General features: G+C 38.8%; 5 protein-coding genes, 1 long non-coding RNA gene and 1 other non-coding gene across 13 annotated transcripts in view; 6 read left to right on the forward strand and 1 right to left on the reverse strand.

Moving 5' to 3' along the window:
* The window catches only part of LHX8 (LIM homeobox 8), a 12,758-nt gene extending 9,615 nt beyond the window's left edge, over positions 1–3,143 (forward strand). For both annotated transcript variants that reach the window (XM_068199052.1, XM_068199053.1), the window contains exons 7-9: positions 486–581; positions 1,650–1,833; positions 2,543–3,143. In XM_068199052.1, coding sequence (XP_068055153.1) covers positions 486–581; positions 1,650–1,833; positions 2,543–2,619 — 357 coding nt within the window. In that variant the 3' untranslated portion in view covers positions 2,620–3,143. The remainder of the gene's footprint in view (positions 1–485; positions 582–1,649; positions 1,834–2,542) is intronic.
* A 3,151-nt stretch (positions 3,144–6,294) lies between these two features.
* Positions 6,295–12,244, forward strand: LOC137478902 (uncharacterized). Its single transcript, XR_011001866.1, has 2 exons — positions 6,295–6,603; positions 11,612–12,244. It is a non-coding gene; the product is annotated as an uncharacterized lncRNA (long non-coding RNA).
* Positions 12,245–13,395: 1,151 nt separating this feature from the next.
* Positions 13,396–77,037, reverse strand: SLC44A5 (solute carrier family 44 member 5). 6 transcript variants are annotated; one of them, XM_068199059.1, is made up of 22 exons: positions 76,865–77,037; positions 46,674–46,722; positions 45,163–45,236; positions 43,258–43,342; positions 39,214–39,298; positions 36,832–36,960; positions 35,985–36,045; positions 34,253–34,376; positions 33,301–33,384; positions 30,653–30,765; positions 30,097–30,228; positions 27,243–27,342; positions 24,334–24,426; positions 23,323–23,410; positions 21,412–21,674; positions 20,237–20,331; positions 19,757–19,860; positions 18,445–18,518; positions 17,023–17,093; positions 15,855–15,943; positions 15,165–15,249; positions 13,396–13,592 (listed from the first exon to the last, which is right to left on the reverse strand). In XM_068199059.1, exons 1-22 carry the CDS (start codon positions 76,881–76,883, stop codon positions 13,480–13,482), a joined length of 2,130 nt encoding a protein of 709 aa, XP_068055160.1. In that variant the 5' UTR covers positions 76,884–77,037; the 3' UTR covers positions 13,396–13,479. The 6 variants fall into 6 exon arrangements, 5 of the variants coding, with proteins under 5 accessions (XP_068055160.1, XP_068055159.1, XP_068055157.1 ...); XM_068199058.1 differs by lacking the exon at positions 76,865–77,037 and adding an exon at positions 76,439–76,774; XM_068199056.1 differs by lacking the exon at positions 76,865–77,037 and adding an exon at positions 76,118–76,429.
* An 8,023-nt stretch (positions 77,038–85,060) lies between these two features.
* ACADM (acyl-CoA dehydrogenase medium chain) lies at positions 85,061–100,257 on the forward strand. The gene is made up of 12 exons (XM_068199060.1): positions 85,061–85,116; positions 88,365–88,464; positions 89,587–89,684; positions 89,806–89,875; positions 91,799–91,899; positions 91,985–92,065; positions 92,894–93,024; positions 94,105–94,213; positions 95,060–95,200; positions 95,278–95,373; positions 96,088–96,336; positions 99,958–100,257. Exons 1-12 carry the CDS (start codon positions 85,093–85,095, stop codon positions 100,027–100,029), a joined length of 1,272 nt encoding a protein of 423 aa, XP_068055161.1. The 5' UTR covers positions 85,061–85,092; the 3' UTR covers positions 100,030–100,257.
* Positions 100,258–102,355: 2,098 nt separating this feature from the next.
* RABGGTB (Rab geranylgeranyltransferase subunit beta) lies at positions 102,356–114,287 on the forward strand. Its single transcript, XM_068199061.1, has 9 exons — positions 102,356–102,508; positions 102,995–103,102; positions 104,101–104,298; positions 105,386–105,491; positions 106,912–106,964; positions 107,092–107,202; positions 110,264–110,389; positions 111,179–111,328; positions 113,227–114,287. Exons 1-9 carry the CDS (start codon positions 102,371–102,373, stop codon positions 113,365–113,367), a joined length of 1,131 nt encoding a protein of 376 aa, XP_068055162.1. The 5' UTR covers positions 102,356–102,370; the 3' UTR covers positions 113,368–114,287.
* Positions 103,261–103,343, forward strand: LOC137479524 (small nucleolar RNA SNORD45). Its single transcript, XR_011002311.1, has one exon. It is a non-coding gene; the product is annotated as a small nucleolar RNA SNORD45 (small nucleolar RNA).
* A 1,948-nt stretch (positions 114,288–116,235) lies between the features above and the next one.
* NAA20 (N-alpha-acetyltransferase 20, NatB catalytic subunit) lies at positions 116,236–120,781 on the forward strand. Its single transcript, XM_068199062.1, has 6 exons — positions 116,236–116,400; positions 116,539–116,563; positions 116,658–116,748; positions 117,911–118,046; positions 119,002–119,147; positions 120,455–120,781. The coding sequence occupies exons 1-6, from the start codon at positions 116,348–116,350 to the stop codon at positions 120,538–120,540; spliced, it is 537 nt and encodes a 178-aa protein (XP_068055163.1). The 5' UTR covers positions 116,236–116,347; the 3' UTR covers positions 120,541–120,781.
* Positions 120,782–121,929: the final 1,148 nt, after the last annotated feature.

A 121,929-nucleotide genomic window follows, 5' to 3' on the forward strand; every position in this document is an offset into this window, starting at 1 on the left:
AACTGCTCCATATAACATAGGATGCAGATAGTGATTGACAAGTTCAGAGTGGTGGATCATGGCTCATGCCTTTTTTTATGCTGTGGTCTGCTGCTATAGGTGTTTGTTGAGCATATTTGAGTTGCTTTGCAGTGAATTTTCTCCTACAGTTCTTGTAATGCAATCTTACAGAGGACTTCTTCCAGTTTTTACTACTGCCAAGCAGAATGGATTTCTCTAATTTTTGGTAAATGTTGCAGCTCACTCAAGCATAGCAAGGACTTGTACTTTGGCTTTGTTTTTTTTTTTTTTTTTTTTTGTTTTGTTTTTGGTGGCTTTTTTTTTTCTTTTTTTTTTTAATGTATTGGGTACTCTCTAGAGGCGAGTGATCACAAAAAAAAAAAGTTTCCTGAAGACAGGCAAGGAGTAGTACCTTAGTCTGAGAAGACTGTCTAATGTGGCTTTCGACACAAATGCTCCCGCAATCTCATATCTTGCCTTTTCAGGTTATGCAAGCACAGTTTGCTCAGGACAACAATCCAGATGCACAAACACTTCAGAAACTGGCAGAAAGAACAGGCTTGAGCAGGCGTGTTATACAGGTAACAGTGTGAAGTTCCTTGACTCATAGTCTGGTACTCATCCATTGGAAATGCTCAACTACAATTTTCTTTGAGGTTATTCTAACATGGAAAAAGATCCTAATCTCTTTTAACATCGGACAACATCCTTAAGTCAGGAATAGATCTAGAACAAGCATTATAATGTGGAAAACTTGCTGTATTCCTCTTGCACTTTGTGTGGAGGGATTAAGTCTTCTAAGAAGAAACTTCTCAGCTTAAACAGTATAGAAATTGGCATTAAGTTATTCCAAATACATATTTGACTGCAATAGTCTGTTCTTAAGACCCATACTCTTTTTGAAAGCATCTGTGGTATGACATTAAGAGCAAGTGAATATCTAGTCATTTGTTCTAGAGAGCAGAGTTAAAAATATATACCCATGCCAACCAAAACTGAAATGCAAACTTGGAATCCTTGCTTGAAATGTCTCTCAGCAAACATATGGATGCATTTTTATATGTAAATGTGACTTTAAAAATATAATAAAAATTATATATTTATATGTTAATATAAGTAAAAATAAATTTTGAGCTGCCTTGGCTCATTCTGGCCTGGAAGATTGACAGTGTTTCTATAGAAATGAGGAATCTGGCTGCTGCAATCAATCCTTAAAAAAAAAAAAAAAAAAAGGAATCGTGTTCTTTTCCATGTGAAAAGGCCAAGTGGGTATCATATGTGAAAGATGCTTTGCTGTCAGTAGTTCCAGGCAGGGAGAAGACTCTGGCTGGGACATGTTGGGTGGTGTGGTCCAAATAGAGCAGGGCTGCAGGTGATGTTGCTTGGCGTGGGGGGACACTGGCCCTGGGAGATCCCAGCCCCTCACTGTGCCAGTCCCTTTCCTTGCTGGGCTGCTGGGTACTGGAGACACATTCCTGACTTGACCACACTTGTACATTTAGAATGGGTATTTCTCCATTTGCACTGTCAGCATTGTAGCAAAGGCCAAATTAACTATGCAAACTCAGCTTAAGATAAGCTCCAAGGTTGTTGCTGTGCTAGTATTGAATGCAATCTATCAATGTGATGTATGTTTCCCTCTTTTTCAGGTGTGGTTTCAGAATTGCAGAGCACGCCATAAGAAACATGTTAGTCCTAATCATTCATCTACTGCTCCTGTCACAGCAGTTCAGCCCTCCAGGTTGTCTCCACCCATGTTAGAAGAAATGGCATACTCTGCATATGTACCCCAGGATGGGACTATGCTCACTGCTCTGCACAGCTACATGGATGGTAGGTGTAACAGCTTTGCTGTTTTTCTCCTCATAAAAACATTATCAACTGTAGCAAGAACAGTTTACCAAGTTCTAATTAAAGAAAGCTAATGGATATAACAGTACTGTACTTGCTATCTGCACCTCATTAAGAAAGCAGTAGCCCTTCACTGCAGTAGCATGGCTGAAGATCTGAGTATGAAGACCACTATTTGTGCTGCTTCTAGACTATTAAAACAAGAATAAGAAATTAAATACTTATTTAAACATCTATTTCACATATTTTAATAATACTTAATTTTAATGAAAACTGTTTGCCACCTGCTCCCTGGCTTTTGTCCCATGGATTGTGAGTATGCTCAATCCAGCAAATTCCCTGTGAGCTTCAGCTTTCCTCTCAGTAAACACACAATCGGAGGGAGGGGGAGAGCCTGGTGGTCAAAAGTACTTCAGTCTTTGTTTGTCTTATGACCCAGCAAGTCAACAACTTTGGCTCCTATTTGTGATTAGGAGGGACTGTGAAGGTTTTGGGAGAATCAGGCTGAGCCATACTTGTGGCCTGAGCTTGTTTTCCTCCAGAGCAGTGGTGTTAAGGGTGGCCTGTGGGTGGAGGAATGCAGATGCTGCAGGGTTGGGACAGTGAACTGTTGTTACCCAGTGGATTTACTGACTTTTAATCTTTTGCTACTTTCAATGAAGTTGACTGGTAAATGTTTCTGTTTTTGTAGCTCATTCACCTACAGCTCTTGGACTTCAGCCTTTGCTACCCCATTCAATGACACAACTGCCACTAAGTCATACCTAATTCCTTTTCATCAGGGATCTAAACTATTAAAGATGTAACCTTAAGTCATTGTGTATTGAAAATATCATTGGAAAGATATTAATGTTAACTTTTTATTTAACACCCAGAGCATTTTCAAGAAAATCTTTGCCCAGGTATGTATGTCTATTTAGCCTGCAAGACACTTTTATGGATTCTGCATAAGTAACTATTACATTGTTTACAAGCCTTATTAAACACCTTTTTGTATTGTCTGGAAGTAGTCTGCTCTAGTTATGTGTGTGTTAATTTATTTGTCATCAAAAGAGCACTTTGCCTAAAAGAAAGGACTGACAATTGTGCAAAATGTTTACAATTCTTTGTGAAATTGTAGTTTATCATTAGTTTGTATTTGTAAGTTATTGCTAAAGGTATTACCTGTATTTGAGTTGTATACAGCCTATATGTTAAAGCTTATTTCTGTGAGTTTACAAAAATAAATTTTGGTTGCGAATATTTTCAAAAAGAACTGAATAAAGGTTCTGCTGTAGCATGCCAAGCAAAAATGTTGCTGTGTCTATGGCTGAACTGTGATCATTTGTCAAGTGCTTAAATTGAATCTTCAATTTTAAGAGAAGGTCCCTGGTACACTGAGGAACATTACACTGAAGTCCTTCAGGAGAGCTCATGTCTATTTCCATTGATAGTAAAAATCATTTAATGGACTTATATGGGTCTTGAAACACTCCAAATATGTACTATACAAGTAGCAATGCTTTTCTGAGGGTGCATACCTGGCGGAGAGGGAAACTGGGGATGTGTAGGACAGATTTTAAGCTGTGACCTGGTAAGTGGAGGACCTGAAGTCACATCTGCTTTAACATTTTGAATCTTTCTTCAGCTTTTGTTTTCTTCCATGTTTTTATCTTGTGATTTTGTTAAGCAGGGCAATAAATAAGAGGCAATACTTGAACAGTCTGCTTTTTAAAAGTAAAATCTAGTTTGGCATTTTAACTGACTAATATCAAACTGCATATGAACAATGCTGGAATTCAGTCAAATGCACTACAGTCTACTGTATTTAGAGCTGTTAATGTGCTAAGACTTACTAGCAGAGCATGTTTTGATACACTAATTTGATGCACAAAGGTTACTACAAATTCAACAGGTTTTTATCTTCAAAGACCAGTTTCCTTCAATGACTTAAGACAGATTCCCCTTGCTCACTTAAACTTTATTTGCATCAGAAGGAAACCATACTTTGGAAGGGTCTATGTGTCCATATCCCTTTTTTTCCTCTCCTAACTATGCATTAGTGTCTACTCTGTGAAATTCCTTAATAGTGCTGGTCAAACCATTTCAATTTGGAAAAGGTAGCATTCTCTGTTGATGACTTTTGTGAGTAGAACTTTGTTGGCAAGCTCTGAATTAATAAAGTTCTGTAAGTTACATGCTGGCACTGTTTTAAGTGCTGCTCATAGATGTCTGAGTTAATCTGAGTAGCCAAAGCAATCTCCAGCAGTTTAAGGCTTTTATTATCCTGCCTTTTTAAAATCTTTTTTTTCCCACAAAACACTCAAGATGGGGGCTGTAGTGGGACTTGACTGACCTTACATTTTATTTGAGCATACATAACTTCTAAGTTGAATGCCCTGGGTAGAATACTGAATTCCAGATGCCATTTTCAGTACCTAAGCTAGCTCCATCTATCTGCATGCTACCAAAGTATATGTGTTGCAGTAGAAAAACTATTTTTTGTTCATCTGTCTGATATGTTGAAGTTGAAGTTGAACTTGCACTGAGCCCCTTTAAGGAAAAGTAACCATTCAGTCTTATTTGAATACCTGAGTAGCTTCAGGTTGCCTGAAACAAAAGCAAACTTAAGCTTATTTATGAAACACCTCTTTCTGTTCAGTTCCAAAATCAGAACATGATTAAAATACATGGGGAAGCAATTTTCCTGTTTCCCTATGAAAACGGGAAGCAGGAGCATTGATCTTTTGCTACTGTTGAGTGCATGAGCAGATATTTGTTTATTAAAAACCATGTGAGATATTTGTGGGTGGGGCTGGGAAAATGCAGACTGCATTGAAAATAGGAGACTGCAACAGAGAATCTGGGCTTTGAGTCTTCCTTTGCCAGTGCCAGACCTGTCAGCAGCTGGTGTTGGGCTGACAGAGTTTTTTTAAAACTCTGCCATGCTGCAACAGAAACCAAGCCCCTTTCTGAATGATGTAACAGCTGCTATCACAAACTGCACCAATGTTATTTCCCAAGTTAATCTTATGGGAGAAAGATGCCTCCAGCTCCAAGTCTCCCAAAACCAAAGGTTATTACCAAAATAGGGAAAACTTAGGACAAGTAACAGTATACTAGTATATTAAAAAATTGCACATTTTCTTATTTTAATATTAGACCATTGCATGTTTAAGATAGCTACTCCATTAAAAAAGAATCACATGGGGAAGAGTTTGAGTTTTGTTTAATATAAGTTAGCAGGTCATTCAAGTAAATTAATAATAAAAATATAATTTAAATACTATGTAAGCTGCAATACACTGAACACAGGAATCAGTAACAGCCACTTTTTTTTACTATTTTCAGGAACAATCAGCAGAAATACTAGCATTCCTGTAATATGGATACAGGCATTTAGCCAAAATATGATATTAAGATCAAAGAAGTGTATATCTATGTTATGCACAGTTAATGCATAAAAATGTTACCTTTCAACATACACTTTGATCTTCAGTGTCTCTGCAGGAATTTGTACAGGTGACTGGGTGGGCTGGGATGCTCAGACAGGTGCTCTGCTGATACATTCAAATATGCCAGTGCAGGTTTATCACAACATCAGTTCAGAAAGAGTTGCCCCTGCAATACAAGAGCCACTAAAATAAAACTCACAAAGAGTTTAACAACAATTTTTTAAGCTCTGGTGACCCAGAACCACTAAAGCTGTCATACTTTGATTTGTTAATCTGTTTTGGGCCATTGTTAGTGTTCTCAAAAAAGCAGCCCACTTGTGAGTTTAAACATACCAATGTCATGGTTTTTCATATTGCCAGTATTTCTGTAAGAAAGTGGAACTTTGTAAACTAAAACAAACAAAAAGTAAAATAAAAACTATAAAACCCTTATGACATTATCATTTGGAGCAAAATAAGTATAGACCCTTCTCCTGGGAGGACTGAGTCTTTTCCAAACTTAGCCTCTTTCATTAACGGGCTAAAATTTAACTCTAAAATTAAAACAGATTGCCCAGAGAGCCCAGCCAAGCCAACAGAAATGAGGACCTGGGACTTAATGAAATGAAAGTTGATTCAAGACAGGAAATTGAGTTGGTCAGATGTGTTGAAAATGATGGCAAACAGAAACTACATTACAAAGCTCCATATAAAACAATCCTTCCCTTCTTTAAGCCATCTGCAGATGTGTGGATTTGCAAAGGAACATGCCAGGTTATTGCAGAAAATGCACCAAAAGCAACATTCATCTGCAAAGTCAAACCACAAAGATGGTACACATCAGACACTGGCTGAGACAAAAACAGAAATATTTTCATCCTGTATTTATGACCAGGGTCTGTTTGACTGTAACAGGCCAGTTATGTTTCCATTTCCTTCTTTAGCAGAAATTTCAGTCAGACTATACCACTGCTGCACTGTTACTGTGGCCCAGAGTAACTGCAGCACAATGACAACTCGTGGTGCCAGAGCAGAGTGAGGCAGCCTCTTTTCCCCTCTTCCTTACCAGCTGGCACCAGTGCCAGAGAGGGCACCTCCATGAGCAAGGTGCTCAGAACATAGGTGCTTCCCAAAAGAAGCCTACTGACTAAAAATGAGTAGCCATGCTGCATTCCATCAAGTGGTGACATGGGTCACTGGTCCACATTCCAGGGCTGCTGGGGAGACTTGCACCGTATGACATTCCTCTTGGCTAACCAAAAAAAAACAAATTGTGCAAAAGTAGCATCCCTAGAAAAGACTGGACAGCAGACTGCTGGTGCATGAGAAAAAGCTTCAGGTAGGCTTTGAATTAATCTGGACGTGGATTAAAGTTTCTATGGCATGCAGCCAACATTAGATTTAAATGTAATGTGAATAGCAAGAAAACCATGTGAGATAAAAAAACCCATCAGCCTGAAAACAAATTTTAAAAGCGGCAAGAAAGCAATTTTGTTAGTAAAACTGACATTTTCTGAAGGAAGACAACAAATAGCTGCAGTCAGTTCCAACTGGCTGTATGTGTTAACAGGAGATACTGATGTTAGTTCAAAAAATAAAAATGTCCAGATTTTAATCAAAATAACAACATACATATGAGACACATAGTAAAGGTCCTTTATGCTCCAGAATCCCCTTAAAATAACTTTAATATTACAATTGTACCTTCCAGTGTCTGGGTACACTATGTTAGATTCTGCAAGGCTATACATGATCACTTGAACTCAATATTCTTTAACCTACACAATGCTTTACTGCTATTGTTACTTTCTGGCATGAAAAAAATTGAGATTTACATCAATGCTTTACAGAACAAAATGTATGTAGGTTTTGTTTGCCAAATTTGCATCGGATTAAATGTTAAAAAGAAAAAAAAAAAACAAAACAAATAAAAGGGAAACAAAAGTAAATACACCTTCATGGAGATTTACCATAGAACAATAGCGTATTTCATCTCTTCCTAGCACCTGTAATGTACCTCTTCCCATGTTGCATGGCCTCGGTCAGTCTAGCTGCTAACCTGGGCTCAGGGAACACCAATATTCCTCTGAAGATCACTTTCGTTTGTTCACCTTTCACTGTCTAGTTTGGGCTGAACTGGCCCACATCTAAACCTCCTAGGCTGTGTCATTCTCCTCTCCATCACAGAATATTCTGAGTTGGAAGGGATCTTCAAAGATCATCAAATCCAACTCTTAGGTGAAGAGCTCATTCAGGGATCAAATCCACAACTTTGTTACAAGTTCCCTTTTCCAGCAGCTGCCTACCACCCCTTGTGGTACAGATCTGGGCTGAACAAGTACTGCTTCTCATGGCCAGTGACTGGACAGCACAAACCAATCAGTCTCCCCACCAATGCTGATAGCATTTAACTCATGCTAAAAAATAGCATCATAAATTATAAGCCTCATACACACTCATTTATCCTTAAATTATATATGCTGCAACTATGCCTGCCACAGTCTATATCTGCATCTATTTGCTATTCAGCCACTGAATCCCAAACATACAGCCATACCAGCTTTCTTTGCTAACTCAAAAACTTGCTTTGCTAATTCAAGGTCTCATTGCAGGGAATGCTGAATGCCAGAAGCAACTTCAGACAAGGCTCCCCACATATGGAATGACTTACAAGGCATACCTTAACCTTGAATCCAAATTCTTCCTTTTTCCCCTACTCCAAATAATTGCTTCACTGCTACATCTGCTGAAATCCATCCCCATCCCTGAAAAGCTTTTGCATGGGGTTTGGTGGCTTTTTTCCTTTCCTGTCCTCCAGCAAAACATATGCAACAGGCCGCTGGCCAGATTTGGAGTCATCTGCCGCAGGTCATCTGCCTGTGATGCTCACCCAACTCATGGTGTACAATAAAGGTTTCTTCACTTCTCACAAAGACAGGGGAAAATACGACTGTGAGCCTCCTAAACTCTAAAAAAGATTTCTGCTGAGTTCTATGGTATAATTTCATCCATTCACCTTGCTTCATATAAGATCTCAATTCAGATAAAATACAGTATGGTTTATTATTACATTGTTTTTAAAAAAATTAAAAAATGTAACAATCAATACTCCCTCCTTTATAAATAAACCCCAGAATTCCCCTCCAACGAGGAGCAGCGGCAGCGGCCCCTCCCGGGGCCTCCTCTGCTCCCGCATGCCTTCAGCACCAAACGCGCCCCGCGTCCCGCTCCGCCCCAGCGCAGCCGGAGCCGCCCCCGGCCCGCCCCGCACAGCCCCGCGTACAGCCCGGCGCGGTGCAGAAGCACTCCGGCTTGTATCGAAATCTTTATTAGAACAATCCCCAAGAACTGTAAAACGGTGAAGTAACAATAGAATTAAGCACTTCCGTTATCAAAGATGTTTAAACAACAGGATTCTATTTCTGCATAGCAGAAGCAACAGGATTTAGAGCTCAAATCATTGTGCTCGTGTTAATTCCATTTTGACAAAACAATACAATCTTAAGAATCATATTAATGAAACCTACCTTTGATTTCTCAAACTTCAAGGAGCCATTTGTGTGGCTTTAAAACTCATTATTTAGGACAAATGCATGTGGACATTTTGTAGCATAGAGTAACAGACAATTTTAATACTAATAGCACTAGTGTTACTTGAACATGAAGAAACACTCATTTTCTAATTGTTTACAGTGCAGTACAAATTACAAATTACCCCCAAAATCATTGCCTGTATCAAAAGTTTAAAAATTTAGAACAATTTATAAAACACTTCCAGAATAGGAAATTATCAGTCTTGAAATGGAGAAGGAACTTTATGCTTATAAACACACAAATAGATGTATTACAGTAATATATATGTAATTTTTAGGTTTATTCCTTCTGTTGTAAGTAGCAAGAGCCCAGTTCTACCCACAGTTACACAGGTACAATACACATGATCATTGTAAACAGAAAGCAGAATAGGCCCTACTCAGAAGTCCACTATACCACAAATTAAAGCTATTTTAAAAATCTACTGTATAAAAATGGAACAGTCTTGCATTGTTTTCATTTATTTGCAACACCATTGTCACGTTTTCTCCCAGACCACACCATCAACTTTCATAATCTGTCAACAGCAGCAGGGTGCTGCATCACACAGTGCAAACACATCTGACATCCTTACTACAGTTAATTTTTTGTTAGTCAATTTGAAATAAAGTGTTGGTTTTCCTCCCTAGCCTTTTCTGTTTTGTAGTCTACATGGTATAAATGAATTTCAAAATGTAAGTCAGGTAAAGTAACAGCCAGTAAGGCACTTTGTCTGCAAGGATACAGCTGTCCAGGCTGAGCAACTGGTCAAAGGGAGACATTCTGGGTTACTCAAAACCAGTCAGTTTATTCTTCATAACCACTTCTCTGACAGCCCATTTGTGGAAGAATGCTTACTGACAATTGAAGAATCAGCCTGACATTGCATCCACCAAAATAATTTTCCTGTTCTACAGTGGAACATGCAATAGTAAAATATTTCATTAAATAGTAACATTTAAAATAATATACAGCATCCTTGGATCACCCAAGAATCATCTGCTGAATACTGTTGGGGGAAAAAAACCCTCATCAGAAGAAATGATCCTATCTTCTTGTTTGTGTGTTTTGTTTCCATGTTTTTTTTTTTTTTTTTTTTTTTTTTTTGTTTGTTTGTTTGTTTGGACGGTTTTGTGTGTATTTTTGTGTGGTGGTTTTTTGTGGTTTGGTTTTTTTTCTTACAAAATTTGAAGGCTTGACATTAAAACTTTGGTATAAAACATGTAAATGAAAGCCATTCAGTAATATGCTTTACGGAGATACAATGAATCCAAACCAAACTAAAAAAATGTGATCATATGGATGTGATAGCAGGTGTTTTCTACTGTCTTGGTTTCTACATTCTGCTAGTTTGTGATCTTGAGAATGTTTTTTTTTTTTTCTACTCATGTAAAAGGGTCTTTCTTCAGAAAGAAGAAAGCTTCACCCAGGGAGAAAGTGCCTGGCATGACCCTGACTCACACCCCTGACCCTGGCAGGCCCTGGGCAGCTCAGGAGCCTGCTGGTTCTGGGCTCTCCCATGCCCTGCCTCTGTCAGCAGCTCCAGCACAGCCCCAGTGCCACTAGTGGCACCACGGGCACTGCATCACCAGCCCCAGCAGGCTCAGCAGCAAAGCACGTGGCAAATTTTACTGTGTTTCACTCTCTAAAGTAAAAAAAGGAATTTTTAATTTTATACTAAAGCAAGCAACAAAGTTAAAGCCCAAATCCAGAAATGGCAATATTAGTACCTCCTCTGTGGTGCACATCTCCAGATTCTGGCCCACAGGATTAATTAGGAACCATTATAATAAGATAGTCTTGAAACATCTTAGGTGAAGTTTTCCCAAGTAAATATTTGCATTAATTTTGACTAATTATTAGCAATTTATTTCTAAAAAGCCAATTTAAATATTTAATAACTACCACTTACTGAATTTATTGATTACAAAATCTACGTGGTATTGCTTTGTATTTTCACAGTTCTCATAATTACATCGTAAGAAAATGGCTTTTAAATTTTCTTCTCAGAAATGATGATCAGTTACATTCTAAATACTTTCACAAAATAGTGAGAGGAGTAAATTTATACATATATATAATTTTTACTGTATATAAATAATAATACAATTTAAAACTTTCACTTTTAGAAATTCCTTTAGTAAATGCATAGGTTTGTTACAAAAGTTTTCTAATCAAATAACTGTATATTATTTCTATTATGCTTTATTCCTAGTAAACTCTGTAGTTACATTCATATGATAAAAAAGCAAGCTATATTCAGAAATACGCTTTTTCAATTGAGATCCCAGTAAGACACTCAAGTCCAGTAGAAATATAGATTATGTAATACAGTTTCTTTAGCTGAAAATTAATCAGTAGTATTAGAAGAAAAAAAAAAAGCTTTAGAACATGGATTGTAATAAGACCAACAGCTTCTTTAATCACAGAATGGTTACACATACCCCCAAAAGTTACTCACTTAATTCTCAAAAAAAATTAGAATCATGTGGCGGGGGGTGGGGGGGGTGTAATCCATACCATGCACATAATGAGAAAAGAATGATAATGCTGATGATGATGATGATAATGAAAAACTTCATCTCTCGGGAGTCCTTTCACTCCCCAAAGGTGGGATTCTCAGTCCTTTCTAAAGGTCAAGTTTCCTCTAGAGTAGCTCATGGGGGGGGTTACCAAAATCTAAAGGTGCCTATAATCAGTAGCTACATTTGAAACCATATGCCTTCATTTTACATTATTTGAGTCCTAAACTGAACCCCTCATTTTTGCTTCAGGGAAAAGGGCTCCAGCATAAATTGGACCAAAGAGAAAACTTATAAGGATACTCCCACCTGCACCTCAGTTTACTGAATTTCAAGATCTTACCATGCCCACGACTGCAAGGGTGTGGATGGTGGTCGCTTGTGCATCAACATGAGCCAAGACCCATGACATGAAGGACAGAATTACTGCCTTTGCAGTGATCACAGACATCACAAACCAGAGCTGTAAGTTAGAGAGCAAAATCCCATTGGGATGTAGATGGTCAGTAAACTTTCCCCAGAAACTTGCCTTCAAATCATCTGGAAAAGAATTTGCATTTCTTTTTGTGACACCAATGGACATCTAGGGTTAGAAAAGTATTTCCGGGTGCTAAACTCCTGTCATAGAACTGGCAAATGTATGGCACGTGCCACTCCTGGAAAGTGCTGGAATAACTTCTTCAATGTATTGGAATCATGAAAACTAGGGGCAAACCTCAGTATGGCTGGGTCCTTGGCTCACCCAGGAGACTAATAAATTAAAGTCTTTTTAGCTCCATCTTGGCAGTAAGAGACTTAAACTCTCCAGTGTTAAAACTTATTCCATCAGCAGAGCTGTTATTTAATGGCAGTGACAGTTCACTACTGGGAGGGTCATAAACCACACCAAATGTTAATGTACTTTCTACAACAGGTGTATTCATGACTTTGTACTAATGACTGGGCAAATTTAATAATCAAAAAGCAAACTAAATCTTTCAGAGCATCTCTCAGTAGTTGAATAATTAATCCTGTACCATGAGAAGATTTGAGTTCAATGCCCTAGTACCTTATTTTGTGAGCCACTGGGAGCACGGAGACATGGCAAAGTGCAGCCCTGGCCCTCTGCACCTGCACAGTCATTCCAATGGCTTGGCAGGAGCCCTTCTAAGCTGGGCAGAGGCAATGGAACGCCTTGTACACACACACAGAGCAAAGACTTTCATTCAATGAAAAAAAGGACTGCATTTTGTTTCCCTTTCAGTGGACCTCAACTTCCTCATAACACAGAACACAATCAGAGACTTGTCAGGGATAGGGGGATATTAACATGTGCATCTCTCTTAGACATCAGCTAAAAATTATACATTCACCATCTTGTACCAGATGAAACCTTATTTGTGTGAACCACAAATCACTTCAGCTGCAGTGGGACCTTCTCTCAGTTATGTAATCTTTTAAGCACAACTCCCAGAAAACTTCACTTTAAGCAGTATCAACTTAAGTATTTTCTGTCTACCTTCTTTGGGATCTGCAGGGTACCATCATGTCTTAAAAGATGCAGTTGTGGATGTGATTAAAATATCACTACATTTTTCAGTGTAGGTAATCATTAATGCTTGTATAATCACAGTTTAAATAGCTGTGAACCAGCTTGTACAAAAAAATACAATCATAGCACCATATTTACAAATTTAGTACCATCTCCTCATTTAACTAGAGTCTCAAACTATCTTTTTTATGGCTAATTAGGTTATACATTAGTGCTTTCAAAAAATTGCCTGAATTTCTTTTACAAATATACACTTATAAGAAACATTATCAAAACTGCTGTCATCTAAGGCAGCAACATGTATTACAAAAGTTATTAAAACATCATTATACACTTATAAAAGTTTCAAATTTACATTTTCTGTTTCATAGGCACTCTATAAACTAAAATGTGGCCTTGTTTTCACAGCAGTTAGTTTAACCATTTAAACTAGTTAAATGTTACCAATGTTGCTCTTTTTTTTTATATAAGCAAAAGGAAAAAATAATCACCCATTAACCAGAAGCATAATTTACAGTTTTTACTTTTGCCTGCTTTATACACGTTTTGCTTAAAAGTGACACTTTTTGATGTTGAAGTTTAGTGTTCATTATCCTGCTGCCTTCTTAGGGCTTAGTTTCTTCTTCCCTAGAATTCGGTGGAGGCTAGCTGACATGAAGTAGGGTTTTGCTGTAGATCCATCATTTCTTTCCAGGTCTTCACCTGAATTTATACAGCAAAACCAGTCAAAAAAGGAAACAGCAGTACAACCACACACACAGAGACACAAACAATTGAAAAAAAGGAGAGAGCAATAGACCCAACATTAAAAGAAACTCAATCAAGATAATTTTGCTTTATTATTAAGTTGATGAAGGACATTATAAATTTTCTATTTTCTTAGACCACAAGACGCTTTACATTATGCAGAGACACAAACATCTTGCCATTTTTTAATGATAGCAATATATCCCTTTTATTCTCCAGATCTTTGGTTTGGCAGTATAGGTAGAAATTTTTAGAAACTCTCATTCCTTTACTAACCATGGAATTTTGGAAATCTCTTGCTAGAAAATGTGTCACAAAGACAGCCATGGAGTTCGGCACTTTCTAAAACTGGACCATTTTTCACTGCCTAAGATAAAGTTCATTTGAAAACCTGCTGCCATGAATTAATAATATTCTATCTGATCTATTGTCCATTACTTAATGGGAGCATGGGAAAAAGAACAGAATATGAATTTAAAACACCAAGGCAGACATTACTTTTTTCCCTACAGAAAAGTAGGAGTTGAGTGTTATTAGTGCTGTCTGCCTGTGATCATGTTTGCTTAGAACCAAAGTCCACAAAATGAGATAAACAGGATGTAGCTCTCAACTAAATACCAATTTTGAGGTTTCTAACTGATCTTGTTCCTGTGATTCTTTGGCAACTTCAGTTTTTCAGAATCCCTGTTAACCTCAGTTTCTATGGAAGCAAGGTTAAAGTGAGTGTTTAAAGAATCAGTATTATAATATTTATCTCACTTCAGTAATCCATAGTGCATATTTATGAAAGATCAAGCCTATGACTATTTCCCTTAGTATTATCAAATAATTTTCAAATTGCAAGAACAATCACTACCATGTAACTAACTTCTACTTGTGTCCTGCCACGTGGCAACCTACCAGAATGGCTTTCATTATAGAAAAATACAGCACATGGAAAGTACTACATGCTAAGGACATCTGCTTCTTATAATCATATCCTAATCCAAGAACAACAGATTTCTTTTGTGATTTTAGTATTCTCTGACTGGACAGCCTGAACAGTAGTCCCTTTGACAGGGCCTATGATTGTGTGCCATTGGAAGTCCAAGGGACAGTTAGCTTCAAGTGGTATTTCACAGAATCTTTGAGGTAATTCAGCATAATACTTCATTCAGGGTTATTAAACTGAAAACAAAGTACCACCTATATACCAAAGAATATATTTGTTACTGTCAAGACGCTTAAGCAAATCAATACTGTACAGGGCTCTTCACAAAGCACCCAAAAGCAAACTTAATAAAATCTACGGAACATCTGAAAAACAAAAGCCAGATATTTCCATAAACCATAAAGCTACCTTACACTTCTTAAAGTAATTAAATTGGAATACTAAAGCATGGAAGACCATGTCACAGAGACAATATGAAATGAAGAAGCTGCGAATTTTTCATACAGTTTGCTAGTATGTCACCAGAGTTCTGTGAGGAATAGATAAGGTGATTTTCTACTCCTCTTTCCATGACTTGCAGGTATTACTGTACTTACAAAAGCAGAGGAAAAGCGTGTCGACGCACATTGCATAGACGCTGAAGAACCCGTGTGCAACTAGGTAGGAGCCAATGATGACTGTCTACAAAAAACAAACCACAATAAACACCCAAATTTCTTTCAGCATCACTGTGGTAGTATTAACACAGGTCAGAAGCCTAGTCTGCTACACAAATTTAGAAGAATTTAACATCAGCTCAGTATTTCTACTGAAGGTTGCTGCTGCTGTGGACAGGGATCAAAAGTTCAAAACATTGCATCCTAACACATAGTAGTTTCTAGTTTTCCAGCTGGAAATAACTCCAAACTGGAGCTATTATTTCAACCTCTGAGGAGAATATAGGCCAAGAATATTCTGAACTCCTTCAAGAACCACTCAGCCTAGAGATGTTCTAAGTTTAAGGGGGGGCCTACAAAAGGAGAGAGAGATGCATTGCAAGTCCCTTCCATTAGAAGCCATATTGTCATCAGTGTCTTGCTGTCTGGGAAGTCTGAGGAGATGTGAAACCTAATTTTTCTGAAGATTCAGAGTCACTGCAGTGCCACTTCTGCCTAAAGGATCCCAAGGACTGGAGTGCAGTATGCCACTGAGATGCTGGCCAAAGAAGCTGTCACCAGACCATGCCCTGAGTAGTCTGAGCACCTCAAACTGCCCCAAGCATTCAGGAAATTAAATGGTTGCCTTACCAACAATGGTACCCAGTAGTAATTTAGCATTGGCACTTCCTGTGCAAAGACTGGTATTCTCTGTGTGAAGAAAAAGAATGCAAGAACACCTGCAAGAAGCACAGGCAATTAGTGATTCCCATGCTAGCTCTGATTTCCCAGGATCTAAAGAATGGATAAGACAGACAACAGATCCAAGGCGGTTTCAATAAAAGTTTGTAAACAATACATTCTTCAATACTAATTATCTAACAGAAGAGATATATAAATTAACCAATTACCATAAAGATATTAATGGACCCAGAAAGACTTTAATGAGTTGTTTTGTTTCACCATTCTACTGAATTTAACAGCAAAATTAATAAATAATGTAATTCTACAGTGATGACAAAATACTTTATATCAGCTCCTGGTACTAGCTTTACTTTTGATTAAAATAGAATTAATTAGTTAACTTTGAAAGTATACAGAATGCAAAATAGGGTTATTTGTTAAATAGTATTTTGAAACTGCTGCAACAATTTGGAAAAACCAGAACACTACCAACCTGAATTTCTGAAAGTGCTTCATTTAAAAAATAGAAAAACACTTTTCTGTCACAGAAAACCATGAATAGTCTACTTGATAACTACTTTACTGAATAATCTACTTGATATCTACTGATAACAAAGAAAACCCTATAAGGATGCTAGAAATACCCTATTTCTTTTACTATAGCTTATAGATATTATGGGCTCAAATACAGCAGAGCTTCAGGTCCATTCCTGCAGACCTGTACTGCCACATTTGTAGGCAATTGTCTTTTACCAGATGAACCTCATTTGCAATTTAATTCAGTTCTTACAAAAGGAGAACTGACTGTGTCTGACTTATTGGACATGAATTTGGTTTGATTCAGCTATGATGCTGTGGCTGCAGAAGTCCTCGCACCAGCCACACATTCAAGAGCTGTAAAAGCAATTATGGAAAATATATTGTCAAGGCAAACCAGGTGCTGGGCAGGGGGGAGAAAGGGAAAAAAAAGGTTTTACATCAATCTAGCAAATCCTAGAAATACAGAACCAGATTTCTAAATAGTCAGACCAAGGAGAACCTCCAGCTGCTAACTAAGCACAAATTAATATGGCAGGTATGCTTGTGGGTACCAGAAAATAGAGTATAGAATTTAGAAAACAAACAGCCATCTTACCTACACCACCAGCGACAAGGATTTTCCCCAAAAATAGAAGGAAGTCTGTAACTTTGTCCAGAACTGCAACCCTGTTTAGCAAAGGGCAAATAAGACATAATCATCACAAACCAGACATTTGTATTCTTTCTCCTTAAATCTATGGATAATTGCAAAACATGACCAGAAGCTGTCTTCTGCTGTTTTTACAGGCTGACAACACAGCACCACAGACAGGCAGCGCTGAGATGAGTGTTGCTACAGCATAATCTCAGGAGGCAAAAAAGCACTGAGCCTTTGTTGGGCAAGGCCTTAATGTAGCAGTGCTGCTACAGGACTGACATGAAGACTGTTTATTCATCAAATTGGTTTAAAAAAAATCAACCAACCCAAAACTTCAAAATATGTTTATTTCAGCCTTTCTAGGGGCACAGATAAGCCAGGCCAGAATAGGAGAAGTACACATCAAAACAGAAAGCCATATTTATGTAGATTGCTGGTAGGCCTCCTTTTCACTTGGTCCTATCTGGCTATCTTTCATGACTCTTTTCTACTGCACAGGCATTACTCAGTATGGACATCACTGTCCTCATATTAGTGCAGGGTAACACAGTGAAGATATTCCATCTCCCAACTCCAGTCCTTTCCTCTTCTTTCTTAAGCGTCATTTCCATTTTCCTCTTTCAGCCTTCACACCTCCATTTCCCTCCTCCTCCAGTCCTTCACTTAATGCTTTAAACCACCTAACCAGTTTTACTGAGTCTCTTGCTTGGTGATTAGATTGTGTCCTATTGCAACGACATGGCCTGCTCCTAAGTTATTCTCCCACTATGTTTTGATCTTACAATAGCAAAGGAGGAGCCAGGAGCAATGAAGGAAAGTACTGATGAAAACAGGGAGTTTGGCAACACGCTCGGTAGTGGAGAAAAGGGCCAGGAAGTTTCCAAGCATCAGAGGACATCTGGTTATGTTAAAGACAATCTTTTTGAAAGTATTCTGTCTTCTTTACTTCCACTCTCCGACACCTCATAAGATTTCTGAATGAATCTGAAGACTTAGGTTTTTCTGCTTTCCCTTTCTCAGACCAAGTGGACCAAAGCTCAAAAACCAAACATATGACAGATGATGAGCACCCCATTCCCATGTATCTGCAGATCTCTCAGGGGCTCCACTTGTTTCTTGGAGGCATTATTACAATGTACTGGGTACTTAGGAATTTAAAGGACCAATCACAACAAAACCATGTGATTGCATCAACCCTGCACAGGTTGCTATAGTGGCCAGCCTGCTGTTACACACTGAGTGTAAGAAATGAGGGCCACGTTTGAGGACAGAAGCAGCACTCAGTATTTGGAGAAGATATGGGAGAGGAAGGAAGTGTGCCCACAGAGTGCAATAGTAAGAACTCCTGACATTTCCAAGGACTGGGAGATAGTCCCTTACCTCACCACATTCCGCATGAGCAAAAAGAATGCTTCCTTTGCTGAGGTGCAGAAGTTTTTACCATATATGGCAATCTGTAAAAATAATAGTGGTTGTTAAGTAATTTAAATAATTAGGATACCTTCTCATATGCCAGGATCTATCTGCATGTAATGCATAGTTCTCCCTAATATGTGGCCTTGAAACTCAGATGAACATAAAACACTTTCCTCAGTCACATCCTACTTCTCAATGTTTCTCATCAGCTGGGACAGAATATTATCCATCTTTCCCATTCAAATCACCTGGTGATGAGCATGTCACCCCTTGTGATCTCACAGGTAGTAGACTAAGTACTTAGTTTGCCAAGCAGAGCAAAAAAGGTACTTGTTGAGGGGTTCTTCTCCCTTTGCTAGTTACCTAAACTAGATTTATAGTCAGTGGAAAAGAATAGGCACTTGTAGAGCTGAAGTGAGCTGACCCCTGTAGTTACCTCCTTGGACGCAATGCTGTTTTCCCTGAAGAATAAATCTGCATAAAGTAAAGCAGCTAAAGTTATTCAGCAACAAAACTACTTCTTCCTGGAATAGTGTCCACCAGGGTAAGATATACTAGAACAGCTCTCAGCTCAGACAGTTTATGAACTGTAAAGAAGATTGTCAAAACTGCTTCCTCTTCAAGATGGCAAAAATTTGAAACATAATTGCATCAACACAGGTTGTAATAGACCCACTACAGCCACCTCCTTTGAGACAAGAAGTGTGACTGTACCATTCAATCACTGAAATTGCTTCAAGCCAGAACATCCTAGGCTGAAATTTGTGTATGTTAATTTATGTGAAGATTTCAAATTTCTCTTATCTGGAAGCTAAGAAGGCTTATTTGAGAGAAATATCACTACTTCTGCTAACAGAATTTGTGCTTCTAACTTCCAGGTGGAAACACAATCATCACATGCCTTCTGACCTCCTTATTCAAATATCGCCTCCAAACAGAAATGTCATCAATATGCAATATGAAAAAAGCTAATATTCCTGTTGAAACCAGGATGTCAATTATTGAACTACAGGGGCAGTTAACCAGTTATTCCATCTCTTCCCACTTATTTTGGGGGTGAGGGTGATGGACAAAGACAGGAAAAAAAAAGAGGTTGAAATTAGAAGGAAAAAAAATCTTACTTTTTCATAGCAGAACCACATGCATGTACTGAAAACGCCCATAAATCCCATAATAATCAGCAGATTCAAGTACTGCTAGCTTCTGATGAACTAGCAGTGTATAGGATATTTTAATGTCCTAGATAGGGGAGACAACATGGAGACATGGCACATACCATGATGTAGGCATTTCTGTTTATAAATTTTAAGAATTTTTCCAAACACCAGAAACAGCACTTGAGGCAGCAGAGTAGGAATCTAGTGAAGGAGTTCTGAGTACCTGAAAAGAGCAGGAGAGAGTACATCATACATAGAACTCATGAACAGTCTTCAGAACGTAGAAAACTATTCAGAAGAAGACTTTAAATTGTGACATTATTTTTTTTATTTCTAGGTATGGATTCTTTCTCTGAACCAAATTTAACTCACTAGCTTTCAATTAGATCAGACTCATATTCCATCTGAACTTTGCATTAGGTTCCCAAGAACATAGACTCAGCTTGAGTAAATAAACATAAATTTACTGGCTTCAAAAGAAACCACAAGGGATAATGTGGAATTAGTCTCTTTTCCTTGCTAAAAAACAGCTTGGGAAAATAGGGAAGTAATTTAGCAATGAAGGTCTTAACAATTTAGGGCAAATTAATAAATCTCACCTTTCAGTTTGTGATCCAGGTATTCCAGTATTACTCTTATAAGCTGGACAATTGCAAGAATTAAGGCTCCAAATGCCAGCGAACCTGTATGGTATCTAAAAACAAAATATTTGACTGTTATGTCATATGTGTGCCTATGTACATGGATATATGTATGCATATATGAATGTATATATACAAATAAAATCAGAAGTGAAGGAAGGTCCATTAGTAGGAATTACATAAAACAAATGGACCTTCATCCCGATCCATCACAGATGAACAGGATGGAGCCATTGGTGCTGCTGGTGTTTGTGAGTGCTGTGTCTGTCTCTTAATCTGTGTATGCATGCTGTGTACATGTATTTCATGTGTGTGTCTACTGGGAGTACCTGCTCAGCATTACAATTGGTTGGACCTAGGGGCAGGGAGCTGCAGTGGCCTTGGTGCTGTAGGGCTACAGGATACAGCCTTCCCCTAATAACTACATCTTCCCAGTTGTGCTGGTTGGATGGACTAGAGTTAGTTTTTTTCTTAGTAGTTTGCGCTATGCTATGTTTTGGATTTCTGACCAGGACAATTGTGATAACACACCCATGTTTTAGCCATTGTTGAGCAGCACTTGCACAGCACCAAGAACTGCTCTGCTCCTCACGCTGCCCCACTAATAAGCAGATTGGGGGTGCATGAGGAGCTGGGAGAGAACATGGGCAGGACAACTGATGCCAAATGACCCCAGGGATACTTCACTCCATACTGTGCTGTGCTCGGCCATAACAGCCGAGGTGGAAGCAGGGGTAAGAGGGGAGCATTTGAAGTTGCAGTTTGTCTTTCCAAGACACTGCTATACATGAAGAAGCCCTGATATACTGGGGATGGCTGAACACACACCTGCCTGTGGGAAATGGGGAATGAATTCCTTGCTTTGCTTTGCTTGTGCATGCAGCTTTCTTTTACCTATTAAACTGTCTTCAACTAAACCCACATGCTTTTGTATTTTCACCCTTCAGATTCTCTCCTCCACCCCACTGTGGGGTAGCAAGCAGGTGGCTGTGGCGGGGGCTTGACTGACACCAAGATTAAACCACAATGCTGACTAATCATTTTCTTATGATATTCTAAGATTGGCTTCCCTAGATGGAAAAAAAACACTTGTCAGATACATGACAAGGCTCACTTCCAGCTCACAGTCTTACCGTATTGCTCGTCCAAATGAAGAGAAGAGCGGCCACAGTGGAATATCAGCTGGTTTTCGATAGGCCCAGTAATAAGAGGCAAAGGCACCAGCAAGGGTACACTGACCCAGTGCAATTGCAAAGTTCACCAGCCAGAGAAAGACAAAGGCATTGGCTAACTGGAAGATGAAGATGTACTTATGGTACAGGCTTTCTCCTCCATAAAAAGCAAAAGTACACTGAGCACCTGGGCACAATTTAGTCACATTGGTTGTGTTAAAAGTCTAAATAGAAAGAAAAATAACAACACAATCATAAGCAATGAATTCTATATACACAGCCTCTGAAGTTTAGCAGGTTAATACAAATAACATAACTCTGCTTGATGTTCCATTACCTCATTCAGAACTGCAACACTGAGTAACCTGTTTACATATTTAAGGATTCATACCAAGAATTTATGCAGTCTTCTGCAAAGACTTAACTTCAAACTAGGTATTGGCAAACAGGGCTATTTACCACATCCCTGAAACTTGAATAAATGAAATTTGAATTTCAGGAATCTACTTTTAAGATATATAAATGCTTCATTGAAGTAAATCTGCTCAATTAAAACAAAAAAAAAAAAATAATTACATGGAAGCTAGAGGCCAAATCGGATGTTCAGGTAAATCGCCATGGTTGAAACGAGAAACAGAGCTATACAATTTAACAGAAAATATGGATGTGGTCACAACTTAGGTTATGTATCTCAGACTATTAAAAAAAGGAGCAATCTTAACATTGAATTACTTTTCCCTATTTCTAGTGTTCACTTCATGTATTTGCTTGGTTTGGACATGAAATGAAACCAGATCAATTCTAATTCCTTTATTTTGTAGTGTTTAGACATCAGCAGAGTGTGCATCAGCACTATAATACAATGAAATTTAATGCATCAGTCTCTGTTCATTGCCTCTTGTCCCACTGCTGGGCCCCCAGAGCAGAGCCTGGCTCATGCTCTGACGCTCCCTGCACACGGGGACACCCAGGGCTGAAGACCCCTCTCACTGGGGCTCCTCTCCAGGCTGAGCAGCCCCAGCTCCCTCAGCCTTTCCGGGGCACGGAGATGCTCCAGGCCCTTGCTCAGCTCCAGGAGCTCCTGTCCCTGCTGTGCTGAGGATCCAGAGCTGGACACAGCACCTAGAGGTTCCTCCAGGGCTGGGTGCAGGGGGCAGGATCACTCCCTGACCTGCTGGGAATGCTCTTCCTGAAGCACCTCTTGCCCCCAAGGACAAACTGCTGGCTCAGGGACAGCTTGTTGCCCACCAGAATCCCCAGGTCCTTCTCTACAGAGCTGCCCTCCAGTAGGTCACCTGCAGCCTGTGCTGGTATAAAGGGTTATTCTTCCCCTGGTGCACAACATTTGATAAATATTTCTAACTTTTTAAAAATCCTTAAATTCAAACCCACAGCCAAGTAAAAAAATTGACTGAAGGCAAAATTAAAAAAAAAAACAAAAACAAGACAAATACTTTTGTCTTCATAAAGGTAATTGCTCTGCCAGAAGAAACTAAGCTTCTGCTTCAAATCATGGCTAGTCCCTGAGTAACTTTGAGGAGCAGCTTTCAAAGTTTACCACTGCCTTTGGAAGACAAAAAAACAGACTCCTCACAAATTCAAGAATATCTTTCTTATAAATTTTTATTTTTGTCTCTCCCTTTCTCACCCTGTAAATTTGAATGCTAACAATTACAGGATAGTTTAGCAGAAAAACTAGTTTATATCTGTAAAATAAAAAAGTGTTACCTGAACATTAGGTAATATTTTCAGATTTAACATGGGGACTCATTACTTAAAATATGCACATTTTTTACTAGAAGTGCATTTAATAGTGATTAAGAAATGCAGTTAGTATAGCTTTCAGTATAGGTAAATATTTGTTACACTTACCTCTGGGTCACAAGTCAGGTTTGCATACTTGCACAGTGTTTGATTAGCCATTACTTTATACACAGGTTCTCCTGATGTGGCCAGAAAACTGAATGAATTATTTTAAGGAGGAATCACAGAACTGTGGTTTTTGAGAAACTTAGGATTCTGCAGTGGGTAACCACTAGCTCTAAAGAACTTGTGTAGATAACAGAAAAACTGCTCTTGCTCTGCAGAGATATAGCGGAAGGCTTGACAGACAAGATCAAGTACTCTCACTACTTAAAGAATTACTGCAAACTCATACCTGGAGCTGTAATAACCCCTGACCAGAATGGGCAGGGGGCATAACATTGAAAAGCATCCCCATCTCTCCTCCATATCTATCTTTGACAAGGAAGATTATGCAGTAGTTCTTGTACTTTGACAGAAGTAGATACAGAGTATAAGGATGAATTAACACTGCCCTGAACAGCAACAACTGACCCTCTTTGGATATGAAATAACAGCTGTTTTTTCATCAGCAGTTTTCTCCTTTTTTAATCCTTACCAAACCTTTGCAGTTGAGGAACAAACAGTGATTGCTGTTAGGCAATTCAGAGGAGATAGGAGTGAGAGAATATACAGTGCACTTTCTCATACTTTTCTGAACAAAACACATACAGAACCCATTCCACCTCCAGTTAACTAAGAAACCCTTAACAGAGCACATTAAAGACCATATTCACTCTTCGCTGAGGGCCCTTTTCACCCCCTAGTGTCAACCTTATGCAGTACACGAGGCTTTGTATGATCCCCCTGCCCTGGCCTGAATTTTAGTCCAGTTTTTTTTTTTTTAATTCTAATAAAATCACTGTCTGGTTTATGCATCACATGTAGATGTGCAGTGTGGAAGACCACATCAGAAGAGTAATTGCTAATTGACCAAATAGCCCTCTTAATATTGGTTTAATTAACGTGAAATAGCAGAAAATTATCTAGCCTTGCAGACCAGAAGACTTGCTCCAAATAGGTACACAGACAGAAGGATACACAGCGGTCACAGCCCAGTAGGAAATACAAATTGCAATGAGTAAGAAGGTGATGATTGGGTAGAACAGTGTAGACATTATATAGCCAATTGCCCTATAAAAGAAACAAAATATATCAATAAGCTGTAACAATTCCAGAAACTAGCCTTTTATCAGTCCTCTTCTAGCAATTTTACTTTGAGACCTTTGCTGACACTCATAGCATAACCTAGTACTGGGATCTCAGAATACTGCAGGAATTTTTTTCTTATGTTTTCAAACCTTGACTATCATTTCTACTACTCCACTTTTATCAATGGTACTAGAGTGAACTTTATCCATTTGCCATGTTCCAGCCTGTCTTCTACTTTCTTCTTCTTCATGACTGCTTCAGAGATCTATCTCTTTCCAGGCCATTAACTGATTTCCATGACATCTTCTTGCAAACTGCTGCAGACATTACCATTTACGTCCTTATCCCACTCTGCTCATCCTGTGTTCTTCCTTCACTCCTACAAACCTGAAACTACCTGATTCTATTTTGTATTTTACAACTCTGTTCCCAGCAACTTTCCTGCATTAAGTGCTAACTATGTAGGGGCAGAGACAGTCAACTTGTCTTTGCAATGCCAGGACAGACTGACACCTTCCTGCGACTATGTGACTTTCCTTGCATTTGTTGTACATTAAGTGGTGCTCACCTATAACTAATGGAAGGCAAAACAAATAATCGACTTTTCCTGTTGACAGCTTAGAGAGCTTCTTTTAATATCAAGGCATATGTAGACTGATATTCTTCTGCTAATACCAGTGGCTAGAATGTGACTAGTGGCAGGATCTTGAGCATGCTAGCTCCCATCCTGCCAGGGACTCATTCTCTGGAAGTGGGAGTTGATACCAGCCCTCTTGGTAAACCTGGTGCTATCCCAGAAGTGAACATCTCCAGCTGGGTATCTCACTGGATGTGAATTCAGAAAGCATGTGCTTTGTTCTCTGAAACTTAAATCTTTATCACAAGCCTTTTTGTCTAGTACTATTTCCTACAGTATTTCTCCTATGATTTAGGGCACCTCTGATGCTATTTGTTTCATAGGATGCAGTTTCCAGACATCAAAAGGAGAAAAATTTACTCAGTTTCTAAAGGTAAAGTACTAAATGCTGGGGAGAATGCAAGGAAACTGTCATGTGCAATCCAGAGGTTTTGAGCCAAACATCAATTTCTGTCTGAGCCCAGACACAAAAAAGTCCATTATGAGTCACACAGGAGGACACAGCCTTATAGCGTCTGAGAAATAATCACAACAAATTAGCTATGTTCAGCAGTTATTGGTAGGCCTCCTAGTTACCATTAAGACCATGCCCTATTATTCCAAAACACTGATTAACAACTGTTGTTTCTAACTATGGATTTCAAGTCAATTATTGGCACTATAACTGTAATATTTTTGAAAATGTAGCTAAAAGGTATTGAAAAACATAATTTGATTTTTAATCATTAGCACCTTATTTTTTATCTTCCTAAATACATGACCTGGTCTGTTACATTTACAGAAATTACTACAGCGTTTCATCTCATCCATTATGCATGAGAGCAAAAAGTTCACCTTCAAGTGACTTTTCCAGCTGCTGGAAAACTACAGAATGTTATTACTAATCAGCAAGAAGTTAATGAACTTTCTAAAATCCTTCCACCTGTCAAGGTTGTGAACAAAGGTTTTGAAGAATGTTAAAAGTGTTCCTAGATTTTAATGAATGGGAATTAAAGAGTATAATTTAGAGCTGCCTAAATTAATTGCTATGCTCTAATTGCACAGTAGCATAAGACAGGAAACAGATACCTGGATAAATGCAGAACTCCAGTATTTCTTAATCTCATGACAAAAATCCCAAATTGTGATTCCTGGGAACCACAGTGGCAATAAAGATGGCAGAAAACCACAAGCAAGTGCATATAGATGAACTCAGAGCTAACACTATGTGCTCTGAGAACACAGGCTTGCTTTCAGGACCTACGAGACCATAGCCTATTTGCAATGAAACCCAAGGGCCTGACATTTTAAGTCAGTAAGTTTTAAGTCCATTTAGCCTTTATAATATTCCCAATTTAAAAAATCCAAACTCCAAAACACACAAAAAACCAAACCAAAAAAAAAAAAAAACCAAAAACCACACACAACAAAAAACCCAAACAAAAACAAAACAATAGCCACTAAGTGTTCAAAATGTGTAAAACAGGAAGCACTGTGAACAAAGTTTATGCAGATTTCAGGAAACACACAACGAAGAGGTCCCTTAGGCCCTAAACTCTCATATCCTGCTTTGCTTTCTTCTTTACTCAGAGCTAAAAAGATATAAAGATATCTTAGACTGCACCCTCTTACAATGTCTGGTCACAGAAATCTCTTTTTCTCTCTGCAGATTTGTGCCTGTCTACACAAAAGTTCGACTGGACCCAGTACAATTTCCTAGTCTTTCCTAAATAGAAGCCATAGCCAAAACAACACCAATCCTCTACTACTAGTATGTGACTCCAGGGACAATCCAATGACAGAGAAAAGTTGGCACCTACAGGTCCCAGGCTCCTATGAACAGTATACCACACTTAGATTTTCTGCTGAGACACCTTCTTTGCACTAAAGTTACGTGGTAACATTAACAGTGTATGTATTCTTAAGGCAAGAAGCGGAAAGATAAGAAATCCCTTACTTTAAAACAAAAAACTATATTAAGTACAATCTCATCAAAAGGTAACTGATATTCCTTGAATGCATCCTATTAATTCCTTGTTGAACCTGTTTTGTTCAACAAATGCAGTGTTGTATTTGAAACCCCAATTTTCTGCCCTTGGTAGTGCAAGATGGAGTTCAAGAAGAGTGTATTCTAGCGATCAATTAATAAAATTCAACATATATTAAAATCAGACAAACATACCTACTACCTTCCTTCAACAGTGCAATAGCAATCCGAATCCGATTTCTTAGGAAGATCAGCATCAGTATGATTATGACCTCAACACCACAAAGTATTATCACTGTAAATAAGGAAATAAAGAAATTAGATTTATCAGGAACCAAACCGATATGCTGCTTCTGTAATTTTTTCCTTGTAATTTGAACTATTGTTCATGAACTCTGTAAAATCCTCTGCTTGAGCAGTTCTTTCTCCAACTGCACCTGCCAAACTTCAATCCCATTTCATAGGTTTTTAAGTCCAATTGAAAAAATTCTATATGCAGCGAGTTAGTCAGAATGTGTATGACCTTGATATTTATATTTTTAACAGAAAAATTGAACATATAATTCTCAGAAAAAAGTAAAAATTTACTTCAGTGTGTCTGTAGTATCTGGCCTTAGATACAGTTCATCCTTTACAAATTGTACTTTCCATAAACAAGAATTTTGCTCATAATACAAGCATTTGTTCATGCTATACTGTCACTCATTTGCAGTATTTGGATAATAAAAAATAGGAGATTAAGAGTCAAGTTTTTCATGGAGAGTGCATTTTTCTGATCTACATTGTTCTAAAATGTAGATGTACTAAAATCAAAAGGTTTGTTTGAGTATTAACCCAGCATGAGCTCCTTTTACCTCATTTAAAGTTAAAAGAAAAAAAAAAAAAAAAAAAAGAGACTAAGATAGCACCATCCTGGTCAAATTACTTTCCCCTTCCAGTTGTGTTGCTGGAATCATGCTCTCGTATTAAAGAGCTGAGAGTTCTTAGTCATAAGCAGTATTTGAAACATAACTCTGATTTCAGTAGAGTCTCCTTCTGTCTGCTTTCTATTCATGTTGGTTCAAAACCTACTTCTGCAGTGGAAAGTAAGAAAATTCTGGGAACTTCACCTAGAGAAGACTGAGTCTTTAATGTCTGAAGCATACATGCTCCAACTATGAGACACAGCCATATATTATTGGTGCTTCAGATCATTAGACAACACTTAAACCAGCCCAGTAGGGGCAGGTTGTTGTACACAGCAGGACTTGTGTCCTCCAGCTGAAACCAAGAAGTTCTGTGGAGGGACAGGAAGACAGAAAGGACAGTACCCTTAAGTATCTGATAACTTATATGAAGGTTTGCAAAGGAAGATGAGATTTGCCTTTAGGTCCCACAGCTTAGACACAGTCTCAAAATATCAGACCCAATAGTCACAGATGATGTTGAATTGCAATCCCAAATATTACCCCTGGCAACATAACTGCAGGTGGCAAGTGACTGCTGTGGTGCTAAGAGCCACAGACCTTGTTCAGAACAAAGTTTTAGTTAAATACATTTCAATGCCATTTTCCCATGAAGGAATATATAAACAGGTTTCTTTAAAGTTGGTCTCATTCCAATTTGACTGTTAGATTAATGTACTTGTTCAAAACATTATGAAAAAGGCAAGCAATGTAAGTACATTATGAGTTCTAGACTAGGACTCCGACTATGATTTCTTCAAGGATATGTAACTATTTACTTTGCTGGGTGATTTTGGAAAAGCAATTTAATTCATTGAGTACCGCAATTTACTCTTGTGAAAGTGACATCAAAATCTAGGTAAACTATACACTGGCTGCTAAGAATCAGGCAAGGGAAGCGCCTGAAGAGTTACAGGAATAAAATGCATAATGAAGTCCCAATATTCTCTAGGGAGAGCACGCTAAAAAGCTCTGACTCAACAATATAGATTGAAGATGCCTCATAAGCTCAATGATCCAACACAGAAGTAAATGAAGACATAAAGAAGAGACGGGAGATTTAAGCAGTAAGCTACTATTCCATTAATTTAGCTACCAATAGGGAGAGGCAGTGTTTTTGGTTATGACCCATTCATCATCAGTTAAAAGTCTGTGTGTCTTCCAACACAGCAGTAACAGGAGTACAATTAATATTCAACAGTTATTTCTTCTCTCTTCTGCTCCTCCTTTCTTGGGGGGGAGCATGTATGCTGCAGGTGGTCTTGTTCCAGTAGGATTTTGTTTAAAATGGTTCATTCCACAGTCTTAGATCAGACTCCAAGAAAATTCACTGACATAAGTGTAAACTGACAGGAGACCTCACTGTGGTTTATAACATCCTCACAAGAGCAACTAGAAGGGCAGGTACGGATCCCTTCATTCTCATGACCAGGACTCGAGGGAACAGCTGGAGCTGGGTCAGGGGATTTAGATGGGAGATCAGGAAAAGGTTCTCCCCCAAAAGTCAGGCACTGAACACGCTCCCCAGGGAATGGTCGTGGCCCCAAAGCTGCCAGAGCTCAAGGAACATTTGGACAATACTCTCAGGCAGAAGGTGGGATTGTTGGAGTGTCCTGTGCAGGGCCAGGAGCTGGACTTGATCATCCTGATGGGCCCCTTCCAACTCAGCATATTTTATGATTCAAAGACATAAAGAAGTATAGTTATTAATGTGACTTATTAATCTCATTTCTGGGGCTCTCAAAGAGGGAAAAAAAATAATCAGAGAGAGAAAAGTATCCTTTCTCGTGCAACTTCATCATGATGAACTTAATTATTGCCTTCTGCTTTCCCCATGATGAAGACTGAACATACAGGAAGTAGATGTTCATAACGAAAGATTTTTTCATTCTTATCACTAGTATGATTGCATTATCTCCCCTTACAAATACACTAGTCTCCTTAAAAAAGCATATTTTTACACAATACAGAGAAAGGGAATTCTGCTTTCTTCTCTGAGCAACATGTGTAGAGGAGGAGATTTAACAAGGCACAAAGTGTATTAAGACACAGACTGATTTTCCGGAATATCCATTAACAGATACCAAATGTAAAAGGGCACTTACTAAATGCTAACCATGTTTGCCTCAGTTGCAGGTACACTTTGAAGTCTGTCTGGAATCCAATATCATAAACAGTGAGGTCAGATCCAGGTATTCCTTTAAGATGATCATACTCCCAGTAACAATGCCAGATGCCTTTTAAAAAACAATCAATAAAATCGGAGTGTGTCTGAAGAGTGCAAAGACAAATTTTAAAAAAATCTTACAAGCCAAATGTTTTGCTTTTGTATAAGCCTGTCAGGTAAGCAAAACCCAAAAATGCATCACTGTGAGACTAGCCAATTATGATATCATATATATGGGAAAGAAATATCAGTACAAGTGATTACAGACTAAGCATACAGTGCATAGGTAATGCAGGTTACTACATCTGCTGTTAAGTATTAGCACAGCTGGATTCTTAACTGCATTTTGCTGCCATTTATGTCCTTCTCACTTAATTGTCTCTAAAACTAGGCATTAATTCACTCAATTGTACCATTTAATTGAAGTAACTACTGATTTTCCAGAGTTAAGCAGTAAGAAAAAATAGTCTCAGAGGCTAGAAAATTACACCTACCATAACCTATAATTCCAATCACACCAAAGATGAAAATCCAGAAGAGAACACCAGCTGTGAACCTCAATAACACAAGGAACAGCAGACTCAGCAACATTGCAATGAACAGCCCACTAGAAAGTGAAGAAACAGAAATACAGGGAAAATTAGTGTAAGAATCTATTCACTTTCTTACATTCCTGTCACTCCAAATGAGGGTCACTTTATCTCATTATGAAATCTTCATTATGAAATACATTCTCACGGCTGTTATCTGCCATTACAAACAAACAGCTTATATATGATGATCTCACAGGGCAGACCCTGAAATGTTTATGTGTATTAGGTTCTCAGGCTGGTTGAATGGGATTAATATAATGCTTTTTTTGTCACTTACACCAGCTGAAAAACTCACCACCTTTTTCAGGCCACAGGCTAATCTACAGTACAGAAAGTTAAATTGGAGGAATACCTATGTGTGGGGAAGTTGCTGGTTTATGTCCTCCACAGAAAATCCCTGCTTGCAAAAAAACAATGTTAATAAACAACATTCTAGGAGCTTCCTAAGGAAAAAAAAAAAATTTAGGAGGAAAACCATCAGGAAGTTAGGAGGACATAATTCCTACTCATCGCTGCTTCTACTAATCAGAAGAGGAAATGATCAGGGCACTATGATGCATAGAAAGAAACTGTTAAGAGCCTTTCTATGGAGTCCCTAAGAAAGACATCTAGAGTGCCTTGTCTTCATCAAGACAATAATGTAATGTAATGTAATGTAATGTTTGTTTTCATTTCACTCCTAGAAAGCAAGTCAGAAAGGAAAAAAATATTGCAAAAGGCTTTTTCACTCCGCAAGGCTTTCTAAACAATTATGAAGAAAGCAATATGAATATTAATCCCATGAAACAAATATCCAGCTCGGGTACTTCAAAGAATATTTCATGTCTCATTATTTTTAGTAGGTGTTACATGCAAATTTTGTATTAGTACAGACTCAAAAAATTTAAACCCCTTTCTTGCCTGTGTTCAGTAACTTTTCTTCTGAATGTTTCCAGCTTATTTTAGCCAATAACCAAAGCTAAAAAATGGGGCAGCCTGATCATAAAAAAATCACATCAGCTTATTTGGTTAAACATTTGTAAGTTTGCCTTAAGTCCTACCTCTTTAATGGCTTTCTAGCCTGATGTACTTTCCCTTTCTGAATGATTTACTGAAATTTGGAATGTATTCCTCAAGAAAAGTTGTAGTTTTGGAACTCCATCTTGAAAGCAGTAAATTACCTTTATCTAAAGTTATCTTTAGTTATACATGAGTCCTAGTAACACCAAAACTGAGTACACAGTAGCAACTGTGTTCAACAGACTAGCTCCCTTAAACTGAGGCTTGAAGCAGTAGTTCTTCTGGGGTATGCTAAAAAGACTGCAGCAATTCCATATTTAAATTTTAATCCAGACTCCCTTCAGTGTCAAGCCTTCACTGGCAAAAACTTCACCCAAAGTCTGGCACTTAAATACATTTGTCCAGAAATCATTTGCTCTATGCTATCATTTGGTGAAAAGTGTGAAGAAAATTCTATCCAATTACTTTGAAGAGGCAACACTTCCTTACAAAAAAATACCATAGCTGAAATGTGGAGACTTGCTTTAATAGTTAGAATTTCTGTTCTAAACAATGGTCAGCTCTCTGTCCAGTGTGTTCAGCAGTATCTTCTTTGAAAGAATCTGTACCACAAGCCTGATTTCAATAAGAGATATAGACCCAAGCTTGCTGAATATCTGTGAGTTTCCTGCTACTAAATATTTTACGTATCAGACTATGAGAAAGCTGTCTTTCCACCAGTGACTGAACACCTTTAAAAGCTGACAACATGTGCTTCTGAACTGACTAAATCTCCACATTATTATCTAAAGTATGTATTAAATGCTGTGGATTTGCATTCAGGATTGACTAATGTATGCTTAACATGTGCATGTTAAAGGTTCTCACCTGACGAAGACTACTGTTCCTGTTTAAATAGATCAACACACTGGTCCATCAAAATCAATATTAATGGGCTAGAAATTCACTAATACTTACATATTTGCTTCAGCAAAGTAGCTACTTCTCTTGTTTCAGTGCTGCATTATAATTAATTGGTGATTAATTAATATCAATTGCAAGATGAAAATAATGCTGTTCAACAATTTTTGTTCTTGATGTTGCTTTGCCTGCTGCATTGGATTTAAAAATTTATATTGAACTTAGGGATTATAATGGATTTAACTGTATATTGCTTGCAGAAATTTAGAAACTATCTGTTTTATATATGTACTAGTGACACTTGGCAACTGCAACTGGCTTGAAAGCCACTTAATTAACATTTTTCAGTTTTGTAATCGCTACACACATGGGTGCTGCAACAGAACACTGCTCCTCCTGATTTTCTGACTGGCAGGACATTATAAAGCTATTCCAGATCAACTGACACTCTATGTATGTATGCTGTACTATCTTTACCACATCCACAGAACCATAACAACCTGATTATCATGTGTGATGAAAGGAAATCACAGTTCCTCCTTGAGTTTTAAAGCAGAATATGTACCAAATACATACACAATCTATTTTCTTATTTCCTGCACATTCCAAAATGAGTTTGGAAACACTAAAAGTACCAAAAAAACTCTTACATTAAAATCCAATACCAAGAAATGGCATAGTCTTCAAAAATTTTCATTCCAACTGATCTTGCATCCAGGACATTATTGATGCCACTAAGAAAAGAAAAATCAAAGAAAGGGTTGCTTCAGGTAGAAAAAGAGAATTTATTTAAACAACAAATATGATTAGTGAAAGAATTTGAAATATCTTTGGCAGTGAAGCTCCAGTTCTGTCACCAAGTCAACATCAATCACAGTTACAGCAAAGAAAAAAATCTGCATAAGAATGTCTCTGCAAGTCCTGAAAAAAATTAATTAAAAAGGCTTTATTGTCAGAATTCCTTATTATGTCACAAGACAAGTGTATACTATCAATATCTGCGATGTACCAAGGGACAAACAGTAGTGACTCTAGAACTGCTAGTAGCATAGAACCAGAAAACAGGCCAGTGAAGCAACTTCATGGAACTGTTTTTCTATCCTGCAGAATACTTGCCCATATAATTGTTTCCTGAAGAATAGCCCAATACATTAATTTTTACCAGGAGCAGGAGGACCTGCTTGGATGAGGTGAGATGCCCAAAGTACTAGGCCAGCCCATGGTAGTGGGAAGGTCATCACAGAACAGCATAGCCAAGGCCATTCCTGGCTGGCCTGAGTCCTGCAGCACGAGGATTGCAGTTTGAACTTCATGTAACTTTCCTCACAAAAATTATTTTTGCTAAAAACAATAATTATTTCAACAAATGATTGAGACCATCAGACTTAAGCTTTCTGCACTTTTTGCTCCTTTCTGCACACCACAGTGCTGGATTTCCTTAATGGAACTTTGGAAGTGCTCAGGCACAGAGAGACCATTTACTACCAAGTCTTGCTTGGGTACCCTCAGTCATTTGCTACAACAGATTCTGATTTTTCTTCCATTACTAAATTATTGTGCAATCTCAGAATCCAACAAACACTGAAAAAGGGTAAAACCTACTTTGCAGCTTCCCTGAGATCAGTTACATTTCTTGTTTTCCCTCTTCCATCTTTGAATGTAGTCTGATTTGCCACGGTCAACACACCATTCTTCGTGGAGAAGTCTGGGAAGCATCTCTTCAGAACTATTCAAAATATCAAAACAAAGCCTGCATATTACATTTCATGTCAAGCTCTGCTTTTATCATGTGTGTTTTGCAATGTATTTAAATAATTTCAGATTCACAGTCCATTGTATTTCAACTGATTATCTGGCAATATGTTGACTTTGACAAATCTTGGAAGAGCCATTGCATTTAAGATTATGATTTTTATGCTCTGAGGCTTTTTGTCTAAGCTCATGCAGGGTTTGATCATAGATTTCTACTGGAGATTCTAGGTCCTACCAAATAACAACAGTACTATATGTAGGAGTTTAAGAATTTGTAATAAACGTGGAACGTACTCTCTGTCAGTATCTGGGCAGCTTATAAAAACTGCAGCTTCTCAAATATGTCATTTTATGGTAATAATCAGACCAGCCTCCGGGGGCAGATTCAACTTTACTGGTCATGAATCATATTAGCCCCAAAACAATATATAACAGCAAGTATAATTTTCCTTATATGTCACATGATCTCCAGTACCAGCCACTATCACTAGATATTCTTGGAGATTAAGCAATGGAAAAAAGACAGAAAGAACTGGTTAGAGAGAGGGAAGAGGAGATTATAAAAAAGCAAGAAATGGAGATGTTTGCATACTCATCTACTCTGCCCAGTTCTTTGCTGCAAAACGTCCTTGGTTTCATTCCAAGGAGAAGAGCATGTGAGTCCTTCAGAGGTGTACTTCACGTAACCATTTAGTGCTTTCCTTTCCAGATTCCAACAAATGCTGATGCCAAGGGCTCAATATTCAGTCTGATGTATCTCCCCCAGCAATTACTCTGACTAAATGATTAAGCAACATATCTTAACATATCTTTTCCTCCCCCTATAATCTTTGCCCATTGATGTGGTCTAAAAGAATATAAGAGCTTCTTTGCAAATTATTTGATGTCTTTTGGGTCAGTACTTCAGTTTTCATACAAATTCAGATTATGTTTTAAAAATTTAATCCATATCTTCTCCTTTTAATGACCTGCTCCTTTTTTACATGATCCCTACTTTAAAGTATGGCAAAAATAAACAGCAATTTCTTATTCTGTAAGATTCTGGGTCAATACTACACTTGTGCAGCTGAGATGAGCTCTGAGATCAGTGGTCAGAAACACCTGCTGACCATAGTTTTTGCCCCTGAATTCCTCTGTATGTCCTGCATAGCCAGCATTGCACTGAAAAGAGAGCTGCATTGTAACTGGGCTGAAGTATCATTTGAACTTCAACACCTGGCCATATGATCCTTCCAAGATTAGCAGAATTTTCTTTATGCCAATGGCATCGCTTGCCCTTGTTTTGGAAGGCACAATTTCAGTTGAAGAGCTTTTGCTATCAGTGATGATTCAAGAGCAAGAAAGAGCTCAGCTTGACCTGATCACATCCTGAATATTCCCAGATGACTGTTAGAAAAAATATCAATAAATATTTATATTTTCAAATTTAATTGATTTATACTTTAAAACTGAATGGATGTGAATGTCAGATAACAAACAGCTCCTAGTGATGCTGCTGCAAAACACATTTCAGACTGGAGTTGTGCTTTGATATGAATGCTCACAATCTGCTAAGATGTGTATAAGAAGTAGAACCACTCACAAGGCCTGCTTGGAATGATCATTGAAGGACAATCTTCATCACGCAGGACTTGAGCAACAGACTAAAAAGGGGAAAAATAGAAATGCTGAATAATGATATAACAGTGTAACAAGTGTTGCTGTTTTTCACCCAGTCTGAGGGAATGCCCCAAACTGGGCTTTGTAGCCTCCTCCCTAGATTTCACTGGTGGAGCTGCAAGATACACATATATCTAAGTGAGAATCCAAACTGTCATTGTGATTTGGAAAAAGACTATTATTTTATTTTCTTGTGACATAAAAGAAAAGACCTTTGGATCAGCATCTAAGCCAGAACTGACTGGACAATTATTCCTTGCCTACCCTTCACCTTTTCTCTTAAAGAAAAGTAAGAATTTAACCCAATCAATATAGCTGAATTGCAAGATGCTTTAAAGATGTTTTAAAGAGAAGTAATGCAGTACATTTGAGTGGAAAATCAGTTACATGAAGGATAGATTCATTTTCTTAGCTAACTTTCCAAGTAGCTATAGATGACTTAGGAGCCTTAAGAATTGGTTTGAGAGACTCCACTCTATTGCTGTGGGGTACTTAAGTCCTAAAGGACACTGCTTGTCACAGTACTGCAACTACATGAGCAGCTGCAGGTAGTCTTTTAAGCCAACAGCAGTCATTTGAAGAGTGGTGGTTTAGTGTGCACTCAAGACCTTCAGCCTGGATTAAACAACTGTCAAATCATATAAATGGGACATCTCCTCATACGTTGAAATCAGAATAATTCAAATCTTTGATGCAGCTCAATAAAATCATGCATATGAAATACTGCTTGAAGAAAAAAGGTACTTTGTCTTCTACAGATAAATACACACCTTGCGAGGATTGTTAAAACCAGGTTTGCAGAATTGTCTGAAGTAATTCCACTGATCTGGTCTATATCTGTAGGAAGCCTGAACATCAATGTAGGTTGCAAACCTGTCTGGGCACTTTGAGACACAAAGCTGCAAGAAAAGAAAAAAGTCAGTAAAGACACACTCTGGGTAGAGAAGGGTAAGGAAAGTCGGTGTAATGAAGCAGCAAGAAAAATGCCACTGCCTTCACTAATGTTTACTGCAGGATTCAGAAAATATATGTTGTCTTTTTGATTCCCTAAATGAATATTTCTAGAATTCTTTGACAGAAAACAGTTCCAAAGTGTGTTTGTACTCCTCATATCTGGCATATCAAGCCCCTCTCTGTATCTTCTTAGGTTCTACACATTCTGATAGGCAAGAAGCTTTCAGTCTGTTGCAAAGAGTAGGTTTTTTGGGTGGCAAGAAAAAACGTCTCAGGCCCTCCTCTACATCTATCAGCAGCAGTATATATGAGCAAGGTGGTGTGACAGTTACTTCCACAGGATACATGCAATTTCTTTCTACTACCTGTATAAGGAGAACTTTGTTTAAAGAAAGTCCCACTAAAATCCAAAGTCTCAGGTACTGTTGTTCCATCCTTCTACACAACCTCTTCAGTCAATTACATCTCTACAAATATTGTCAAGTTAGGTGTAAATCACTCAAAAGTGACTATTAACTGTAGACTGAGAATAGAGTTACAAAGCCAGGGGATGCCTATGTCAAGAATGATGCTCACATGACTCAAGGTACAGCCATTATAAGCTGGATTTATATGAGAAATCAGGTGAGGACTGGGGTTTATTGAATGCATCCATTGAGAAGTTGTGATTTAGATTTAGGATATGGAGAAGTGGCTGCCCCATAAACAGACTCTGAAGGTTCTGCTGGTCCCTGGAATCACACTAAGGACAGACATTCTGACTCCTCATCATGCAAAAAAACTGTCTTTCACGTCAAGGGCATTCCATCGTAAGTAATTCAACGAAAAGAATTTTGGGAAGAGGCCTTGTACTAATCCTTAGAACACGGCAGATACTGCAAGAGGGTCTTTCTATATGAGTATTTCAGTCCTACGGACTACCCACAGGCCAAGGAAGAAAGAAGAGTTTTGTCCTTGCTGGGGCAACAGGTGACTAACAAGTACACACTTTATTATAAACTGTTTGCTATCTATGAAACAGGCAGTGAAATGTGCTGTCTATGGATCCAATGGACTGTAATAACAGTGTTCAAATCCAGTCTCAGTCAAGAACTGAAGCTCTTCTCATGTTACTTCGTGGGGGTTCTTTCTCCTGCTATTTATATGTATAGGTCAGGAATGAAGGACCCTGTTTGCAGTTCAAAAGAGGAATGATCAAAAAAAAATTTCTTCATCATTTCTTGAAAAGACCAGTAATTTAATCATCTTCAGTAACAAACGACATTCAAAAAACAGCATTCTTAGTTTTGGAGTTGTTGCATATTTGAAAATGAACAAAGTAACTACACTGCTCCCAAAAACTTTCCTTCAACAAGTATTTCACCCTATATGATTCATGGCCTTTGCCAACTTGACCACAGCACCAGTCAAATCCCACACAATGACCTCATATTTCTGAACAGACTGAACTGTTCTAGCAAAAGAGTCTAAAGACTGCAGGGTAACAGTGTCAATGTCTGCATGTGGATAGATGGGGATTCCTGAAGCAAATCTGCAGCTGATGGACCAAGTTTTCATTCTGACAGCAACTAGTCAGTGTTAAGAGGGTTCTTACTCTTTCTTGTTGGAGATTTCCATACTTTATGCTCAGGTAAATTGTCTTGTAAGAAAGATCAGGAGGTTAATCTTAACCCACACAAATGCAGTGACTGGGTTTATTTCACAACTTCATGAGGAGCCACAGCACAGCAAACAGAGTAAAAATTGTGACATAAAGCAAGAACAAGCTTTCAAAATCTTTGGTTTTCAAAGAGCTATAGGCTCTAATCACACCCAAATACTCCTGTCACTGGCAATTTGCACAGTTTCTTGAACATGTCCAGCTTTGAAAACTATAGGTATAAATCAATATTTTCTGCATGCACTAAATACTACTGGAGAGCTGCCTGTGATGAATTCATAAATAAAAAATGGTTGTATTCAAGTCAGTGGACTTTTTTTGTCTACTCTTATCCAAAATATACAATCTCGTCCATTTCCATTTCATTTTTCCGACCGTCACACACTACAGAGCGTGTGCTTGCTACAAGCCATTTATAAAACAACCATGTTGTATTTTGAAGCAAATTAACAACAATTTTTAAATCCAAACATGTCTCATTTTTAAGCATCATGACTAAGATGCAGGGAAAGTATTTTATCTCTACATTTTCACTCACCTGTGTTGTAGGGCACTGTAGGTTTATTAACACTACGGGGCTGGCACATTTCAGAATGTTGAAGTAAAACAAAATGGTCTTGTTCCTGTGGAAATGGATATAAGATAATTATCATCATAAATATAGGTGCTTATACATTCTACCATTCCAGAAGTTGTAGCACACATTGATATTTTAATTCTATTACTGTGAACATCCATATTGCAAACACAAGACAAAAAAATATCCCAAGCAGACCTTGAATGTTCCACATCAAGACATCTATGAAAACAGAAGTATTTTCTCTAAAGAATGATAATTTTGACAAGCTTTTCTCTGCAGCATGATTTTAAACTGAAACAATCCATGTAGCCGTAGTCCTGCCTCGAGAGGGTGAGGTTTGTAAAATAACCCTGCAAAAACATAATAGTCTCTGTGCCACCAACATCCTGAATATGCAGTGCATGCAAACTCGCCATCAGGAAATGCTTCACTGTAAAAGCTGCCTAGTTTTTGTTAATCAGAAGGTGGCACCAAAATCAATGTGAAGCTTTTTATGGTTGGAAACCAAAAGCAGTTGTCCAGAAAACAATATAATAGCATTTACTAATAATACTGACAAGATTCCCCTTGATATAAATAAGGGTCAGTCTGTCAGTCCCATATATTTGACATTCACTGGAATTTGGAGCCTTGTGGCAGCTGTCACTTAAGTCTGGATTTGTTGGAAACTTAGGAACCCAAGGTCTCTTGATTTTAAGACTTGGGTTTTGAAGACAGCAACATGTGCTGTTAGGCTTCGCTATGTCAGAAAACTATCCGATAGCTCTAATGAAGAGAATATGGCAGTAGACCTGCCCTTTTTAAACAAGATTTCAAAGTCAGCTAGTCAGGGTTATGCTGTGTCCCTGCATGTGCAGCCCAAGAAATGGTGCATATGCCCCCCTGTGGACTATGGGGCTACCAAGGGCTACCAAGTTGATCAGAGAGATGGAGCACCTCTCTCATAAGGAATGGCTGAAAGAATTGGGATTGTTCAGCCTGGAGAAGAGAAGGCTTCAAGGGTGTCCTAACTGTGGCTTTCCCTGAAGGGAGCCTACAAAATCTTTAACCTGAAGAGAGTCTACAAAAAATATGGAGTTGCTACTTATAAGGGTCTGGAGAGACAGGACAACAGGGAATGCTTCCCATTGACAGAGAGTACATTCATATGGAATATTGGGAAGAAATTCTTGGTTGTGAGGGTGGTGAAACCCTGACACAAGTTGCCCAGAGCAGTTGTGGCTGCCCCATCCCTGGAAGTCTTCAAGGCCAGGCTGAACAGGGCAACCTGGTCTAGTGGAAGGCGCCCTTGGCCACGGAATGAGGGTTGGAACGAGATGAGCTTTAAAGTCCCTTCCAACTCAGGCTATTCTATGCTTCTGTGATGTGCAAGAGACTCCACAAAGCAGTGTTTGAGCCCCCACTGACCTTCACCATGGCAATGCAGCACAGTGGGATCTCTGTCTTGTGAGCAGGATGGCAGTATTAACAATGAAGGGTGCTTGGGCTAACAAGGCTGCCCCTCTTCTATCTGTCTGCTTCCACACCAGTCCTGCTTGTACATCTCATTGTATCCCTCAGTGTGGGACATATCCTCTGTTCTCCCACCAGCATGTGACTCCCACCAATTGCTGAATAGGGCTATGCCATCAAGGCCATTATATAGCACCACTGCACATTCAAACTCCATTTAAGACTGAGATTAACTCAACTGCCTGATATTTTTACAAGGTTAACTTGTTTTCACTGAGGTATATTCTACTACGCACTGTTTAAGAAAAGATGCATCCTGGCAAAACTAATTCACCACCATTAGTTACTCTTTCTTTAAATTAGTAGAATACCATTTCAGACTGAAATGTCATCATTCTTCAATAGCTTCTTGACGGTATTTATGATCTATGAACTGCTCAAAACCATTAATGAATTCATTTTTTATTCTTAGCCCACGTGCTGGTATTGAAAACAAAAAAGAAAGTTTAAGTATATACATAACCATGAAAAGACCCACTGAGAATTAGGTCTGTATTCTGTATAATGAAACTGTGTTGTATTCCATTAGTACATTATGCTCTGTAGAATGCAAAACAAATTCAGAGATTACACATCAACTAATGGACAGATTAAAAGAAGACACTAAGAGGTATAACAGAGACTTTCATGATGAAAATACAAAAAGAATTTATTTGACTGCACAGCATTCACTGGAGTTCAAATGGGTTTTTGCACAAGCTATGAGTGTTGGCTTTGTTTCTAACTTGCATTTTCTACTCCTCAGTGAGATTGCTGAAAATACTTGTTACAAGGACAAGATTCAAAACATGAAGACTGTGATTACTTTCCAAGAAAAATGTCTCAGACTAAACCCTTGGGGACTTCGGAATACTACAGCTCTGGGTTAGTCTTTCACACTGCTTACTTTCAGAGAATCTGAAAAACTATGGTATTGACAACAGCCTCACAATCACATCCTCAGCCCCACTCCAGGGACTAGAGGGACTCTTTCAGAGGGGTATCCTGGCCTTCTGCCATAAACACTCTTTCTTTTCTAGTAGGTTGTATTATGTGTCTTCTGATTTATATTTTTATAAGAATCTCCTCAATGTACCAAATAAATGCCAAAATGCAGTCTCAGCAGCTGTATTATTTTTCCTCCTATATAGGGAAGGTCATTTGTAAATACAAACTGAAAACCACAGTGTAAGAAATAACTAAAGGGAAGACTCAAGTAACAACAGAAAGATGGAATGGGAGTGAATGGTAAGAATCAGAGAGAAACATCTGGCTCCACATCACACAGGATACTGAAGCTGTGTGTCTGAGACTCCCAAAGTCATTTGTCCACTATTTCCTACTGGCAACAGAGGGGACAAGGACAAATTGGCACTGAGGTGGGGAGCAGAGAAGTGGTGCAGTGAGGGGAACACACACATCACTACAAGTTTTTCCTCCTTGTTTTTCCTCTTCAGGAAGTTTGACTCTCCAACAATTGCTGTGAAGAACTGTCTGAGGGTGGAACAGGTTTTCTTTCACTAGCCTGTTTCCCCTCTAAAAAAAAAACTTGAGAGGATATATAGCCCTAGCTCTACTTCTGTTCCAGTCTCTATTTCCTGCTCCTCCCCTTCTGAACTGCCCTTTGGACAGTGGCTTCCTAATTTTTTTCCACAGAAAACTAAATGGAGAAATAAAGAAGCAGCAAAGAGTTGTTATCAAACACTAGCATAGCATCCACATTCTTGACAGTGACAAGGGCATAAAGCATGACTAAAACTTACCTTTAGAAAGGAAGACAGTGAGTGAAAAAGAAAACCTTTTTAAAATTCTGTTTAGAATCTTACCCAGGCACTTAGATGTTCAGAGAAAACATAGATGCGGGATTTTTCTTCTCTGAGCAACTATTTTCATGTGTAAGTACTCTGTTGATAGCAACTAACTAATTTAACCCTTACAATTCAAAATCTAAAATGACTGAAAAGCAGAGACAAGTAAATAGAGCCATTTGGCTCTATTTATCTCCTGTTTATCCAAGGAGGATGTGGCTACAGCTGCTTGTCTCCCAGACTACTCACTCTCCTCTCTACTGGTACAGGAAAAAAAAAACCAAGAGCCTTTCACTACAGACTTTTCTGTTATTTGGTGTATGTTGAGAAAAACTATAGACCAGGCTACAATGCCTTAAGACTTCTCTTATCCCAAGGTGGATGAAGAATTACTTAACAGGTTATGAATTACCCAAACTTTGCCAGCTAAAACCTGCACCAGCTAGTCACTCTCTATGCAACTGCTGACACAATCTTTAAGTTATATTGATACCTTGCAAAAAATATTCTCTAAATGACACAAACAAGTGCATTACAGTAATAATTTGGATCTGGATTTGCACTGGGGAACTAATACATTTCTGAGCTTTATTTGGAATTAATACAGTAAGAGTGTTACTGTCTCTTGGACAGAGATTTGAAACCTCAGGTCTTATTCACAGTGCACGAGTAAAAAAGGTACGTGAATGGATTTAGTACTCACTCATTGAGGGTATCTCTCTGACCACAGAACTGCCCATAGCTGTCAGTTGGATAAATCACTTTCCTGGGGTCCCCGTGCACCCAAGCTGCAAAATACACAATACTACTTAAGATATTAGTCAAGTGTTTACAGTTAATGATTAAAATTAGCTAGCATGAAAATGTATCACTTCTAAAGTACCATTTTATACTTTGTAGATCAACACTGAAGAGTAGATTAGTAGATTCCCTAATGAAATACTAAATTGCAAAGCACGGTAAATTGTACTAAGATATGGATTAAACTGTAAGAAAGCAATCCAATGCTGCAAGTCCCTTCCAGCTTGACCTTGAACACTTCCAGGGATGGGGCAACCACAGCTTCTCTGGGCAACCAGGCCCAAGGCCTCATCACCCTCACAGGAAAAAAAATCTTCCTAATCTCTAACCTATCTCTGGTTATGGCCCTCTGTCAGTTTAGAAGCCATTTCCCCATATCCTGTCACTCCTGTACTTGTGCAAAGTCCCTCTCCAGCTCTCTTGGAGACCATTTAAGAACTGGAAGGAGCTCTAAAGTCTCTCGGAGCCTTCCCTTCTCCACACTGAGCAACCCCAACTTGTCAGCCTGCCTCCATAGCAGAGCTGCTCCAGTCCTCAAGAGCACTTCTCTGGACTCGCTCCAAAATGTCAATGTCCTTCTGTGCTGGGGGCCACAGAACTGGATGCAGGAGTGCAAATGGGGTCTGACAAGAGCGGAGCAGAGTGGCAGAATCCCCTCCTTTGACCTGCTGACCACACTTCTTTCAGCACAGCCCAGGATACATTTGGCTTTCTGGGATGCAAGTGTACATGGCTGGCTCATGCCCAAACCCCATCAATCCGTGTTGCCAATTCCTTCTCCTCAGGGCTGCTCTCAACCCAAATTGTTTTTCTCTAGCTTCTGCTGCCTGAAATTTTCCATCACGGTTACTTTATGATCACAAATTTTTCAAACAGTGTAATTTTTTTGAACACACTTAATTTTGAGGGTTTTTTTTTTTAATCAGTAAATACATGGATTTGAACTTCTCCCTAATTACCTGCAGAAAAGCAGCTCTTCAGAGAAAGACCTTGGGGCCCTCGGGGACAACAAGCTTTCCCTGAGCCAGCAGTTTATCCACAGGGCCAAGAGGCCAATGGGATCCTGGGGTGATTCAGGAAGAGCATTTCCAGCAGGTCAGGCAGGGATCCTGCCCCTCTGCTTAGTCCTGTGAGGCACCTCTGGAGGGCTGTGTCTCACTCTGGGCTCACCAGGACAAGAGGAACATGGAGCTCTTGGAGCAGGGTCAGCAGAGGCTGTGGAGCTGAGCAAGGGCCTGGAGCATCTCTGTGTGCAAGAAAGGCTGAGGAAGCTGAGGCTGCTCAGCCTGGAGAGGAGGTCCAGCTGAGAGGGGCCCTCAGTCCTGTCTGTCAGCATCTACAGTGAGGGGGCAGAGCATGAACCAGGCTCTGCTCTGGAGCCCAGCAATGGCAAAAGAGCAATGGGCAGGAAGTTCCACCTGAACACGAGGAAGAACTTCTTCCCTGTGCAGTGATTGTGCACTTGAACAGATTGCCCAGACAGGGTGTGGAATCTCCTTCACAGGGGATATTCCAGAACCATCTGGACACAATCCTGTGCCGTATGCTCTGAGATGACTCTTCTGAGCAAGTATGTTGGACCAGATGACCCACTGCAATCCCTTCCAGCCTTACCCAGTCTGTGATTCTGTGAATTACAAGATACTGAATGTTAATTAATTATTTGCTTGTATGAAAGGCATTATTTACTGATTGGAAAGCTGTGGACTAATATGAGCAAAAGGGACATTTCAATCTAAAATTCTAACATTCACAAAGCTGCTTCCCCTCTATATGAAAAGGCATTACTATACCTCTATTTACTTACCCACAACTCCTAATGCAATGTAACCCAGAATGACAACTATGAAGATCACACAGCAAATAATGTCTGTGCAGTGCCTAGGGGCAAGAAGAAACACTTTTTGAAAATAAGGTGTTTAATATGACCCTTCAAAACCACTGATTGTAATATGGTATTTTAACATCTGAGTAAGATATCTGCACCAGCACTTTGCAAAAGTTTTAGTCACAAACTCATAGTTGAGGTGTACAGTCCTGTTTTTGCAGTAAGACCAGCAAATAAATGTGTATGCTTTTTTCACTGTAGACAATGGAACATATTGAGAAACAGATTTAAATATTGTTGAAACAAGTAATACCTTACAACACTGAATCCATGAGATCGCTTATCACACAAGTGATCATATAAGTGGCAAGACACACAACAGGACATCTGCCTCAGAATTCATTTTTAGCATCTGGCCTTCTGTTTTCCAATCTATGTTTCTTCTTACAGAGAAACATTTTTAACATAAAAGAGATAAAGGGAGCAGATTTTTTAAACAGCTGGAGAACTTGAAATGTGTTTCCAAGTGTGGACACTTTTATAGAGGGGAACAGCTTTATCATCTCACTGAAATAAACTTCTGGTGAGACCGAGGTGGTACAGGATCCAGGGTCAATATGACAATAACCTAAGATAGGACAACTACTGAAAATTGAAGCAATGCTAAAACAATGCTTCTCATTTTCTCAGCCTCCATTCAGAAGCAGTTCTGACACCGTTCAAGCTTGGCTTGATACACTGGCAATGTCATAAAGATACTTCACAAATTAGGACGAACTCCCTAAACAAGTATTTCTATTTACTTCTAAAATTATTAGCTTTCAGAGTGGAAGAACCACATCCTGCATAGACAAGGATGAGTGTGTGTTCAAATGATAGTATGACAAGTCTGCAGTGTTCTTCTCTGTCATAAATTTTCTCCTGAGAACGGTAAAACCGAAATAACTTGTGATTCTCTAATCTGTTCTTCTCAGTAAGAGCAGCAAATACTAGTTTAGAACTTAGCGCTCTACATCTGGAAAAACACTGAAAAATTGCCCATGATTAAAAGTTGGACTTGATGATCTTGGAGGTATTTTTCAACCTTAATGATTCTATTATTTCCTTAGATGCTTTCTGAACAATTTCACTCTGCTTGTAAACTAATGAACCTTCTAAGTGGTAACATGCTTTCATCTGCATTTCATAAAACTAAGTGAAGTCAAGCCAGATTGTTCTGGTAGGAGGCTCTGTCACAAAGAGGTGTATCAGAACCACTACACATGTTAGATGGCAGACACTAGCCACTGCAAGGCACACGCAATTGACATTCAAACTAAAAGGACTTAAGAGAACACAGCTTAATGCTCCCTAGTAATCATCCATCCTCAAGGGTAGTAAAGACGGTGGTCTGGATTTAGAAGACTTGCAGAATCAAATTCACAAGTTTTGCTAACAAAAATTTTTAACCCCTGTTCACCAAAAGAATTTAACAGAGTTATGATATTTACCTGTTATGAATAGGTCCTCTGAACTTCGGGTCAAACTTCCTTGGTTCACCTGCATTTAAAATAAAACAGTATAAAAGCATGTTCTTATTTTAAATAAAATCTGTCCAGAGGGGGGATGTTAACACCAGCCTTTGAAAAGCATCTTCCATATATTAATATGTTAAAATCATTTCATAAGGGCAATACCAGTAATTCACCAATAAAATTACCTAGGTTTTGTATATATGAGATCAAAGCTTTTTTCCTTCTAACTTAAAAATATTGAGGGCCTCACATTTACAATGTAATAAATTAACTTGAATGTACATCCTATGACTACGTCTATGCACAGGTTCACAATGTATTTGAGAGACAAGGATTATGCCTCCCAGTCACAGGCTAAGTGTGTCTGACAGTGAGTAAATGAACCCACCTTTCTGCAGTTACAGGCTATGCACTCCTGATTTTTCTTCCGAATCATAGAATGTTAAATGGTTACAAGGGACCTTAAATATAATCTAGTCTCAATACCTCCTGCCACGGGCAGGGACACCTCCTCCCAGACCAAGCTGCTCAGAGCCCCATCCAACCTGCCCTTGAACACCGCAAGGGTTGGGGCATCCACAGCCTCCACGGGCAATCTGTTTTTCATGTGGCTATCCTGGTTAGCATGGTTCCAACTGATTTACTCTACACATAAAAAAACTATATTAAAAACCTAACAAATACTAACCCACCAACCTGTGCTTCTAGTGGACCTGAGTAAGAGAAATTAAAGTATGATCTCACTTGGTAAAGAGTGATAAAAAAATATGGTCCAATTAAAATTTTTAAGTTTCAGCTACTGTATGAAGAGAAACAAGCAGCTTTTCATTCAGCAGACCAGAATTTGGGTATTTCCTTTTGAAGCTAGCTATTCAGCTTTAGGGGACTTCTTTACAAAGTTCAGTGATTATGAAGATTTACTGAACAAAACTCTGTGCAATGAAAAATCACTCCTTCATTCAAATGCCAAAGCTACAATACAAATTATTCCTTCAGAGTGCTTTTTCACTGCTTTCTTAAGGATCTCCTCCTATGAATATCCCTAGTATTGCATGGTACTACCAGTCAAAATTTCCTCCTCAAGGCCCCAAAGAAAAATACTTATTTTTGTAAATTAGAGAACAATTCAGCAACTTCTCAGAAGCAGATTTTGCTTATTAACTACATGCCAGACTTTGTTCTTGGTTTGTATCAGAAAAACCTTATCAAAATACACACACACACCAGTACAATAAACACAGAAGTTAAAATCCTATTTGCCCTTCATCTGAGGTATTCAGATCCACCTTAGCAAGCTCCTGCAACAAAAATATCTTAATACAGAAGAGACCAAAAAAGTAAAACTTTAGAGAAGAGACATATGACAGCAATGCTGGCGAGTGGAAGAAACTATGCTCTGATACATGATCAGGAAAGCAAATGTACCATAGACAATACCTAATGTTGGGCTAACACCTGTATATTGAATGAACCTTTTTGAACAGAAATTTCTACTACAAAAAAAAAATTTCCACCAGAACAAAACCATATGTAACATCACACTCTATAGAGAACTCTATACAGAAGTTCTTGGCCTTAAGGCACACTATAGTTGAACTTCTGTTCTTTGCTCATACAGGACCTGTTGAGCACATGAGGACAGCCACACCAGATCACACAAAAAAAATCCACCAAACCCACACCCCGAATCTTATAAGGGGCCATATGTGAAGAGGAATGCAACACCAAGGCAAACACAGTAGTATTTCCCCAACACTGATATTACAGACACTTGCAACTGCATTTTTCTTAACTAAAAGTACTGACTTTGCATTTAATAGCCGTGAGAGAACTTCTTTTTCATTCATTGAAAAACTGAGATTCAAGGAATCTCTATTTACCTTGCATATACTTTAACAATTTGCAATGCTCTACCTCACAGAGTACTACAAGTTAATCAAACATTGAAGTACTACCTCCTTTTATCTATTTTAAGCTTGCAATCAATCTGTTTATTACTATACTGTGTAACATGGCAGCATGCTATGCTAACAAAAATGTTACTAATTGTTATACTTAAATGTCCTAGTCTGCTCAAATGTTCTTGTACATAAGTCATTTCATACTTTTGGTCATGCTTATATTCCTTTTCTTACCCTTTACAGTGCTACTACAGATCACTAGAAAAGGAGGGGCTGGAATGGTACAGGATATTCACCACGTATATTGGACGTGATTTATATAATCCTATAATGACTCTTTCTATCTGACTTCAGTCCTTTCCTAACAATTCTAAAAACCTACTTGCTTTTATGGACAAACATTTTTACTGAGTTACCCATTAAGGTTCCAAGTTCTCACTCTTGAATTTTAGTAGTTAGCTCAATCCCACTACTGGAGGAGCCTATTCTCCAAAGCTATTTAATGGTCGCCTTAAAAATTAGAGCAATGAAGTAAAATGAACACTTTGAAACTGTGCAGGTGACAAGTGTTAAAATACTTCTGGAGATAGAAGTATTTATCAAAAAGGATTTTGATAAACAACACTTCAAAGTGATTTTTGTAAAGTAACAAAAGTTGTAAAGACAAAATCTATTCAGGAATCCATACAGAACAACTGATTTCAAAAGCACTGTTGAGAAGAATCCTAAAGGATTACAGCACACTACAAAGAGAGAATGAGTCAGTCAAGCAATGTCTCCAAAAAAAAGCACCACTCTTTCAAGACATACGAGCATGATTGAAAAAGTCACTGTTCCTTGTGCTTGGGAACATGTGAGGCCTCAAATGAATAACTATTTTTAGACCATGGCACTAGAATTTCAGAAGATACAAACAAATTAGAGAGGTAGAGGGACTTATTAAAAAGAAGATACTAGGAGGTTTACAGAAAGCAGTAAATTAATGCAGCTTCAATGCCTGTGATTAAGCAAAGGAGCACAAAATAACAGTTTTCAATCACCATACAAAATTTACAACAATCAGTAGTTCTGTTTCCTCTACCAGTTAGATAAGCTAACCTCATTTGCAGCAAGGATGCTTTAGATTAGGCATTAGGAAATCTTTCAGGACACAATTATATACTGTAACACACACTGGAATTTTCATCACACTTAGTTTTTAAGAAAGGATTATACAAATATCACTTGGGAAGAAAACAGGAAAATGTAACATCTCAGCACACAGACAGCCAAATGGATCTAATAAATAAGAGGATAAAAACAATGCAGTACAGAAAGGGAGCTCTAATTCAAATGGAGACTCTCATCTTCAACAAGCCAGAAGACAGATGCTGTGAAATAGAAGTAACTGCCACTAACAGCTGTAAAATTATTGCAGTATTGCAAACTCCTTCCAAGAACCGTTCCTCACACCAGCAGTCTGTATGCTTATGGTGGCATGGTGTAGGGCAACATGGCTCAAACTACCTCCTCTGTCACTGAGCTCTTGGTATAAATTCATTACAGAATATGGTAAGAAACAGTAACAACATTCTAAGTTCAAAATACACTAGAATTCACTTTCAGAAGCAGTCTGGATCCCTGGAACACTCGTTACAACTGATCACAACTGTGATCAGTTTCATGGAACAACAGAAAAAAAAAGCGCCATTTGGTTAATCAAATTTTTGTTACTTAATTCTAAACTAAATTCAAATTCCCTACTGTATTACTACTATTCTTTAAAAATTCAGAAGATTTTTTGGGGGGTGAGGTGGGAATTATTTATGTTTCTAGTATCTACATTGCTCTTGGTAAAAGCAAACCACTTCCTCAGCTATAAAAGCCCAAATATATTTAGAAAGCAAATTCCAAGCTTTAGGAGTTTGGTAGGCATAAGGAAGAAAGCAGTGGTGAGGGGGGGACTTACACCTTTCACTAAGATTAAAAACTGGTATTATATTTGTTCTTTGCAGATGAGACAGATCTATTTTACAGGCTGCCTTATAAAACAAAACTTGTGTAAGTTGGAAGTAAAATATCATTACCAGAAATAACTCACAAGGTATTTACAAATGCTGGCTACAAACAGCATATGAAGTTAATTGTTACACTTTATCACTGTAATAATTTTAAAAAGCAGCTCTAAATTACTTACTTAAAATAAAAATCAACAATATACACATATAAAACTTACCTTTGATGTGCAATTTAAATATACTAGCAAATGATATACAGGAAAAAATTAGAATATTGCTAATAATTGAAGAAGTTACAGGAAACCATCTGAGACTGCATTCAAGCCCATTTAAGTCAATTGAAATAACACAGTTGAAATACGTGAGATTTAGATCAGGTGTTTTGAATTGTTCTAAGAAAGCAAGTAAATTACCATGTTTTCCATAGTAGTTTTCTTCATCTCTATCCATGTTACTATACCTGGATCAGTTGAGTAAGCTGTTTGTGTGAGATACCAACTGTATACTTCTGTGTTGCTAGCTAGCACACTTTCCCCAGCAAACAGAGATACACAAAAATACTATTTAAATAGATTTTAAAAATAAAGCTGATTGTCAAGGACTTCTCCAACCAGAACAGAAATTCACTAAGTGGGCAGTCCTTTCTCTGAATAGAAAGTTATCACTCAGTGCCTTGTCCACCTACCCAAACCAGTCTGTACAAAGAGGAATGACTCTTATCAGCTTATATTAACCTACACTGCACATGCAGAAAGGGAAACGGCTGCACCTGAATACCATTAGTGAAATAAGCATATGGAAGTCAATATAACTGAAAAAAAATCCTGATGATTTGCTATCTGAAAATAAGGTAAAACACTCTTGGCTACATTTCTGTAGCCTGTGCTAATGTGACAGTAAATAGTCTTTACATGCAACAGATGGCCACATCTTTCCTCCTCTATACATATGATTAGCACTCCAAAGTTCAAGTTATGTAAGTCTAAAATGTAAATTGTCTGCTGTATACTGCATTTCCAAGCTTGTCACGTGGAAATCTATCTGTAGAAGTAGTCATCATTTACTAAATCATTTCTTACTAGAATGTACTTTTTGTATTTCTGCACAGCGCAAAACTGCGGAACAGAAGAGGTAACACTAGAAGGTCTCAGCATTGTTACATTGATACTGTAATGTTTTCATAGTGAAACAAATTACAAGGCATTACACTCAGTATGTGAATCTGAAAGCCTGAGGCAATCCCTCCTTTGAAGCCACAAAGGAACAGAACCTACATGTGGTGATCCTGACCATAATGAAATTTCCATTCTCTGTGAAATATGATTAAAACACCAATTGTAGAAATTTGCAATGAGAAATGTGTACACTTGTATATGCACTCCTACGATAATGTACAAGACACGGCTGAACTACAGGCTGGAACAACAAAAAAAAACACTTTTAAGTCAGCCCTGTCATTGCATAGTACGCAATGACAAAGAAGAATAATCTCATATGATGTTTAACCAATGATGCCTGTGATATGAAGTCAAAGCCCATTTTGTTATTACAGAACTTAGCAGCAATGATCTAATGTTTACCGAATTAGATATTTAGTATAACTAGCATCAGGCAACCAAAGTAAAAGTAACACGTTGAAGATGTAAACTGATCTGCAAAATATTAACTGTTGACTTGAACCCTGGTACTTAACTACCTCCCAAGATCTCCTGTCATTCTTAGGAAATAGGAATGACAGGAAATAGGAAAAAAAAAAAAAAAGAAATGCAGTGAGGCCAAATGACTGATTTTACTGTGCTCCCATTCAAGTTTGCACCTCTGTGAAAGGCTGCTTCACTAAATCTCAATATAGTAAAGGAACAGAAGGCACTGAACAGACAGTGCTAAGCAAAAATGCACAGTAACTAACATGCATTTGGTCAGCAATATATTACTCAACTCCAATAAAAGGCTATTTCTGGTTTGAGGACTATTAGTTTCTTCAGGTTTTTTCCCTGGTGTTTGGTCAACAATTACACGTGCCAGTGACTAGAATAGGTACAGCTTTTTAAGAGAATAGTGTCTTTATTAGCAAGCCGTTGGATCTGCATGTGTAGGCACTGCTCCCCTCTACTGGAGCACATCAGTCAGTTCAAGTAATTCAAAATATTGCTAGAAAAGGCCTCAGCAACAGTAAGGCCTCCATGTACTCAAGCTGCTAATTGAACGCTCAAAGATGAAAGTGCACAAGACAACAAATTAGGCTGCTAACAAATGCACGGGGTGTAGTAGAATTGAAAGAGGTTCATCCCAGTTATGTTTCTCTAAAAAAATCACATTAAGATTTTGATGCCTCTGCCCATCTGTTCTCAGTAGGATTATAAAAAAAATCCCAACACAAGTTCCTGCAAAACTGACCTATCCCTTTCAAGAAGCAGAAACTTCTTGAACATATATTAAAGCCTAAAATTTTCAAGGTTTACAGTCTCAATTTTGCAAAGAATCCAAATAAATATTTGAAATGTACTGCTGTTTAGTAGTAGTCAATTTAATAATACTTAGAAGATTTTTTAAGGCAGACTTAAGGTACATTTTAAGCCCCTTGCAATATTCCTTATACAGACAGATTAATAATCCTAGTAATGTAAAATAATACATTATTACTGTAAGACACACACGTGTTGAAGCAGTCTAATAAGTCAAAAGGTTGATATTAATACAAAAACAACTCTTTCAGTAAGTCTTGTACCTGGTTTACTGGGGCTTTTTTCCTCTTTGAAAGATTCAGGTATAACATTTCTTATAATATTATGTGGTGCATATAGGTAAAACCTTATAAAATAAGGGCTTTGTTACCCTTGTAAAATCATGGCTCGGGCCTGCTACTTCGGCTAAGAAAAAAAGGACTATGGGAAAGTGACTCAGCTGAATTGGAGAGAGAAAACCAAGTTATATAACCAAGTTATATTGTGAAATTATGTGTTCACATCATGGTTAAGAGTGATTGGTTGGATTATGTTTGTTATGTTTTAAAACTGTGTAGCTGATAATCGGCTAAGTGCTTAAAAAGGCCTGTTTTTTTGCAATAAAGCGACTCTCCTTTGCACCTGCCTGGAGACTCTGCATTGCTTTGCTTCATACAATCAGCACACATAAATTCCAACTATCATAAAAACACACATATGATTCCTCTCCTGTGTAATAAATCATACTAAATGGTAGCTGCCTTTGAAATATCTTTTATGTGCCAGTATAAGTTTCTGGACTGCCATTATACTACTGATACTGACTCATGACTTGCAAAAAATGGAAGGGTGAAGAGGGAAGAGGAGTGGTAGATGAGATAAACAAGTCACCTCATCACTTATGTGTCCTTTTCTTTACAAAGCTGCAACGACAGAGATCTCAACATGCAAGTCAGTTTCCACCCACACTTAGTCCAAATTTCAAAAGTCACTGTCCCTGACTTACAGTGAAGCTGAGGGCATTCAGAACTGCTCACAAACCAAGTGCCACTGCTGCAAGCCTTACCAAAGGACAGAATAAAGGAAGAAGGGATAAAACACACAACACAGTGAAAGGCAAGGGTTTAAGGTTTCAAGCAGACCAAACTACTATGTACTATTTAGTTTTACCCATCATTCAGACTTCTTTGTTTCCCAAGAAGTCCAGGGCATGTGCACAACATAAAGAGAATTGTCCAGGAATCCTGAGGTCAGTGACAGTTCAGTGAAGAAGGCTGACCATTTTTCTACTGTGGTTAAAAAACAAAGCACTAAATCAAACTCTAAGAATAAAATTATTATCATTGCAGTCTCCTAATTAGCCAATGTAGCTGAAAAAGTATGATGTATTCCATGTCATAGCCACAAGACAAAGTGAATGACAACATGTCATACTCCCAGATGATTAAAAGTCCAAAGATTGTGCAATACTTTTTCCTGCTGGTGACTGTACAATTAACATGCTGTCCATGTTCACTTAACATTAGAAAAAACATCACCAGCATGATATAACTTCATGCCAAAGGTCCACATCTAGCATTCCCCTAATATTAGTGACAGCACAAGCTATTAGGCTGGTATTGAAATATACCAGTCACCAAACAATTACCCTCAGAAAGGGGATTGAAAATGTATGCAGTTCATGTGTTACATGCAAATTATCAATGAACTGCAATTCTGCCATGCAATCAAAAACACCAATAGCTAGTGGAGTTTTACAGTTTTCTGAACAACAAACAAAATATTTCCAGCAGTTTGGGTCATATACAGAGCTTCATTATAGTTTCCATTTCAATGTGCTTATTAGCTGTTCCCCCAAATTCTTCTTTGGAGCTGAAATTGTTCTTTTTTTTTTTCCAGCTTCTATTTCTTATGCTTGTTCTGGAGCTAATGCAGCAACAAGTTTCATGGAATATCCAAGCCAAGACACAGCTACCAAGATACTTCTGAAATGGTATGATGTGTGGGAAGAGTACTTCTCTGCTAACTCAACTATTCTGCAAGACTTTTTTTTCAAAGTGAGGTTGGGCCCAGGAGACTGGGTGAACTCTAGAACAAAGCAAGTTCTGTCTGTTAGTTATGTTTGATGTAACTGTTTTCTTAAATATTTCCTTTTCCCCACGCTTTGATGTATTAATCCAGCTAGAAAGGGCTCTTGGTCTTGGAACACACTCTCATGCATTAGAAAAAACAGCACCTAAAATACAGTCTTAACAATGATTTACCCAGAAAAAGGAGTGTTTTGAAATTATCAGATGCTTCCTACCAAGGATCAGAAAACGCCAGTTTTCTGTTTCTAGTGTGCTTTACTCCAGCTGATCTAGAATGACAGATGGCAGCTAACAATATTTTCTCCTAGCAGAGTCTCTAACCCCAAATGCTTTATACCACAACATATCATTGCAACCTTTTCTAGTTATTCTTATGCAATAAAATGCTGCATGCAGATACCATACCAAGATCTTTTCTATAAATCATTGAAATAGCACTTTTATAATCTCAGAGGGAGGGTGTTAACTTCAGCATCTACCATTTATAATCACAACACAGCACTGTTGCGACTAGGAAAAGAAGTGCAACTATACACATTTTTTTACATATAAAAATGCCAGGTGGATGAAACAAGAGCTGGATTATTCTGGACTTTGTGTACACCATCTATCTGCCACTATTTTATTTGTACAAATGCATTCAATTGCTTTGGAAGCAAGAGGACAGTCAGACTCACAACCTTATGAATAAACTAGTGTCTAATTCACAAAAGCCACGTTGAAACTGCAGTAATCAGAGCCTTGACTGCAATGCACAATTTTGAAGATGTCTCTTTCTCTGTATACCAGGCCTTTTCTAATAGCTCTGTATTAAACCAAGAATGGTCAATGGTTGCCTGTATTTGTTTAACAAGCTTTTATTTGTTTTCTTTATTGTTTTTATTTGTTTAATAAACCCCAAATAATTGTATTTTTTTGAAAGCTAGATATCAAAATCTTAATGCAACATGTTAGTAAAATATCCAATATAAAATGAATATAGCTATCACATGTCTCAAATTGTTCCATAATTCCAAAATTTTTCAGTCAGTATTACTGACACAATTCTCAGAATGCTCTATCCCCTCCTCCCTGCACAGCTTTTTTAAACATTTAAAAATGCAGCTTGTATCTTGAAGACAATGAATTGTCAGGTGTGTAAATTTTAAAGACAATTACCTCTGTTTTATCTCCCCTTACGGTTCTTCATGTCTCGGGGACTCTCTGCCTGGTGTTCACTACCCTGTTACTGATGTAGTACAGATGTCTGACACTTCCACTTCAGCAGGAAGTGCCTGCTGAGCATTCAGAAACTGGCAAATTCACTTTTACACTTAGGACCCCACTTTTAAGAAGAACTGTATTCCTGCAGGTAACCATTCCTTCATGTCCTGTCACCGGGCACCAGAGAGAAGAGATCAGTGCCTGTCCCTCCTCTTCCCCACACCAAGAAGTTGTAGACTGCAATGAAATCTCCCCTCACTCTCCTCTTCTCCAGGCTGAACAGACCAAATGACCTCAGCAGCCCTTCATATGGCTTCCCCTCAAGGCCCTTCACCATCTCTGATGCCCTCCCTTCTTTGGAAGATCTCTAAGAGCTTAATTTCTCATATTGTGGTGACCAAAACACACAATACTCAAGGTGAAGCCGAGCGGGTGCAGAGCAGAGTGGTACACTCCCTTCCCTTGCTCAGCTGGGCCTGATGTGCCCCAGGCACAGTCGGAGCCCTGGCTCCAGGGTACTGCTGGCTCATACTCCAGCTTTCTGTCAACCACCATCCCAGGATGCTCTCCACAGCACTGCTTTCCAGCATCTCATTCCCCAGTCTGTCTCTACATCCAGGGCTGCCCATTCCAGGTGCAGAATCTGGCACTTGCCCTCGTCAAACTTCATATGGCTGGTGATTGCCCAGTCCTCTAGCTTGTCTTCTGGTTTTTCATTAAACAAAAAAAAACCCATCACTACAGTTACAAAATTAAATGAGTCTCAAGCCAAAATCAAATGGAAGGTGTAAAATAAATAAGATAACCTTTCACTCCAGAACAAGTTATGATATATTGTTAAGGGTAAAGCAGACTATTAATAGCCTTTCACAATTCATTTTTGGGACTAACAGAAATTACACCACTCAACCTTTAACACAAGGTTCAAATTCCACAAAAAGTTTACATCCTGTGGAGTCTGACCTTTGATAATTACAATTTTCTGTAAGATGGACTCTTAGTCCTACATAATTAATTACTCCAACATGCAGACAATTCATAGATTTGTCACTATTTTCCATTAAGAACTAAAAACAAATAAGAATTTTAAATTGTCTTTTATTTCCTATTGATTTTTATACTAAGAAGTATTTACTAGGAAACAATTATTACAACCTATTTAGAACCTTCCATTTAAAACTTACGTAGCAAATTTAAAATTTCTTTTAGATGCAAATAGAATACTGGAAGTGGCATTACTTTCTCCTTCTACTGATGTAGAAGTATTTGAATAAGAGCTTTGTAGCATAGGTCAGTTGAAAACCAGAAAAATTAAATGAGCGTAGTCTGCAAAAGAAGTATATACATCAAGTTCTGCTTTTAAAAATGACATTAAGAAATTACAATATTTTTTTTAATTGTAAGCCAGATATACTGATTCGCTCAAGACAAACTACTGTCACCTTTTGTTTTTCAATAGAATATAAAAATATCCACTCCCAGTCTTTTATTCTGAGGGAAAAGGGGCCACAAATTTATGAAGTATGGTCTTACAAAGTAGCACAAAGTCTCTGGGAAAACAGTCTCTACAATTAAATGCACAGCTTTAAGAAACTCTTAGCCCTAGGGTCTATGAGAATCTGGCATGGGAGCTGTACCCAGCTATGATGGCTGATTACTAGAGAAGACAGAAAACCATACAGATAATATCCCTATATAGCTTGGAGAATTAGCAGAATATTAATCAGTTTCTTTAACAAGTCCCTGGATGCCATTGTTGTATGACAAGCTGTTGCAACACGTTTTCTGTGGGTGTCGCCACCATTCTCCTCGCATTCCTTATCTGAAATAAAACCATTCTTTTGCTTAGAGAGATTGAAAAACTGGAAGCAGAGCAAGACATTTTCTGCCCTAGTTCAGGTCTACGCCTCAGGCATCCCCTTTTGGTGCACATCTGAGTGAGGAAGTGCTGATGCCAAGCCCTGTGAGCTCTCTGTTTTGCCCCAGGCCTGGGCTCACACGGCCACGGGACGTCCCCCGTTAGCCGTCCCTGGAGAGGCTCCGGAGCAGCGCCGAGCAAGCTTCAGCCAGGGACGATCCCCAGCCGCAGCTCGGCCGTGCCCTCGCCACGCACAGCCCAGGCCGCTTCGCGCTCCTGCCCGGGGCCACGGAGCCGCCCGGTCCTCCTCGGCCGACGCGGCCCCAACTGCTCTGCCCGCAGCACCGGCCCGGCCTCAGCTCAGCCTGCCGACCCGGCCTCTGCCCAGCCCGCAGCACCGGCCCGGCCTCAGCTCTGCTCCGGGCTCGCTCGAGCGTTGCTGAGCACCGTACAACTGGCTCTGCCTGCCAGCCCGATCCCGGCACTGGTGGCCCAGCTCCCAAGGCAAACCTTGATCTGGCAGCAGGATGGTTACATAGAGAGTGACTAATTAATTTTTGTTAAAGAACAATGAAGCAGAAGTTCAAGCATATTTAACATCAGTAAAACAAATTCCCGCAAAAGAATATTTGCCACAACAGCTGAAGGGCTGTTTCACCCAAACATTACTGAATACCAATAGATGATGCCTGCAGAGCAGTGTCTGGTAAATTACCCAACATAAAGCTGGACAATTTAACATATGACATGTTGATAGTTCAAGGCATTTCCAAAGCTAAAAAATGTCTTATTTTGCCTTTACAAAGGGCATTCTTTGAAACAAGCACCCACTGTTGCCCTGATTTTTAAAAGTGTTAAGTTTTCTTTTATAGTTATTTTGAAAGTTTTAAAGTTTTCATAAAACTTCTTTAACTTTCTGATAATGTTTACATATTTCTACTAGAGTTCTCACACTGTTCATGTAAATAATGATTGTTTTGCATTCTTCTTTGTAGGAGAAGAAAATTAATAGACTGTTAGTTTGACCAGTGTAGTTGGAGAGGTGGCAATTTCATCCTCCAATCCACTGTCAGTTTTAGAATTCTATATATTGTGAAATCAGAAATAAAATTGGCTCTTTTTCTCTCTTGAACTCACCAAGCTTCTGTGTACTCATTTCGTGTCCAATAGCAACACACCCACAGTTTCACTGAAAGTCCCACTGCCCAAATGTGTGACCAACTTTTGCACTTGGTTACTAGTATTCAGTAGGATACTAGAATACAGAAATAAAACCATTGAAATGGGGATTTGGTGAGTCATGACTATTGCTGTTCTAACAGAGGTTAAAATTTATGTTTATTTAACATTGTACATAAAATGCATTATTATGAATGCCTTTCTGTACAGTCTCTGTACAGCATACTGTCTGGTATAATAAACAAAGCACCAGCTCTCCCTGGCTCTTTCTGAACCATTAGATATGCAGTGACAATTAAGAGTTTGTAAGGCTATGTTAATTAGATGCAATATTTTAACAGGCAGGCACATTTTCATTTATTTTGCCTTCATTTCTGAGACTTCTGCCACTTACTGTAGGATGTGCTCTGTAGTTTTAGCAGTGTTAACAAACACTGTGTCTGGAACAGTGAATATGTTCTCTAAATTATAATACAGGCAGATGCAATTTAATAATATATTTAAGCAAATACAGTTGCTTAGAAAGGGTCAGAATTCACCCTTTATTCCAAGTTCTTTCACCTATCAATAAAAACAGACTTCTACTGTATTCTTTATTTTGTCTTCATAAAATAATATACTCTGGAATCAAAAGCTTGACTTTACACAAAGCCTACTGTGTTCTTAAATAAAAGAAGAGCACTGTGACTACTGATGTTTTCTGTTTCTATAGGCTTCTAAAGGAACAACATATTATGCTAAGTTGGTCTGCATCCTTTAAGCCAGGTTTGATTCCTAGGACTGTTAGCAAATAAATAATCCACTATTAGTTACAGGTTTTTATTCCTTAAAGGAACTTGTTGGCATTTCCAACATACACAATTAATGAGAGATTGTTACACACTAATGCAGAAAACAATGTCTCCATACATTTCATTATTAGGTGTTACAACAAGCAAATTATGATTTGAATGGTGATCTGAAAACTGTTTGAATAATTTTGGATGTAAGAGGACTAAGTCTGGAAAATTTCACACTAGCTAGATATCTGTAAAAACTGATACACAGTGACTCCTAAACCTGTACACAAAGTGACTTGCAATGCTACTGTACCAAGCACTGTGCATTATGAGAAAAATCTTTCTAGGAAACAACCCATTTCTTGCAGAAGCAGGTGTCAAGTTAGTGTCTAAAGCACAGAACTGGCTCAGATTCCCCCTCCATTTCAACAGAAAAATACATGATATGCTCATTGTATAAGACTGGGTTTATTATAACTAATCTGAAGATTTTCCATTTTGTGATGGGTAACCTAAACCTAATTTGGAACTTGTCTTCTATTGCTGTTGGTGTATCAATTTAGAACAAAACAACTGAAAAGTATAATCCCAGATGTAAATCCAGAGACACAGTGGCATAAATAACAGTCCTGAATGCTCAGTCTAGACTGAAATTATTATAGGACTAAAGCCCATACATATGAATCATTAGATGTGTATCAGCTATATGTAGAATTAATGAAGATGTAACCACAAAAGATAAAATCCTCTGGGGACACTTCTTGTTGTTCAAAAGAAAGGGTACTCAGTGATAACCCAGCCCAGTATCTGCTTCATGATAGGAATGGGCCATGAGCCTTCCTTGTATCTTAACAAGTGTTCAGGATCCAAAAGCTGGGCATTTGGTTAAAAACAGATGCTGGATCAGACCCTCACTGTTTTAAGAGGGAGGAGATATTCTTACAGACTTCACAGTAGCTCCGGAATATGACTCATTATACATAAACAACATGAAAAGTGTATTCCAGCTACTAGAGGGAGAGAGAGGAAGGAAGGAGAGAACGACAGCCCATTGTAGATACAAACATTTAATGTGAATGTTTAACACATGAATATTTAACAGACTGACAAGTAACTTGTGTAGAAGAAACATCTCAAAGACAAATCAAAACCAGACCAAAAGAGGAGGCAAAATAAGATTTGGGGGATTTGAGGAGATTCTCAGAATATGTATTAATCTTAACAACACCAAGAAAGCTTTTAAGAGAGTTGTAAAAAAATATGAGAAGATGGAAGCCATAAGAATTTGGTTTACTCCGATGAAAGATCAGAAAATTCCTTCCCATTCTCAGAAGTAGAATAAGTCTCACCTCCTTACAAAAAGTCACAAAGTCTTAAAAACCCAAGCAGTTTACAGTCCTAAACTCAGCTTTATGCACTGGAGATGTACCTTAACATCTTGAGAATAACAGTAAGCAATAAAATCATGATGTATGTAAGAACTTGCTGACTGGAAGTTCTGGTACTATCTTCTCAGGTGAAAATGGTTAATGTTAGGCCCAGATGCCTAGAAGTTAATCTCTGGTTTAATCTCCAACTCATTCCTAGAAATTGATGTCTTATATTTGGTAAATATTAATAATCACTTAAATTATAACTGGAAATGAGTTTCTGCTCTTATATGTGACAAGGTTGCAATATCCTGTGAAAATTGTGAAATCCTAGGAACTGGAAGCAAAGTAAATTTTGAAAATTGATCTTTTAGCATTACAGTTTTATTGCTGAATCAACTCCAATGCTTTTTTCTTAGGGCCATCTGGCACTGAAAAGTATAGTCAAGAAAGAGTATACTTCTAATAAACAACTAATACATTTGTATTATTGCTGTTATTGTTGTTACATGTCACCATTAAAACTGCAATTTTTGAAGTGGTACACATTAACACCCAAGTTACTTATACTTTTCTCTGCAATGTATGAAGCCAGTTGCTAGTACACAGATACCAAAGAGGTAGATTGAAACATGTAAGCTTAACATTCAGCTATGAAGGTGCTGCTAACATGCTTTGCTACATGGAATTTATAGCAGTAAGGTTTCTGTGGCTAGTAATTCTTGCTGCTGGTGCCATGAAGAATTCTACTCTATCTTTCCCAATGGTATTCTAAGCAAGTGCCCTCAGGACACATGTACCTGGAGCCAGTGCAGGTCACAGCACTCTTTTTATGGCCTTCAGATACTGTGCTTAAACTATGACTGAGACTACAGAAGGCATTACCACAGGACACCTAATCTCATCTCGACACCTTGAGGGAATTGCACATCAACAGAAATGTTATGGCCTGCAGTCTGAATTTGCCTTCTCCAATGAACCACCACACCATAGCATTAATTCTGATGAACCCCTGGTTGATGCAAACAAAAGATATTGCAAAACTGAAGTGCCAGGGTGTAGAGGGAAGATTTCACAGTATATGCTTGTACCCTACTTTTTCCTATGTTCCATTAATCCACACATCTCTTTAAAGAACAGAAAGTGAGGAGAAAGACATTACAGCTGTACTATATTATGTATAAATACAAAATATGTGAATTTATTATCAGCACTCACTAAATATTCCACATCTCTGGAGAAGTTAAACACCTCAAACTATAACTAGCAATTCTGCAACAATTTTATTTTACCTACAGTTTGTTTCCATGTGTGGCTCCAGTGGTGAGCATACACATACATAGATTTTAAATTTTAATTGGAAGATTTTTTCACTATGACTCTAAAATGTAAGATTTTAACACTCCAAGGTGACATGTGTCCACATGTTATTGCATAACAACACTTTTTGTCACCTATATTTAGCTAGAAGGCTACATACATTCTTTCCAGGTGAGCAGAAGTGACTGTTCTGCTAAGAGAGCAATCCCTTTGGAATAGGGACATCTTCATGGAATTCTTCTGGCTAAAAGATAAGTAGAACATGCTCAAGGATTCGTGAGTGCTATTTCCATTATCTGTGACCTCCAGTGTTTCAGGTCCTGTAATCTGTTTCCTTCTGTTCTGTCAAAGTCCTTCAACCCTCATTTCCTAGTTCACATTCTTAAGTAATTCTCCATCGTGAATCCCAAATTATTCTCCCTTCTCTTCCTAACTGCATTTTTATTACCATTCTGCTGCCATTCTAAAACATTTTGCCAGTCAAGAATCAATCTGCTTGGAAGCCTGACGCAGAAAATACCTGTGAAGAGTGAAATCAACATTCCAAAAGTATTGTAAATTATAAGGTAACCAGAAAGTAATTTGAAAAAATAGAAATGTTTTGTAGAAACAACCCTGTGTTGACAGAGAGATTAATAAAAGGAAATGTCCAAAAAAAGGCTGTTTATGTTACAAGAAGAAAAATACTTATTTTGATATACATTCCTTTCCTGCATATAATTCAACATTATGAATTTGAAAGTTGAGATTCGTAATCTTGCAAGTCTTTTTTCACTTGCTCAATTAAAGACAGGTATCTGTATGGGTTCCACAGGAAAGGGCCCAGATTAATTCTTTCCTGCAAGTCGAATGAGACTTGAACTAGTCTGAAATAAAAGTTCAGAAACTCCTTCTTTCTCTACTGCTTCTTAATTGTACGTTCTCATTTGTTTTTTTATAAGACAGATAGAATTCTTAAAGAGCAACCTAAATTTGTGTGGCAGTTACTACAGAATTCCAAGAAAAGCTGCAAACATATGCATTAAAAATAGCAAGGAATTTTGAATTTCTCTCATGCTTTAAGCAGCAGACCTCATGCTAGAGAAACTGATGTCAAAGGTAAGTATCAGAAGTTTTTTGACTGCCTTTTTACTATTTTCTGGAAGGTTTTCTCTACTCTGGTAACCCAGGTTGGACTCGCCTAAGGTGAAGAGAGTGACCTGTAAACTGAAATAGGGGCATTAAAAAAAGGAAAAGAAGCAGACGTATGGTATCCTATTACAAGCAAACCACATGGACAGTGATTTAAAAGTTGAGATCACTGTCAGTAAGCCAAGAGGAAAACAGGACTGGTTGACAGATACATTTGCCTGGTGGGAGAAGCTTGGTTTCCAATCTCAGAGTACTGATTTTATGTTAAAGAGCTCTCAGGAAAAAAATAAAACAAAATAAAAAACCAAACAAATAAACAAGAAACCCCACAAAAACCCAAACAAACAAAAACAAAACACCAAAAACCAAAACCACCTTATTCAGGACTTTCCTTGGCCTCTTAGCCAGAGTGTCCTCATACAGGAACCACTCTGTTGAGATTTCTACAGCAGTAGAGCTCTTCTGAATGTTTGCCTATTCAGACTCCCCAATCACCTAAACAAGACACGTTATTGCTAAGAAAATATTGCTAAGAAAATAGGTCTGTGCAATAGCAATGTATCTTTTTTTATGAGTGCTGCTTCCAGGATGGCAGGATTGTGGGGGTTTTTTGTTTGGGGCTGGTTTTTTGGTTGGTTGGGTATTAAAATAGGGCTGATCAAATGTTTTAGAATGCTAATGTTTTCAACTTCCCAGACTTCATTCCCTGTCAATGTAGCAATAGCAATATTTGTTCTTCAGCTTAAAAGACACAATACCAGATGTCCATCTAAACAGCGATTAATGGGGCTTGATTAATGATTAAGTGGAATTTAAAAATCCTCTGGAGGGGAAAAAAGGAAGGAATAAAAAAATAGAATGGAAAGCAGTGGAAATGGAAACCATCAGATAAGCAAGGGAAACAGGAACAAGATGATGCAGAAGGGTAAACTGAAGAACAATCTGTAGCATAACTGCAGGAGACTTTGTAAGATTGATCAGGTATCCAGGAACAGCAGCAAATTATCCATATGTCCTTCACTGAAGACAAGCCCACCACAAGTTGTATTTGGTAGGCAGTCTAAAAGCATGAAGTTAAAATTGGACTTTGGTTATCCAGACAGCTGCAAAATTGAATAAACTATTCAAAAAATCAAATTCTGAATCAAAATTCTGAATCTAAAGCACAGCAATTTTGTAATTAAGAAGCGTGAACTGAAAGAAGTTCAAATCCTAGCATGTTTTCAAGATACAATTCACATTATAACTTACAAAGAATTGTTTCTTGAATCTTAACCATGAGCAATAATTTCTTTTAATGCACCTAAACATTTTCTAGTTAACAGTACACTCCCATCCATTGAATCCATTAAAGTCAAACTATAACTGTAGTAAACTGTGCATAAATGAGAATTTGATAGTCACAATAAGTTATTACTTAGTGATTTTGATTTCTGGATAATACATTAAAGAAATTATCCCTGAATGCTAACAACAAAGACAGAACCCTTAAGATAATGAGCATGTACTGGTAAAATGCAGAATGAGATGACAGTACATATATATCCTGAATGCTTTAGGAAATGCAATAAGGAACTTGACCGAAAGAAAATTACCTGAAACACAACCATGTATTTTCCTATTATTAATAGACAAAATGAAGGTTAACAAATGGTTTTCTTCTTCGAGTACCTTTTGTGAGAGATCTCAATCACTAAACCTAATCAAAACTTCTATAAACACTGAAAGCATTAATATAGATTAAATGAGACAAGTTGGGAATACTAGGACACAGAAGACTGACTTTTTAGTCTCACATGCCAGAAGGTTGTTCCAAATTGCTATTCTATTCTAAGGATGGAAGCCAATGCTTTTCAATCCCAGGCTTTTTTTGACATACCAATAATTATCCTCAGTCTCTCCTCCTGCTTCACTACAGGCTAGGAAAAGAAGTAAAAAAAATGTTTGACTTGTGGATTACTGTCCTAAAAATCTGAAAATTAAATCAGTTTGCCAGTGACTCTATAGTCTTGCAAAGCACTTTTAACTATGTGTTTGCTGACTATTTTATGCCAAGACATGGTCCCTGTTTCCCTCACTGTGATTTGGATACCTACCCTGCTAAGGCCTACTTTGTAAAGTAACTTGTGCTGGAACACTGAAGCAGCTATGTGTCTTCACAGAACATATAAAAGCCATCATTCAGACTTAAAAAAAAAGATGGCAGTTGATTGCCCCGCCCCTTCAAATACTTCCCACCCACTAGAGAATTCAAACAAAAAAACTGTCCCACAGGGCACATTCCATCCCACTGGTATTCCCAGAATTAGAAGTGTTTCAATTGTTTGGCACAGTGCATCACCAGGAATAAATACATCAAGCCAACCAGAGCTTGCATTAGGTATTTAGACCTATTATTTCTGGGATACTCTGACATTTTGTCACAGTATCAATACAATTACATTTTCAATTGCTTTGAGTGCTACTGAGAAATGGTCCTAAAAGCATGAACAACTTCTCACACATTCTGCAAGTCTCCCGTCTTGAGCAACACACAAGTATTAAAACCTAACTAACAAGAGGCTTCCTTTACCAAATAAAGGTAAGACATTTCCTCATCTTTTTCTAATGTGATAGTACATGGCAATGTTCTTCTTACTCAGTACTTCCCAAGGAAGATTTTCTTACGGCCAAAATATTTCTTTTATTATAGATTCAGCACATTAACTCAGCAGAAGATTTGGAAAAGATCTGCAAACAACTTTCAGCTGTATAGAAAATCTGCTGCAAATTACTTTCTACCTAGTTCTATGAAAGCTGCAAAACAAATTAACAAAATCACCTCCAACAACTTCTTGATCAATGTTTCTCACTACTGAGGTGGTGCCAAAGAAAATGGCAGGTTTCCTTCAGGGGTCCGTCATGCGCTACAGAGGATTCACAGCTGCAAGTCCAGTACAAACTCCTCCTGAGAGAAATCTTGTGTTCTAAATAAGATTATATTTTGGCAATCTGCAATTACCTTTAAAAAAAAGTTCCAGTGGTGAAATATGCTGCAAATAGAACACAGAAAAAAGCTTCAGATTCCTTGGTTTTTGCTCGTATTTATTTTGATGTAGAATTGAAACCAACAGAGTGAGAAAAGGAAGGAAAAATCATAAAATTCCTCTAAAACAGAAAACAACAATGAAGAAGCATGTGATAAACTAAAACTGTATTTTGTAACAAGAAGACAGATTGACAGAACAGAGAGAAAGACAGACAATAATGAAAGACAAAGCAGATACTCCAGATGCCAGATGCATAGATGATGTCAAAATTGATGCCTGTAATGACAACAGCTATAGTACAACAACTTGATATCTATACTAATAATTTGCATACACTTTCTTTACCCTTGGATGGATGAAACGTCACAATTATTTAGAAGCATCTACATTAGTAACATTAGCAGCATTTGGTTGAGGGATTGTGTCAAATGGTCGGGAGGAAGCTTGGAGTAACCAGTATGTAACTTACCACAGCTTTTGTAGTGCAGCCAAAGCAGCAGAGAAAGACAACATAATATGTAGCTGTCATCAAACATCAACATAGCCCACAAAAATATAAGCACATAATTTAATCTTCTATAAAATATTTAGCTTTCCTCTATCTTTGAAAAAGAAAAGGTAAGGACATGGGTGAAAAGTAAACCAATCACAGCTTACTCCATTTACTTCCCTGTAAGTGGAAATCATGTACAAGACCACAGCAAGGGAAAGCAAACACATATGGCTTTGCCCTTTATTACACTAATCATGACTGATATCAAAGTTAAAATGCCCTAACATTATCAGGAAAACATGTTTTAAGATAGTGCCCAGCTATCCCAAGGGTTTGCAAGTGCTCATCAGGTCTGCAGGAGAGGATGAGCAGATAGGCCAAGACAGTGAAAGCTTGTTTGAAAGGTCAAAAAAAGCACAGCTACACAGACTACAGTCCTACCCTTCCACAAGTGCTCCAGAAAGGCTCTTGGAGCCACACAGTGAGAACAGAAGCAACTTCCTCTTTCAGTTTCATTTATTATGCAGGCTACAAGCAGAACATTACCCATAAACAAGAGAATCTTTCCAAACGCAGAGCAGTCTGTATTAAGGACCACTGTCATTCAGTTCCCTTTGTTTGGTTGGGCAACTACAACTTATTATTTTAAAGGCAAAATCAATAAAGGCAAATTCAATACTTTAAAGCAAATTCATTGCAGGGTGCCTTTTAAAGATAATCTTTGGTACAGACATAAAACTATGATACTTTGCCTTAAAGTATAACAGAAAATTGTTAGAGACAATACACAGTGCAAGCCTATTAGGACTACTCAAATCTAACTAACTTTAATTCCCACGTTGAGTGCAATATTATCATTGACTGATTCACTAACTGAACTGACCCAACAGCTTAAAACAAGTCAAAAAACAGGTGACCAAAAATACATTAATTGACCATCCACATCCCCTAGGAGTCACTCCATGGGGAAAAAAAAGAAACACTTCCCCACACTGTTCCTTTACCATGCCATTCTTTCTTACTATATTTTTCTTATACTTTTGAGGGAGACAGAGCATAAATAAACAACATTTGTAGGTTTTCTCATATATCTTATTTTGGCAGTGGTTACAGTGTACATAACAGGGAAGAGTCTTGGAAAAAAGCTCTTGGCAGTTGGGGGATTTATTTTTTTCTGCTTGCAGAGCCACATTTCCAGGTGTACTATACAACTTCATTGATTGTCATTGGCTCAGAATTCTAGTGCACTTGTTTATTTGTTTTCCATCTCTACTTACAGATTCACTTGATTTGGGGTTACTTTCACTTTGTTAAGAAACTTTCACTGATTTCTCTTCCTATTCTGCTTGTCAGCATTCCAAACCACTCATTCACTAGCTACAGATTTTTGATTCCCTCAGTTGAAAGGAAAACCTTTCGTTATAAAAGGATTGGAAGAAAAAGCCAAGTTTCCAGTAGCTGAGCTCTCTTTATTATCCTCTCTACAATTCCAAAATAAGCTTCCAGACAGCTGCCAAGATGGTTGTTTTCCCTCAGACTGGAGACCAAAATGGCGGCTAACCTCAAGCTTGTGGACTGGTGTTACATGGCTCTTGCTACACTTAAGTCATTTGTGAAAAGCCTATCAGCATAAATTAGAAAGGATCTGCAGAAATACTATATAATGTAACATTATGTTACTTGCTTTCCAAATGAAATTATGTATTCCTAGTTATAATAATTCTGTTAGCAATATATATGTACATATTATATACATATTTACTTAAATACACACACATATATATGTATGTGTGAAAGAACTGTATTATCTCACAAATCCTACACAAACCTTTAAATTACTTATGGGGGTAAATATTACAGTAGTTCAAGAGTATTGGTCACAGGGCACATCACTTCCCTGTTTATAGAAGTTGCTTAGATGCTAGCACAGATATTGCATTGTACTGAAACCAACAAAAAGGCACATTCACAGATAGAGCTTATTGCCTTTTGTCTGACAGAATAAAGCAACACAGCATAGGAATTATTTATCATTCTGCCAGGGGGCGGGTGGAATCTAAAAATAAATACTGTATTTTGCTACACTTAGCTAGTTTTTAGCAACCTGATCATGTCCAAGAAATTATGACTCTTATAGAAAAATATCAATGATGAAAAAACACAATTAATTTTAATGTAATGTCCACTATAAATAATCTTATATAATAAATACCAGAGTTATTACTCAGCATATGCATTTATTTCAAAGTACACTGATTATAAAGGACATTTATTCAGCTACCAAATTTCACAGCACATCAGCTTGTACTAGTCTAGATGATCTACATGCAATAGATACTCACTTTCTTCTATATATAATCAGCTGTGCAGAAGAGATAATTATGTGGTATCCCAGCCCACTCATGTTAGAGCTCCTCTTTCTGGTGAAACATACTCCTAAAGTACAAATGGGTTCCCACTCTTACCATATCAGAAGTACACACTAAATCATATATTTTAATAGATATCTACTGGTTTAAAGGAGGTACAAGCATGGGGCTTCCGGCTGAAGAAGTAACCCATCAAACATCTTTTGGGAACCTTAATCAGCAGTCCTCTTTAGGAGGAGGATCGCTTTAGGCAAAACTTCCTTTTCTTGGCAGATGTCAGGAGGTCAATCAAAGGCATCATTCCAGGTTTTAGTAAAACAGAAGACCTTTGACTTTAAAGTGACTGCTTAACAGAGTACCGTCACTTGTGCAGCTCTCTTCAGCACAATCTAGGAGGGAAAGGATGATTTCATTTATGTAGAATGAGGCTAGGAAAATGCAAATATCCCTTAGTTAGAAGGAAGAGTCAGATGTATCCCATCTCTGCCCATGAAAAGTTGCCCATAATTTGTACGGGCATGTGGACAGCACTGAATTTCTACATCAGCAGTAGACTCTGTGGGATTATCCCACGAGCCAGAGAGATTCCCTCCTGGCTACTTTTATTTCTGGGTGCTTATAGCATCCCAGCTGCTGCAAAGTGCCACAGCAGATTAATGTGATAAAAACTCTTGATGCTTCATATGGATTGCAGCTCTATTATTTGGAATGGCAGGTATGAAGCTATTTATATCTATACCTAGAGTGAAGTGAATTCCAGAGACTGGAATTCCAGTATCATAAAAGCTTGCTACCAACAAATTTAGACTGGCAATATGAAAAGGAAAAAAAAAAAGCAGAAACATTCATATAAAGTTTAAGTTGCGCAGGTCTTTTGTCCAAAATTATACTGTCACTGTTGGGATCTGTTGCCTACATCCACTTAACTCTAACAGTCACCAGGCATTTATTTCCTGTCATTCTAGCAAAAATAAAACACAGGTTTATTATAAACTTTTTTTTCCCTCACAGTTACTTATTAGACTTGTCACCACTTTCCCACACCATCTTCATGGACTTTGAGTCCTGTGTATCACACCACCTCCCAAGTAAGTGCTCACAGAAAATAAAGTTGAAATGAACTTTGAAAGGCTCTTCTGTTAGTCTTCTTCCAGGATTTCTTGGGTACTTCTTCACTGTTTCCTCAACCTCTGACTGAAACACCTTCTTCAAAGTCCCAAATGATTTAGTACAAGTTCCACATATGGAAATCTAAACATCCAGGTTCACTTATATGTTGTACAGTGCACAGCCATCACATTTTCCTTACCTTCACTGTAACAAAGTAAGGTTGTTAACAAATTTGGGTATTTATCTTCCCTGTATTAAACAAATCAGAGTTATTATTTCATAAAACACACCTTGTTCCTAACCTAACAGGAAAGCTTTTATGTTTATGTGCTTTAATAGTCCTAAGTTAACATGATTTACATTATCCTGCTAGATGCCTCTGTATTATTTTATTAGATTACTCAACAATAATATTATGTCAGACTCCCTGACATAATATCCAGATGCTAAGGAATCACATTAGCAGATTTTGTAAATCTGACTGCCTCTGAGCCAGATACTAGCAACAGGAAACACAAATAAACACAGTTAAGCAACTGTGAATGTGACATGCCTTTACACTTCAGGAGTGAATGCAGAGCAAACAGATTTCCTCATATCCAAGTGAAGATCAGTTACCGAATTTACTAAATCACCTCTACATTTCTGTGTTTAACTGCAACAGCATTTTTTCTTCTGTCCAGATGATTATGGCCAATTTATTTTATTTTTGCTTATTACATAACAGTAACAACTAATTAACCTATGCAGAATGAGATATTTATTACTCTAATATAAGGATACAGTGTAGAGAAATACAGGCCTAGGAGAACAGGAGAGACTTTGAGAAGCAGAGATGCAAGATTGCATGATAATACACTACACAGGCTTGGGATGGTAGTAGAGAGAATTTCCCCTCAACTGTGTATTAGTATCCTGTTTGTTAAGATATAACCAAGTTTAATTAGTCAACAAGAAGTCTAGCTTATTAAACTCTTTCTAGATAATGTCCAGTGACAGTTATACATAACCCACTCAATACTGTATAACTATGCATAACAGTTCCATTAATCTCCTTACTTATAGGTGTTCTGATTGTACCGTCCTCGTTCATGGCTGAGCCAATACCTTACTACCAAGAATGGCTCTGTTTAAGTCAATAAACTAAATGATGTACAAAACTCAAGTGCTTAAGGAAAACAAATGTAGAACCTGGATACCTTCAGATACTCTAGAATCTTAACTGGACTTAAAAATGCAGTAATTAATTTGGCTCAAGAAATACAAAGAAGTGCTAGACCACTAGGTGAGGAAAAATTGTATTACCTACACCCTACCAGTTTTATTGCCTATTCACTTACTGATCAAACCATCTCTGGTATGGAGTACTTTTCATATTTTCACAGAACCCAACCCATGCTTTGGGTTGGAAGGGACCTTAAAGCTCATCTCATTCCAACCCTGTGCCATGGGAATGGACACCTTCCACTCGACCAGGTTACTCAGAGTCCCATTCAACCTGGCCTTAGATACTTCCAGGGATGGCGCAGCCACAGCTTCTCTGGGCAACCTGTTTCAGCACCTAATCACCCTTGGGATAACAAATTTCTTCCTTACGTCCAACCAAAATCCTCTTTCAGTTAAAAACCATTGCCTCTTCTCCTGTCAATAGAAATCTTGGGAAAAAAAAAAAAAAGGAAAAAAAAATCTTTCTCCATCTTTCTCACAGATCCCCTTTATATATATATATCAAAAAGCTGAACAATTGCAAGTCTTGCGGCCTTTCCTCATAAGAGAGGTTAATAGCCTGTTAACCATCTTTGTGGCCCTCCTATGGACCTGCTCCAAGATCCCTGCCTTGCTTGTGTTGGAAATGCTGGAAACAGATGCAGTACCACTTCTTTTCATGCAGCCCAGGACACAACTGGCTTTCTGGGTTGCAGATGCACATTGTCAGTCCACAGCCAAGTTTTCATCCAACAGTATCCCAAGTCCTTTTTCTGCAGCATTGCTCTCAAACCATTCATGCCCCAGCTTGTGCTGATAATGGGGATCACCTGACCCAGGTGTAGGACCTTGCACTTGGCCTTGCTTGGCTTCAAGCAGCTTGTGGATCCTCAAGCCTGTCATGCCCTCTCCCCACGAATGGCATCCCTTCCTTTTAGTGTATCAAATGAACCACTCACCTTGGTGTCATCTGCAGCTGTGCAGACCTGACCTCATTTATTTTGGTGATGTACATACTGAATAGCACTGATTTCAATACAAACACCACTCATTACTGGTTCTCACTTGGATACTGAACTATTAACTCTAACTCTTGGGACAAGAATGTTGTGGAGGACATTACCACAGAACCAGACAAAAAAGCAGCATGGAAGCAGCATGCTGAGACAGAAAGTTTCCACTCAAAAAGACCTGTCTGCAGTAAAAAATAACAGGGAACATATTACAAAGTGTGTTTAAAACTCTTCAAATTCTGCCCAGCCTCCCAAGTTTATTCCACAGTGAATCGTTTTATGTAAAACTAGGATGCTGGCAAAATCAGGTATGTCTGAAGCTCTGTAACTAGGTTCAGAAGATCTACTCAAAGAGTAAATGATTTATCCCACCTAAAACATGCACAGCAAAGCCTAGATGAAGTGGACCAAACTTACACCACAGAAGAAAGGTATAAGCCATCTGAATCAGCACTTCACTACTTCCAACACTTCTGAGTATATCAAAATGTTAATGAAGTGTTAAAATGAGTTTCATTTTTGATATGAACCTACCCCACTGGTATGAAATTTGAACCTCAGAAGGCAAAATGAATTACATTCAAGGATTTACCAGCAGTAGCTAGGGAAGCTTTATCTGCAGTAGCGTCACAGCCAATAGCTTCCACTACAACACTGCTGTGGCTAAATAGCCCATTCTCCTCAGTCTGAGGATGCCCTTCCTTCGTGCTACAAATACGTAACTGGAGGAAATTAAGAATGGTAAACGCAGGCCAAGTGACAAGAATGACATCTTGATAGTGTCGCAGTTCCTCAAAAGCTGTCCCAAGTGAAATAAAACTTCCCCAGCTTGGATACATAAAAAATAGAATTCGTCTTAGGAGAAATCTAACATGCTCACTTCACAGCAGTAACTAGGAAATCACAATTATAAACTGAAGTTTTGTTTGCATCCATTACTTGCAAAAAAAATCATGGGTAAGTAGTTCTTCCTAGAGAAGATCTAAAAAAACAGATATAAAAAAGCTAGATTAATTTGAGTTGGAAATAATAAATTGGGCCTGCTCAATGTTTCTTAAAATAGTGATTTTTTTTTTTGTTAAAGATGTTATCATCCCCTTCGGCCTTCAGTGACCATTTGTAAGGTAAAACTGAACTGCAGTTCACTGCTACAGGAAATTGTTTATAGGACAATCATTCATTCTACAATGAAGTAAAAAATAATTTCAACATTCATTTCAACAGTCACATGACAGCATTTAATATTGCAGCCACATGAAATAAAAGTACTGCTTCCCTTAAAAAATAAAACCCCACTCCTAAACCATGTACTTGACTAATCTCTTCTAAAGAATCAGACTGATGACACAAGTTAAAAACTTTGAGAAGTATTTGCCTTTGTCATTTATAAATGCTGTGAGGAATCCTTGAGATTCCAAGGAAATAAGTTTAGGACATCTATTCCTCTGAAAAATATACCTGCAGGCTAATAAATAACTAGCTGCAGACAAAGACAATAAAGTCAAAAGAATAACTATTACAGCAACCTAATTTAAAAGGAAAACCATATTACATATGCTCAATTTGAAAATGCTGCACTTTCCATTTTATAAATCCTTAACATTATGGGCTCTAACAAGGGAAAGAACCTTGCTTCCCAACACAAGAGTAGAGTAAGTGCTCAAGATTTCTGCAAATGTTGTAACACAATAAACATTTCCACTATTAATATCCATACTTGTAAATGAACTAAAATGAAGTAAACACACTAACGAAACAGCTCAAATAGCAAAAATTCTACAATTCTTCATAATGCTGCCTTCTTCCCTAAAGGTGAATAAAAAGATTCACCCTTTTTTACCCATGTAACATGATTTGAAAATGAAGTTGAAAAGATTACTGTATTATGACATTAAAACATTAGGTATCACTCAACATGACTTTACTGGAGAGTTCTTGCTTACAAATGGCAAATGAGGAAGCATACATAGCACTTATTGAACTCTATTCGAAAGCTATTTTTCCCTTCCTGAATACTGTGTCCCCACTCTTCTTCCAGAATAATACTTCCACTCTTTCTGCCATCAGTGCTGAGTGTCTATGATCCTAGGCCTACACTCTCTCTGCAGTAATCTGCAAAACCATTTGAATTCCACAAAAGTAGAAAAAGGTTCTCTCAGAAGTTAAATTATTTCAGACTCACCAATTTTTATTTCACCTTAGCTTTGTAGCTTGTCTTCCCTCCCTAAAGGTTTTTTTGTTGTTTTTTTTTTTTTTCCATTACCCTTTTCGAAGGAAGCCAAGCCATGGATTTTCGTTTAGTCAGATCAAGGTTCAGACCATGGTAGTGAATTAAAAACCAGATTTTTCCAAGGTGTAAACATGTCACACAGCATGGCTGTGGTACCGAGGCAAAGGCTGCTTTACCAAGCCACGTTTACGCTTTTGCATAACTCGACTCATTGCTGGAGGCCTTCGGGGCTCCTGGAGCAGCAGACCACTCCTAAGGGGGTTTGCTCATTCTGCACATTTGTTTCGCCACAGAAATATCGCGCACACTGGAAGAGGAAATCAGCTTTGTAGCAACACCTTCAAACAAGCTAAGCAGCTTTGCAAATCCCGTGTCCCCCATCGCAAATACATCGCCTTCCAAGGAGCAATTAAAGCAGCACCCAAACACCCAGATGAAGTTGTGCCCCCGGTGACCTTCCCGCGGCGCCGGTTATCAGGAGCAGCGGGAAGCTCCCGGGGCACGCGCCGCGACCACCGGCAGCCCACGGGTACCACCGCTCGCCGGGCTCCGCCCCCGCACATCGCTCCGGGCACCCCCCAGCCCCGCACAGCGCTTCAGGCATCCCACTGTCGAGTCGAGTCGGCCCGGCCCAGCGTCCGCACCTGCCGCCCGGCCCCTCTCTGCCCCAGAGCGTGGACAAAGCGGCCACAACGCACCTGCTCCCGCGGCGAGGGCGGCGGCGGAAGCTCCAGGTCTGCCCGCCCCCATCTCTGCGCCCACCGCTCTTTCCCTGAACCGATCGTCCTGCTTTGCTCCAGGCCGAGCCAGGTGCTCCGGCGTCCCGGGGTCTACCTCCGACACGGGGGACCCCGCGGCCACCGCGCCCCCACATTCGCCAAGGGAAACAAACTCAGTCTGCCTCTGGCCGCCGCTGTCCGGCCGGGCGGATCCGCGCTGTAAACAGGCCGGAGGGCAGTACAGGCGCCGGCCGCCCCCGCCCCAGCACCGGCGCTCGCCCCGCCGTGGCCCGCGCTCACCGTAGAGATGTGTGGAGGCTTCGCCCTTCCTCGCCATCGTCTCCCGGTGCCCTCCGCGCCAGCACTGCCGGGGCACAGCCAGGGGCCCGGCGCCTCCCCCCGCCGCTCAGTGCGTTCTTTGTTGCCGTGAAGGCATGAGAGGCGGCGGCGGCCGGGCAGCCTCCCGCTCCGCTCTGCCGCGGCCGCCCGCAGCACCACCCGCACCCCACGCCCACCCTCCCGTCCCGCCGGCTCCGCGGCGACGCCTGCGCCGACCCGCGGGGGCGGTGCCGGTGCCCGGGTCGCGAGGAGGGGGGTGCGGGCGGAGCGGCCGTGCCGAGGGCCGGCGAGGGGTGCCGGGACAGGTCGCGCGTCGCCAACTTCGCTTGAGCCCGGCGGCAACTTCGGCATCCGGGGAGAGCGGGGCCGGACCCGGCGGGGCCGTACCTGGCAGGATGGTTTCCATCCTCCCGCACCAACCGCCGCTGGCCGCAGCCGGGTGCGCTGCCCGTCCGTGCCCGAGCCCTGCGCAGAGCCCGGAGCTGTTGCCGCTGGTGGGAAGCGGCCAGCCGGCCCTGGAGCCGCTCGCAGCCCGCCCGGGCCCCTCCCTTGGCGGAGCTGTCCGTGCCGCCCGTGCTGAGCGGCGGGCCGGCCGGGCCGCCCTCGGGCAGCAGTCTCGTGCCCAGCAGACGGCACGGGCTCCCGCGGCTGGAGGAGGGCGAAGCGTTCTTACGTGCTCACCGACAGCCGTCCGTCTGTCCCCAACGGGGGAAGTGTGTTGGTCCTGGGTTGGGGCATTTTCATGATGCAGTCAAAAAACACCCTCAGAAATAGGCATTTCTGGTCATAAACTTTCCTTCAGTTGACATCCTCCTCCATACGTTTTATCTGAATGGGACAAAGGCCACTTACGAGCGCAATTAGTCTGATTGCTGAGATTCTTTTACAGTCGTGACAGCACAAATCACAACAGCAAAAGGCCACTATACATAGATGTCACGATGCTATTAGTCTGTTGTCACTAAGTCCAAGACACAGAGTATTTTATAAGAGAAAACATTTTGAAATGACAGAAGAGCACCTATCAGCCATTACTTATATTTTTAGACATGAGCTTTGGAGGAAAAGTTACTTTCTAAGGCTTGCAAATAAAGGTACCCTTTCAAAAATTGGCTTAAAACCTCAAAAGCACATGGCTCATTTATTTATGAGTAAATTAATGTCCACAGATCATGGAAGTTGTTGCTTTGCTTGTATGGAAATGTAAGCCAATCATCTGTGCATTAGTGATGTTACGTGCCTCTTACATACATGGTCTGTGTATCATCAGGTTTTGTAGAGGTAGCTGCCTTGGCTAGTTTCAAGAAAATTAAATCAGGCATATTTACTACCTTATCCATCCCCCTAGAGGTCTCAGTTCAGGCCAGTTGCTCCAATAATTACTGAATTTCACATATGTAGTTTTGTCTGCTAGTAGTGGAAATACTGGGGGGAGTCATTCCTCCTCCCCTCTCCCTCCCCAATATATTAAATTGTTAGAATTTATACTTTTAAATATTATATTTTCAAATGAGTACTTGCTTCCTTCAGTCATCCCATTTTATCAGAGTATTACCTGGACAGAGGTTTATGATTCTGTGCACTGCTCGTTGTCTACAAATTTCATGAGAATTCTTTCTTAACCTTGTCTCCCTATCCTCTGGGCCACTTACCTAGCCTTGCTACCCAAGATGCCTGTCTGTGTTCCAGGAAATGGACCCCAAGTAAATACCTGATGTGGAAAAGGGTTGACATACTTTGCTATCTGAGAAGAAATTCTTATTTCATCTCAGTGATGCTGACTAGGAAAACAACTCAGACAATCTCACCTGCAGAAGAAAGATCTTCTTGTGTCAAAGACTGAGTCAAACATGAGAAAAGTGGCTAGGATTGCTTTGTAAAAAGGAAGGAGGTGTATTAATGTCTTCTGGCTCATTCTGATAAGGCATGGCAACCTAAAGGTAGCAGGGCATGACTGGATTTGACAGAGCCTAAGTAGCAGGCTTGAGGAAGCTTCAGTTATTATTCTACAGCTCAGTGTTCTTCTGTTCCCGTTGTGCAGCTATCTATATATAGCTGTATTGGTTTGGCATGGCCTCATGGGTGCCTGGCATTGGGCCAGTCAAACCACAATAATAGCCTGCCTTCAAGAATGAATATTGGAATCTCAACAATAAAAAACATAGGTAATACAGGTAGTATAGCCTGTTCTACAAATAAATATGTAAGATATATAAGTATCATATATTATATATTGCATATATATATATATAAAATATATATAATACAGAGCATATACAATGTCTATATTGTGTTTATACTATACAGTTTATATAATATAGTATTTATATCCTCCCGGATAAGTAACTTTTTACTTAGTTCTGACTACCAGAACCAAGGAGCAACTTAAAACTACACTAAAATAAAAGAGAAAACTTGCTAAAAAGAATACAAAAGGTTAGAATAGTGCTAAAAACTACAAGACAGCTATTCAGATAGCTATAAGACTATGTAAGGAGACCACTTTGAGACAGAGCAGATCATCTTTGTATATTCATGTTTCTCTGAAGGGCCTGAGATATGGCAGAAGGAAGTCACCAGGACTAGATGGAATGAAAAGGGCAGTAGCTACTGACAAGGAGGAATATTCCTATATTCCTATAACCTATCAAAATAGGGAACAGTTGTGTTCAAGTGACTAAATTATAAAGGATCACAAAATTTGGCACATTAAGTGTGAAAGAACAGTAAGGCAGGCCAAAAAAGAGTTTGACCATTAATTTGCAAAAAAGTATGGATGACAAAAAGAATCTTTTGTCTAAAGGCCAAGAGGAGGAAGAGAATATGTAGAGTTAATAGGATATTTTCCATAAGTCTTCTATGCACATATAGACTTGAAGGTGTTAAGCATTTTCACAATTTTTGAAAATACTTTAGATGAAAATCCATAAAACTGCTGACCTTGCCTCTGAATGTTGCAAATACTGAAAACTACAATCATGCAGACAGATTGTGAATATGTGATATATTGGAAAGTATAATTTTTCTAAAGAGAAGTCAAGGCTCAGAGAACTACTGAAGACTTCCCAAGGAGCCAGAAGACATGGAAATGAGGGCATACAGCTAATTTTCGAGTTATTTGGATTTCTGAAAACATTCCACAAGGCTCCTCACAAAAAACATTTTAAATAAAATAAGCCACCATTGAGGGAAAAGTTCTTATATGGCTAAAAATTTTTAAAGGGTGCTAGAATACATTTATTAAAGGGTGTTAGCTGCATTTCTTGCAGCTCCAGGACCCTTCCTGTCCTGCCCCGCCATTGGAGCCCATGCTGGTGCCTGGGGACACAGGGTCCCTGCCAGGCAGAGTGACGTGGCTGCTGCTGCCTTCCTGTTTGTGGTGCACAGTCTTCAACAGCACCTACATGCAGGACTCACCCTCAGCTCCAGCACAGAGCACTGGCAGCCATGTCCTCTCCTCCTCTTGGGCTGGCAGAGACTAAAGGTCACTAGTGCAGGCACACACAGGATTCCCTGGATGCCCAAGCACATGCCCAAGCAGATTCATCTGGTACCCGTGGCCAGATCCCAGCCTCTTCACCTGCCTATTTCCAGGCAGCTTGATGCTTGCTGCAAACATATTGCATTCACATATCCCACAGGCACTCCACACTCACAGGTTGCCATGGATGACAGGATGGATCCCTGCCTGTCTGATGACCCGATGTCTGAGAAACACACACCCACTATGGGGAAGATAATGGCATCCTCAGCATCCAGCACCATGCACACAAGCTGGGACATGTGGTCATACTCCAGCTACTGGTGCTGAATCCCTCACTGATCTCATCCACAGAAGATTTTCAGGACATGCACTCACTGTACCCACCTCAGCAGCTGGCAGCTAAGACCTCCAACCGCTCCAGCAGCAGATACTGAGACCTCCCTAACACCAGCACCACAAATGGGTATCTTACATTCCCAAATGTAACCTTGGTACCAAATCTACTCACGGAGGTCCCTCAGTAGTTGCCACTTCATCCTTATAACACACATACACACGGGAGAGAGAGACTGGGCTCAGTCAGACAAGTGTACCTATTGCCCTTTTTAACATTGACGGGTCCATTTAATGGTCCATTCTTTATTTTCTCCTCTGTTCCTCCAGACGTCCTTCCCCTGCACAATCCTTCTTTAGTTTGAATGGTTCCACAGATCCATTTCCAACATTATGGACCCTCACATTTGCATCTTATCAGGTGCAAAGTCCCAGTTTGCCTGAAGTGTATTGAGAGGCGGTTTGTTTCTTGTGTTTGTCACTGTTATCTTTGACTGTCATGTGTGTGTCTCCATATTTTGTTTATGGCTTTCCACCTTTTCTTGTTATCTCACTTGACAAGACCTTTGATCAGATAATTGTACTGAAATAAACATTCCTCATCAGTTAGTATGGCTGTCTGATTTGTGTGTCATCTCTGACTCCCTTACCACTTGTCAGTCAGGTCTCTGTCTTTCATGTTCTTGTTTATGGCTGCCTCCATTTCTGCACTGAAAAGGTTCATGACCAGATATCCTTAAAGAAGCACACATTTTCCTTCCACATAACCTTATGAAAAATATTTTATTTTTAAAATCTGAAGACTAATCAATTTTTTTTTTAATTGGTGGGGCCACCCATAGACTCTCAAAGGCTTGTATGTTGGGACTCTTGTTCCAGATACTCATCAAAGATTTAAAAAAGGAGAGGAATACTGAAGTGGGAAAATTTGATGCCAATAGTTATGGGGCTGAAAGAATTTCAGATAAGCTCAGGACAAATAGAATGTAAAATGGCACAGACAAGGGGTGCAGAGAAGTAAGTACATACAAAGATGAACTTTGAGTTGACCATTACATCCCACATACTGTTGATAGTCAGATAGAAAATACATGAAAATTTTCACTTTGGTGTTCAGAGGAATTAAAAAAAAAAGGCAACAGAAAATCATACAAAAAGACCACAGAAGTTATACTCTTATCTTTTTGCAAGAACATGAGCGACTTCAGAATTCTGCTTCTTTGACACAAAGCTAAGGCATTGCAGAAAGTACTCAAAGATGATTATTCAGCTTGGAAAAGAAATTGCTCTGTGGATATCCACATATTTTTAAATCAAATCTTAGACTCAAAGACGACTGCCTCAAAGATGTTATGTTTGAATGTGCCTGTTTGAATTCAAGTAGTAGGGACCACAAATGAATTTATCAGATGTCGGATCAAAAAGAAGCAACCTGAAGTGGTTCTTCATACTGTAGAAACTAAGCTGTGGTTCCCAACACATTCAAAAAGTTAATGGAAGAGACATCTATGAAGCATTATTAAACACAAAGGTATCACCTCCAGCTCAGGAAACTTATAAATTGAAAAATTTTTGGACAGTAGAAAAAATTTAGAAAAAAATTTTATAAAAATAATCACTACATTATTGGTAAATAATTTTCTGGAACCATTTCCTGACCATTCTTCTTTGCACTATCATAAACTGGATACTATGCCAAATGGATCTTTGGTCTGACCTAGTACAAGTCTTGTTACTTCCATGGCAAAATGAGCTTCAGCTATTCATGTTGTAAAGGGCCTCATTATTTATCACATGAATGTTAGATGAAAATTTCAATCACCACCTTCTTGTGCTTGTATTCTCAATCCCAGTATTCTTCTTCCAGAAACTGCAACCCAAGATGTCTCCCCTGTACTTTTGTACTGCATGTGCCTCAATAGGGCTATTATCTCAGCTATTGTTTCTAAACTCTACCTTATACAATTCAACAACAAGCCACAGCTATAATCATTATTGAATTCTGTCTTTATTATGCAGGCATAAGTTCTGTCAGCTGTTATAGAAACTGAACTCTAGTGATTCAAGGCATGTTTTGCTTCGTGTTTTGTCATTTGCTGCACTTGCTAAAAATAAGCATATGTCTTACTATAAAATTAGTGTCTACACTGTATCACATGTAATACACATTTACATGGTTATGTTCTTGTATACTATTAAATGTTAGCATTGGTATGGTCTTGCAGAGACACAAATGGAGTTTTACAATATAAATGTTTATTAAAATCCCACCCACCATAGTGTCATGGTGGTGCTTATGTGGTACCTCACCTTTATTCAGCTTGGGCTGGCAGTTGTAACTTCATTGTTCTGGGTTCTAAGTTTCAAGTGTTAAATTCACTTGAGAGAGGTCTGTTCACTACAACTGGACTTTTATTAATATCTGATTCTACAAGGCAGAAATGTACCAAACAATATATCTTGAGGATTTTTAGGCTACTAAAGTGCCAGCTGCAGCATGTTTAGTGCAAAAATGTCCTAGATGCTTCCTTTACACAAGGCTAAGCCTACCTCTCTTTCTTAATGATCAACTTGTTTTCGTATTTCATGCAAGCAAAAGCCATGCTTGTCTAACTAAGCACTTGTTTCTTAAAGCAAATAGTCCTGAAAAAGTCTCACCATACTTAAAAAAAAATTAGGACAGGTGATATTTACACTGAGGTGTGGTTCAAAAATTATCTTCTCAGGTGTCTACTGGCTCTATGTTTCTTCAGAAAGTCAATAGAGAGCAAAATTATTACAGGATGCCACTGTTTGTTTTTTATTTTTTCTCAAGCTCTGTACATCTGTCCCTTTGCTTTCCTTACAGTTCATGTTTGATAGTCACAAAAAAGTAACCCAGTGTGGTTTGATGACATTAAGGAAAAATATTTGGTGTGTTTACATACAGTCGTTAAATAAAAAACTTTCAAGACTTAGAGCAGCTATGGCTTTGTGATTAAATAAGACTGAAAACTTGACATTAAGTACTGATTGTGATATCCAGGAATTAAACAATCTAAAAATATACTTGAAAATATTTTAATTCAAGAATCACATTATCTTGATTTTAGATAATTTAGAGTTTTCCATAGAGATACTTTCCTTTTTTTTTCCCAATAAATTTATTGTTTTAAAAACTATGAAAAAGCTGGGGTAAAACCCCTAACCGCCCACCCTGGGCCACCCAACTAAATCCCAAGACAAACTAAAGGCAAGAGCTTGCAACAGAAATTTAGAAAAAAATGTTGGGTTTAAGATGTTTTAAGTTACTATTGTATCAGGGATCAAAGAAAAGCAAAACAGGTCATAATTCTACTAAGAAGAAGTTGCCATGTTTGTTGCATTGCACTACATCAAAAGTTATTCTACTTTAGAGATCATGAATTCAGGACCTACACACTAAATTTTTCTATGTTTGTTTAGTGCAGTAACTTCAGTAACTCAATACATAAATCACTGCAGAATATTTCGTTTGCTTTCCATTTCTAAAACAAAAGTTCATTAACAAATGGTAAAATCCTGTTGTTAACAACTGAAAAGACTCCAAACCTGTAAAACGCTTTAAATGGAACACAAAATGCAGACTTTGAGTGTTGGTATTTTAAAGCCCCACTGCAGCTTTACATTCCAAAGGTATGGTGTACTTGAAACAAGAACATACAGAATCTTCAAAAATACTTAAGCAACACAGAGATATAAATTATGCTTATGTCTTTTACTCCATTGCCCTTAAAGTATGGGAAAAAAAATCTCCTGATACCAGAGTGAAAAAGCAGCAGCCTATGCACTGAATCAAAGCTGCCCACATGCCTCCCTTAGGTAATCACCTGCAACCACAACAGTATGAACTCTATAAAACATTACAATCATCTCCTTTCAGACAGTTGATAAATATGTCTGTAAATAACTTTTATAAGGCTAGTTTTCTATCAAACTGTTTCTTTGATATTAACTACAAAATCAATACTCTCAACTGTCAGAAACAAAGCAAGCAACTAAGAGCCAAATATAAAAAGGCAATAATGACGCAAAAATATTTGTTGCTTACTATTTTGTATTATTATACAAAATAAAATGTTATTCAAAATCTAGCTTCCAGAAAAATATTTTGTTAATTCTGTTGAAATTTCACACCTAATAAAGGAATTCACAGAAAAATCAATGGCTGCCATTTTTTTTTAATCCTTGTTTTAATAAACCCCTAAATAACACTGCTGTGAAACAGTAGTGTGAAAAGCATATCTTTTACGCACCAAAGATAATTTCCAAAAGCATTGCTTTTCCTTTAAAATACAACTGGAATTAAGAGCATTTATAAGCACACTTTATGTAACTATCAACACAGTGACAACTCCCGTGCGCCAGGCCCAGTCACTCTCCAGTTCCTGGCACACCTCCGAAACATGAGTTTATGATTCCCTGAGGCGCAAATTACAGTAAAACTGCTTACAATTTTCAGAAAAGGTTTTTCTGCTAACAGGTGAGTGATGTAGGTGACTGGAACCAGCCTAGGACGTTCAGCAGACAGGCAGCAAGCTGGCGCAGCCTGGAGCACGGACAGTTGCCCGTGCTCGGGCAGTACGAACGGGCCGAGTCGCTGACAGGGCGCGGCGCTCCTCCACGAGCGAGCGGCGGAACAGGAACTTGCGGCAGGCTCTCCCCATAGGAGCGGAGCAAGGCGCGGGCGCTCGAGTGCGGCGCTTCCCCAGCCGCCCCGCGTGGCACCGCCCAGGCCGCCGAGCACCGCCCCGGGAAGCTGCCGCGGTTGCCCGCCGAGATGGCTGCGCTGAGGCCGACGCGGGTGAGCGGCCGGGGCGGGTGAACGCTCGGGGGACACAAGACCCAGGGATAGGCGCGGGACGCTGTGGGACGGACCGCACCAGAGCAGAGCGGACCGAAGCGAGGCGCTGCCGGTGCTGGCGGCCGGGGGAGCCCAGGCGGCGGGGAAGGGCGGCGGGATCGCAGAGGGCGAAGGGCGGAAGAGGCAGGGCCAACCCGCGTTCCGCCCGCCGTGACAGTCGGGACGGCTGCAGGCATAGGTGCCTCTCCGCTGCGTAGAGCCGGCGGGGCTGGAATCCCCCCGCTTTGCTGCTCTTCCTGCCTCGCAGTATTACCCGAGTTTATGACCGTAATCCTCACGGTTCGAATGGCTATTGCCATTTGATGTTCTTCAGTGGAGATACTGCACAGCCCTGGGGTTCCTCATGTGGCAAAGGCCGCGTCGTGCCAAGTGTGTCTGGCACCTCTCCATTCAAAGGTGGAGGCGGCTTCAAAACACCGGGGTTAGAGTTCAGGGTATTTTCTCCAATGCATTTCCTTTAGCATACGTAGCTGTGATATCTATTAACTACCTATGTTAATTTTTAAAAAATACGTGTGAATAGTTGGTTTTCTAAAGTACAATCTTTTCACTGTATTGAACCACCAATAACCTCACAGCTTCAAACTAGAAAACAAAAACTATTCAAAACATATTTAGCATGACACATGCCTTTTTCTGGATTCCCCATTTCCAGAGGCATTCATGAGTGTGCATGGAGCATTAGTTTTCCATGCAGCAGCGTTAGTTTTCCCCTGATTGATGCAGCTTGGCTGCAGGTCCCAAGTGTTGCTGTAAGAGTGAGGGAAGTCAATGAGGGAAGAAGTCTCCATCTGAAGTTGGTATCTTATGGATCAAAAGCAATGCTTTAGGCAAAGGAAGCCCATAGGGAGGAAATTACTGTTTCAGCTTCAGCCTCCTGACATGTTACCCCAGCAACAAACTGCTCTTGATAATTCTTTTCCATTTTGCCTTGAGATAAGTGAGGCAGAATCAAGGTTAGTGACCCTTAGCTTGTTGCTGTCCCACTGTTTTCTGTGACGTGCATCTTTTCGAACAGGTTCTATAGTTCTTTTGCCATCAAGGTAATAAAGAGATTGCATCACTTTTGTGACTAGCCTTTTCATACCCTTTTCCTGACAGCACATTCTTCCAGTGTTAGTGTTAGTCTTGCTACACTGATGGTCATATTTGTAATTGTGATAGAGTTTATACAGTAGTGCAAGGAAATGCAGTAGGAGTTGTATCTGAACATCACTAGCAGTAGTTTGTCACTGAATTGAACCGTTCCTCAAAGTCAAGCAATGGGAAAGTTGACAAGTAGGCAGATGGTCATCCAAATTCTTACGTGTAGCAAACCCTCATCTTTTGTCATCTGATCAGTCATGCAGCTTCCAGGTATGAGTCCCATCTGTCCACAGTTGTTTGTGGGGGTATTGGTGAGTTTTTCCAGAGTAATCTTCAGTGTTACCTTGCATACTAGACAATAGACATAATTTCACTGGTTTAAATTTTACAGCTTCTTTCATATAGAGTACCACTTATAGCATTAGTTTGAATCCAGTACTTTTCCAAGTGTAGGCAAAATCTTTTGGTGGCAAAGCTATGCATTAGTCTATCAAGGGCTGCTCCTTAAAAAAAGAAAATTTAAAAAATTTCAATCATCTGACTTTTTTTCAACCTCACCTTCTCTTTTTTTCCTGATAAAATAAGGTGTAAATAATTCTGAAGAATCAAGGTCTATCTAAATTTTTGTGGTATTGTTTTGGCTTTTAATATGAGAGGTAGCAGTAACTGAAAACTTAGCCAGGTACTCTTTTGCAATGTCTATTGTTTCTAAAACTTGAAATTAATAATATATTACCTACAGCAAAATGCAGTCCTGAACTATTAATAAATTGACATCACCAGCACAGTATGCAAATATGTCATAGTCTCTCCCTTTTCTCTGCCCAGCAGTGGTCCTCCTGTATTTCTTCACCTTTGAACTTTATAGATGTTTTCAGTATCCTCTGGAAATACTTTTTTCACTATGTTGATACCTATTATTGGCAGTATTTGTCATGCTTCTTGTGCTGTGTTATAACCATCTATCAAATAGCATTATTATTAAGAGCATGGTTTATCTACCATAACTTTTTTGAAGGTACATGTTGCCTCCCTGACTGTGTAACTTTATGTAATGTCCTTGTCTTCTAGAGGTCCCAGTAAAATAAAATGATATTTTTTGCATTACTATCAATAATTAAGTTTTTTTCTAATGGTAGGAAGTAAGTGACTGTTCTGATCACAATTAAAAAAAAAAATAAGTCTATATTTTCACAGAAGAAAATCAAGAAGAAGCCTTTCCTTAGTGTTCAGGCAACTTTGGTTTTGCAATATTGATTGCGTATGCTAAAGGTCATCCTAAAAAATCATCCAATTTCATATTTTTCACTAATTTCCAAACATTTCAGAGATTATAGCTCTTGAAGAGAATAAACCATAATCTTAAAACAAATTCAGATATGTTTTTGCACAGTATTAAGACATTCTGAAAATACCTGTAGCAACAATATTTGGGGCTCTAAACTTAAAAAAGTGGAGAAAGTGTTTACAATGAAAAAGAATAAATTTGTGGTAACTATTAGGAGGAAAAATAAACTTCAGATAGTCTGCTGTCTCTCCTATTGGAGGATAATAATAATCACCAAGTAGCAGTGGCAGTAGCTTATTAAAAGAAAGCAGAGATTAGTGTAGGACATTATCAAAATATTCTGATATATTGGCTAATTGGTAGGTTGTTATTAAAATCTTGCTAAATCTGCATGTAGGTAAGCATTGAGTGATAGGATATTCACTAGAGGGCCAGAAAATGAAGTTTGAGGAGTGTGTGTATAAATGAAAGAAATACATATTGCTGTGTCTCTGTGACTATAAATTTTAATTCTGCTTAATAATTTTTAAATACTCAGTTGCACAATACTTAAAAGTGCATACAGCAGTTCACTTGCCCTTGGTCCCATTAAAGCCTGAGATTCCTGGTAGAGGTGTCAGTTCATTTAAGTGCTGCTTGCCACAGGAGGAAAACACAATGTAGCCAGTAATTCTTTTATCACTGTAGTAATTGTGTTATACTTATGTGTCACAGTTTCTAGAGAGGGAGTCTAAAGTTGTGCTGCAGATAGGTTAGTAGCTTTAGGAGGCTTGAGCTGTAAAGATCTTACACCTCATGTTCTTTTCCTCTTTAGCAAATGCTTCAAACCATCACAAGGCATGGATGGAGGTCCTATTCTAGTAAACCTGCACAAAACTTACATGTAGGCAAACCTGGAGCTGGCTTTAGCTTTGGTAAGTAGTACAGTTTTTGAAAGAAATGTAACAATAATGGGCAAATTGCAGAATTAAAAAGAAATAATATCCTATATTGTAGTTCACCGTGATTTTAAAATGAAGGTGTTTGTTCTAAATATATTTCTAGTAAAAAAATAGTTTGAAAAACAAAGTAGCTTTATCCTCAGCTGAGGCAAGGCAGATGTGTGTGTAGTGTTCTTAAGATTTTCTTCCTTTTTAAACTCATATCTATGATAAGGTTTTTTTTTTTATTGCCAAAGTGTCTTAGCTTTGAATACTTACCTCATATTGCTGTTTTCAATGTCACAGTACCTAAATGTAGTCATAGTTGAACTTGGTTATCAAGAAATGCAAAAAAAGAAATTTATCTTCATCTTGGCATATTATATAAAATATATACGTACAAGCAAATTTAGAGGATCAGAGCTAGATGTTTGAAGTTGAAGAGTCAGGATCCTTGGGCAACCTCTGTCTTTTTATGCTTTTAATTAGCACAGCATTCTTATTTCTTTTGGTAATACATTTTATGTTACACAGTCCTCTCTGCTTCATTTTCAATATTTTGTGGATAATTTCATCAGACATAAGTAAGTGCATGTAGGGGTTGATCAGAGAACAATGGAGGTTTTCTCCCAGGAGGTAGAGGAACCTGAACTTTTTTGCTTCCTGGAGAGCTCCAAATAGTGGTGGTTTGGGTTGTCCTGGAAGGATGCTTGTCGCTGTAGAGCAGGACGGTAACGAAAAGACTCCAAGGCAAAGGCTAGAGAATGAACTCTGATTTATTTCAAATGCACCGCTCTATATATAGAGAACATCGTGCGGACTAATTTCATTGGTCTTAAAGTAAAAACATCTCATACCATTGGTGTGCAGTGAATGACGTGCATTGGCAGAACATATCTATAAACAATGTGAACAACAAGATAGATTAGAGAATTATTTACATTCTTTCCCAACTGTCTCCCAGGCTCTCGCCTGGTTACAAAACCTTCTCTTTTTCTCTCTGACTGAACTGAGAATATCCAACAGATGCTCGTCTTCTTTTTTATTGTAGTCATGACAATTGGCAAAATGAAAGCAGAGAATTTATGATCTTTTTCTCTTCCTTTTTTAAAATAGAACTTACTGATGAACAGAAAGAGTTTCAAGCTACTGCTCGTAAATTTGCTGTGGAGGAAATTATTCCTGTTGCTGCACAATATGACAAAACTGGAGAGGTAAATTCTACCAGAGTGTAAGGGAAAAAATGGGAAGAAACAGACTTTTATCTTAATCTGCATAAAATTTAAAGTTTTGGTTGTGATGAATCAGAAGGTGATTTTTCCATGTCTGTTTCAGTATCCTGTTCCACTTATAAAGAGAGCTTGGGAGCTTGGTCTCATGAATTCACACATACCGGAAAGCTGTGGTAAGTAAACATTCTTTTTAATCTGTAAAATGAAACAACAAAAAGACATTAGATGAGATTCTTATGTGTAATTATGGATTCTGTACTGTCGCATAAATAGTCGGTACTTGAATAATCTAAATTTAATCAGTAGGCAGGTTGACACATACAAGTGTGGTACTAGGTGTGGGTGTAATCAGGAGACAAATTAGGCAGATTATGGTTTAGTAATTTATGACCAGATTTTTCTACTGTGATTATAGCTGCTTAATGTTCCCCTGGTGCAATGTCAGGTGATTAGGCAGAGAAATTAGAAGGCCATGTTTTGTTCTAGTCTCTGACACAGGCTGGAGCAATTTAAGAGTTTATCCCAGAAGAACAGTTTTTCAGTTTAGATTAAGTGCAGTACAGCAGAGTCCTGACTCATAAGATGTATGAGTGATACAGACAAACATGATATGCTAGAGAAGGGTTTTAGTGAAAGGAACTAATGCCTCATAAAATCATTGAAGTTCTCTGAAGTAGCTAATAAATATGTGAACAGGGAATAGAGAATGCCTGAACTTCCAAAATAAGTTTTAAAAATCATCAGGTTTCATACTGACAAAATTAGCAGCACAGCCTTGCTAGGTCTTGTGCTGTTTGGGATGTCTATAAATAAACTGAGAAGGGTGTCAATACAAAGGTGATAGAATTTGCTGATAATACTAAGTTATTCAGCATAGAAAAGATGATCTGGTTCAGAGAGCTGCAGGAAAAGGTTACAGAAGAGAGTGAGAGTTAAAATGGCAATGTGATTCCAAAAAGAAAAAGTGATGCATGTGTGAAGGGATGATGTTCTTCTGTGAACTTCACAGAAGAAAGCTATGCTGTGCACTAGATACTGCCTCTCAGAAAAGACATCTTTGGATCCTGTGAACACAAGCATAATGCTCAGAAGTGGTCAAAACTGTAAAAGCTAAGGTCAAGAGGGACTCTTAAGGGTATGAATGAAAATGCAGAAGGCATAATTATGCTGCTTCCTGAATCCAAATGGCACTTGCCTCTTTAACTCATTATATAGTCAGATGCTTCCATATCAAGAGAGCATTGGGGAAATGGAGAACATTTCTAAAAGGATGACAAAGAATATAGAAGTTTTATCTTCTGTGTGAGATGTAAATTCTATAGGAGAAATGACTAAAATGTCAGTGTCATGGGAGAGTGTGAAAAGGGATTGATGGTTCACTGTGCCTTTCAATATAACTAGAAGGCATCAAATTATGTCAGCAGATGCTAGATTCAAAACAAGTGAAAGGAGATGGTTCTGCCTGCAGTGTGGAGGTAATTTGCAACTTATTGCCCCTGTAGGATATAGGTGCTAAAATTTGACATAGGTTCAAAAAGACACCAGATAAATTCATGAAACAGATGTCTATCACGGGTTGGCATAACAAAGATACCAAAGAGTATTATTTCTTTGACCAAGAAAGTCACCTTAAAGTTCAGGAAAATATTTTTGAGGTACTTGTTATTGTACTTGTATGTAGTGTTGGCCAGTTTCCCATAGTGTTGGCTTCTGTCAGACACAGATTACTGTGTTGGTTGTCTACTAATATGGACACTTTTTTGTTCCCAAATGCTTTTGGCTCAGGGGCCTTTTCTCTGCTTCCTAGGAAATCTTAATTCTTGAATGTACAGTAGTAAAAAAATGTGAATGGTACGTTCTGTGCCACTTTGTGCAAGTTGTCCCACATTAATCCAACAATAACTCTGGACACATGATAGGTAATTTTCAAATTACCTGTTACTCTTCTGATGAAGATTTATTTAAAAAGCTTGCATGAGAACACAGTACACAATCAAATGTATGTGGAATAATGCATTTTTGTTAATTATGTTATGTAAATCATTAATACATTATAATTTAAATCCCCTTGAGTAACTTAAATACTTCAACCATAGGTGGCCTTGGCCTTGGCAGTTTTGAAGCGTGCCTTATTACAGAAGAGTTAGCTTATGGATGTACAGGGGTTCAAACTGCCATTGAAGCAAACTCCCTAGGGGTGAGTTCTGTCTTTTCTTACATCCCTTAAACTACAGTCTCTGTCCTTGAAAGAGCCAGATTAATGGTGTAAATATTTTTTTCAGCAAATGCCAGTTATCATTGCGGGAAATGAGCATCAGCAGAAAAAATACTTAGGAAGAATGACAGAAGAACCAATGATGTGTGTAAGTATAACTGCTATACTGCAGAGTGTTTCCAAACCACATTAATTGTATGACTCCTTTTTTTACTTTTCCTCCTTTTTTTGCGTGGTTTTTTTTTCCCTGAACACTTACATGTACTCACAACTTAACCCTGTTTGATTTATATGTAAACAGTGACATTTACTGTAAGTTAGCGAATACCTAACGAGATACAACCAGTAAGTAAACAGAAGATATTACTTGGAAAATTATCCCCATCCTAAGCCACTTACCAAAAATTAATAGTTTTTATTTCCCTTTTGAGAAGGGTTGTAGATGTTTAAGTAAAATAGAAGGTTTATGTAAGGAGACCCTCAACTTGGATGGGAATGACACTCTTATTTGTGATCTCAAATATTACATAAACTGTACTTGTTACATAGAAAGAAGTAAAGATTCATGTGCAATGTATGTAAATTTACAACTAAGCCTCCTAAACTGAAGGACTCAGTGCTCCTATTTTCAGACTTTAAAGATCCTCAGCTTTCACATCAGAATTTTTGAATCCCGATGAAGTAGTAACTTAAGGGTTACAGAATGTTTCTGTTTGATTATAAGCCAATTTAATGTATTATTATGGATTTATAAATAGAATTAACCCTTACTTGACCAGCTGTTTGCAGGGGGGAGGGGGCTGTGTGTAGGGTTGTTTTGGGGTTTTATTGAGGAGTTTTGTTTATTTGGTGTTTGGATATTACTATGCAGTTCACTTAAACCTTCAACAACTAGTTTGATGCACATAATCTGCATTAATTTGTAGTTGACTAAAGATAGAACTTTTTTATTTTCTTGCATCTTAATTTCTTTTAGGCTTACTGTGTAACAGAGCCCGGAGCAGGCTCTGATGTGGCTGGTATAAAAACAAAGGCTGAAAAGAAAGGAGATGAATATGTTATTAATGGTCAGAAGATGTGGATCACAAATGGGGGGAAAGCAAACTGGTATGTTAACTGGTGTCACAGTTCTCTGCTGTTCTGTAGTGGTTTTACCCCAACCCTCCAACCTCAGTTAAATTCTTTAAAGACCTATCCTTTAAAAACCTATCCTTAGACACAAATCTGAACATTCTCTGTGCTTCAGCAGACTACATTTTAATCTCTGCCCAGTTTATGAGGATAGCTATCAGGATGGCATATACAAATGCAGTCTTGAGTGCTATGCAAAGCCTGAAAAGAAAAATGAGTGATGACATTATGATTCCACACTCAATAATACCCTCTTGAATCTTTTGGCTATCAAAATTAAATGTGATTCTACTAGAAACACCTCTTACTCCTAGTGAAGCTAGAAATGCTGTTAGATTGTAGTGTTACTTTTTATTTTCTGAAAAGAAGACATTTTCCATCTGTCAAAAACTGCAGATATTGTCTGGAATGGACTTTTATAATGTAAACCTCTTAAATCATGTCTTACATCACACTGATTCACAACACAGAAATTTCCCTGAATTCAAGTGGAAGAAACTTTATACGCTTACCCAAAATCTGAATGTTCTATTTATTTTCTTGTTGAAGGCAGACCTACCAAAGACAATCTGTAAGTTTTCTTTTGGCCTTGCTGAATACCATAGAGGTGATTTACAGCTGTTTAATTTTTAAGATAAATACTTATTTAAAACTTACACTTAGAAAAATAAAATCAAGATCTTTGAAATCAGGTTCTATCTTTTACATCCAAGAAAGTATGTCCTAAGCATTAATTTTTATGTACATGCTATGAATAGGTTTCTTTTGTACTATTTGGGAAGCTGTTAATATCTTAAAGACTTACAATACATGGAAAAGGTAGGTTATATTTGCATGTTGATCTGAGTAACTTTATGAAATCTTGAATCTTTGAAACTTCTGCTCTCTTGCTCCCTCTCATTTTATTTTCAGGATGGGCAAGAAAGAAAGGTTGTTAACTCACAGACAGAATTTATTATATGGTAGAAATGCACACAAAAATGTTTAAAGTGCTAGATAAATATATCTTGTTAATCGTGAAGCTAAACTGCCTCCATCTATTTTGTTTTACACTAGGTATTTTTTGCTAGCACGTACGAATCCAGATCCAAAAGCTCCTGCCAGCAAAGGCTTTACTGGATTCATTGTGGAAGCAGATAGCCCAGGGATCCAAATTGGAAGAAAGGTGAAGACTGTATTTCTTGTTTGACAAGCCAGAAATTGTTGTTCAGTTCTAAATCAATAATCAAACAAATGTACCACTAAAGAAAAAAGACTTACACAACTGACCAGTTTCATTTGCTTGTGTACAACCATCTTTTCATTTTCACAACACAGAGGAACAATTCATAAAACATAATTTTAAAGCTGTTAATTCAGAAAAGGAATTATTCAGAATGGTCTAAAGTAAGATGACTACTTTAAATGTCTGCAGAGAGTCTTTGAGAATGACTGTATTGGCAGGTGCCAATAAATGAGAAGTAGTATGCCTTGAAAAAGTAAGAAGCAAGCTGAACAATTTTGACAAAATACACACATAGTGAGTTTTAATTTTAGCAAGTGTTGGTCAAAGAAGAGGCCTTGGAGATACTGATGCTAGTCCTCTCTTTACAAAAAAGTACTATTTTTAATGGTAGGTAAACTGAATGTTGAACATTAGGCAAGAAATCCAAAAACTTGAAATGCTCATTTATTTATTTATTCACTTGTAGTATACCTGTACTTCCTGAATGTTAGATGCTTTTCTTTTTCCACTTGCATCTCAAAGATAGTTGAACTAGAAGAACACAAGAAGACTGATTACAGTGACAGAACTCATTTCATATAAGGAGAAAGTAAGCTGCTCAGCTTAGACAAGTTAAGGGCATTCTGGTCTGCAAATACAAAACTAGTATTTGTCTTGCATGTGGTAATTTTTAGATTAAGTGTTTTGGGGAAGAAAAGCAATGCTTTGAGTCAACAAAAGAATGAAAACACAATGTACCTTTGAATAATCCAAATTAGTAGCACATCTGTAAATTTCCCACTTCAGGAAATGAATATGGGTCAACGTTGCTCAGATACAAGAGGCATTGTCTTTGAAGATGTGAGAGTCCCAAAAGAAAATGTATTGATAGCTGAAGGAGCTGGCTTTAAAATCGCAATGGGAGCTTTTGATAAGACCAGACCACCCGTAAGTATCAGAAAAAAATAGGTTATAAAATATAGCAGCAACTTCTGATTTTTTATTCTGGCCTCTATTAAATTTAGGTAGCAGCTGGTGCTGTTGGATTAGCAAAAAGAGCCCTTGATGAAGCTACTAGATACGCTTTGGAGAGAAAAACCTTTGGGAAACCAATTGTTGAAGTAAGTGTGGGGGCAAACAATATAATAAAAGCTTATGTTTTCACACCAGATGTACTGCTACTGATTTTTCAAGGTTATTCCTTGATATTTATATTTTCTTAGTTTTTTATATTATACCTCTGCCATTTTGTGGTTTCCAAGTATATAGGTTGCACCATAAGTAAACTTAGCTATGTGGTAACTTCAAGTATTTTTGGTAATTTATCAATGATAGTAGGAAAAGCAGAAAGAAAACTCTGCCCCAAAGCTCAGAACTTACATACCAACTGGGCATATTTAAGTTCTTCAGTACTAACAAAGAGGAATTTTCAGGAAAGAAGAAAACATCTGAGGTATGTGAAACAAGATAAATAGTATTAACACCAATAGAATACATTGCCCATCATGCTGCTTACCAGTTTTGAAAAAATATGAATAAACAACAAGATAAATACCAATAAAAAGTAAAGACCAACTTCAACTGTTGTTTCATCAGTATTTAATCCCTATGACTAAATGGATTTGGAAATTGAAAACTTAAAGAGTATAAATCAACATGCATATATGAGAGCATGATACATGTTATATGAGAGCATGATACATGTTCTGCATAACTTCTCTTGTACAACTTACTGAGTTTTTTGAAAAAAATCACTGTATTAAGGAGATTTTATCTTTCCTGCATGTTATAGAATTTTTAAGCAGGCAATATTAACCTAGTTTATTTCATCATAGCACCAAGCAGTGTCTTTCTTGCTTGCTGAAATGGCAATGAAAGTTGAACTCGCTAGGATGGCTTACCAGAGAGCTGCGTGGGAAGTTGATGCCGGTCGCAGGAATACCTACTATGCTTCCATTGCAAAGGCATTTGCTGGTGACATTGCAAACCAAGTAGCTGCAGATGCAGTACAGATTTTTGGAGGAAATGGATTTAATACTGAATATCCTGTAGAAAAACTAATGAGAGATGCTAAAATCTACCAGGTAAGTAAAAGAGAATATGCTAATGCATAGATTTTATATAGAATAAAGTAATGGCTACATACTTCAAATCATGATGTAATTATGTGGTATTAAAAAATGTCATATTAAAAATTATTTTAGAATGAAAGCAGTAATCCTTCCATTTAAAGAAACAGTGATTCAAATCAGGAAATTACTTAAAATCAGGAAATTTCTTGCATAATAAAGTCATTACACTTGATGAAAACTGAAACCACATAAGAGAAATAAATTGTGTGGGTTTGGGGTTTTTTTCCCTCTAATGTGGTAATTGTTGCAATTCTTGGATTCTCAATTTTGAAGTCTTTGAACTCTTGGGAAAAAAATCTTGATCAAAATACCAATGCTTGCTTTGGTATTCTGTAAGTAGAGGTGGTTTACATATCATACCGTTCTTGAAAATCTTCAGAGATGCAAAACGTTTGACCATCTGTCTGTATCCTGGATTGATGTCTGCTTACAGTTCAGCTGTCTTCTTAGCCTGAACACTAAAGCAGTTTCTTACCCCAATGACTTATGAGGGAAGATATGTTTTTTGTTTGGTTGGGATTTTTGTTTTACTTTTGCATTAAACTTTCTGTTTGAAACTTTGGTATTATAAGCTGCGTAGAATGGTGTGGCTGATGTATCAACAGTATTAGAGTATCGTGGTGCTGTAGTTTAAACCCAGCTGGCAACTAAGTTGCCAGACAAGGGAGCAACTCACTCCCTCACTGCCTTTTCCTCCCTGCTCCTGAGGGATGGTGGAGAGAATTGGGAAAAAAAGGTAAATCTCATGCATTGAGAATAATTGAAATAAATTTAATAATAATAACTTTAATAATTGAAATAAAGTAAATTATAATAATAAAAGAGAGAGGCAGATAGGAATAGAACCCAGGAAGAACAAGTGATGCACAATAAAGTTGTTCACCACCTGTGACCAGTGCCCACCCCATCCACCCACAGCAGTCAGCACTCTCCTGGTGAACTCCCCCTAAGTTTATATACTGGGTGTGACTCTCTATGGCATGATATGCTCCTTTGGCCATTCCAGGTTAGCACTCCTGGCCATGCTCCCTTCCAGATTTTTGTGCACCTCTTCACTGGCAGATCACAGGAAACTGAAAGTCCTGGATTTGCAGTAAGCACTACAGAGCAAGAACTGAAACATGAACGTGTTATCAACACTGTTCTCACAAAACACAGCACTGGACCAGCTACTAGAAAAACTATTAACCCTTATCCTAGCTTACACCATGACATGTAAAATGTGTTGTATCCACAGAAGTGTGACACAATATAGAGTGATTATCCATTTTTTTAACAAGACCCCTTTGTACTCATGTTTAGCCCATAGTTCACTGTAATGCCCAGGTTTTTTACTGCAGTGTTACTGTCAAGAAATTATTCCATGTCATGTTGTAATTAGTATATTGGCATATACTATGCTGCAGTTCTTAATTCAGAAAGAATATTTTACTTGCATTCAGCAAAACCAGTAATCTTTATTGACATCTAACACTAATAGTGACTAGATAAAACATACCAAAGTAGTTGATATCAAGAAACGCACATAGACCATGACCTCTAATGATTGTTAGCTATAACAGCTGTCAATCCAAGATTCTAGGCAGTTAATATTTGCCTTACAGCTGACTTCAAAATGCAAACTATTATTGCCACTAGCCAAGAATTAATTTTTCTCAATTTAAGGAAAGACAACTGCTATGCTGGAATCTAAAGGTCCCTATAACTAACTTCACTTCTGTGAGTGAGGAAATGAATGACTAATTTAAATTTACGATTGGGACTTTTTTCCAGTCAGGTTGCATGATTTTTTAGAGAATGATGGTGTGAGGGTTGAAACTCAGATTGATTGAGATTGATTTAACAAAATCCCAGCATTACTTAGGCTTTTCATTACAATGATCCAAATGCATGGCTAAGTAGGCTTGTTTTTCTAATTAATCAGATTTAGTATTAATTTTTTTTTATGACTGTCAGTTCCATTTCATCCCCAAAAGAATTCAGGAAAGGTTTTGTCCATGTCTCTTGATTATATCTTACACTTCACTGTGCTTTGCTGTATTATTGCTCAATTCCAGATGGTATGTACTTTTGGCCATATGTTGCATGCAGAAAAACTTGATTTTTCAAATTATTTTTCATATGTTTGATCTTTTTTGGTATTACACAACCCTTTTATTGTGTTTAGTGATAACATTTTTACATGTCCTTACCGTGCCCTAGTTTTGTCCGGCTATAAATCTTGGCTACTTTGGTAGAAACTCTTAGGTTTGGAAACCCTTAAATTTGGAAAACTTCCTTTCTTTAATTGTCAGAGAGTCTTGAAACTATTTCCATCAGCTTATAAACCAAAACCTTTCCTGTAATTACTTAATAAGATTGTGAATTGTGATGTCTTTACACTTGATTTCCATGGCTGTGTTCATCAGCAAGTGCAAATTTTAGTGCAATAGGAGCAGTTTGGTAGATTGCAGGAACAGCTGCCGAGACCCTGACAGCTACGCTCTAAGCAGTTTGAGCAGTCTGAGTTCATGGCAAGCCTGTTTGGTCCCTTGGAATTTATGTCCCTGATAGGCATCCAACTGTTAGGGTCCAGGTGCAGGCTTCTACCATTATGGCTTTCCTAGGGATTGGTGAATGTTTAGTATAAAGAGAAAGCAGAGCTTCCATTTCAGTTGGTTTCAGAAGGCACCTAGTACTCACAAAACACAGTCTTCTCTGTGGACTGGATCAACATGGGGTAAGCAGCAGCAGAGAATTCACCTTGGGAATCAACAGCTTGTTCTGAACCAGAACACTAATGTGAACACAGGTTATAGCATTCTTATTTTTAAAATGCTCTTTAAGGTTCCTGGAAAGATTATTCCTATAAGTGAATTTGCATGATTTTCAGCAATTTGCCAAACCAAGTTCTGGCAGAAGTGGGAGCTGAAACATTAAAACCTCTCAACTATGTTGCCTCAGCCGTTGCATTACATTGCAGTATGCCTTGTGGAGCATACATCCTCCTTTGGCATTAGAACTTCAAGGGTGCTTTTTTGTTTATTTTTGACTTTGCTGCCAGCAAACAAACAGAACAGAGGGATGATGCAGGCTGTTTCTTGAAGAAAATGCAAGAATAAAGAAAACCACAAACAAAACTGTGTGGGAGAGAGTACTAGTTAACAAGAAGCAATGGAAATAAATGGATCAAAGACAACATATGGTATGACCTTGAGAGGCTAGTTAAAGAAAACACTTAAGAATAAGTAATCTCTTCCCTTCTACCCGTGATTTCAGATCCTACTTTGAAAAATCTAAATAATGTATTTTCTTCCTCAAATATGAGGAATGTTGTCACCTGTTTTCATGAGAGCCCTACTGACTTTAGATAGGAGCACCTGAGAGAACAAGACTTTCTCAGTATCTTGTATGAATAACATTTAATTTAGCCCACGGTAATTACTCTGGCACACTGGAATTTTCTCTGGTTTTTTCTGTCTTCCTGCACATCCTAATCCACACTGGATTAGTGTCATGAAGGTTTACAAATGTATACCTGTTAAAACCTTTTTAAAAATCACCCAGTAACATTATTGCAATTCTCCTTTTCAGATTTATGAGGGAACTGCTCAGATTCAAAGGATGATCATAGCTCGTGAACATGTTGGCAAATTTAAGGCTTAAAGAAACGTATAAAGCGTGTCTGGCGCTGCTGTAGTGTTCTGTGTTGTTATGGAAGAAGATTTTAGTGTGTTTCTCAATAGAATTAAAAAGGGATGAAAAAAAATCCTTCAAAATATTTTTATTCCGTTCATTATTAAGCGCTGATTCTCTTCTCAGTATAAAATAAGATAATCAGAGTGTAATGTTTGACAGTCAATGCTGCATTTCAATAAAATGTTTTTAAGAGAAGTGTGGTTGGTTTGTAATAATTTTGCTTGTCATATCACTTACACTGGACAACTAACCCAAAATACAATTTCTGAAGTAGGTTAATAGCTGTATTTCAGTTTCCCTATGCTCTTGCCCCAAGCAGCTGAACAGCCATTCCAGCTGAGCAGCAGGAAGGCCTGCATTGCTATTGTCTATGTGCATCTGTGCTGGGGATCTATATACTAGTCAGCAGTATCAGTATCAGCTTGAGAGAGTCTGGCCTTTACAGTCTGAAGCATGTACATATTAAATGAGGATGAATCACTTCAAGTGAGAATGACTTAACAATGACTTACAATATGTTTTTTATTTAAAATCCAGTATATTTAAACACAGAATCAGAGAGTATGCTGAGTTGGGAGGGACCCACAAGGGCTATCAAGTCCAATTCCTGGCCCTGCACAAAAATCCCACTCTGTGCCCAAGAGCATGGTTCAAATGCTGCTTGAGCTCTGGCAGCCTTGGAGCTCGTGACCTGGCGAGCCTGTTCAGTGCCTGACCATCCTCTGGGGGAAAAACCTTCCTGTAATACCAAACCTAAACCTCCTGACTCAGCTCCAGCCATTCCTTCAGGTTCTGTCACTGAGCACCAGAGAGATGAAATCAGTGTCTGTCCCTCTTCCCCTCACAAGAAGTTGTAGACTGTGATTAGTCTCCCTTCTGACTCTTGTTCAGATTGAACAGACCAAGTGACCTTTGCCACTCCTCATACAGATTCCCCACAAGGCCCTTCACCATCTTCACTGCCCTCCTTTGGATGCTCTCTAATAGCTTAATGTCTTTCTTGTATATATACACCTATTATTCCTTTCCATCAATGTATATACTTAACTATGCTTGCAGCAAAAACAGCCAAGAAGAAGGAATTAGGATTTTTTTTTTTAACCTTGGATAGACCTTTCTTGGAAATGCTGGCAGAATGGACATTCCCTGGAGTTCTTAGACAAATTACTGGATACGTGAGACTGTACTGCATCCAGTTCTAGGCTCCCCTGTATAAGAAAGATGGGGACTTAAAGGAGGGCATCTAGCACATGGCCACAAAAATATTAAGGGCCTGAAACATCTGTCATGTGAGAAGAGGCTAACTTTTTAGCCTGGACAGGAGAAAGCTCAGATAATTTTATCTGTGTGCATTAATACCTGATGGGATACAATAAAGAGGAGGGAGCCAGCCTCATAGTAGCCATTGACAAGACAAGAGGCAATGGGGACAAATTAAAATACATGAAATTCCACTGGAACACAATTTTTTTTTTTTTTTTACTGTGAGGGATGTTACATGCTGGCAGAGGTGGCGGAGTCTCCATTTGACTCTCAAAACTCAACAGGTAGTGGTCTTGAACAACCTGCTCTAGCTAAGCCTACTTGGTGTAGATGGGTTGTGCTCCATGATTTCAAAAGTTATCTTCAAACCTCAATAACTCTATTAAGTAATTTCCAATTTCACTCCAAAATGTCCTTGCCTCTGTCTGGTCTCTTTCATGTCTCATCTGAATTTACTGGATGGTACTACTGCTGTCATCAGGTATAAGCTCTGCCTGCAATCCTTACTTCTTGGGTAAGCTACCTGGAAAATCAGTTCTTTAAAGAAAGCATTTAGTCTCTATAAATTACTGACTTTCCTCCAAGAAGAGTCATAATACAACATCTTTGGTAAGTATTTGACGTATGTAAGAAACAGACCTTATTTTGACTGTCCTATGCAACACAGCATTATACTTAGTACTACTTCTTTGATGTTCCTGCCTGGTATAGTTCAGGGGGAACGTGCCAGCATCAAGAGTTGGTAATCATGAACAGAATCACCCAAGACAATTTTAATGAAGAAGCAAGAGAGACGGTTTTGAGCAAAAAGACAGTTATCTTTACCTATTTTACCTGCGACTAAATTATTGGATTTGCTTTTTCATAGAGCTGAGGAAGGAACGAAGTTATTTCCAAACGCTGTCCTATTTGCTGTGATGCAAGAAAGTGCACAGCTAGAGTTAGTGTACTTTAAATGCACTACCTGTTTCAGAGCAGACTTTATCTGCAGCAACTCAAAAGGCCACAGCCGCTCCCGGCCCCCTGAGGGCCACAGCACGGACCCATGCGCGTAGCGCCGCTCGGTTCTGCGCAGCCACCGGCGGGCGGGGCCCGAGCGGGGCCGGGCGGGCGCAGCGAGGCCCCGCAGGCCAGCGCCTTCCGCTTCGCCTCGTCCTCTCTTCCTGTGCGTGCGGAGAACATGGTGGGTGGAGGGCTCCGTGCTGCGGCTCGTCTCGCCTGCGGGAACGCGTTGTTTTCTAGCGCGCGGCTGAAACCGGCCTGGGAGGGACGCGGGTCGCGCTGGGTCCGCTCGGGGGCCGGGGCGGCGCTCGCCTCTCCGGCGGCCCGGCAGCGCGCGGGCTGGGCCGGGCCTCGCGGAGCCGTGCGGGAGCGGGGCGGCACGGCCGGGCTCGGGGAAGGGCTCCTGCGTCCGGCACTTCAGGTTGTTCTTGGCGAGTTGGTGTTATTTCTTAGCTTTATTGCGAGGTTTGGTTCGTAGCCTTTCCTGGGGAAGGGTTTAGCCAGGCTGAACAGTGATGGCATGAGATGCGCGACCTGACCTAGGCTCAAAATAGCTAGAGAGATGTTTTTTTCCCAGAGTCACAGTCACCGGTGTTGGCTACTTTATACTAAGTTGCTGAAACGTTTTGACCTGACATTGCAACTGACTTGTTGGTGCTTTTTACAGGGGACACCGCAAAAGGATGTTATAATAAAACCCGATGCCCCAAGCACATTACTTTCAGAAAAACATGCGGACTATATAGCTTCATATGGAACAAAGAAAGATGATTATGTACGTATCAGTGTGTTACAGTACAGCTGTGGTTTTGTTAACAGTAATAACCTTTATTTATTGGCTCAGATTTAAGGGTTAGATGCAAGTTAACAAGCTAATTGTTTTTCACCCTGCAATCCAAAGTATAAAATACTTTGCCCTTGTTAATGTCTCTAGGTCTGTGGTGAGTTTTGGCATGTATTATCTGACTATAATTTTGAAGATTATCATTTTAGCTCTATAATTACTCTGAGACCTGAGAAACAAGCTACTAGCTTCTTCATCCACTAGAATGTACAAGTAGAGTTGCATTTGCATGTTACTCTTTTGGTGGGACAACTTACATCAGTTTTACAGTCATAAGTGGTTGGATGTATTCCTCAACAATAGGATTCCACTTCCAGCAGGTAAAAATTGTCAATAACTGCTTATGTGAAGAAAAGTTGCAGTTACCTTTACTGTTCACAAAGCATGCCAAACACTGTTGCTTTCAATTGTAGTGCATGTAAAAAAAAATGTTTATGTAGTGCAGGTGATGTAATCAGTGTAAGAGAATTCAACAAAAAATTTCACTCCCTAGTGCGACTTAAAATTGTGAGAATTTTGGCACTGGGAAATAGACTTGTTATTTTTTGAGACTAGTTGGGGTGGCAATTTGAGGGCTTCTTTGAATGTCAAGATAGTAAGTGATCTGAAGTGAATTGGTGCACAACTACTTGTTTGTGGCTAATTTGACATTGAGCTTGACGGTTTGAACTAGAAAAATACAAGGAGGAAGGGAGTGTAGTACAGGTTGGTATCTACATGTGCCTTTTCCCATATGCATGAGTATGTGTATACACATGTTCATGATGTACAGAATATGTCTGAGTGGCTGATGCGTAGTTGCTAAGTGCTTGGAAAATGATTGACTAACTAGAAGCTAAGATATTTGTGAAAGTTAAGTAATGTATTTTCATTGCGCTATATTGATGGTGTGCTTCTCTGATCAAGAACTAAAATAACGCACTGTTTAGGAATACTGTATGTCGGAATATTTGAGGATGAGTGGTGTGTACTGGGGACTGACAGCAATGGATCTCATGGGGCAGCTGCACCGAATGAACAAAGAAGAAATTCTGTCATTCATCAAATCGTGTCAACATGAGTGTGGTGGAATAAGTGCCAGCATAGGTCATGATCCTCATCTTCTGTATACCCTCAGTGCTGTCCAGGTAAAAGTAGAAGGGTAATTTTAGAAAAAAGTGTTTGTGATTAAGTTTTTATGATTGCAGATTTATGAACCAGTTACTGTTGGAGGCCCATGATAAAAATGATTTCAGTATCTTAATGAAAAGAAAAAAATCTAATGGACAAAACTGTAGGATTCAGCTGTATCACGTTCTAAATATTGTCATACTTGGGAATGTTTTACTTTTAATGGTCAATTAATGGTTACTGCATTATTGCCAGTTTTGTAAGTTATCTTGGAATATTCCTTAGCTACAGGTTTTACTGGAGCATTTTATAGATAATTTTTGATTTTATAAATTCTTAGTGTATGCTGAGGTGACAAGATACGTATGACCAGAACAAGAGCAAAATTTTTTATTTTTATACGAGTTTTTTCACATGACATTGTGTCATACAAATTTGCTGGTTTAAATCAGTGGTGGTTTGGAAAATTGTATTCCCTACTATAACCTTTATTTTTCTTCCACAATATATTCACTGCACAGTTGGTGTATAATCATATTGTTCATACTTTTTCTTAAATTATTGCATTTTGGTTCTCTTCGTTAAATTTAAAATTTTAATGTAAATAAAAATCTAATAATTTGAAATGAGTAATTGTTGACAAGTTTGTACTGTAAGTGCAGATAGTAACTAGCAGGTTAACATACACATATCCAAGTAGTCGCAGTGCAAAACTACAAATTGGTACATCTAAGGTGTCATTGTCCCATTACAGTATTAACCATAATCAAATCTCTGTTCTACATATTGCTAATATAAAATAAATAAACCTGGTTATGGTTTTGAAAGAAGACCTCAACACTGGAAAGTAGCAAAGCATGAAAGAGTTCAGTTTGAGTTGTTTGTATCTCCCTTTGAGAATGTCCCAAAGGTTTTAGACAAAAATAATCTACAGTGCAGAGATTAACTACTAAAGTGAAAAAACTTTAATAAGCCTTACCAAATAGCATTCAGAGTTAATTAAATCAAGTCTTTTATAAATCCATTACTTCTTTTTGTTAAGAAATAAATTTTTAAAATTTTTGCTCCACTTTGATTGTTACTGTGTCCTTTTTCCCCCCCCAGATTCTTATCTTATATGATAGTCTCCATGTAATTGATGTAAATAAAATTGTTGAATATATACAGAGCTTGCAGAAAGAAGATGGATCGTTTGCTGGAGACGAATGGGGTAATTTTTAGATCTCTTGAATGTAGTGTCTAGGTTGCCTTGTGTAAGTCTGTAAACTTAAGTTCCCTTGGGTAGTCTTTTTGCATATGTATTATATGTGAACATTTTATTTTCTGAGTCATGAAAAAGAAGGGTTTGTGAAGGACAGAATTATATTTCATTCCTTTCATAAATACTCTCAACTTCAGTTCCATTCTTGTATTAAGAATAAAGTGTCTTGAAGAAGAAAACTTTTGGGCATTTTTAACTTAACAGTGCTCTGAAATACTAGAGACACTGTTTCATAAGGAGCATTTTATACTTGCTATTTGATAGTAGTTAGTAATGACCTATATCCATGTCAAATGTGAAAGGATTTTTCACTATATGGGAGTGAGAAAGACTGGGTTTGTACTCATGAACTTCTCTTAATACTGTTTTTCTTTCTGCATATAAATTCTTTATGAACAAACACAGCATTTTTAAGCTGTGGCATAAATATTTAGTCACTCTTAAAGTATTTCTCACCACAGGAGACCTGAATTTTAAGAAAATCTATTGCATGTCACTCTTGTTCAGGTAAAATTCAGCAACTGAGATCTTAGCAGTATATGTATGCTACTGTAAAGGTAGATGATGTGCTGTCTGCTAAATTGGTTCATATTTTGCTGCACCCTTTTTGTTGAAGTATTATGAGAGGTGCAGCTTGAGGGAGTGTGATCCCTGATGTAGGACAGCACAGCAGATGTTTGGTTTATATGTTTCAGCTTGTGAATTTCTTATGAACAGAAGTCTTGCAAAAGTTCAACCAAGAAACAGAATGTTTGGAGCTCAGTTAAATTTTAAATTGTGACTTCAAGTATTAATTGCCTGGAGTTGGTGCTACAAGAGTTATACTGGACTTGACAAGCAATCATTCTGTTATAGATGTAGGGGCTTTGGTTTTTCTTCCAGGTATAAATATGGCAAAGAAGCCTTGTAACTTTAATTAGATTTCCCCTAAAACACGACATGGCTTCTACTTCTGGCTGGATTTAAGGCAGAGCAAGAGTTGTCTGATTATTTTTGCATTATTTCAGTTGCTCTGCAATTATCTGTAGAGCACTGCAGATAAACTCTAAAATTAAACAGTTGTTTGTGAATTACCATTAGCTGAATTGATTTGGATATATAGGTGCCCAGCTCTAAATGAGTTGTCGACTTTTATGAACAGTAAAACATACAGATCACTTAAATGGTAACATATATTTTCTAAATTACTGGGGAAATAATTGGTAAGCTGGAAAATTAAATTGTGTAGGGGTTTTTTTTGTAGCTGATTTTTGTTTTTTGATGTAGAACCTAGGATTTTAACATTTTGTTCCATATTTTCAGTAGTGATTTAAATGTATGTTTGTTGAAGAAATAATCTGCTTTCATTCCTTGTCCCCCCACATTATAGGAGAAATCGATACAAGGTTCTCTTTCTGTGCTGCAGCAACTCTTGCACTTCTGGTAAGTCCTAAACCATCACTTGCACAAGTAGAGAATCGATTGGTACTGCTCTTTGGTACTGCTGAAGTTTCTGCAGCCGATCAGCTTGGTAGAATATCAAGTGCATTAGTTATTTTCTGACTTGCAGGGAAAGCTGGATGCTATTGATGTGGAAAAAGCAGTAGAATTCGTTTTGTCTTGTATGAACTTTGATGGAGGATTTGGTTGTAGACCGGGTTCCGAATCACATGCAGGACAGGTGAGTTTCTCTTTATATGGAAATACTTTAAATTAGCAAGCATCACATACTGCCTATAAATGTTTCTTTACAGCATGTATCAGTGATGACAATGGATGTACCTTTTGTTTCCCAAATGCCTGATTCTAGTATCTTAGTTAAAATAAATGAATAGATACATAACCTAATTTGGGAAGGCAAGTCAAGACTTGAAAGTTTAGGTAGGAAAAAAGACTGTAATGGAACAGCTTTTAGGACTGCAGTTGAGTCTTCACATAGTAATTTTGTAATTGCTAGCATGAGGATTTTTAGAGAATTTGAAATGGATATCAGTGGAGACGGTGAACAAGATTTATCACTGTTTCTGAAACAGGTCATAATGAGACGTAAAGGTCAATTGTATAGTCTGAGATTTATCAGCCAGTGAACCCAAATAAAAACAAGACGTGAATCCTGTCAAGAATTACTTAATTTTTTGAGGAAAGTCAGTTTTTAGATTACATACCTAAGCTAGTAATGGGAATATTTATCAGATAGACTCACTAGTCTTACGCACTGTTATTGGTGACAGTGAATTCTGAAAAAAGCTCAGTAAAACATACTTGAGAAGAAAATGCAGTAGTATAATTAGAAAAAACTAGGAGATCTCCTAAGTAATACAATCTATAACTTCTTTCATCAGGAAATTTACATAATGGAAATAAATTTAAATTTGCCTTTCCTATTTTTTTTTCTTTTCATGGAAAAGTTTAGTGCGCTTAACCTGAATGTGTGAAAAAAATCAACTTTTAATGCTGTTGCAGTTACCTTTTTATTTTGCATAATTATGGTGAGTAATGCCATAGCTAGGATTCACCTCATCACATGAAAATATTAGAGGCATTTTGTTGACAAGTGTTGGATTTCCTGCCCCTTCTTTGTTTAAAATCAAGAAAAAAAGTTAAATCTGTTACATGTACTTACCTTATAGTTTTAATGTACAGTAGCATTGCCCATATAGTCTAAATGGCTGGACCATGTTCTAGTGTTCAAGGAAGTTAGTTCAATAGCTGAACCTACTCTGTTTGCAGCTGGCATTTCTTGTGAGGATTCAATGTGTTTTGCTTACTCACATCCTCCTTAAAAAGCTCTCTCTTTCACCTCCGTGGAAGCTCAGTAGTTTTTTGGGATTGTTGGCAAACCTGATCTCCTTTTATGACAGGGTGACCTGCCTAGTAGATGAGAGAAAGGCAGTGGATATGTCTACCCAGACTTGAGTAAAGCTTTTGACATGCTTTCCCACAGAATTCTCCTGAGGCTGCAGCTCATGTCTTGGACAGATGCAGTCTTGGCTGCATGGCCGGACCCAGAGAGTAGTGGGGAATGATGTTAAATCCAGTTGGTGAAGGGTCAGAAATGGGATTCTCCAGGGCTCAGTTTTGGGCTCAGTCCTATTTGATATCCTCATCGGTGGTCTGGACAAAGGAATCAAGTGCATGCTCAGTAAGGTCACGGGAAGGACCAGTTTGTGTGGAAGTTTTGATTCATGGGCAGAAGGCTCTGCAAAGCCTGGATCCATGGGCCAAGGCCAGCTGTGTGATGTCCAACAAGGCCAAGTGCCGGGTCCTGCACTTGTGTCACAACAACCCTGTGGAATGCTCCAGGTTTGGGGAAGAGTGGCTGGAAAGCTGCCCAGCAGGAAAGGACCTAGGGGTGCTGGCTGACAGGAGCTGAATATCAGCCCAGGTGTGTGCAGGTGGGCAAGAAGGCCATTGGCACCTGTACCAGCCACAGGGTGGTCACTGGACCAGGGCAGTTGCTGTCCCTTGTGCTGGCACTGCTGGGGCACCTCCAATCCTGAGGGCAGTTTTGGACCCATCACTTCCTTAAGGACATTATGGTGCTGGAGTATGTCTAGAGAAGGGTGATAGAGCTGGGGAAGGGTGTGGAACATAAGGCCTGTGAGGAGCAGCTGAAGGTACTGGAGGGTTTAGTCCTGAGAAAAGAAGGTTCAGGAGAGACTACCTGAAAGGAGGTTGTGGCAAGGTGGAGGTCTGTCTCTTCTCCCAGTCAGTTAGTAACAGGACAAGTGAAAATGACCTTAAGTTGCACTGCAGGAGATTCAGGTTGCATATTAGGAAGAATTTCTTCACTGAAGGAGTGGTTAAGCACTGGAACAGACTCCCTAGGAAAGTGGTGGAGTCTCCATCTCTGGAAGTGCTCAAAAAATGAGTAGATGTGGCACTTCCTGATATAGAGTAGTGTTATTTGTTGGTATTCAGTTAAAGGCTGGACTTGATGATTTTAGAGGCCTTTTCCAGCCTTAATGATTCTATGATTCTTGGCTTTTTGTGCTTCACTGCATTCATTTCGCATGAAATGTGACCAAATTATGCTTTTGCACCGTAAATGTTATCTCCCAGGCAAAAACTATTAATTTAAAAATTAATATTAAAAGGGGATTAAATTAAAATTAATAAAATTAAGTGTATTAATTATTTTTATTAATCAATTAATTTTATTAATTCATTTAGGGGATTAATAAAATTAAAAGGGGATTAATCAATGCAGATATATTATATGGCACTTTGAAAGTAAGTGTGACATGACCGAACACATAGGGAATTGCCAAGATAGTTAATGATCCAAGTTAGCCTGTTTTTGTTAGGGAATTCATTTTTTGTTTACTGTTTGCAAGTGTTAGGGTAAAAGGCAGGTACAGGAACAAACCATAGACTGGATGCAAAATTTTTGTAAAGGCCATATCCAGCCTGCAAAAGTCAGTTTGACTACTCTGGCTTGAGAGTGTGTTTTTAAAATAAAATTGTATGGCTCTCTCAGATCTCCTAGGATCACTTTCCAAACCTTGCAGTAGTGTCTTACATTATTGAAATATTACAAATTGTGCTACTGGTACATTTTTACAAAAGGAACTATAACAATAACATGGTTTTATGAAGGAAATGTCTTTGAAACTAAAAGTTGAAATTTGTGTGAGCATTGTTTACATGACTGTATTTCTGCTTTGAGATCTTCCTGCATTTAGTCTGCTAAACAACATTTAGTTATTAAATACACAAAAAAATTATGTCTGTAATTTTAGATCTATTGTTGCACAGGATTTCTGGCTATAACAGACCAGTTGCATCAAGTAAATGTTGACTTGCTGGGTTGGTGGCTTTGTGAACGTCAGTTACCATCTGGAGGTCTCAATGGACGACCAGAAAAGGTATCGTGTGGCTTCTTTTCTTTGTTCAAATCTCAATAGAGGTTGCTTTTTCTGAAGCTGAACTACTGCAAAATGTCATGACTTCTATAAAACATTTAGTAAACTTTTCAAAGAAGTCAGGCCTTACCCTGATTCTTTCTTTTGTTACTAACACCTATCATGCAGTCCTTAGCTATGCTTAGTTTGAGTCCTCAGTATAGCAAAGTACACATACTGAAGGATGTCTTGCTGACCACTTGAACCGTTATCCTGTTAAACTGGGTCTTTAATATTTTCTTACTTGGGGAGTGATCTTTTCTATAGGATTTGTATAAAAATTACTGTTATACTGGATGTAAATCCTGAGTGTCAAAGTGTTCCACATCACACTAGAGATTTTTGTAACCTAGAAAAAATCTCTGGTAAACAGATAATCGACCAACAGATTCCCCTGCTTTCCCCCTTGCCCCCAAAATACAAATACTTGATATGAACTTCTTTGTATTTCCTCTTGAAAGAAGTGCTGTTTTTCAGCCTCTCTCACAGAAGGTGAAGTCTTTAAAAATCACATCCTCGTGGTCTTGTTTCTTGAAGAAGTTTGAAAAAGATACTTTTCCCTTCCTGGAAACAGAAGTCCACTGAAAGGAGATGCTATCAAGAAATTCTTTTACTCCAAAGACACTCCTAAGTGTTGTGTCTCTACAAGAGTATTATGATAGTGCACCTGATAATGTGCAGAATTACCAGTAAATTTTGCAACATTATGTTTAAAACCCGAGCAAATATTTAATCTGCCTCTCTGCTTGCCAGTTACCTGATGTATGTTATTCGTGGTGGGTGCTAGCTTCTTTGAAGATGATTGGTAGGATACAGTGGATTGACAGAGAGAAACTGCGCTGCTTTATTTTGGCATGCCAGGATGAGGAGACTGGAGGATTTGCTGACAGACCGGGAGATATGGTAAGTGATATTTTTTCTAAATAAAGTACACATGAAAATTTCAACTGGAGATTTCAACTTTTGTGTGAGTGTAACTCAACTCGTGGTCCAGGTGGGTTTTGCAAAGGCTGCAGTTTACTCTGAAGGAAGAATAGGGTAGAATTGCTATTGAAGGCGTACTTGGGGAGCACATTCTTTACAACGCACATGTATCCCCCAGTGAAGTCAGTTGCCATTCCTTACAAAATCTGGTTGGGTTCCCCATAACACATGCAACGCAAATCATTTCTCACAAGACCATTTGGAAGATCTGTGTAAAAACACTGTGTTTGGTGGTGGGTTTTCCGGTGCATGTATGGGTTCTTTGGGTTTATTATTTTGTCTTTTGAAATGATCTGCAAGCTAAAGTCTGGTGTAGGTTAAATGGTCTTCAATTCTCTTGTTGTTTTGTCTGATCTAATTAAATCACAAGTATTTATTAAGAATCCCTATACACTAACTTTCATTATTTGCTAGCCCAGCCACTGAATAAGTCTTGTAGCTGACATTTGTCAAGCTGAGGGAGGAAGAAGCTTTTGAGATAACATTGTCAAGAGGCTGGTGCTATGGATTTTTTGCTTGTTGAGAGAGCAGTTACGATTTAACTGGTCTGTTCCCTTTGGTTTCAAGTGGAAGCAATCGGTATTGTCCCATTGAAATGGCAGATAAAGTTTTTATCTTTCAAGAGTGCTGGACAGAAAAAAAGTATTGTGAGACTTCATTCCTGTTGAACACTTGGCTTATTTGTTAATGATCTGGAAAGGTATTAGCTGTTTTTATTGCAGCTGCCCATGTCTGCTCCCTTCTCCACAAATGCATTAAAAAATAAAGTAACTTTTTATTTTTTTGCAAGCAGTTACTTTAGTCCCAGTTGGGGGAGAAATCTATTAACTCTGATCTGTCATTTGGAAAGTGTTTTTATGTTCTTAAAATAGGAAGAGTTCTGTATTTCTAAGAAGCTTATAGGAAGACCTTTTTCCTTTTCAGAATTCTTGAAGAAAAGCCCAGAACTTGAAGTCTAAATGCTTTTCTGGCTTTGAGTAATGAAATATTTGTATCTTCTTGAAAGAGCAGCTCTGAAGAGCCTTTGCTCCATATCTAAGGAGAGCACCTTTGGGACAGCTTTTCTTTGTTACATTAGTAGTCATTTAATATTATTTTTACCTGTCTTTGATTGCTGAAGTGTAGAAAATTCTACTCCTGCAGAAATGTTGACTTCCAGGTTTTTGCTTTATTCGTGCAGAAACTCAGTCCTAACAGACCTTGTTGTTTTGGAGTATTTTGTGTTTGGGTTGTTTTTTTCATTTGTTTGTTTTGTAGGGGGAGAGGGGGGTAGTGGTCGTCTGGTTTTAGAAGTAGAGATTTGGGGGGGGGTTGTTTTTATTTATCGTTTTGGGAGGTTTTCTGGCATAATAGGTTGCTGCTTCTCTGTCAAGGTTTTACAGCACAGCTCTGTATTTGGAAACCAATAAAGAGCATTATGGTGTTTCTGAAGAACAAATGGGGAATTTATGGAAGTGGTACCTGTAGATGATCCATTTTCCTTTAAAATGTTAATTATCTTTGCTTCTACCGCCCTGTGATATTGCATGCTAATAGACAAATGTGAGTGCTTTCTAATTCAGAGTTGAAAATCGTCTTGGCAGCAGATAATTGACAAGCATGCCTGAGTAAATCATAGTATTGTAAATGCCTGCTATGGAAATTTCTTGCCTGTCAACACATGTTAACACAAATGAAAGTTTATTCAGTTGTATTGTCTTCCCCAGAGAAGCCATCGAGATTTTCATTTCTTTGATGGCAAATTAAAATTTCATTCCATACAAGTGAAAAACCAATTGACTTTTGGAAACAGACACAAGCTTTCTTTTTTCTTCCAGGTGGATCCATTTCATACCTTATTTGGTATTGCTGGACTATCTTTATTAGGAGAAGAACAAATTAAGGCTGTCAATCCTGTCTTTTGTATGCCAGAAGATGTCCTTCGAAGAATAAACGTACAGCCTGAGCTTGTAAGCTAAGCCTCATAAGAGACAAAAGCTTTGTATGACCAGTTGCTTTGGTTTTACTGATTTATAATCTCATCTGTGAAACTGTCAGCATATTCTTCTTTCAGATGTGTTTACATTACAGAAGTAAAGCAGTAGCTTTGCTGTGGACTTTGTCACTTCATAAATTGTTTCAGAACAGGCTGGTTCTCATAATCTGAGTGTAACATGTTATTTGGTTGTTTTCTAAGATGAGTAGAAACATTTCAATTCTGTATCTAAATGTATGGGCCTTGGCTTGTTTTTTTTTTGGTTTTTTTTTTGTTTTTGTTTTTTTTTTTTTTTGGTTTTTTTTTTTTTGTTTGTTTGTTTGTTTTGGTTTTTTTTAATGTAAGATTCAAATCAGAGCTTGACAGTGTGAATGCTTAACTTTTCTATTCCTGTAATATCAACCATGCTAGTACTGGTCTTCATACAGGCCTCTTTTGATGGTGGATCATGCAAAGCACTTTAAAAAAAACCCAAACCAAACAAACCAATAAAATCCTACCTAAGCCACGCACTTAATACCACACACGTATTTAATTATTCCTGTTCACATTTGCCATCACTTTTCTATACTGAGAAACAGCTGCTTCTTCTCACAGTAATTGATACCAGTAATACCATAATTATGGTTCTTTTAAATATACAGATGTCTTCACTTATTGATGAGTCCCTTACACAAAATGCTACTGATACTTGAGATACAGCATACCTTGAGTATGTATAGTGAAACTTGCTAACATTAAACACTCTAGAGAAGGTCTCTGTTGCATGGTGACTTGTAATTGAACATAGAGTTGATTCTAAATCTGTTGCAGGGTTGAAATCCTGCTTTTGTAGCTTTTAAGACACTAATTGTCAACACTTGATTTTGGTGTAATGGAAAATAAAACTAGCTGTGGAAAATACTTGTTCTCTGAAGGGTGAAATCATCTTTGTCTTCATAGAAGTGCTAAAATTGCCTCTTAATTTACATTCCACACATCCTAGCTGAGACTGAATGATATTCCACTTGTAATATACAGTAAAAGGTAATTGGGAAGGGGAGGAAGTCTTTAATAATCTCTGTACTTATATTTAAGTAAGGCCTAAAACAGTTGTTTCACCTGTACTTCACTCAGCAGAGATAGCCACCCAAGATTTGGCCTGCACAGTTTTCATACTAGCAGAACTATATTGATGTGTAGTCATTTAAAATAAAAACCCAAACTCACTGAGTAGAATATATTGGCTTAGGCTACAATATTGGGAATTAATTTGATAATAGTAAAGACTACTCTAGCCGTGACCAGCTTTTGAACCAACTTCAGTCACAGTAACAAAGTGCATTTTAGCACTTTTTAGCACCCTTTTTAGCACTTCAGAAGCAAAGGCTTTATCTTGAGTACAGCAAAGCAGCCCAAAGTCCAGTTTGGCTGGAGAGAGTGCCTTAGTCACGGCAGTCAAGTGAACGGTTTAGCTTTTTCTGTTCTTAAGGGTGTGTCATTATATTATTCTTGTAGTTCTACAGTAAATGAGTGCCTCAAGCAGGAGAGGGCTATAAAGCTATACATTTCCTAACACCTCAAAGGATCAAGAACCAGCCTTAAAATGGTATATTCCGTCTCCCAAGTTTTATATCCCCCCTCAGACCTCTACCACCATCCTGAAAAGTGTAGTTTCTTCCTGCTTCTGGCAGCTCTGAAATCCCACATCACTGTTGCACCACAACTACAGACCTTGAATCAACTTTCTCTTACCAAAATATTGACCCTTAAATTATCAGAAATCTGACAGATCTCGAATCTGACAGGCTACACTCTGTCTGGAGTAGCCTTGCCAGCATCTCCTGATTCCGAATTCCAGGTCAAGAAAGGCCTCTTTCATTGTCCCAAAACATGTACCCTAACTCCATTCACTGCATCTCATGCAGAATTTTCAAGGACAAAAATCAAACCCACAGTATAGCCTCCAACTTTTGGGCAAACCTGCCTTCCGAATAACTAGAGTGATATGGGTCCCTTGCATTGGTAACTTCAGAAATAGCTCAGCATTTGAATGGAAGTGAGAGGAATGGCACAGCAGGCCATGTGGAATAGGTGAATGCTTATGGGCATATGCTTATACTCGTGGACATCTTGTTTCTTTGATTTTTTTGGGTGTCACAGGAGATGCTGTGCAATGGGTGAGTGGAGTATAGTCCACTACTGAGGACAGTATTTTTTTGGAAGAGGTCCATGTTGGCTGGCATGACCTCCAGCCCTGTGTTTTTGCAAATCATGAAGAGGCACCTACTGCTGATGGCAGCAGCATCCCAGTTAAATAGATGGTGTTCTTCTTGAGGATGGATTCTGACTCGCAGCCCTCTGAAAGCGAAGTTGAAGGGCCAGTGGTCTAAGAGGGCAAGGTGGAAAGACTGCAGAGTGGGACGAGCGAGGTGCTTAAATAACTGCAGTGGTGAGGGGTGTTCAGGATCAGTGATATTAGGGTGCTGAGAGCAGCTGTGGGATTCATTCCATATGAGGCGAGCAGGTGCTGGGCACGGCAGTTCCCGTGTGCGTCCGACCTCGTCCGGCGGCATCTTTCCAGGTGCGGTTGTTTTTTCTGCGTATGGTAGTCTCGCATATTACGGTCACGTCGTGTTACGTGTAGCCTGTGAGTGCTCGGATTGGAGCTGCACAAGCTCAGAGCATTCCTGCTACTGCGGCCCCGCTGTGCCCTGCCCCACCGCGCCGCACGCCACTGCGGACCGCCTCAGCCGTGCCGGCCGTGCCCCCGACGCGGCCCTGCCCCTTCTCGGCACGGCCCGCTGCGGCGGCCTCAGGCGCGGGCCGGGCCGGGCCGGCTCAGCGGGCGGGGCAGGGCTGCGTAGGGGCGGGCGCGCCGTCTGCCGCCTTTCCGCGGCGAAAGTGGCCCTTGGGCCCGCGAGCGTTTCCGGGGCAGCGTCATTACGGCCACGCTCAGCGTCAGCGTCGTGATCGCCATCATCATGACAACGCTCCGCGCCTTCACCTGCGACGACCTCTTCCGATTCAACAACATGTGAGCGCCGGCCGTCCCCTCTTCCTGCCCCCGAGCCCCTGCGCGCTTCCCCACCCCGCGGGGTCCTCGCGGCGCCCCGCCGGCCGGGCGGGCCTGGGCCCGGGCCCATGCTGAGCGCCGCACTCTCTTCCCCCACAGCAATCTGGACCCGCTGACGGAGACCGTATCCTTCCCACCGGGGCAGGGGCGCGGGGTCGGGCGCGAGCACGAGCGGCGCAGCCGTGGCGGCCGCAGTTACTCCTTAACTGAGCGCCCAGTACGGGATTCCCTTCTACTTGCAGTACCTCGCCCACTGGCCCGAGTATTTCATCGTCGCCGAGGCGCCCGGCGGGGAGCTGATGGGTTACAGTGAGTGCCGGGTGTTCCGGCGGTAACGTCTCCCTTCGTTGCCTATTTCGGGGATTATAACGCGGGAGCTTTTCTTCGCGTTTACCAAATGTCCAGCATGGAAGAGGAACCTTGCGTTGCGTCTTCCCGTTTCTTAAATGTTTTAGGGTATTATGCAGGACTCATGGCCGTAGCTTCCAGTTTGATGTTCCTAGCGCAACGAGGAGCCTTGGCTGTGGTAACATCCACCCGTGTTTGGTGAATGGGTATTTCTGTAATCTGAAATTAAGTCCCTACACACAGTCAGTAAAAGTGCTGGGCTTGCATTTTGCATTGCCCTGTAAGGGAAAGCTCTGGACCTGGATGTCATTTGCTAATTTGCTGTGGAATATTTGTGTTTTTCAGAAATCATGCCAAAGAGAACTACCAGGAGATGGGGTAGGACAGAGTAATGGTTTTTGCAGGGACACAGGAACTAAAAGTATTTGACATACTAAAGCTGAAAGTATGTGTGCTGTATAGAACATTTCTCTGTACCCAGCACATTTGTTGCTTATTAGCAGTGACTGTGATATCTATAAAAGCACAGGGTGGAAGTGTGAATGTTCATTAATAAACTAACACTGGATTGGCCCAGTGTAAAAAGGAGAGAAACTAAAAAAAAGCCCCCCAAAACACTATCCCCACCTCCACTCTTTTTTTTTTTTTTTCTCCTTAAACACATTGTGTTTGCAGGGCCTTAGCTTTCTATTGCCAGACTGGCAAAGCTGCCCAAGCTATTCCCCCATAATCTCCAAAAGTCTCAAATAGTTGCTGGGATGGTAGTTTTGGGTTTCTACCTCTCTATTCCTCCTTTATTTCAGTCAGAATTTAAAATTTGGTTCGGTGAGACTTGTGAGAATTACTTAAACTTTGCATTTAGAAGTCACCTCAAGCAAGAGATTTGCAAACTTGTTTGGTGTTTTTTACACTAGTCAAGAAACTGCTGTAATATTTGAGCAAAATGACATTTTTAGTGGCTGCTGAATCATAGAGTGAAAAGGTAGACATCTCTGTTTTAGTCTTTACCACAACCATTGTAATGTGTGTTTATCCATGGCTTATTCCTCTTGTGAAGTTGTCTGGCTGCGGGCAGTGCATTACTCCAAAGGTGCTGCTGCGCTGATGCTCTCTATGTTCACAGTCATGGGCAAAGCTGAAGGCTCTGTGGCTAGGGAGGAATGGCATGGACACGTTACTGCTCTCTCTGTTGCACCAGAATTTCGACGGCTGGGTTTGGCTGCTAAACTGATGGAGCTTCTGGAAGAAATTTCAGAAAAGTGAGTAATATGTCTATCTTAAATTTATCTTTTAAAGTAACATTTAAAAGTAGTATTTCTACAGAAACCTGTCCCTGTTTTACGTGGCAGAATTTTGCTTTACATGGTGTTCTGATTTTCTGAAATTCCTCATAGTTGGAGAAAGAGTTATGAAAGTTGCTTAGCAGTTTAAAATCTCAGGGTTTCGCTGAAAGCTAACTTGCCAGAGTGAGGAGGGCATAGCCTGAATTCCAGTAGAGATATGGTATAAAAGAACATTTCTTGACAGGAAAAGAGCTTTGTGAAACATCAGCGCTGTTTCCTGTAGGGCCTCCAACATACTTGTTCAGTAACTGTGGGCTTTGTGCAATGCCCTCAGGCACAATCCTGAACAAATTTTGTACTGCATAGAGTATCTTAGTTTACTTGCCATCCTGTGCTTGGTTACTTGTACCTGAGAAAATTTAATTTAGTGTCACATGAACCCACGGGGAAATGTCCTTAACTGATTCTGGTACGGCAACCCCACTATGGTTGGTAAGACTAGAAAGTAGTATGATGCTTTGAAAAATTTGCCTTGTGAAATGAAGGGGCTATAATCTCCTGTTAGGCAACTGCATTTTATGACTGATTCCACTCCTCCTAATCCAAGCCATCTAAAATGTGGGTACTTTTTAAATTGTATTTAGGCCTGTGGGGGCATTTAACTTGTCTTGTTCTTTCTGATCAAATTTCTGAACCCACGGACTGGTGTAGAATGGCTATGTGACAAAAACAAAATTAAATCCTTGTCTATAATTGACTTTTCCCTTGGTAAAGGAGCGTATCTGTTATTACATTGGGAAAGATGGTTAATTAGTATACTACATTGGACTTGCGTTGGTTTCATTACAATTTATGAGTTGTTACTTAGAAATATATTTACTTGCCATTCCTTAATGTGGTTTTGTTTGTTTCTTTTCCTCCCCTGCTAAAGAAAGGGTGGATTTTTTGTCGATCTCTTTGTGAGAGTATCAAATCAGGTTGCTGTAAATATGTATAAGCAACTAGGCTACAGTGTGTACCGAACAGTCTTAGAGTACTACTCAGCTAGCAGTGGGGAGCCAGATGAAGATGCTTATGGTAAGTTCTTGTTTGGTCTCAAATTGAATGGAACTATTCTCATGTTGAGGGTTCCTGGGCTTGTTTGTAAGACTATTACTATTTTTTTATATGAAACATACAAAAAAAACATGAAACAATTTGAAACAATTATATGAAACAATTTCAGATAGTTGCTGATTAATAGGATTTTTTTGTATCTTTTATATTTTTGTAACTTTTCCTACTTAAGATTACATTAGTTACAAAACAGTCTTGCCATTTACACATTTTGTAGCATCTCTGGCAAAATCAACTGCAAAACAAGAATAAATGAGAAGGAATGTCAGTGCTTTCTTCCTTTCATCCCATAACAGGGACTTGAAACTTTGTTTTTCTCAGATGTCTACCTATAAATTAACAATTGTCAGCATTCACCAATGGCAAAGAATTGGGTAACACTTTCAATTTAAAAGGGAAGGAACATAGAAATTCAAGTATGTTAATGTTAATTATGTTAACAAAAGGGAACTACTGGGTGCTTCCTCTTTCTAGGTTCTTTTTTAAATTATCCTCCCAAAGGGTTACATGGCCAGGCTGTGTATCGTTTCTGTTTTTGCACTGTTTATTTGATATGTAGGAGCGCTGTGAAATACAAAGGCTCAAACAGACACCTACCATTGCCGCATGTGACTTAAGTCATATATTTGTCACTTTAGCTGGTCATTTCCTTTCCATTTGGCTGAGTTTCATGCAGTGTTTTATATCAGTTGCTATCATTGCCATTGAGCAACATTAAGGACAGCAGTGTGTCCTGAGGAGAGCAACCAAGACAGTGAGAGGTCTCAAGAGCAAGATTTAGGAGGAGCAGCTGGTGTCCATGAGTTTGTGCCACTTGGAGAAAAGAAAGCTGATGCGTGTCCTTGTCACAGTCTATAACTTCCAGGGACAGCAGAGGGGGGTGTTGATCTCCTCCCTCCAGTGACCAGTGACAGAACCTGAGGAGATGGAGCAAAACTGTGTCAGGGAATGTTCAGACTGGACGTTAGAAGGCTCTTCACCGAGAAGGTGGTTGGTAACTGCAATGGTCTCTCCAGGGAAAGGGTCATGACACCAAGCCCATCAGAGTTCAAGGAATATCTGCACAGTGCTCCTAATCATACAGTATAATTTTAGGTAGTACTGTGTGGAGCAGGGAGTTGCAATCTTATGGGTCTCTTCCAGCTTGAGGTAGTCTTATGATTCCAGGAAATTTTCTTGATTAAAAATTATTTTAATGGAGAATTCACTTAATATGGCTTTGTACAATGACTACATTACTATTATAACATTTTTTCCTGTTTCTATAGATATGAGAAAAGCTCTTTCCAGAGATACAGAGAAGAAATCAGTTATACCTCTGCCTCATCCTGTGAGACCAGAAGACATTGAGTAACTTTAAGCTGTGGTTCTCATGCAATTTACTAAGGGCCAGGTTCCATCTCCTATAACCCCCAACAACTTATGGATAAGAAGTTTTAGGCCAAATGTTTTTCCCATAAAATACTAAAAAGCAATGTTGAGAAGCTGACTAATACTGCTTATATTGGTAATGGCTGTATACTGCCACACTTACTCTATTATTTTTCCTTTCACATGTGGAGATTTGGAGACTATTAAAATGGAATTACCTCCTGCATGGTCTTGGGTTTTTTTTTGCTGCAACTGGAATTTATTTCTGTTTCAGGAAGCATCTCATTGTATAGTTTGTGAGTTTGTGATTTAACAGTTCCCATGCCAGGTTAATTGTGGTGGAAGAAGGCAAATGAAGCCAGGACACTCAACTAGGATGTCCCAAACCCCTGCCAATCACAGGTTGCCAAATTAATAAAAAAAAAAAAAAAAAAAAAAAAAAAAAAAAAAAAAAAAAAAACCAGGTTGCCAAAGTACTAGAAGCTCAGGTACAAAAATACCAAATACCCAACCTACAAAAATACAAAAATAGTTTTGAGCCCTAGTTTCAAAATAATAGAAAACCTAATGCCAAAATACCAAAGAAAATCAGGTTTCAAAATCACAGATTTAAATTACCAGAATTTTAACTTAACCCAAGTCCCAAAATACAAAAGTAACCCAATTTCAAAATACCAGAACAGCAAGTTCAGAAATACCAAAATAACACAGTTTCAAAACACTAAAATACCAAGTTCAAAAACACCAAAACAATTCAATTTCAAAATACCAGAATATCAAGTTCCAAAATATCAAAATTATCCCATTTCAAAATATCAAACTGCAAAATACCAATTTTCAGATCTCTTATGTGGGCAGGAAAGCTGCTTTCCCCCACTATTATAACCTGCTTCAGGCACTGTAAGGGGCACTGAGGTTTCCCTGGAGCCCTCTCCAGGCTGAAGAATGAATGTGAACAGCACGGCAGATGGACAGACAGAGCAGGGACTCTGTGAGCCTGCAGGTGCACTGAGCAGGGCTGAAAACACGGTTAATGGTGGACACAGAAACTTTACTTCAACACCTCGGTCATGTCAGCATCGCTGTGGCCTCAGTGCAGCAGCTTGGGCAGGACAGAGAAGCCTCTGGCCCCAAGGCTACCTTTGCCCCAGCAGGAGCTGCTGTGATCCACTGTAGCCCTGGATCCTGCTCATCCTGCTGCTGCTCAGGCTTTTCAGCAGTCCTTTGTGTGACGAGGGCTCCCAGGTAAAAGTTCAAAAAGAACAGTTCCCAAATATCCCAAATATTATTTACTTATTTTTTATTTCTGCGTAATTGATTAATTTCTAAAAACATTTTGTAATGCTTTTGTAAATTGATTTCTTGTGATTTC

Source organism: Anomalospiza imberbis, chromosome 9, assembly GCF_031753505.1.
Source record: "Anomalospiza imberbis isolate Cuckoo-Finch-1a 21T00152 chromosome 9, ASM3175350v1, whole genome shotgun sequence".
Taxonomy (NCBI): domain Eukaryota; kingdom Metazoa; phylum Chordata; class Aves; order Passeriformes; family Viduidae; genus Anomalospiza; species Anomalospiza imberbis.

What these genes read in the sequence shown, in the direction of transcription:
- NAA20 (XM_068199062.1), top strand. Translation starts at nt 116,348, where the DNA reads ATGACAACGCTCCGCGCCTTCACCTGCGACGACCTCTTCCGATTCAAC. An exon ending in TGGACCCGCTGACGGAGACC is followed by an intron (nt 116,564 to 116,657) that starts GTATCCTTCCCA and finishes CTGAGCGCCCAG; the next exon opens with TACGGGATTCCCTTCTACTT. An exon ending in GCCAGATGAAGATGCTTATG is followed by an intron (nt 119,148 to 120,454) that starts GTAAGTTCTTGT and finishes CTGTTTCTATAG; the next exon opens with ATATGAGAAAAGCTCTTTCC.
- RABGGTB (XM_068199061.1), top strand. Translation starts at nt 102,371, where the DNA reads ATGCGCGTAGCGCCGCTCGGTTCTGCGCAGCCACCGGCGGGCGGGGCC. An exon ending in GTTTGCTGGAGACGAATGGG is followed by an intron (nt 105,492 to 106,911) that starts GTAATTTTTAGA and finishes CCCACATTATAG; the next exon opens with GAGAAATCGATACAAGGTTC. An exon ending in TCAATGGACGACCAGAAAAG is followed by an intron (nt 110,390 to 111,178) that starts GTATCGTGTGGC and finishes TCTGCTTGCCAG; the next exon opens with TTACCTGATGTATGTTATTC.
- ACADM (XM_068199060.1), top strand. Translation starts at nt 85,093, where the DNA reads ATGGCTGCGCTGAGGCCGACGCGG. An exon ending in TTGAAGCAAACTCCCTAGGG is followed by an intron (nt 91,900 to 91,984) that starts GTGAGTTCTGTC and finishes TATTTTTTTCAG; the next exon opens with CAAATGCCAGTTATCATTGC. An exon ending in GGATCCAAATTGGAAGAAAG is followed by an intron (nt 94,214 to 95,059) that starts GTGAAGACTGTA and finishes TTCCCACTTCAG; the next exon opens with GAAATGAATATGGGTCAACG.
- SLC44A5 (XM_068199054.1), bottom strand. Translation starts at nt 76,023, where the DNA reads ATGCCTGAAGCGCTGTGCGGGGCTGGGGGGTGCCCGGAGCGATGTGCG. An exon ending in CAGAGAGATACCCTCAATGA is followed by an intron (nt 39,299 to 43,257) that starts GTGAGTACTAAA and finishes CCATTTCCACAG; the next exon opens with GAACAAGACCATTTTGTTTT. An exon ending in GTTTTAACAATCCTCGCAAG is followed by an intron (nt 36,046 to 36,831) that starts GTGTGTATTTAT and finishes TCCCCTTTTTAG; the next exon opens with TCTGTTGCTCAAGTCCTGCG.